Source organism: Dermochelys coriacea, chromosome 7, assembly GCF_009764565.3.
Source record: "Dermochelys coriacea isolate rDerCor1 chromosome 7, rDerCor1.pri.v4, whole genome shotgun sequence".
NCBI lineage: Eukaryota > Metazoa > Chordata > Testudines > Dermochelyidae > Dermochelys > Dermochelys coriacea.
In genome coordinates this window covers 100,977,459-101,121,637 of record NC_050074.1, presented here as the reverse complement: position 1 = coordinate 101,121,637, position 144,179 = coordinate 100,977,459, and the positions used below count along the sequence as shown (strand labels likewise).

The 144,179-nt window shown below is 40.4% G+C and overlaps 2 protein-coding genes and 1 long non-coding RNA gene across 4 annotated transcripts; 1 reads left to right on the top strand and 2 right to left on the bottom strand.

Annotated features, from left to right (window-relative positions):
* Positions 1-31,804: 31,804 nt before the first annotated feature.
* LOC119859291 lies at positions 31,805-94,500 on the bottom strand. The gene is made up of 8 exons (XM_043518932.1): positions 94,313-94,500; positions 86,885-86,996; positions 86,651-86,716; positions 77,855-77,924; positions 76,475-76,483; positions 40,158-40,256; positions 35,419-35,473; positions 31,805-33,949 (listed from the first exon to the last, which is right to left on the bottom strand). Exons 1-8 carry the CDS (start codon positions 94,388-94,390, stop codon positions 33,938-33,940), a joined length of 501 nt encoding a protein of 166 aa, XP_043374867.1. The 5' UTR covers positions 94,391-94,500; the 3' UTR covers positions 31,805-33,937.
* Positions 94,501-108,836: 14,336 nt separating this feature from the next.
* LOC119859090 lies at positions 108,837-110,939 on the bottom strand. The gene is made up of 3 exons (XR_005294098.2): positions 110,805-110,939; positions 110,036-110,256; positions 108,837-109,912 (listed from the first exon to the last, which is right to left on the bottom strand). It is a non-coding gene; the product is annotated as an uncharacterized LOC119859090 (long non-coding RNA).
* A 767-nt stretch (positions 110,940-111,706) lies between these two features.
* On the top strand, positions 111,707-143,871 carry GLRX3 (glutaredoxin 3). 2 transcript variants are annotated; one of them, XM_038411149.2, is made up of 11 exons: positions 111,707-111,945; positions 120,516-120,624; positions 125,375-125,449; positions 126,155-126,356; positions 133,984-134,156; positions 134,259-134,320; positions 138,127-138,184; positions 140,265-140,317; positions 142,040-142,079; positions 142,191-142,283; positions 143,601-143,871. In XM_038411149.2, exons 1-11 carry the CDS (start codon positions 111,881-111,883, stop codon positions 143,649-143,651), a joined length of 981 nt encoding a protein of 326 aa, XP_038267077.1. In that variant the 5' UTR covers positions 111,707-111,880; the 3' UTR covers positions 143,652-143,871. The 2 variants fall into 2 exon arrangements, with proteins under 2 accessions (XP_038267077.1, XP_038267076.1); XM_038411148.2 differs by having other exon boundaries at positions 111,715-111,941.
* Positions 143,872-144,179: the final 308 nt, after the last annotated feature.

Sequence of the window (144,179 nt, the reverse complement as noted above, 5' to 3'; positions counted from 1 at the left end):
TTTTTTCCTTGTAAGTGTCTAGCTCGGTATTTAAAGTATAGTTTACACCTTTCCACTGACCTACGGCTAACTTCAAAATATATAAAAAGTCATTTTATTTGGCAAATAATGTGCATAGTATGAGACTACCGTTATTTATGAGTAAACAATCTGTTAATCTAGGCAATGAGATTTTACACCAGAAAACGTTTAGAAGTGGGCTTCTGGTGCCACGATTAGATTATCTGAAACCCGAACGTTTTTAAAGTGAAAAACCCACCTCGTTTTTTTTAAACGTAAACTTTTTCTATAGCTACATCGTGCAGGTGACCCTAGCGGTTGTGTGTCAAGGAAAGAGGGCTTTCTTTAAAGATAAAACTAACCATGTGCGTGGATTGCAAATCAAAAGCAGTATGGAGGCACATTGGCACAAGAGGTCCGTAGCCTTTAAAACTGTTTGTCACAATAAAGACTGAAAAACAGAAATCAAATATAGAAACGGAGATAAGACCTGCCGAGTTAGGAGGTACCTTGCTGAGAATGGAAAGATTGTTTCACTCGTGGTTATAATAAAGTTTCGCAGCGTTTTAGGAAGTGAGAAACATTTCCTTGCTCTGACCCTGAAAGAAACTGCACAGAGGCAGTTCATCTGTATTTATTTTAATGACCATTTGTCATTCTCACCATTTGAGCATTGTACCGTTCATACCTATTTATTTGTAAACCAAAAAAAACTTTCATAAAAAAAGTTTGCAAATCGATCAGTTCTCCTTTATGCTACAATGAAAATACAAACTGACCCAAACTGAACAAACAAGGATCGATCAGATAATTTCAGATATTATAATTGGCTTTAATTAAACACACTTCGTTCTAATTAACTCTGAAATTTTAGCATGCTTTGGGACGTTGGTGTCTGATTTGATATTGTCAGTCCAGATGTCCTAATAAAATTCAATCCTCCACTCAAGACTTCAATATTCACTAAGAACAAAATGCAAATTAAATGTAAAACCTAAAGTATCGCCAAAGGTATAATCAAGAAAGGTGTCTCAAAACTTCTCACTTTTTATTATGCAGTAGTTAGATTACATCCTAATAAGACCTCTCCTGAATAATATAAACCTTAACTCTTTCATGGTCGAGGATTTTCTCTCGTTCATGCTCTGACCTAAAGGGGATTAGTAACATAATACTCCCAATATACAGTAAAATCTTCATGGCACAATGATAATGTTTAATAAAAAGTGTGTCCGTTTAATTCAGAAATGAAAGTCCTGCATCTCCTGGCAGCGTAATTTTTGGACAGTAGGTTAAGAAAAGTTTTAGCTATGAATAACTACTTTGCAGCCAAAGCCAAGTGTCCAATAGCTGTTTCAGACCATTATGGAGGATGTATATTTCCTTTTCCGTCAACATAAAGGAAGTCGTGCAGTGGGCAAACGCCCGGCCCTTTGGATAGTTCAGCCAGCTCCAGTAATGAAATAAACTGATAGGGGACCCGAAAGTGATATGACAGTAAGTCAAAGAATGAAGATAGTACTCCTGCCCTTGAAAAAGAATGCGCACAAGGGCCCCCTTCTTTTAGCCCCAGAGCTTTTCATATACTTAAGAATTTCTTTGTGAGCAATATCTGTCTTTTAAATAATTAAAGCCTTAAAAGCAAGTCCATGATCTGCAAAGTTACACGACAGTTTCTCTGAAAAGCCTATTAGAGATACAATTTAATGGCTATTGGATAGTTTACCTTGGTAAATGTCACTTACTTGTTTTACTCCGGGTTCTTCCAAGATGAATTTTTTTTTTATTCAATCAGAACCTTTGCTAAATGTACAGACCAGAATAAATACTGCTAAAAAAGAAAGCTAGTCCAACATTAAACATTTGTATGGTTTCCATACTAATGGAGTCACTTAAAGCTGTTGCTAATTTAACTTTTTTTAAAAGGCCACACTGTGGTGATTTGCATTTTCTTTAGGATATTGAAATGAAGAGATAACTGCTGGGCGGTTAGGCTGCCCAGAGCATAGCTGGGGGCCATGCAGAAATAAAAACAGATAAAGAAAAGAAGAAAGAAAGAAACTGGCTTCTCTTCTAGACTATTAATAAGCAATTTGTCCCGCTGAAATTTACATTGCAAAGAAAAACGTGTCCAAGCGTTTGTCTGCTGTTTGAGTTCTGTCAGCGCTGTCCAGCCTGTGTGGTGGATAGACACAATTTACCACAAAGCTGATTTATGAGAACGCTTGAACTTTCAGTCCTTACAACCGTTAGGCAGATCCAGCTGCACAAGGCTAGGCTGGCCATTTATTTGCGTATACATGATCACCTTGTTTCAGAGTAGCAGCCGTGTTAGTCTGTATTCGCAAAAAAGAAAAGGAGTACTTGTGGCACCTTAGAGACTAACAAATTTATTTGAGCATAAGCTTATGCTCAAATAAATTTGTTAGTCTCTAAGGTGCCACAAGTACTCCTTTTCTTTTTTATGATCACCTTGTGTTGTTCTGGTATCTTTCGTTTCAAAACGGACTTCTAATTCCACTGTAAATGTTGTCCAAAAGCACAGATCACACACTTGGTGACTAGCTGAACAGTTAGTTTTCAATTCAGCTCTGATTGCTAAACGTGTAACTTGTTTTTGAAGTTTATTTTTAAATCAATTTAGTAGTTGTTGGGAAATAAATACATTCTAGTTTAGATAAACAACAAGTGCTGAGATCGACATTTCTCTCTACCAAATTTCCCTCTTGTAGCAGAGAAAGGAGTTTGCTAAACTCTAGAGTGGGGACGGTGTGCCATCTACAGGACACTTTCATTTGCATTTACAGCAGGAATGGCAAAACCCGGGTTTTTCACATAACACTCTTCTTATATTTTGATTGCTGTTTAAGTCACTTATAAAAATAACTTGAACGTTTCTTTGTGCCATTTTGGTTATGAAACATTGATTACTTGTTATTTGAACTTTTAAACACTATATTAAAACTTTAAAAATAATAAAGGCTTTAGCACTGCCTGCAATTTTTAGACATTAGATTAAAAGATATGAAATGTAAAGATAATGCAATTTGATTTGTTAGTCTAACTCTGCGATTTGAGAGTTGATGTCCCCAAAGACCAGGCTAGCTTTTTCCCTTTATTTATTTTTATTAAAACATCAATCTACTCTGGAGCTGGGTGAACTCAGTTTCACCTAGAGAACATAAAATTCTCCATACCAAGGAAATAAGCACCTTTCATAAATCAACAGTATTCCTGACAGATCGATCAATTTTTGGTTGTTAATCCGAAAGGAGGAGTTTTAATTGCTTCTTGCCTTTTAGTTCAGGCACCTTGGCGTTTCAGCCCCTTCAGTACTTGACTCTGTGTTCTTTGCTTTTGTATTCCGGGGGGAAGGGGGGTGGTGGTGGTGAGGGGAAGCCAGATTATTCGGTTAAATAATCAACATCAATGATCAACATAGCGGCATTCCCGATTTTGTACACAGGATTCAAACCCGCTCTGACTCATTAGCTCCCACCTATCCTCTGAAATCATCTAAACAAAGTAACTCTGGGTAACATACGGTGCGCAAAGGACGAATAGCGCAAAGACATCCACATAGAAATAGATACTTAAAATTATTGGAAAGTAACTGCGAGGTAAGATATATCATATACACATGTACTTATAACGTGTTTGATGTATGTAGCAAATTGAAAGTAAGTAGCATAACTCTGCTGCCCTGTTTGATCAATCTGTCCCAGCCTAATTGTAGGCAGTGCAGCCCAAGGAATGGATCGAGAGTCACTCCTTGCAGTTCGGATTTTACTTATCCTTTTACCCATCCACACGCACAATCTTGTGCAACTTTCCCTATGATTTATGCAAAATCAGACCACCCCGCGGTCTCTCTCTCTCACACACACACACACTAATGGGACTTGGAAACCCAATCGCTTACCTTTCACGGGTAATTAGGCAATAGACAGGTTTTCCTACTGAACGCCCCAAACTCAGAAAGGAGGATAGTGTTTATTGTGGCGGAAAGCTGGGCTGAGGAGTGTGTGTGATCGGTGCTATTTAATACATTACTTACCCTACGACAATCTCGGGAAAGCTCTGTGGGGCAAAGTGATGTGCGGAGCGCAGCAGTGCGCAAGCGCCCCCCCCCCCTTAAACAGGAGGGAAGCGGGAGCAGGAGGCTAGAGGGACTGGACAGAAATGGGGGGTGGGGAGGCAGGAGGTTAGGAAAGGCAACACCCCGCCCGAGAAAAGTTTCGGGGAGCCTGCCCCCCCGCGTAAGGGGAGAGAAGTGCCTTGCGATTCCCGCCCTTGAGCTTGGGTCAGCTGGGAGAGAAATCAGCACCAGGACAGCAGATTTGAGGAATGTGACGGCAGGACTTGTGCCTCTGATTTGTGCCACTTCCCTGGGGAGACACTTTCGCCCACTCTCCCCAACTGGAGCGGGCTGCTGCGAATTAGCGAGGGGGAGCGCTGATGAGCAGCATGTAGTACAGGCAAAGCGCAGACCTGGCTCGTGGAAGATCAGCCAGGGGACATACAAGGTGCACAGCAGAGAGCCGCAAGCAGGGCGCATGGCGTGACTTGGCGGGCCGGAAAAGCCCGTTCACAAGTTTCCTAGAGAAAACATTCAGACCAAAGGGGCAAATCTGGTTGCCCGTCTGTTGGGGTAGGGCCAGCCGTGGTCGGCCGTTACCAGCTCTGTCTCAAGACGTGACCGTTTGAATGAGGAAGAGAGGGAGATTTTAAATGGCTCACTGAAACACATTGCAAAATCCTTCAGCACCAGAGGTAGAGACTTTAAAAACGGTCTAAAATGAATAGAAAGGGAGGAAGTCTGGTCTGCTTCCCCCAAGAGGAGTAAAGCTCCACACGCCTCTACATCTGGTTCTCTTTGGTAGATTTCTCTGCCGGACTTGTTTATTGCTGTGCTCGAAACTTGGTTTGAATACTAGTTATAGATTACACGTCTCGGTCACACGGCCTTGGCATGCTGCTTCCCTACCAAGTGTCTTCCGCTACCAGGAGCTGACGGATGAGCGCTTCAATTTAAGGACAACGTTTGCGGGATAATAGCCATGTATTGATGTCACACGCGTGCTAACTCATTCCCATTTTCACACTCTGCACGGATGCTTTGATTACGTTTACATAATCCCTGCAGAAAATGTATTCTCCCAGCAAGTTTGCATTGGGCACGCAGAGTTATCCCAGGTTACCGCTAGACACTTTAAATAAAAGCATTAGGAGACATTTCTAGGAACGTAAATTGGGTCGTTGCATTGCAGGATTACATCAGAAAGAGCAATTGAAGTTTTATGGGAATGCACACAGACTAAAACTGTTTTTACCAATATTGGCCTGCTTGAATAATCAACTAGTGGAATTTACCATATGTTTAATCATTAACATTTTACTAGCCCCCATATTGTTTAGCCCACAGGAGCATAATGGTGGCATACAAGGAACCTGCTTTATCACACCATTTTCAACTGCCTCTCGCTTCAAATATTCTCAATCCTCCAGTGCAACCAAACTGTTTTATTAATCAACAAGGTTAAGACAAAATACCTGAAACGATTGTAAAAAGAAAGTGGAACCTTGGCGTTATGGCAATGAATTAGTTACTGTATTATCATGTGTAACACAAATGTGACCTGAGAGTAGATATGCTAGTTATTTGTGCTTAATAACCATTATATGAAACCATGAGAAGGTTAAAAAAATCATGCTAATCATTGGTACCCAGGATTTGCGCACTCCTGCTACTTACCTTCTTTTGTTGCCCTCTACATATTTTGTCTACATTTGAACTAGTTGCATGCCAGTGAGAAGAAGGAGTCTGTGCAGAACTAGAAGCACTCATTGTTTTGACGAGAAGTTTGTGTTATATTTTCTGAATAAATGGTGATAAGACTCTAGATACAATATTACCTTTTTATGGATTAGAGTCTATTTAATCTGTCTCTGTACTTTAGAAGACCTCCAACCTAAAGAGCATTTGCTTTGCCTCTTTAGACTGTGGTTCTGTTTTGGAGCTTGTGATGAAACTCTGTAGGATACATTAAGTATGGAAAGTTTTAAAAAAATCAAAGATTTGTTCTTCATCTGCAAAGAAAACAGTAGTGTTTAGAACTAAAAGGGATCGATCCTTGAGACTTTAGCATATGATTACTGTCATGCTTTAGTCAAATTCATCTCTATGACTTGACACAATTAGAGAGACAAGTGGGTGAGGTAATATCTTTTTTTGGACCAACTTTTGTTGGTGAGAGAGACAAGCTTCCTAGATACATAGAGATCTTCTTCAGGTCTAGAAGATCTCTGTGTGGCTTGCAAGCTTGTTTCTCTCACCAACAGAAGTTGATCCAACAGAAGATATTATTACTTAAGCCATTTTCTTTCTTTTATATCCTGACACCCACATGGATACAACTACACTGCATACAACATTGAGAGATAATGCTTTTCATCTCCTTAAACCAGGAAAAAAAAAATCTATTTACCCTTGCTTCTCAAATGCTCAACAACTCATGAGTATATTTATCTTGTAATTTTAAACCGTTTAACTCCATTTTAATTATTAAGTGTTTAAGAAAAATGCATAAAGACAACTATTTTCCTTGGTTTTCCAGATGTAAATTTTCTTCCCAAAGTAAATATTAAAGGTGATGAATTCTTGTATTCAAAATATTTTAATGAACAGCAAGTTTCTTTTACAACTTTTTCTTTAATCAGTTAGTGTGTTTTCAGCTTCCAGTAATATTAAACACATGAATTTACCCATCTTAACTTTCAACAAAAAACATAGGGGAAAGCAAAACAAAACACTACCACCAACAGGTAGCTATTGGTAAAGCTCTGTTTTAACTATTCAGTTTACCTATTTCAAGTAGAGTTGAAACTGATTTTTTTTTGGTCATGAAAATCAAGAAAAGCAGTGAGGAGTTTGAAAGTTTGCCTTTTTCATCAACAAAAGTTGGTCCAATAAAAACGTATCACCTCATCCCACTTTTCCCTTTCATAAAATAGGATGATCTTCACAAGTACTGGGTTTCCCAGACTTCCTCCATAAGTTAATATTTGATACTGAAATATATGAGGGTGTATGCAGTGTATAAAGAGCATGACTAGCTAGAGCAAATTTTGACTGACGCTGTTCATTTATTTGTTTTTTCTTAGGTTGGTTGAAGATCTTTATTGATATTGGTTATTCTTTTACGATGGAATTCCTGTTGTGATCTTTTAGCAAGCTCTATGATGACAGATATCTTAAACTACTATTACATGTTTGGAAGTGATGCACAATTATTTAGTTTGAAGATATTTGGAACAAAATTATAGTTACAAAATCAGACTGATTATTTAAATAATGGAAAAGGCACAGTTTAGGATTGGATTCAGAGTAGCAGCCGTGTTAGTCTGTATTCGCAAAAAAGAAAAGGAGTACTTGTGGCACCTTAGAGACTAACAAATTTATTAGAGCATAAGCTTTCGTGAGCTACAGCTCACTTCATCGGATGCATTTGGTGGAAATGCATTTGATCTCCCCTCTGTTTTTTCCACCAAATGCATCCGATGAAGTGAGCTGTAGCTCACGAAAGCTTATGCTCTAATAAATTTGTTAGTCTCTAAGGTGCCACAAGTACTCCTTTTCTTTTTAGGATTGGAGTTAGATTTAAGAAATTAAAACTTTTAATGTTAACCCCTGTTATAAACTCAAATAACATGTCCTATGTTTTTCATTATTCTAATGCCAATATTTGTTTTGTTTTTAAATTTCAAACATTTATTTAATTTAATGATAATAGAAAGTGTCAGGTTGACAGCCTTGGAAACAGAAGATATCCGTTTGCAGCACAGAAGGTATTGCAAGGGGAGCTGCAAAACAAGATTGTTCCACTAGTGAAGCTCAAATCTGACCTGAAGGGACCATCTGTGCAGTGAAAAAGGTAATTCAGCTTAGACTGTAAATTTGTCAGGACAGGATCTTGCCCTCCTGCATGTTTGTGCAGCACCTAATACTGTAATACTGATTGTGACAGGGACCTTTATGTATAATAAAATGAGTTGTTTCTTTGCCTTTCTGCTAAGGATGCCAGTTACTTCCAGTTGGGATGTTGTTTTCTCCATTACTGACAAAACAGCCATCCGCTTATTTCAGATAGCCCACTGAACAGCCTTCAGGGGATATTGACTTTTGCATTAAGGCTGTCCTGGGTTGGCTTTGCAGCAATCCAGACTCTGCAGGAGGAAGACTACAGTCTTTTAAAACATTGCTGCATATGTCTACCACTGCATTTTGTTTGAATGAAATTTCCAGTGAATCAGATCAGTTCTTGGTACTGGGGGGCCATGGATCAGCATTCATGTTTCACTCCCCACCAGTACCTGGCCCAAACTGGGGAAGCTCATGATTCAACTAACAGACCAAATTTGGGGATGAATCCTGGTCACATGCCATCTGAAGGACTTTGCACATACACTAAGAAGGTCTTAGTACTAGTAACCTATAAGTGTCCTTGCTGTAGCATTGAAAATGGACTTGTGCAAAATGATAAAGGTAACCTTGGTAGTGCCATGATATTTACACATGAAAATAGCTTGCCAATTAGTCTTTAGTTACCTGCATTTTGGATACATACTGGTAGTTCTGAGCAGGGTGGAGGAACATAATGAATTGACTTTTAATTACCATTTCCCTAAATACGTTTTCCTTTCTCAGTATGCTGTCCAGCACATTTTCTTCTCTTAAAGACATAACCAGCAGCTAGGAACAATGGTGAGGCTTTACAAGCCTCTTTGATTAAGGGAGTACACCTACTGCGTGTAACTGAGCTTCACAGTTTGGGGAACATGTTAAATCCTCAGCTGTTGCTGGATGCTCAGCCATAGCTATAACCAATATTGCCTTTTAAATCTGTGCTCATTAAGAAGGGTGCAAAGTTTTCTTCTAATGTGTACCACACAAGTTTTGTATACCTTTGTCATGTTAGACTCTTGCAATGTTCTGTGCATGGGGCTACTTCTTGGGACCATTCAGAAACTTAAACTAACATAGAATGCATAAAAAATAGCCATTGCACCTGTGTTCAACGCTCTGGTCACATTCCAGGTGAAGTGTTGGTTTTGACCTATAAAGGTCCTACATGGGTTGGGATCTGGCTACCTGTGATAGCTCTGTAGTTTTGATCAGTAGAAGGACTTTGGCTAATAGTTCCTTGTTTTAAAAAGATGCTGGAGGCAGGGCATTTTTCATGAGAGGTTAAAGAAGCTGGAGCTCAGCGCCGCCATTTGGTAACCCTAATAGGATTATTAGGATGTTCCAGAACAGGTGGGATGAGGGATTTGGAAGGACTGATTGGGTAGGGGGAAGTTATTATTTTATGATGAATTGATTTCAAGGATAATCTATTGTTAGAAATGTGAGTGGTTTGTATAGAAAGTGGTTAAGTTTATATACTTTTATTACAGCAAACAACAATTCCAGTTTGTGAAACATTTCAAAGTTTTGACATTTTGATTTTGTTCCTAACTGGAATGAAAATGAGGCCTTTCAGAATCTTTTGTGAGATAGGGTTGGATGGAGAGAAGAGTGAATGACACACACACACTTATTTGCCTGATGTTTAGGGTCCTTGCCTGGACTCTGGGAGTCCTAGATTCAAGTCCTTGTGCTGTCTGAATTGGTGTGAAAAATTCTGCTCTGATTCTCTTATTCTGAGCAAAAATGAAAGCCTGGACTTGAGAAATCTTCTTGACAAAATGTTCAACATTATGTTTTCATAAACCATTTTGGTTTTGACAGAAAAAGTTTCCTTGGAAAACTTCAATTGGCTCTAATTCTGATATCGATTTGTAATGTTATATATTTCAATGTTTTGTACAAGAAGCTAGAGCTTGGGATAGTTATATTAAAATAAATAAATAGAAGATTTTTTTGACTGACTTACAGGAATACATCATACCCAGCATAGCAAATCATTCTCAAGAGATTGTATTCAACACCCCCGCAAACTATTCTGTATTCCTTTGCCCAGAGGTTCAATGGAGTGAGTTCTCCCTCACACTTTCACCTTTGAACTGTAACACACAATGTTTCATTTAATTACTGACCATGAAAAAGCCTTTCAACAAGTTTTAAAATTAATTGTGCAAATATTTTTATGTTGTATGTAGAATTGCAAATTCATTTTTTAAATTTTAAATGCAAACCCTTTATTTTTCACACACTCATGTTGCTCAGAAAAGAATTTCTGGTTGTATTCAAGGCTTTTAAACACACCAGAACGATAATGTACAGGCAGATGTCTAAATAGTCCTAGATGCTAAGAAAAAATATCAGTATCATAATTTCTAAATTCTTTGGGCCCAATTAATCTGTAGCATTGTTGAAGTCAGAAGAATTGCATGCAGGATAAAATTGCCTCCTTTATTTTTAAAAATCAACTGATACTGTATATGTCCTCCTGGCTTCTCCCATTCAGAAGTTAAATTATCTCGTTTTGGGACTTCTTTCTAAAGGTAGTCATTTAAGATATTAGAATGGGTCTAAAGGAACACATTGATGTTCCCCGTCCATTTATTATTTGCTCATTTTTAGTGCACCTTACCCTCTATTAGCAGTCCCCATTCTTCATTCTTAGCTCTAGCTTGCAGTGTGTCTTTCAGTGCTGAGGCAGTGAAACTCCATATTTCAGCTCTGCGGGGATTCTATAGAAGTGAGTAGGTAAGTTTCCACATGGTATAAGCATGTTACCTTTGCAGTTTCACTCTTCCATCAGCCTGGAGCATCTTGTCCACTCCAAATCAGGGTTTTCCTCATGACAGCACATATTTGCTGCTCTTTTACTAGTGGGCATGTGGCAAACATGTTTCAGCATATGTGAAATATATTGTTAATACTTTAAAATTTCAAATTCCATCTGTTATGTGGGAGTTTGAAATCTAGGATAAAGGGTCTTGCATTTTCTGTGAAAAATAAGTATTTGTAATTAAATGAACCATCCTACACTAGTCATTCTGCATATTCTATATTAACTCATATCGATTTGTGACTAGAAGTATATAGAATAAGTGTTTGTTTACAACTAATACATTATTGGGATTAATTTATAATGATAAAGGTTAAAATGATAAATAATGCCTATTTTTAAATGATTTTATTAAATGCATTTCTGATCTTATTGAACCGTCCTTTAGACAGGACTTGCAATAGATTTGTAAGGATACTTGGTTAAAAAAAACAGACTACTATTGAATCGAAATTAATGATTAAAAAAACTGCATACAATTTTTTTTTTAGTCAGTCATAAAATTATTTTCTTTATTTGTTGAAATATTTTACAGCTATTCTTTTTCTGAAGAATGGAAAGTGAGTAAAGCACCATGATAGAAAAGGTCATAATCTTAAAACAGTAAAAAAAAGTAACGTCATCTCCTCTAGTGTTGAAGGTTAAATATTTTAGTGAAAAGTGTCAGGGATGTAAGAGGACATTGACTGAAACAGTGGCCCATTTTCTTAAGTAACTGTCTTTGTGCCACAGTCTTGAATCCCCTAGTTTAAAGACCTATTGGAAATGAGGTCATGAGGTGAGAGGTCATGTACCAGGTGACCAAGAGTTCAAGTTAAAATGTGGCAGCAGCATTCATCAGGGACAGAGCAAACCAAAATCACAAAAACTTCACCAACAGTCAGAGTCCTGTCAGGCATACAGAAAATAAAATCTGTTCTCTTTGTGTATCAAAAATTAAAACAAAAATGGGAGCTATAGTAAATGTTTGCCTCTAGGCTTGTTTGCTAGGGGGAAAGTCTTATCACCAGCTGATGGAGACAGTTGGGATGATGAAGGAAAATGTGTATGGTTTTATAAAAATAACAGTGAGCTAATAGAATTTAATTACTAGTAGAGGATCCCATAATGTGAAAAAAGCATTTTTAAATAAAAACCATTATAATCAGAACATATTTACATGATTATGGACTAATAAAAGTGTTAACAGTGTATATTTTATTTCCAATACACAGAATGTATAATAGATATAAAATAGGTATTCTTTAATTCACATCTGAATTTAGTATGTAATTTTCAGCTTTTAGCCAACATTAAGAGTTAACTTTTTTGGTGCATGTAAAATATGAAGAATAAGAAATTATAAAATAAGACATTGTGAATGTTTGACTGATCAGCTACATTATATATTTTCTTGGTGTGATGAAGTATATAAACCCAGCACTGGGACTGAAGGGGTTAAAGATGACCTCGCCCAACTGCACATGAAGATCATGCTCCAAATGGAGGTGGAACTTAAAAAGAAGTCAGAAAGCTCAGAAGGGGGCTAAAAAGACAGGGAGAAGAACCTGCTCTGGGAGCTCCGGAGAAGGTACGCTGCAGCAGCTTCTCTGGGGGAAAGAGGAGCCTACCTGCTGAGCCCACACATGTTAAAGGTGCAGTTTATACCTTTTATTTACCTTTTGCTGTGGACTGCAAAGCTTGGACCAAAGAGATGGGGGTAGGAAGTGCTCCAGGGTGGGCAGCCTTACGGCGCTCTTGGGTTCCTGACCTTTGGTGTCAGGAGCATGGGCTGGAGCCCTGTGGATTGTGAGGACCCTGGCTCCTCTTCCAATCCTCCTCCACATTAAGAAGGAACTGACTTCCTAACCACTCGGCAATGCTTCCATCAAGCAGCAACTTTCACACTTGGTTACGTGGTAACCAGACATACAAAAGGACTTCTGCATATGCCTGTCCCTGTGAGATAGGTACCAGCGAAATAGGATGTGAGGAAAATGAAATACTGAAGGATCTTTTTTCACTTTAAGCAAAGCAACTGATCCCACATGTAAACAGGACATAGGCACTACCAGTGTTGGTCCATTGATTTTCAGTCCCATACTTTTCCTGTTTATCAGGCATGATCTTAACACAGTCCTTGAATTATTTCAGTAGGCCTTTTTGTTTGTACTAATTCAGTCTTCCAGCTTCTTTTGAATCTTTTCCCCATCAACATTTATTCTTAATGTTATTGTGACACTATATAAAATTTTCTCACAGTTGAGCTCACAATTAAGATAAATTTGCAGACCCACATCAAGCCCCACCTCTAATTTTATGCCTTGGTTTAGAAAAGATCTTCTTTTATAGTAATAATTTTACACTGTGAAATAAAGAACAAAATATATTTTACAAAATCATGCCCTGTGTTGTTTCTAGGATATCAAAGCAGCACCAGAGCTGGCCATCATGGAACTTAAAAAAAGAAAGTTTCAAAAATGATTACAATAATTTATTTGCAGAACATCTCTCACTGTTGCTGCTAGAGGCATTCAGTACTTTCTTCTCCCACTTTCAACAGAAACATCTGCAGGCATTAATTTTATGTGGGTTTTAATTCTATTTCTCTATACATTAAAATGGAATTGCTCTATAAATATCAAAAATGTTTTTGGAAAATGAAAATTTCCAGTTGATGAATTTCCTGATTATGCTATTGTTTCATACTCCTCTGTAGAACTCCTGGGCAATTTAGTTGTTAATTGCATCTGTAAAGTTGACCTGACATTATTCAAGAACAGAATACATTGCTATGCAATTTGTTTCAAACTCCTAATGCACAAAAAAAGAGGAAATTTGATTAGAATTTATTAATAGTTCTTTTATTCAGTCTTTATAACATAAATACAAACCTGTTACAATTTACATCCTGCCTCCATCTATGTAACTTACAAATATTATTGTGAGGGAATAATATGTAATTTTTAAAATATGGACCTTCCCTCTATTCTAAATATTCTGTTTCAGAACCCCATTTACCCTGAAATTAAATTTACAAGCGTTCTGTGGGTCTGGACTCCTAACCTCAGATTCTTCTTAAATTCCTATTTCAGTTTATTCTCTTGCCATTAATTCCAAGGAAGCAATATTATTTAGGTGTGGAAACTCTTCATGCATCCCTCATTTCTTCCATGGTTTCAGCACACCCTTCCCCTGCTGCTTTGAGATTGGAGGGGCTTTTATACATTATATGCTCTGCTTCTCCAACAAACTTTATTGACATTCACTTTCTTATAATTAAAGCACAGCAGGAGAAGCCATCCCCAGGTGCTGGTTGTGGGATGCTGGGAGGAATAATCACCCTTGAGGTTTTGTAATTGTCTCCCTATGTATATGAAAGAAACCAGGGCAGAGTTTAGAGAAGTTATATTTTATAATGATAGGAAATACCATTCTTTTACTGGTGATTAACACTTTTTTGACTAGTGTATAAATACATACATATGTAGTTTTAAAAATGCAGATACATTTTAACTTGACAGTGAGGGAGAATCTACAACAGCCTTTGGTAAGTACTTCCAATGGTTAATTAATCTCACTGTTTAAAATTTGCACCTTATTTCTAGTCTAAATTTTATAGCTTCAACTCCTGCTCATTGGGTCTTGTTATACCTTTTGTTTACTAGATTGAAGAGCCCTCTAATATCAGATTTCTGTTCCTCTTGTAGATAGTTCATTATCAAGTCATTCCTTAATTTTCTCTTTGTTAGGATAAGAGATTGCACTTCTTGAGCCTTTCCCTATAAGGCATGTTTTCCAAGCCTTTAATCAGTCTCAAGGCTCTTCTCTGAATTCTTTTCAATTTTTCAACATCTTTCTTGAAGTGTGGGCTCAGTATTCCAGTATGATCATGTGACCAGGCTGAGTGCAAAGAAAAAGGTAAAAGGCAGGTGCTTTTGCTTAATCTGTGAATGACCTGCTTGAGAGCCAGGAGGACCGCAACCATCAGGCCTTTCTAGATAAGGGCAGGCCAAAGAGCCTAAGAGGGTATGATTGGGAAACAGTGAGTGGGCCTGGGGCCATCTGAGTGAAACGGTGGAGAGCTCCCCTAGCTGGGGTGGAGCTTGAGGAACTGTTGGGTGCAGTTGGATACAGGCAAGAATATCTACTGACTTTGTGGAAAGGTTTGAGAAGCCTGAGGGGAAGGCTTGAGACTCTGGGAACTGACTGATCTGAAGGGAAGGAGCCTCAAAATGAGAACATCTCCTTTGCAAGATAAATGACACCCAGCTGTGGAGACTTTGGTTTGAAATTTAAAACGTGGGGTGTATGTGTGCATGATTGTACGGAAAGGTGCAATGCGAGGCAGCAGCCATACACTGACAATGAAGTAGTGAAGCACTCTGTGATAGTGCTAGACCCTGAAATCCCCATATGGAAAAATCTGACAGGGTATGTTTACAATTAAAAACCTGCAGCTGGCCTGTTGCCAGCTGACTTGAGCCAATTGTGGGTTTTTAATTGCAGTGTAGACATACTTTCTCTGATCTCAGACTGGACTATATATGTATATTTGTTTAGTCAGAAAATGGGCCAGACTTTCTGGTGTGGTTACTTTGCACTGCACCAACAGAAGAATCTGGCTACAGAGCTGGTGTATTTGGCTCTGGGAAGATCGCTCCAGTGCAAGGGTGATTATCTGGTAAAGAAGGAACCGCCTAGACTAGACTCTACTATTACAGCTTACATCATGCCTGATGCCAGGGAGACCAGGGGACTGGTAATCTTGGGATTGCAGGAATGCAAATGTGAGCATTATGCTACCTTTGTACACCCTCAGAATCCCACATAAATCCATAGCATGGATAATCCATAATACCAAGTGGACCGCATGCCAAAAGAAGATGACCATGTGAAACTTCCATAGAAAACAATGAAAGTTGCAGATGTTAAACACTTCTCAAGATTTGGCCCATTGTACTTATTAAAGCTGTTACTCTGCATGTGCAAAACAAGTCTTCAAAAATCACCTATAGTGCTGTATTTTTAACTGAGTTGTAAAAAGGTTTGCATGTCTCTTGAAAAACACTTTTCTTTGGATGAATGAATGAAAAATAGCATCTACAGGGAAAGCAACTCCTCACCAACTTCAAGGCTGAGACATTTTAATAAAAGTTTCAGAAAATATTTACATCAAGAATAAATATAATCTGTGAAAATCATGGTCTTCCATCTAAATACAGACTGTCTCCCAGCTACAGGACATTTTGGGTGCTAATAAATGGCATACTTGCTAGTATTTTTTTAATGCCAGATACTTCTTGGCATGAAGCAGAGAAGCACCTGTTCAAATGGCAGAAGCTGCAGAGAAGAAGGTTCTCATACGAACAGTGGTGAGACTGAATGAAGAGACTTAAAGAAGGATGCGATACACAAGAGGAGGAAAGAGGGGCATTGTCCTGGAGCTATACTGGGAGCCCTGGTTGGTTTTAAATTTAAGGACATTTTTTGACCACTAGCAGCACAGATTAACACACAAATTAGCTGCAGTCCACAGGAAGGTTTGGCATCATCTGTTGTTCTGTGTAGCTTCAAGGTTTATGTTTTGGATTAGGAAAACTTGACTGTTGTCATTGTTTACAAGCTCCATGGCCACTGGGTTAAGGAATTGGGACTTAATATCTCTATGTGATAATGCACGGAGTATTAGCAAAAAGGGAGGGAACTAGAAAACCTGGATGAAAAATCTTGGCAATATATAACCAGCATCTAAAGGGTTTTGTGTCTTAATTTCTTCAGTATGGATTAAAACAACTAATGCATAAGTTGTTTTAAAGCTGTTTTTCTGCCACATATGACTGGTTATTCATGATTGCTGAGTCATCGTGCTGACAGCTTCATATTAAAAAGTACACATGGGCAAGTCTCACCATCACTATCCATCTCCTCATGCAGAGAAAAGAAGCAGCAGGCTGTTGTTTGCAAGCTCCTGGCATCTTCTGAAGTGCTGAGCCAAACTATTTTCAGTTGGGTTAACACTGAAGTTAAGTGTGGCTTTTGGACTGTGAGCACAGGAAGGAGAGCGCTTTGCTAACTATCTCTAAGCAGATTAGGAAATGGTTTAGCAGTAATTAGCAATTGCAATAGCTGCTGTGTTAGACCAGATTTTGGAATTTGGCCTTGATTAGTAGCTAGTTTGATGTACCCTGGGGCTCAGTCTAAATGCTTATTATCAACTTTTCTTGCTTGCTGTAAGTTTTGGTTCTGATTGGTTGAGCTTTGGCAACTGACGTCCCAGACCAGGTGAGATGGTGACTTTATTTGAAAGTGTGGCTATGTGAAGTGAGTAATGTTTATCACCTGAAGGTTTTTGTGTTTTTTGCTTTGCTTTTTTTTTTTTTTTTTGGCAGTTTTAGTTTAGGCACAAATCACAGGGCAGGGAGCCAGGAAAGCTTGTCTCTGCCACTAATTAGCTCTGTGTTTTCCACCTCTGTATTTGTTCTCTACCTGAAAAAAATCCTTACCCAATTTTGTAAAACACATTGAGCCCTACAGATGATGCTAATGCTGGATGATCTGCCCTTTTAAGGGGTTCAAACACTAATTCTGACCTATACCTAGTGACAGAAATCAGGTGACTGTGAGCAGTATAAGGAGCAGCTTGCAGCCAGGAGGGTGGGGAGTAACATTTTTGGAAGGCACTGCAGCAATGGGGTACTGTCTATTGGTATCCCTCTGCTGAAAGGGAGCTGGTAAAGAAGCAGCCTAGGGAGGAAGCCTAGAAGGTGGGTTACAGAAGGACCTTAGAGAGGGGTTTTTGTACTATGGGAGCCAAAGGTGAAGGCCTCATAGGCAATGGGCTTGGGTACCACAGGAAGTGGCTCTGACAAACAACAAAGCAATTTAGGGTAGACTGCTGCTCACCATTTAGAGGCTTGTAGCAGAGGTAGGGCAGGTACCTCCGGGGCTTCCCTCTACATGGTGCCATGAGAGAACTTGCAACACCTGTGTTGAGGGGGAAAGGAATATTGAATCCAGAATAGGCTGATTAAGGGTGTCCTTGTTTAGTTTGGGATATCTTCTTTTGACAGGAAGAAGAAGCCTTTTGCTTTGCCTAGAGAGCCAAACCACCAACTCAATAGAGCACCCAACTATTTGAGAGTGAAAAGAAACTGAGGCATAGGTGACCGGATGTGGGACAAGAAAAACATGATTACAAGACCCAAGGATAAGTTGTCTAAGGATAGGTTGTAAATACTCCTTATGTGGCTCCGCAGTGGGGAGCGGGCTAGGGGGTATAAGCAACAAGCAACTTCCTCTCCAGCCCATCTGTGCCCAACTCTCTTGTTAGCCATGTAAGGGCTAGCCAGCATTGCAGTCCTTGTATATGGAGAAATGCAGGGAATGCTACTGGGATGCTTTTTCCAACTGCACCCATGCAATTCTCTTGCTAGGAGCATCATGGGGTAGGTGGAGCTATGACTCTGCCTCTTCCATGCACAGATGCGTGCATACTTGCCAAATGCTCTCCCCTAAATGTCACTGAGGTGCTCTTAGAGGCATCCTACCTCTGGGGGGGGGAGAGGAAAAAGCTTCCAGTGCAGCTCCCCAGTATTCTTTATGGGCTAGATGTCACAATTAGCTCTTATAATGCAAACTCTTTATAGGACTGTAACCTGTTGTATGGACGGGACGACTATACACTTTGGGAAATATAGATAATAAATTATTACTTCAGTGATATTACTCTGATTTGTACACATGGGGGGGGGGGAAAGAGAGATTGCAGTTTACCTTAAGGATAAATTGAGTCTCTTGGGCACATCTCAGCAATAAAGGGCAGTATGGAGCCATATATCATGCAGGGAGATTAGGGAAGTGTAATTCCTTCCTGAGCTCCCCAATGTATGGCAGATGTGCAGGCTGAACCATTCCTTAAGACTGTGCAGTCTTCCTGTCCCATAAGCTAATGGCTTTGCCTCCTTGCTGTATGATTGTGTCTGGTGGGGTGCTCATGGGTTGTTCAAGGGAAGAATCATCCCTTTTCTTCCCAGGCTAAGGATAGTGTACTTTTTAAATGGAACGTGGTGCTTTTGTGAAATAGCCTGATTTTGAAACCCTTAATCACACAAATTTCAGAGTAGCAGCCGTGTTAGTCTGTATTCGCAAAAAGAAAAGGAGTACTTGTGGCACCTTAGAGACTAACAAATTTATTAGAGCATAAGCTTTCGTGAGCTACAGCTCACTTCATCGGATGCATCCGATGAAGTGAGCTGTAGCTCACAAAAGCTTATGCTCAAATAAATTTCCTAGTTCTCTAAGGTGCCACAAGTACTCCTTTTCTTTTAATCACACAAAGTAGCACTTGTCCAGCAAGTAGTCCCATTGAAGTTAATAGGGACTACTCATGTGAGTAAGGCTGGCTACTAGGGTTGTAGAATCAGCTCTTGTGGCCTGATAACATTGTGTAATAATATAAAGATTTAGTTAATATTAAAAAAGTTATTGCCATCAAGAAAAACAAAAAATGAGGATTATCCAGAATGTGTGCTGTCAACTTTTAGGTTTTTTAAAATAATACAGTCCATGCCTATGTTTTTTGTGATTAAGTTTTCATTAATTTTCATAAAGAAACAAATCTACAAAAGGTAATGATTGATAACTTGTATAGGTTACCAAATATCGCACATTTCACAGGATTATGTAATTACATAACTTTACAACTTGTCAGAGTTGCAAGACCAGACAATACAAAATCTGACAGTATTACACAGATATAACATTTTAGAGGGGGGGAACAATAGTAATGATTGATTAAGCAATACACAAATAGTTCAAAATGCCAGACCTCCATTCCAACTGACTTCTGCTTTTTCCCTCTCTTCCACCATTCCCTCCTTTGCCTATCTCAGCATTTTTTATCCAATGCATCAAGAAATGGGAGCCAAATTTTTCTCAATTAATATTATTACTCTCTACATTGATAAGCTGTTCTTTCTTTGGCTGCTAACTCAGGCAGGTCCAAATACCACTACTCTATTCTGGGCATAAGCCTACTCCTCCATTTTTGTTGACTCATACACTTGGTGATCATTGTGGCCCTCAAGAATAAAAGTGGCAGAGTTGTGGCAAAGTAATAGGTACATAACCTAAGATATAATTTTCAGCTGAGTTTTGGTTGCTGACGCCAAGTACTTGTGTCCACCTCTTTTCTCAGCCGCTCTTGTGTCCACCTCTTTTCTCAGCCACCTGAAGGTTGGACAGTCTCACAGCATATGTATAGGGTTCCTCTTCTTTATGACAGCACCAACAAGCATCCAGGCCTCTCTTCTTGCACAGCTCTGTGGCGTCCAACAAATTCCGAATAGAATCTTTTGCAGTATCAAACATAGCCTGACACCCACAGAAGCATTTTTAATATTCCATAATATGCCCTGTCACTGGGTTCTTTTATGAGCTGTGATAACTCCCCTTCCCATGCTTTCGCAAAGAATTCCAAACCAGTGAAGTTCTTCTTTATTAGTAAAGCATGCATAATGGACATGTTTGGGGAATTTGAGTCATTTGCAAGGTTCCCAGTAGCTCTGGGACCTGACAGTCCTCGGACATCTGGACCAAATTGATACATTAGCAAATGTTTTTAGTTGTAAATACTTCCACTCTGCTGAAGGTGGCAGGTCATATAGTTAATTTACTGTTAGAAAAGAGATAAAGCCCTTTTCCTTGACTAATTGGGAAATCCGTATGATGCCCTTGCTCTTCCAAATTATAGTTTTTTTCCTCCCATTTGTAAGACTGGATTACCCCAGATAGGTGGTTTTGCCTGATGGTGAGGATGAAATTGGTACCTCTCAGCTAGGATAGCCCAGACCCTTCACGTAGCCACCACTGCAGGCACCTTATTTTTCTCCATCAGACTAAAAGAGGAACCAAGGAGACCTGCAGGGAGAATTGGATGCATTAATACCCATTTGATTGCTATCTGTGTCTGTGTGGGCAAAAAAGGTGTTAGCATGCTGTGGCTTGATAAAAGCATAATAGTAATTTTGTAAGTCTGGGAGCCCAAACTCTTCCTTGGTAATAGGGTGCTGGATAAGTGATATTTGTGGACATTGATCCATAGAAAGGCTCTAATAATGTTATTAAATTTTCAAAAAGAAGACAGAGGGTATGTTAAGTTTTAGTTTCAAGCAATCTTAAACTGTCGCAATAAATATATGGAATAGAGAGCAGAAATCTTATTGCTAGCTGGCCAAAAGTAGTATTACATAGCAATGCTTATTTATATAATCAAGAAAGTGTTCCAAATAGTTTAGAGTTTACAATCTAATGATAGTGTTTTTTATTGCATTGTTCTATTTTGTATCCACAAGCACAGACTGGAATATGGTCATTACAGTTGAAATGCCTCAAATATGTAATCATAGGGCTCTAATTTAATGGTTGTGAGGCCATAACCATGAAGTATGACCTTTATGCAGAGTAAGAAAACCCAGACCAACTATTATGGTGTCTCAACTAGTAGAATTCTGGTATGCAAATGACCTCATGTAACCACTGATGTCACAATCTATCCCAGCCTCCATCATCATAAGTCTCACAAACTACCTACAAAGCTTTTCTTTCTTTCTTTTTTAGTAAGAAAGTAAGATATTTCCATCTGGCACACTGAACGATACAGGATAAGGGACTAAAATGTGATTTTTAAAAATGAAATACTTAGCAGTGGAAGTTAACCCCCCCAACATGATTTCATATTGATATAAACATAAAAACATATTGATTTAAATATAGCTGTTATTATTCTTAGTGTCATTCCACTACCATTCAAAATGAATTATCTTACAGAGATCTCAAAATACAGCTTTACGTGTAAAATATGGAAATAAACATGGAGATGCACAGGACGCTTTATGATTAAAATGTTTCACTAAAGTCCTAAAGGAAAAGTGCTTAAAGCTTCCTTCTCATTAATACATATTAAATAGAATTTTCCCCTCATCATCATATGTTCCACTGATAAAGACAGGGATAAATTTTACTTGCCTTACTCACACAACTGTTTCATAAATCTACTCGCATAACGAAGATGAGTAGAATTTGGTCCACAAACAATATTAAGTTCTGTTTGTTCCATGTAGAAATTGATATTTCAGATCACATTATGGATTTTTACATTGGACATTTTCTTCACCATTTCCTGTATTACAAAGCACTGTGACCCAGTCATGCTACGCATAATCAATAAAATGTTACAATGGTGTATTACATTTGCATATACTGTATATAATTCTAACTTCTCGAAGAATAATCAAAGATTAGATAAAATACAGAGTTTATTTTTCTTGTGAGCCAAACTTAGATACAGTACATGGTTTTCTTGCTGGTACATTTCTTATCTTGTAAAGAATACGGTGGTAGTAATGAATGATGACATGGTGAATGTCTTAGACAAGATGAATATTGTTATAGTGTAAATTTATCTGTACTTTTTTTGTCCTGCTTTGCTCACTTTTGAAAAACAGAGGCGTTGGCTTGAATGAATCTGATCTGGGTTGTTTGAGACACTAACTGTGTTTTTTGCATCCATAACTCTTTAAATTGTCCCTAAATGTACTAACAGATCCTGCTAGGATAGTTAAAATACAAAAACAATTAGCTTTAAAATGAATGAATTTTGAAGGAAAATATTGTTCTGTGTCTCTTACTAAAATAAAATGATTCTGAATGATCTTATCAGGCTTTGCAGGCCTGCCATCTACTGGTTACTTTTAATTTTTTTTTAACCAACAGGCAGTCATGGTGACTAAAATGTAAGCCTCCATGGAAATGTCTCAAACTTTCTTTACAGAGCTACAGGAGATGAGACTAGGGAAAACGTATTCTGCTGTATTGGGCAGTATATGTACATGATAGGCATAAATTATACCTAAAACTAACAAGACCAGAATGGAAGAATCATACTTGATAAGCTTTTGGGCTTATTTCTCTTTTTAGATTGCACATCATTTTAACTGTGTAAATAGCATACATTCATCTATGGATCAAAACTTTCATAATAGCAACAGAAAAAATACTTGGTTCCAGATCTGCTTTTGATCAAGGTCAGCTTCCCTCTCCCTTTTGTGAAGCAGCATAGCACAGTGGCTGCGTTTGACTATTTTTAAATTATGCATATAGTGGTCTTAATGAATGTCACTTTAGATCTCAACAACATATTTGCTTTTCATTCACAACTGATCCATATGTTAAAATTTACTAGTGACAGATAATATCCAAACACACTCAGCTCTAGAAATAAAACAGATGAAGTGAGCTGTAGCTCACAAAAGCTTATGCTCAGATAAATTGTGTTAGTCTCTAAGGTGCCACAAGTCCTCCTTTTCTTTTTGCAGATACAGACTAACACGGCTGCTACTCTGAAACAGTAAAGGTTATATTTCTAAATTTATCGATAGTTTATTAGATAATAATTGATATTTCCCCTTCATTATCTGCTTTTCACCTAAGGATTTGGGAACTCCAATCTTCTTCCCCAGGTTCCTGTTTTATGGGCCCAGTCTGGGTTCTTAGTAAATCCTAGTGAAATTAATGGATACTTGGTCAAAATACAGATCATGTTAGGACTGCAGGATTTATATAATCGGATTATATGATAAGAAGAGAATTTCAAGGTCCAGGAAAGCCTAAAGGATCTCCTCCCTTAGTGACATTCAGCAATCTCATCTACTCAGGCTCTCTTCTTGAACAATTGTTCATTTTTAAAACTTGTTCCTGCTCAGTTTTCATTTTTGGTGAGAAAACATGGCTGTATTCAAGAAACAGGTGGCTTAATGCATGAAGCCCTTACTAATGAAGGGAGCAATACTTTTTTACTTAAAGATGCAAAAAACTACAACATTAATGGATTCCTTTATTTGAGCATATAGCTAATAGATCTGCGAGTACCTAGTGACCACTGTGAAGATTTATGCTGCACACTACACCAGTAGCAGAGCTAGAACTCCTGTCCTACTGCTGCAAAAACAAAAGCTATTATCTCTTGCACTAAATGAAAAAATCACTTTCTGGTTTCAGTACAGGGTCTATGAAATATAGTTAAGCTGTTTTGATTCTATCCAGCAGATGGCAGTACTGTACATATAAACAAGTTCATTACAACTGAAACAACATTCATGCATAAGAGGCTGAGTCAAATGCTGCCTTGAAGTCAAACATCTGTGTGTGTGTGTGTGTGGGGGGGGGGGGAATTAATGGGGAGGTGGACTTCAGCCATCATGGGAGACATACTATTGGTACAAGGATGAAAGTTTCACAGAAAGCCAGCATGATACTCTTCTAAGCAAGAACAATAGGTGTGTTCTTACTGCTGTTGGCTAGTGCTTGTGGCTGATGACAATGGGCTTAACAGCTGGACATGCTCTACTTACTAGAGATCATGCCTCCGGGGAGATGTGGTGTATGCCTCGCTGTAAAGTGTGCATACTTCCCAGAGTGCATGAGGGGGCTTTGGCAGGACCCTATCCTTACTCACAAAGGGGAGAGTAGAATAAAAGCTCCCTACATATTCTCCCATTGTACACCAGGGAAAAGCACAGGGCAGGATTTTCCTATAGGCTTGCTATATGTGGCTTTTTGAGTTATCTAATACTTCAACCTTGCTGCATCAAAACAGCTCTTACGCACAATAACTCCTGTTAGAAAGAAGTGTGAGTTTTACATGAAAAGGGCTGCAGGATAGGGGAGATCAGCCATTGAAACTGTTCATTGCTATGTGTGTTCCAGGGCTATGAATGTTCATTTATCCATTAATTATTCCTTTCTCAAATGTTATGAATACAACTTTAAAGTTTTACAATTCTCAAGCATTCTAGATCTCAGTAAAATAAAATTAGAGAGTATATTAACAATACTGCCATGTGCGCTTTTTTGTTGATGGCCTTGATTCTGCAAACACTTATCCATGTATGTGAGTACTGCCATTAACATAAATAAGCATACTCACATGTACAAATGTTTGAAAGATTAAGTCCTATTAGTGAAAACTTTTACCACTCAAAAGTGAACTCAGCTTACTGTACAAATCATTATACTTTGGGGTCACACTTTCTCCTGTCTAAATTATAAACTAAAATAATAGCTATGTTGGGAACAGCTTTGTTATCCTTTTGTTCTGTTTATTTTTTTCCCCCAAGGCTTTTGTTAATTTTAGTTAGTTGCATGGTATGTGACAGGTGTATTTTGCTGTTAAATGCTTGTTTGTGAAAAAACCTGTTCAGGAATTGGAACAAAGAATTAAAAGGCCTAAATAACAAATAATAAAATAAAGATTGTTCAAGTCCTCTCTTTTTGTCTTAAATAGGTCTCAATTTGGCTCTACAGAGGAAGGTTTAGTTTGAGAACTGTTAGAACCAACGTATTTCAAATAGCGTTATCCTTACTGAAAGAAGAGTATGAAATTCCTAAAGTGAAATTGTGGCCCCAGTGAAGTAAATGGGAGTTTTGTCACAGACTTCAAAACTTGAATTGGTGTAAGGAATCCATGATGAACACACAAAGAGCTGCTGCAACCTTAATTCCTGCCCTGGACAAATTCTTGCTATTCATACTTTGTCTGCCAAATTCTGCCTTCAGACACATATCCAAAATTCCAGCTGAAGCCCAAGTGAGTTGTGTAGATGTATGGAAAGGCAGATTCTGACCCTGTGAGAATACTGTGAAGGAAAGACAAACATTTGTTTAGTGTGAGTGATATCAGCTATTTCACCAGATTCTAAACAGTTTCCCAGATCCTAAGCTGTGAGTAAGGAGAACTCAGCATGGGCAAATGCAAAGGCAGCTCTGACCCTGGGGCCACCTGGGTGTTGGTCCGGTATTTGATGTAGATCACAGCCTGAAAACTACTCTAATTTATGCTAGTTGCCAACAACCTGAGGGACTGTTTTTTGGCATTCTGAGTGTAGGGATGCCCTGGTTGCCTCCTTTCCCTAAACCAGGCTCCCTACCACTGCTGCCAGGAGGAGTGCTATGTGGGAGTTATGATGGCTCTACACCTGAAGATCTCCTTACACTGGGAGAATCCTCTTGTGGCTCAATTAGCCAGGGCAGATCTCACCAATGAATGTAATCCTTTCCTTGATAAAGGTTTTTAAGGCTTAATGCAATATACATCTGTTCAATCTTACGTTTCCTGTAGTCTGGCAGCTTCAAGGGTGTTTTCTTTGTGAAGGGACTGGGGTGGTAGTGGTGAGGATGGGTTGTTTGTAGCCATCTCGTTGGTAACAGTTTTTTCCTTAGTCTGACTCTGTGTGAAAACATACCCAAATAATGTCCTGAAAGGTGCAAAATAAATAGGGACTCAGGTTTTCATTTAGATATTTAGTTAAATTGTAAAGAGATGCACTGTACATATTCCAAAGGGCCAGTCTGAGGCCTACTGAAATTCAGTGGGTGTTGGATCAGGCATGCATTTTTCAGGACTTTAACCATAGTATTTAAATCAGAAACTCGGTACTTTGCAATTTGTATAATCTTTTGCAGTCGATGTTACCTGAAACAAAATTTATGATGTAGCTGATTTAAAAATACTGTTTCCTCAGACATCTTTTCCTGCGTAGTCACTTCATCATTTGAAGAGGTAGATATACCAATAAGTATACAATGAGAAATGAGAACACCACATTACAAAAGTATTAGTTGTGGTACATCTCTATATTCATGTCTACTTTATGTGGTCAGTGAAGGAATTGGGAAGAGAGGAGTTGGGGATATTAGAGAGACATTTAGGGTGAAATTCTGGTCCCACTCAAGTCAATGGCAAAACTTCCATGATGTTTGGATGGACATGGAGAAGAAAAAGGTGAAAAAATGTTGAGGGAATGCATCCTGGGGAAAAGTGGTTTGTCTGTTTTAACTGATCCCACAACATACATACAATGTGTTTGGAAAACAAATTTTCTCCAATAAATTGCATTGTCCAGATGCAATATTGCATATTATGTAACATAGCCTAAGAAGACTAGACAACCTATCAACTACCAGAGTTAAAAAAGGCATGGAGTTGACACCATGTGCTTTCTGCCTGAAGAGGATGCTACGGAATCACTTTTTAATGGAAAGGCTGTAACGAAAGGGCAGTTAGTTATAAGTCTGAGTTTCCTGTCAAACTGTGAGGGAGTATCAAGTGGGATCCTGTCCAGGATCTGCTACTAATAAATATTTTCATTCATGGCTTGGATAATAGAGTGGAGAGAATGCTTATAAAATTTACAGATAACACCAAGATGAGAGGGATTGCAAGCAAGCACTTTGGAGGACAGGTTTAGAATTTAAAAATGATCTTGATAAATTGGATAATTGGTCTGAATTCAACAAAATGAAATCCAGTAAAGACAAATGCAAAGTACTACACCTTGGAAGGACAAATCAAATGTACAACTACAAAAATGGAGAATAACTGGCTAGGCAGTAGTATTACAGAACAGGATCTGTGGGTTGTTGTGGATCACAAATTGATTATGAGCCAATAATGCAATGAAGTTGGAAAAAAAAGGCTAATATCATTCTGGGGTATATTATCAGGAGTATCATATGTAAGATATGGAAAGTAATAGTCCCACTCTGCTCTGCGGAGGCCTCTTCTGGAGTACTGTGTGAAGTTAAGGGAGCCACACTGTAAGAAAGATGTGGACAAACTGGAGAGAGTCAAGAAGAGAGCAACACACAACTTAGAAAACCTGACCTATGAGGAATGGATTTTTTAAAAAAAACCTAAGCATGTTTAGTCTTGAGAAAAGAAGCCTGAGGAGGGATTTGGTAAATCTTCAAATGTTAACGACTGTTATAAAGATGAAGGTGATCAATCGTTCTCCAGGTCCACTGAAGGCAGTACAAATAAGTAATTGGCTTACTCTGTAGCAAGGGAAATTTAGATTAGATATTAGGAAATCCTTTCTAACTATAATGATGGCTAAGTACTGGAATATGTTACCAAGGGAGGCTGTGGAATCCCCATCATTGGAGGGTTTTAAGAACAGGTTAGATAAACATCTATCAGGGATGATCTATGTATATTTGGTCCTGCCTCAGCACAGTGGGATGTATGAGATGACCTCCTGAGGTCCCTTTCAGCCCTACATTTCTATGATTCTCTGAAATACAGTAGAATAATGCTGCAGTTTGTGTACATGACCTCAAAGAACTTAGCAATAATATTTGTAAACTCTTTTATCAGTATTATTCACGTATGCTGGGTTTTTAAAACTGATCTTGTTTTCTTGTTATGCAAGATGTTTTTGCAGGGATTTACCGTAATAATGTCTTCTAATAAAGCTGATTATGTATCCCATATGGGACATTAATATATGAATAAATTGGTCTTAGGGTACATCTGTTTATCAAATGAACTGTAATAAGCATAATACAGTGTTCCATAGAGCACAGTATACAGTGTAATATATATATATATATATATATATATATATATATATATGCTGCATTTCTAATATTTTCACTCTTTTTAACTTCTAGACTCATTGTCTGAACAATGAAAAACTGAAGCAATTGGTATGAGGAGGAGAAACAAGAATTGAAAGATCTGAGGATGACTGCTGGGGTCTGTGCTGAGGACATTCTTACTGATAAGGTATATCAATATGCAGCTATCACAAAATCAGTTTGCCTTTATGCTTATTATTGAATATAGTGCTTCAGAAGGAGCACTGATGTTGATTCAAAGCTGTACGGGGAAAACTGATTATAGGTGGTATTTAGAAAGCAACAGAGACATCTAATGAGGACTGTGCCACATACAGACAAGAAACAGTTATTGCTGTTTCTTTTACAGGTCAAAAGAGACATGAGCGTTCTATTCCTGTGTTTTCTCTGCCAAAGGCTTGAATAACATACTTTCCTGTTCTTAAACCACAAAAACCTCTACACAACTGCCTGTATATTATGTTTTATTTTAAATCCATAATGTCGGATTAATTTTTTCTTTTTCAATGTATTAAGTGTTAACAATGCCTTCTATCTATATAGCAATGTGAAATGCAAACTACAGCTTCTCTAGTACAGTTTGTTTAATACAAAATTAATTGAAGTGCATAACCCAACAACTCTCTACTCTCATTTGAAGCTCTATGCTATATCTGTCCATACTATAAAGCAGCTGCATGTTGGCTCTTTGATGCTGGAAATCCTATTGTCATTAGCCCCATTGTGACAATACTACTTTATAATATTCAAAATATGCCTTTCCAGCAGTGTATTTGTCTCTGTGTTACACAATATAAAAGGAAAATAAAGCAGGGAGTATGTGTAATGGCAGAAGGGGGGATTCGGATCCTTTGATTAGCATCCCTAAGAACAGTGGTGGTTCTAAGAGTAAAAACTTTTTAACCACCATTTTGTGTGTGTGTGTGTGTTGATGGTCGTGTCTGTTAGCAGATGGAAAAAATGGCTCATTGACAGAGTGTTTGCTCTTAAACTCTTTAGTTGCCTTAGTTAGCTACATACGTTACCTCAGTGTTTACATTATTCAGTAGGTATCCCTGTAATAAGTACAAGGATAAAGTAAGTACTGAGTTAACATGATCTTGTTAATTAAGAAAATTGGGAGGTTTTTCAGGATGACTTCAGTACATATTGTTTGAGTGCAATGAGTGAAATCAGCTGTTCTTTCACAGACATCTTTCAGAACACTTTAAAAAATGACAGTAAAGAGGGCATTTTAGTCAAATCAGGAAACAAAAGAAAATGGCTTTGTGATACCTGTTCTGGTAAATAGTAGGGTCACTGGAAAAACTGATGTAACTTTTGTCCTGAACTGGAAAGCTTTGGTTTTTTTTTTTCCTGCGAGGAATTGCAAACAAATTCCAAAGGGCTACACCAGTCCCCAAACTTTTAAGGGTTGCACCCCTCTGTCCCCTGCCTAATCTCCCCGGAGTTGGGACCAGGGCCGCAGCTCCCAGAGGGAGGGGTGGTGGTGGTGCAGACAGGGATAAAGGTGCCAAGGTGGGGGCCACAGCTGGGGATGGGTCTGGGATCAGGGCCAGGTGTGGAGCCACAGACTGGCTGGGGGTGGGGCCAGGTGTGGAGCTGGGGCCACAACTGGGGGCAAGGCCAGAGCAGAGCTGGGAGCGGAGCGGCAGGGCTGGGTGGTGCTCCCTCCCTGCCCCCCATAGGGACTGGCCCGGGCCCTGCTGCACCTGCAAACATTTGTCCGTGCTCCCTGGGGTAGTGTACCCCACGGTTTGGGCTAGACTGAGCAAAAGGCCTATTTGCCTGTTTTAGGGAGTAAGAACCCCTCTATACAAGCTACCTGGACAGGCAGGATCAAATGGGTCTTACTCCCTCTTCAAAGCAAGAGGGATTAGGACGAGCAGGGAATGGGCAAAGCCTTGGCTTTGTCCCTCACTCATTGACCAGCACAGTGTAGCTAGCCTGGAGGGAAGGGAGGTAGTGGCTTGCTGTTAGAGTAAGACAGAAGCAGTAAATTAATACATCCAGGTGGAAATGTATCTAAGCTACAATGCCTCCTGGAATGATACAGTTTACATGCCACCTCTTGCTCAGGGCTGTGCCTAAAAGCATAATCTAGCCCATAACAATTTTCTTGTTTGTCTGCAAAATCTGCATCAGGAAGGAGGTGGTGACTAGCAAGCTATTAATTGGTTACCTGGATTTCAAAAGCCTCCTCCAATCCTACATTTTTTGGGATCTAAAATGAGCTGGGTATAACTAAATATGAACTGAGAATGGGGCTTTGGTGAGTTCATTTTATAAATAGCTCTATCAGCCAAGGTGAAGATCTATGACTGGAAGTCTACAACAAATTTAAACTATGCCTCTAGTACCCCAAGGGTAAAAGGGTACTAACTCGTATTGTGCCATTAGTGTTATTTCTATACTTTGTTACTTCTATTTTACACTGGTGTGTTCTGTCCTCTTGCTCAGAATGTCATTCCCCATGTACTTGGATAAAATGTTAATTAACTGGTGTATGAGTTTCCCAAGGGACCAGAAAAATCTCTCATACAGATAAGCCAATTTTTATTGTAGGTAGGAGTGGGCTGGTCCATCTGTAGAGCAAAGTGTGTTTTGTGTATTAATGTGGTAGTTCTCCATTGTTTTTCAGGGGAAAGACAGGTTAGAGAAGTCTGAGCTGGAGGTCAGCAATAGGATGAATATGGGGCAGTTGGGGTAAATATCCCCCCACCCCCACAGCCCAGGGTGATTTGCAGACTTCAGAGAACTTGGATCCACATTAGCTGACATGTTTATATGTATGTGGGGACCTCCTAATAGGTGACTGAAGTAAAAGTTGCCACCATGATATCTCCCACAAGGGAGGCCATCTGCCTGGCCAATAGGTTTTGGGTAAGGGACTGGTGCACCAGATGCAGAATTTTGAACTGGATGAGGAATAGCTTAGTTTCCGTTCCTGAATCATGGAGATAATAGGCAACACACAGAACCAGCCCCTATTCTGAGGAGCATTTTCCTTTGTAAATGCCTTGTCATTACTAACTCTCTGTAGTGTAGCGGTGTCTTCTATAAACCTTTTTCCCCAGCATGTCTTTCTGGAGCTGGCCCTTTACATATGATAAAGTCAAGCAGCTGCAGTTCTATAGTGTTAATTTTGCAAGTGGCTTCTGTTTGCTACCTCTCCCTCTGTTCCAGCTGTTAAGTATTAACTCTTGTTATGTTTTCTCCTCATTCCTAGGAAGACGACATATGCAGAAGATTTGTTTCCATTGTCTCTCAGAAAATGTAGTTTTACAATCCCTTACCCAGTTCACATTTGGGGTAGTTTGGGGGCTGGGTAAATCAATTCTGGAGTAAATGTTCTGGGAGTGAGAAATAAGATGGTATGGAGGGATGTAATCAATAGGGCTTGAAGGGTGATGCTTGCTTCTGGAAGAGTAAAAATTGCTGTACAGAATGCGGCATACATCTTGTCTGCTATCTTGCCTTTAGTGATCAATATTATCAGACTAAATGTAAGGGGATATTAATGGGAGTTTTACTTCAACAAGATTACAGGAGTGGGCTTTAGTTAGGCTAACATTGGAGCATGTTCCTACAGGGAGTCTTCTACTGTGGGTTATGGGAAGGATAGCAAAACAATACAGAAATTGCCAGTGTCTATTTTAGCTTGCACGTGTCATAGGCATAGCTCTTACACTGCAACTTTTGTAATTCTCATTGTTTTGTTTATACTGCATAAGGAATTTATAATCTGCATGTCTGACTGGGAATACCATTTTTTTTTCATCTGAGTGCACTCCATTTTGACTTGCATACCTCTTGGGTGTATAATAAAGAGGATGCCAGTTGTGTGGAGAGGAAGAGGTTTGCTGAATCACAAAAGAGCACACGATCAGAAAATCTAATAATGTGCAACACTCTTTTAAACTAAACCCTGTGTGACCATCTGGAACTTTGAAAATGTTACCATAAACCACTGGGACAATTAATCATAATAGAACTTACTTTATATGCAGTTTTCTGAAATAACACGATTGCATAATTATTACAAGAGAAAATATGTTGGATGCGATTTGGGGTGGATTTTAAATAAAAAGCTGTTGTACTATTTTTCTATAGGTATAAAGACAACTATTCTTTGAGTTCTCTGGTGCTTCGTTCTGGTATGAGAAAACAAGCTGCTCAGTTGCTATAGCACCCCAATGGTATGTAAAGATGCATGGGTATAGCCTCAGTTATGGAGCTTTTTTGAAAGTGTAAGTTGTCATACAGTGAGGTAATGACATAATTTTAAAGCTGAAGATCCAGCTGTAGGAAGACAAGACCGCAGTTTATTTTATTTGTATGCGAGTATTGATTATAATGAATAATTAAGTTATTGAAATGTTTTTAAATTCAGAATATATTTCGGTGGGGGTGATGCTGACTGAATTGGATTTGTAATGGTGAAGGATGGTCTAGTGGATAGAGCGCTAGACTGGGTGTCAGGAATCCTTGGTTTAATTCCTGGCTTAGCCATAGATTTCCTGTTTGATCTTGGATATGTCTCTCAATGTACCCTGTGCCTAATACTTCCACCCCTTTTGGGGTAATTGCAGGATAAAATCCATTAAAGATTGTGAGGCACTCAAATATTATGGTGATGAGTGCTATATAAGTACTTAGATAGAGATTATGATCCAAAGTTACTGCTATTTGCTGGTTGTTCAGTGGTCTACCAATTTATAGAAGGAGTTGGGGGGGTATCAGTCTACTTCCTAGAGGGCAAGTGTCTAAATCACAAAACACCATTACATTTAGCACTGATTGGAAATCTCAGCAGAGAAACCAAGGACAAGGAGAAGGAATTCTGTGCCATTGGCCTGGATGATTCTAGAAAGGGTTGAGATACACAGACTGGGCCTTCATTGTTCTGCCCACGCTGGAACTATTCTGTAGATAAACAAAGATCATTAATCTCCTTTCATGAGCTCCAAATTCATTTTACAAAATTTTAAATTAATACTATTCAGAATAATAGATTCTCACCCATAAAACCTCCTTCTAGCCTTGTATTATAACTGGCTTTCCATGGTCAAATGCTTGACAATATTACATGCAAAATCTAGCATGAATGCAAACTTAAGGTCAAGATATCAAGCACTTTAAAATAAGGATTTTCAAAACCTACAAAATTAATTTGCCTATATTGTACCTCTTCCCTATTTTGATATAGATTTAAATAACAAATATTAAAATGTATATTTAATAAAGAAAATGGGCATAAAAAAACCCTACATTGTGCCAGAAACCTTAGCTTCTGGAATTCTGACACATGAGTAAATAATTTCTAAACCATCGTGTTGGATCATGTGTAGCTCTTAAATTTAATTTTCTTCCTTGTTTTTTTTAAGAAAAAAATCAATGGAGCCTAATCAAAAGAGTCTTAACTGAGATGCAATTAATTGAAGAGTTCTAAATTCAGTAGACCTTTACTGAGAGTGGCTGGCAGCTGGCTGTGGGTCTAACCCTGCACACACCTGCAGGCTGTAAAACCTCAGATAGCAGGGTGATACTATTGACAGAATCTATGGTCTGTAGCAGTTGCTGAGGCCTACCCACTACAGGTGCCCTTCACTCTTGCCAAAAATTGCTTGGAGTAGTTCTTTGCTTCAACTTCCACAGAGATATCCTGTGCAAAGTCTACTTACTCATGCAATGATCTGATTGAGAAGATACAATAATAATATTTATTGTATTACTTCATAAGACTCTCTGAAATAAACTTGATGTATGTGGCATCACTGTTTCTAGAATCTTATATTTAAATATATATTTTAACAATAAACCATAGTATATACATAAGCTCATTTACTGAAAGGCATCAGTCTAATAAAAGTCTGTTGTGTAAAATTCTGTTATTGTTACTGTGACAGGTTCCCCCTGGGTTGCCACCTGGAACTGGGGTACCACTGAGCCCTCTGACCCACCAGCCTGGGTTCCCTCTCACATTGTGCTGCTGTGATAAGCTGCAGACACACTCCCAGTCTTACAGTTCCACCAGCATACATACAAGTAGGGACACAACCAGCTGCAGTTACATGCAGGCTTTCTGATCAGCCACTGCATGGGGACCAACAATAGAGAGGCTACAGCCAAAATAACCCCCAGCTTTCCAGTTTAGGACCCCCTCTGGAGTATAAACTCAGAATTATACCATCTTGCGCTGCACAAGGAACTCGTAGAGTTTGCCCCACCCCCAGTGTGGAGAGGAATATGCAACAGCCTTTGCCCCTTGAGCTAAGATTTCAAGGCACTTCACTCCAAACTCGTTGGCTTAGATTAAAACAAAAACAAAGATTTTAAATGATTATAAAGCATAGCAAACAGATCAAAGCAGATTACCTAGCAAATAAACAAAACACAAACAAAGCTTAATCTACTAGATAAATTGGATATGAAATAGCAGATTCTCACCCTAACTGATGGTACAGGCAGACTTGTAGATTCTTAAGGTTCAAGCTGCATTAGCTTTACAGCTTGGGTTTCTTGGGTCTTCATACACAGGCTAGAAATCCCCTAAGTGTGTGTCTAGCACTTCCCCTAGTTCAGTCTTTGTTCATCAGGTGTTTCCAGGAGTCCTCTTGAGAAGAACAACAGATGTAACTCCCTGTCTTATATAGTTTTAGCATATGGCGGGAACCCTTTGTTTCAAAATTTGGTTCCTAGAGCAGTTTGTGGAAAAATACCGCCATCCCAAGATGGAGTACAGAATCGTATGACCTGGTCACATGTCCTTGTAGAGTCATAGCAGCCATTACCTACAGACTGTCTGGAGTGCTCTCAGGAAGGCTCACCAGGTGGGAGATTAGGCCTTAAGACAAGCTATTGTTTTCCCTAATGGTTCATTACCCTGAATAGGCCCTTCCCAACCAGCTATCTAGACTCAAAGCATCTTGTCTAGTGGCCATTACTCACGTGTAACTACATTTGAAGTACAGATAGATAGTGTTTATAACTTCAGATACAAAAATGATACATGCATACAAATAGGATAATCATATTCAGCAAATCATAACTTTTCCAATGATGAGTTACATGACTCATCTTCCCTAAAATACATCATAATTATGCTATAATCATATCATAATAAAATCACTGTGAAGAATATGGGGTGCAGTATCACACTTACTTTAAAGCAATCCAGTGTTTTTTTGTCTCCAAAACTTCTGGCTCCTGAAAATAATCTGAGAATGTTTGCCCAAAGTGAGGTTAGTAGGCCATTTGTATTCCAATCAGTAAAAGACAGAAGCCTAAGGTCATAGAAAATTTAGTTTTCATTCATATGTGAAGGTTAGAATGCAACATCTCAACTTTTTTTCTTTCATTTTTCTTTTTAACAAAAATCTGCTTAAATTTTTAAATAGATTCTCTAATAAGTCAAAAGATCTTCCCTGGTGAATTTCACCACCATTAAGGTTGCTCTTTACTGATGTTTCCCGTTCATTTCAGTGGAATGAAATAGCATCCCGTCTCTTACGTGATGGGTAAAAGCAGCAGTAAACTGAAACTGAACAGTGGTACAATCCACAAGGGAAGTTCTACTACAGGTTTATTGTATTCCCATCAGAAATCACACAAGTCTTTCAGAGTCTTACGTGTTTGTTTTTAAAGTTCCACAACATTTATATGACTAAAGGCACTTGTATATTTTACATTTTGTTGTTGCATGTAGACATTTTAAAGGTGAATGCAGAAATTTCAAGTAACTATTCTTTTTTTTTTTTTTTTTTTAATAAGGTCAGAGTAAGAAATATGAGTTAGTGGAGAGTAACTTTGGCATATTCTTAATTATGGTGACAGACTTTTGTATTGATTTGTATTGTATAGCAATTATTTTTGCTTTGAGTATATTTAAGTAATGATAAAATGCTATGTACCATAGTAGAAGGGGCAGTATGTTTTATTTCTTCACTTTCTTCTTCATTTCTTCAATGTATTTCTTCATTATACAAAACCAATTATTTATTTCAATCCTTGTATTTCTTAGAATTCTCTTTCCAATAAATAAACTTTTAACATGTTAGCTGTGTTTAAAACTCGCTCTTTTTATAGCTCTTAAGTGTATCAGCAACACATACGCACTGAAAACACTTCTCTCCTTTTCTTTGAAATGCAATTAGACATGCTTATATTTGTGATTCTATTGGGATTTTGTATTTTTCCAATTACCAAAGAGTTTTCCCATATTTGAATTTTTTTTCCTTTGACAGCCCAAGAGAATCTTTATAAAATAGCCAAGTGTTTAACTTTGAACTAGAATTCAAGGAAATAACTAATTGCGTGAAGGCAACGCATTCTTAATTTAGACACAATATTAAAAGGAGATTAAAAATTGTCAAAATAAACAAGAAAGGAAATAGCAACAGCAGTATCGGAAGCAAGTACACATTTTACTGTAGAGGTCTGCAATAGGAGTGTGGGATAGGGATAGAGAAAGGGACAACCTACTTTCATAGCTGTAAGTTATCAGAGGGTGATAGAAGGGGTGGAGAAGGGCACAGGCTTTCAAATTTACCTAAGTGATCTTTACACATTTACTATAGTTTATTTGTTGTCTAGCACTTAAAATTTGTCATTGAGTCTGCAATGGAAATACTCTTGTAATTGCCCGTATTATATGGATCATTGACCTTCAACAGCGGAACTGCTGAAGCAACTGTCCATTTATCTGGAAAATTACCACATGGCAAGTTCACATTAGACAGTTTTTTACAAGGGCCGCTCTAGCAAAGTGCCCATGTATTATTAGTTTCAGAGTAGCAGCCGTGTTAGTCTGTATTCGCAAAAAGAAAAGGAGTACTTGTGGCACCTTAGAGACTAACAAATTTATTAGAGCATAAGCTTTCGTGAGCTACAGCTCACTTCATCGGATGCATTTGGTGGAAAAAACAGAGGAGAGATTTATATACACACACACACAGAGAACATGAAACAATGGGTTTATCATACACACTGTAAGGAGAGTGATCACTTAAGATAAGCCATCACCAGCAGCAGTGGGGGGAAAGGAGGAAAACCTTTCATGGTGACAAGCAAGGTAGGCTAATTCCAGCAGTTAACAAGAATATCAGAGGAACAGTGGGGGGTGGGGTGGGAGGGAGAAATACCATGGGGAAATAGTTTTACTTTGTGTAATGACTCATCCATTCCCAGTCTCTATTCAAGCCTAAGTTAATTGTATCCAGTTTGCAAATTAATTCCAATTCAGCAGTCTCTCCTTGGAGTCTGTTTTTGAAGCTTTTTTGTTGAAGTATAGCCACTCTTAGGTCTGTGATCGAGTGACCAGAGAGATTGAAGTGTTCTCCAACTGGTTTTTGAATGTTATAATTCTTGACGTCTGATTTGTGTCCATTCATTCTTTTACGTAGAGACTGTCCAGTTTGGCCAATGTACATGGCAGAGGGGCATTGCTGGCACATGATGGCATATATCACGTTGGTAGATGCGCAGGTGAACGAGCCTCTGATAGTGTGGCTGATGTGATTAGGCCCTATGATGGAGTCCCCTGAATAGATATGTGGACAGAGTTGGCAACGGGCTTTGTTGCAAGGATAGGTTCCTGGGTTAGTGGTTCTGTTGTGTGGTGTGTGGTTGCTGGTGAGTATTTGCTTCAGATTGGGGGGCTGTCTGTAAGCAAGGACTGGTCTGTCTCCCAAGATCTGAGAGAGCGATGGCTCGTCCTTCAGGATAGGTTGTAGATCCTTGATGATGCGTTGGAGAGGTTTTAGTTGGGGGCTGAAGGTGATGGCTAGTGGCGTTCTGTTGTTTTCTTTGTTGGGCCTGTCCTGTAGTAGGTGACTTCTGGGTACTCTTCTGGCTCTGTCAATCTGTTTCTTCACTTCAGCAGGTGGGTATTGTAGTTGTAGGAATGCATGATAGAGATCTTGTAGGTGTTTGTCTCTGTCTGAGGGGTTGGAGCAAATGCGGTTATATCATAGCGCTTGGCTGTAGACAATAGATCGTGTGGTGTGATCTGGGTGAAAGCTGGAGGCATGTAGGTAGGAATAGCGGTCAGTAGGTTTCCGATACAGGGTGGTGTTTGTGACCATCGCTTATTAGCACCTTAGTGTCCAGGAAGTGGATCTCTTGTGTGGACTGGTCCAGGCTGAGGTTGATGGTGGGATGGAAATTGTTGAAATCATGGTGGAATTCCTCAAGAGCTTCTTTTCCATGGGTCCAGATGATGAAGATGTCATCAATGTAGCGCAAGTAGAGTAGGGGCATTAGGGGACGAGAGCTGAGGAAGCGTTGTTCTAAGTCAGCCATAAAAATGTTGGCATACTGTGGGGCCATGCGGGTACCCATCGCAGTGCCGCTGATTTGAAGGTATACATTGTCACCAAATGTGAAATAGTTATGGGTGAGGACAAAGTTCAGCCACCAGGTTAGCCGTGACAGTATCGGGGATACTGTTTCTGACGGCTTGTAGTCCATCTTTGTGTGGAATGTTGGTGTAGAGGGCTTCTACAACCTATCCTGAAGGACGACCCATCACTCTCACAGATCTTGGGAGACAGACCAGTCCTTGCTTACAGACAGCCCCCCGATCTGAAGCAAATACTCACCAGCAACCACACACCACACAACAGAATCACTAACCCAGGAACCTATCCTTGCAACAAAGCCCGTTGCCAACTCTGTCCACATATCTATTCAGGGGATACCATCATAGGGCCTAATCACATCAGCCACACTATCAGAGGCTCGTTCACCTGCGCATCTACCAATGTGATATATGCCATCATGTGCCAGCAATGCCCCTCTGCCATGTACATTGGCCAAACTGGACAGTCTCTACGTAAAAGAATGAATGGACACAAATCAGACGTCAAGAATTATAACATTCAAAAACCAGTTGGAGAACACTTCAATCTCTCTGGTCACTCGATCACAGACCTAAGAGTGGCTATACTTCAACAAAAAAGCTTCAAAAACAGACTCCAACGAGAGACTGCTGAATTGGAATTAATTTGCAAACTGGATACAATTAACTTAGGCTTGAATAGAGACTGGGAATGGATGAGTCATTACACAAAGTAAAACTATTTCCCCATGGTATTTCTCCCCCCCACCCCACCCCCCACTGTTCCTCTGATATTCTTGTTAACTGCTGGAATTAGCCTACCTTGCTTGTCACCATGAAAGGTTTTCCTCCTTTTCCCCCCCCTGCTGCTGGTGATGGCTTATTTTAAGTGATCACTCTCCTTTACAGTGTGTATGATAAACCCATTGTTTCATGTTCTCTGTGTGTGTGTGTGTGTGTGTGTGTGTATATAAATCTCTCCTGTTTTTTCCACCAAATGCATCCGATGAAGTGAGCTGTAGCTCACGAAAGCTTATGCTCTAATAAATTTGTTAGTCTCTAAGGTGCCACAAGTACTCCTTTTCTTCATGTATTATTAGATACAGGACCACACAAATCTCTTTGCATTTGGTTATCAGCTGTACCTGTAATTACTAAATATAAAAGAGAAAAGGCACCAGACTACCAACTTGCCTTGTCAGCAATTTTTATGTAGTTATATTTTCTGTTTCACATAATTAATTATGATAAAGAACTTGTAAAAACATAGCCCTTTTTAGCATTGAAGTAAAAAAAAATACTGAACATTATTACAAGAAAATATACACACCAAAGTTACAATTCAATAGAAAGGTTAAAAAGATGAGCTAGGGATAACTTGTTTCTGCTCTACTTTATATTGCCTGAAATATATTGGAAACAATATTTTAGACATTTAACTTCTATAAAACAGCAGAAAGTGTTTGTTGGGCTTGAAAGTAGAAATCTAGACAGCATTTTTGGGGAATAAAGCATTGAGAAAATGACAGCAAAAACAGTAATTATTGACTAAGGATTATACTTACCTGTAGTATAATCTCTCCAAAGCAGATGTGAACAATAACAATGAGACTTTTCTATATGGTATGGCTGTAACAGAAAAATGTAGGCGCTCATCTGCAGACCTGATATGACAGGAGATAAACATTGGCACTAGAGTGTGTGACATTCTTTACAGTTGTGTCAGGGTGCTATAGATAGCAATCTTCATGGGACAGTTTACTTAAAATACAGCATATGTTAGCAACAGTGATCACGTGCTGATGCGTATGTTTGCATATGTGACTTGTTTTAGCCTTATGAGCAGTCTTCATATCATAGTTACAAAAGCTATATGAATAGAAATCTACTTAAAATGTAGATGAGATTATTTATTATGGTAATCTGCATTACTATGTTATCAAGACTGGATTTCTTTCTAAATGAAATGCTCTATTTACGCAGAAATAACTGGGTAAAATCCTATGCTGTGAGTTGTGCAGGAGTTCAGACTAGATGTTCACACTAGTTCCCTTTCACAAATTTTAAGGCAAGAATCAGTTAAACATAAAAGGCTTCAGTCAATTCTTCTAATATTAACAGCCTGGTTTTTGCAACTAAAAGAGCATGAAGTGCATTCCTGGCTAGGGCCCTGATTTTGCAAATGTGGCCAACCAGTATGAAGCGAGCCTTGTGCGTAGGCAGATTCCTACTGCCGTCCGTGAGACTCTTGCTAGCACAGACCAGGTATCCATGTGACCTCACATGGAAAAACTTATTTAAATCAAAATCCTATGAGTGCACCCACTTAATTTGGAATCTGAGCTCTTGAGTGTAGATTATAGATTAGGAAGGTGCCCAGGATAAAGACCCAGACACCTAAAGATTTCCTAAGGAGCTGATGGACCTGCTCTCTGAAGTTCACCAAACTCACTGGTTTGGAAGTCTTCAATATCCACATGGGCAATGCCTTTAAGAGGACAGACCAAAACATAAAAAACTCCGTTTTATGTTTCTCACTGGCCATCTCTATCCAGCTCCACCTATGGAGCCAGCCATACCCCAGATTGAATCCGTGGACTGGATGTGGATGTAAGAAATGCAAGGGCCACTCCTTCTCCCCCCCCCCACTTGCCTGCTCAGACCAGGAAATAAAAAACAACTCCATTGCAAGGCAAGAAGAAACCACTCTGGCTGACCTCCCAGAAACTCCTGGACTTTACCACGTTCCAAAACTTAATTATAGAAAACTCCATCCAACTAAAAGACCAAGCAATAGAATGACTGACGCCTGGTCTATACTAAAAAATTAGGTCGGTTTAACTCAGGGGTATGAAAAAATCTACTCTCCTGAGTGGCGTTGTTACGACAACCTAAGCCACCATGTAGATGGCGCTAGGTCAACAGAAGAATTCTTCCATTGATCTTGTGAGGTGGATTACTTCTGGCAACTGGAGAACCCTTCCCATTGGCATAACTAGTGTCTACACTGAAGCACTGCAGCGGCACAGCTGTACCACTGTAGTATTGACATACCTGAGGCACTGCAAAGTCCCTGACTGTTGCTATATATGGTCTAGCAACAATGTAATCTGTTGTTTCAGAGTAGCAGCCGTGTTAGTCTGTATTCGCAAAAAGAAAAGGAGTACTTGTGGCACTTTAGAGACTAACAAATTTATTAGAGCATAAGCTTTTGTGCATCCGATGAAGTGAGCTGTAGCTCACGAAAGCTTATGCTCTAATAAATTTGTTAGTCTCTAAGGTGCCACAAGTACTCCTTTTCTTTTTGCGAATGTAATCTGTGACACTCCATTGCCTATGCAGACTACTGTGGTTCTCAGATTATCTCAGATGAGGGGAAAGCAGGGAAACAATCTGGAGCACTGGTAACAGAAAACATAGTCCGTTGCAGACAGAGTCAGACTCAAAGGAGAGTTGACCTGTCCTAGGCCACAAAAGTAGCAATGCCATGCCCCAAAGAACTTTTCTGAACCATAAAATGGCTTTGTAAACTCAGATCAATGGGAGGAAGTGTGTGAGCGTCAGAGACTGGGCTTTCATAAGAACTAGGCCAAGGCTATGGAACTCACTCCTGCAAAAGATCAGAATGATCTTGGAATTAATTTCAGACCAAATGCAAAAATAATTCCGTCTTAACTTTCCTCCAATTTTTTCATACGTAAAGACACAGAATAAGGACCCACACAGTGCATAAGCAAGTGGGGGAAAAAAAAACAAACACCAAACTCCCAGTAATAACACACCAAAAAACAACTTCTGAATTAAGGTATTTCTTACAGGCTGGGAAGGGACACATACACAGAAATTATTATTGTTCTATTTTTAAATTACTGAGAGGCATTCCAGATACTAGTGGGGCTATATATATATATATTTATAAGTGTGTGTGTGTGTGTGTATATATTTATAAGTGTGTGTGTGTGTGTGTGTGTGTGTATCTATATCTATCTATAAAAATTTAGATAGAAAAAAGCAAGACTATATTATTTTTCCTTTTGAAATGATTTTTAATGTAATATACATGTAATCTCTGATTTAGTACACAAATATATTATAGGTATTACATAGTGAGTGCTTCAGATATAATATATTATGTGATGGGGCAAGGCCAGATGACTATAGAAAAGTAATCTTATTGGGATCCGGGAAGTGGGCGGGTGAAGCCCATCCACCGCTAAAGGATCCCCCCCAGCCTAAAAGGGGGATCCACAGGACCTAGATGCCCAAAAAATTCCAGGGGACAACTAATAAAATAACAGGGATAGGAGTGCGGTCAAAGGGTCAAACGAAGGGAACCAGATGGGGACACTGAGCAGAGAACCCCGGACAGCGCCCACTGCTCCTCAAAGGCGTCAAGGGAGTCAAAGGACACCGCCCAGAGGAACTCTGCCAGGATACGTGAACGGACCGAGGATCGGAAATAGGCCCCACAGTCACAGGAGACTCCATCGGCCAACCTCCTCACTCTGGTTTTGTAGATGGCCATTTTAGCTAGGGCCAGGAGGAGGTTGACCAGGAGATCCCGTGACTTTGTGGGGCCACGGATAGGGAGTGCATAAATGAGAAGGTGAGGGGAGAAGTGCAATCAAAAACGTAATAAAATATTGGTGAGGAGCCGGAATAGGGGTTGCAGCCTGGCACACTCCAGATACACATGTGCCAGGGTATCCCTCACGCCGTAAAATGGGCAGGTGTCTGGGATTGAAGTGAACCGCGCCAAGTACACGCCTGTGCTCACGGCTCCGTGAAGGAGCCGCCAACTGACATCCCCGGCGGGCCTTGGGACTAAGGTGGAATATAGGCTGGCCCACCGGGGCTCCTCACCCTCCAAAGGTGGCAGGAGGTCCCGCCATTTTGTATCAGGGCGGGACACGAGGGTGTGGGCATGAAGGGTGTGGAGTACGAGTGTGTAGAGATGTTTTCTTGGCGCGGTTTGAAAGCAGACCGGCTGCATCTCGTGCAGCCGGCTTCTAGTGAAGGGGTGAAGGGGTCGGTTGGGTCCACGGGGCAGGGGTCCAATTAAAAGGTCCGGCGGGCCTGGGGTAGCGGGTGGGCGGGGTGTGCCCTCGTGCAGGACCCGGTTGAGATAAACCCGAGCAGCGGGCGGCAAAGCGGCCTTCACCTCCTGAAGTATGTGCCGGGGAGTACAAGGTCTGGAAAGCCCCATGCGCTGAGCAAAGGTTAGGGGATCCAGCCAGTCTCCCCGGTCATAGTCCAGGAGGTCTCCAACTCTTGTGACCTCTGCCAGGACCAACCTCTGGCGCACCGAGCGGGACTCTGCCACCTGCACATGGAGCTGGGGGTTGTGTAGCAGGGGCTCCGCGAGGAGATCTGCCCCCTCGGTGGCCGCCACGGACCTGGTCGTTGTAAAGAGTTTCCAGGTCCGGAGGAGGTCCTGGTAGAAGACCGGCAGCCCGGAGAGGTCTCGCGGAAGACCTCTTGGATGGAGATAAAGGAGCTGCCGGTCGTATCGGAGTCCTCGGAAGCGGCGCAGGAAGGCGTGCGCCAGTATGCTCCACGCCGGACTACCTGCACCATAAAGGAGCCTCTGCAGGGTCTGGAGGCGGAAGACATGGACCTGAGCGAGCAGACATTTTAGGCCCTGCCCTCCCTCCTCCAGAGGTAGATGGAGAACCCCTGCAGGGACCCAGTGCAGTCCTGACCAAAAGAACTCCAGAATCGATGTCTGGAGGTTGGCCAGGAAACCCGGGGCCGGGACCAGGGTGTTGAGCCGGTACCAGAGCATGGACAGGACTAGTTGATTAAGCACTAGCGCTCTCCCTCGAAGGGAGAGGCACCGGAGTAGTCCTGTCCATTTCCAGAGCCGCTTTATCACCCCGCCCTCTAAATTCTGCCAGTTCTCCGGCGGAGAGGGATGCGTGGCAGAAATGTAAACGCCCAGATAGAGCAGCGGACCCATGCTCCACCGGATGGCCTGAAGCGTGGGTGGGAGGGAGCTCGCCTGCAGCCAGTCCCCTACCACCAAGCCAGAGCTCTTGACCCAGTTGACCCGCACAGAGGAGGCGGCTGAATAGATGGCCTGGCAAGCCTCCACCCGCACCAAATCGCCCGGGTCCTGGACCACGAGGAGCACGTCATCAGCGTATGCCGACAGGACCAGCCGCAGCTCTGGCTACCGCAGCTCCAACCCTGTCAACATCCTTCAGAGGAGACAGAGGAAGGGCTCGATCGCCAGAGCATACAGCTGGCCTGAGAGGGGGCACCCCTGCCATACTCCTCGCCCGAAGCTGACCGGTTCGGTCAGGGTCCAGTTGAGCCTTACCAGACACTCTGCGGAAGCGTACAGCACCCGGAGAAAATTCACAAACCTGGGTCCGAATCCAAACGCCTGCAGAGTGCTCAGGAGATACCCGTGATCCACCCTGTCAAACGCCTTCTCCTGATCTAAGGACAGGAGGGCGAACGACAGACCATCCCTACACCCAAGTTCCAATAGGTCCCGGACCAGATATAGGTTGTCGAAGATGCTGCGGCCCGGGACGGTGTAGGTCTGGTCTGGGTGGACCACGTCCGCCAGCATGGACCCTAGCCGCAGGGAGATGGCTTTTGCCACGATTTTGTAGTCCGTGCTGAGGAGCGAGACGGGACGCCAATTTTGTAAATGGCGGAGGTCCCCCTTCTTCGGCAATAAGGCAAGCATGGTTCACCTGCTCGAAAGAGGGAGGACCCCGCTCTGCAAAGACTCGGCCCAGACAATGACTAGGTCTGGGCCCAGGACGTCCCAGAACACGCGGTAGAACTCCACGGTCAGCCCGTCCATGCCCGGAGATTTATTGGTGGGTATGCGATGGAGGGCTTCCGAGAACTCGGCCAGAATGAGAGGCAGCTCTAGCCGGTCTCGGTCGCCCATGCTGACCGTCGGGAGCTCTTCCCAAAGCACTCTGCAAGCGTTAGGATCGGTCGGATCCGGGGAGAAAAGGCTTGCATAGAAGGCTCTCGCACATCTCCACCGGATCCGTGAGGGGGCTGCCATCTTCTGCCAGTAGGCACATGATATGTTCTTAGCCCCCCTCTTTTTCTCCAGGGCGTAGAAGAAGCGGGAGCCACAATCCGTCTCCCGAAGGAGACGGATGCAGGATCGAACAAAGGCACCCCGGGCCCAATGGTCCTCGAGAGTCCGGAGCTCCTCTCGCTTCTCCCGGCACGCTCTGCAGAGGGGTGGATCCTCCAGGGCTGGCGGCCAGACGCCTCTCCAGCTCTAAGACCTCCCGTTCCAACTGCTCTATCGCCGCACTCCTCCGTCGGCTGGTGCCCCGGGTGTAGGCACGGCAGAAGAGCCGGGCGCGCACCTTCCCTAAGTCCCACCACCGCCGCGCCGAGGGAAAGGCACGCCGCTGCCCTCGCCAGGCCAGCCAGAACTCCCGGAAGGATGCCACGAAGCCCGCATCCTCCAGCAAGCTGTTGTTAAAATGCCAATAGGCCAGCCCCGGCCTCTCCGTGCAGAGGGAGGCTGTCACGATGGCTATGTGATGGTCAGAAAATGGGGCCAGCCGGATGCTGGAGGAGTGGGCTCGTGAAAGATGAAAGCGTGATAAATAAATGCGGTCCAACCGGGAGTGGCGCGACCGATGGGCCTCCACCCGGAAAAAGGTGAACGTGGAAGTGTCATCCGGGTGGTGGTCGCACCAGACGTCCACCAGGGAGTGGTGTTCGACTATCTCCTGGAGGACGGCGACGGCGGCCAGGCTCTGCTCGGTCCCCGAGCGGTCCCGCTCCTCAAGGGTGATGTTAAAGTCCCCTCCCAGGACCAGGCACTCCTGAGGATCCAAGGTGCCGAGGAAGGCGGATGCCTGCTGATAGAATTGCAGCCGCTCCAGGCTCGCTGCTGGGGCATAGGGAGTGGCTTGGAGTTGACAAGGTTGATTACGAGCCCCTTCATGTGGACCCGGAGGTGCAGCAGGTGACCTGGCACAGCCTCGGCGACCCCCAGCACCTCGGGCCGTAGGTCGGGGGAGAACAGGGTCACCACTCCAGCCGTACGAACTGTGAGGTGGCTAAAGTAGACCCTGTGCGCCCAATCCAGCCGCCAGCTGTCTTCGGCGGTCGGATCCGTATGGGTCTCCTGCAGGAAAACCACAGAGTACCTCCCCTCTCGAAGGAAGGAGAGCATCTGGGACCTGCGGAGACCCATCCTACAGCCACGGGTGTTCAATGTTGCGATGGTAAAGGGTGCCATGAGGAGGGCTGGGGGGGATCCTCGCTGGCAGGGATGCTCGTGGCTCCCGGCAGGCCGCGCAGCCGTCCGTGACCCACCCCGTAGGTAAGTAAGGAGTCACGGAAGTGGCGGACCCGCTGGTAGGCCGCGGCGCCCTGCTTCCCGGTCCTTTTACCCTCCCCCATGAGGGCCCTTGCGGCCCGGAGGATTTGATTAAAGTCCCCCCATCGCTGGAGGGCAAGCTGGACTTTGTTGCGGGAGCCACGGACGTCTTCTAGGAACTCCCGCAACTCCTCTCGCAGTGCATGGGGGGCTGGGGTTATGGTCTGGTTACTCCGCGACGGGGCCCTTGGTACAGCCCAGTGGCCCACCGAGACGGGCAGACAGGGTGCGGACCCCCAACAGGGCTCCTGATGGGTTGACCTGAATGCTGGGGCGATAGGGGTCGGCGGAGGGAGGATAGCAGCCCCTGGTGGGTCGGGACGGGTAAACACAAAAGCCACTCCCTGGGAATCATCTGTTGGAAAGGGGAAGGAGACAGTCCCAGGGGTGGCAATAATATCTCGGGAGGTGGCCGGGATAAGGGCAGGGACAGGGGTAGAGGTGAGAGTCTGGTTTGGGAGAGGGCTCTCACTGATGCCGGGCGCAAACTCTCTGGTGGATTTGGCAGCCACGGCATCAGGAGGTGGACTTTCTTCTGTAGGGTCCTCTCCCGGAAAGGAGGTCGAATGCTCCTCACCAGCAAGGGATGCCCCTGGTGGCTCAGGTTCCAGCCGCGTGGCACTGGCTGTCACCTCAACTGGCTCGGCGGCTCTCAGCGGGGTGCCCTCTGCAGCCGGGTTGATGGAGGAGTCCAGGGGCTCCTCGGAGGTGGGAGCAGAAGCAACGGTTAGGGGGAGGGAACATGGGGAAAGGGGGGCTGGAGTGAAGTCGCCCAGATCGAGACCCGCTGGCATAAGATCGTCCTCCCCCTGGGTGACCGGGGTCAGACCCAGGGCCTCGATCTCCTCATATATAGACGGGAAATTGTTTTCCGCTACTCCGGGATTCTCCCCGCCGGCACCTGACGCGACGGTTACTTCGGGGCACACTGGGGTTTCAGATGGTGCCTCGGGGGTCTTGGAGGGGAGGGACTCCCGTGGAGGGGAGATACTGCCTTCCAGTGCTGCCATGTCTTCCCCAGCCGGCTCTGGTTGATGGAACACACCCATGGGTAGAGCGGAAGGCTGGGCATCAGTGCCTCCCTTCCTGGTCTTCCGGGGGGCCTCCGCGTCAGATGGGAGGAGCGGAGCTCGAGCCTTTCACTTGCCCCGCTTCCCCTAGACTAGGGCCCAGCCCTCCATGGCATCATCCAGGGGCTGGCTAGCAGGGGTTGTGTCAGGGAGCAGAGGCGATGGCTCAGGGACTCGAGGGGGTAACGGTGGGGCAGCACAAGGAAGGGAAGATTCCCCTTGGGGCGGGCCCTCTCCCATGCTTGGCGGTGTCCCTGCCGCACCCTCCTCCACAGGCCCCGCCAGATTGCAAACAGCGGGGCGGGGTTCTCCCGCTCGTCTGGGCATAGTTGGGGAGGTGCCTCTTGGGCCAGAGTGGGAGTAATGGAGGACTGGGAAGGAGGAGGGGCGGTTTCGGGCGCCGGGCAGCCAGGGGTGTCGGCGATGACGGGGCCGGTGCCCTGCCAGGGCTCGGAGGTCCCGGATGCCCCTCCTTCCCGGGCCAGGGGGCAGTCCCTCTGGACGTGCCCCATCGCCTGGCAGAGGTAGCACCGGGCCTCCACTGTGGAGTAATGCACCCGGTAACGTCCCCCGGTAGGGGACTAGGAAGGACCCCTCCAGTGCCTCTCCATCACGCGCCGCCGGCGGCAGTTGAAGCTGCACTTGCCGGCGGAACGAGAGGACGTGACGGAGGGCGGGGTCTTTGCAGCCCAACGGGAGAGGGCTGATGACAGAGATGGGCTTCCCCAAGGTAGAAAGAGCGGGTAACAGAGTGGCATTAGGGAGAAAGGGAGGGACGGAGGTCAGGACCAGGCGGACGCCCAGGTCCTCTAGCGGCTCTAGGGGGACAAAAACGCCCCCTACCGCCAGGCCCTTCTCCACCGCCTCCTGGGCGGCGGCTTCCGATGTTAAGAAGAAGACGACCTTGCCATACATTTTGGAGGCTGCCACAATGGCCGTGGGCCCCACCACCCTCGCCAATGCCCGCACATAGGTCTCCACGTGGGGTGAGGCGGGCACCAGGAGGCAACAAACGCCATGCTTCCTGGTCATGGTGCGAAAGGAGCCCCGGCCGCTATAGATGGTAGCGGAGGCGGTGGGCTGGAGAAATGACGTAGTGGCAGGCACGGGGGCTGCCGCCACCTGGGCGTATGCTCTGGGGGCCGGGGGAGGGACACCTGCAGAGCTGGTGGAGGGAACAGCGGGGAGGGGCGCCCTAGCTGGAGATGGGGCCGGGGCATTGGGGGCAGCCCCTGCCATGGAGGGCCTGGTCTTCTTAGCGGGGCCCTACCCCTTCTTCTTCCCCTGGCCCTTCCCGCCGGCTGGGGGGGCTCCCCCTGAATCTGAGGGGGGGAGAGACGTGGCAGCAGTGGAGGTCACCCCGGTGCCCGTCGCTGCTGGTGCCCCAGCGGGGGCGATGGCAGATGGTTCGGCAGCGGAGGTAGAAGCTTGGGGGGGTGACGGAGGGATAGGCGGGGGAGGGGGAACTCGGGCTACTGGAGGGGTCCCACCCGTCTCATCCCCCGCCATCATGAGCAAGGAGGAAAGGGGGGACACCGAAAGGAGGAGGGGAGAGGGGAAGCAGGTCGACCACTCCTCCCCGCTAGGCTGCAGGCAGGGGAGGAGGGCGCCAAAAGGGGTGGGCTGGACGGGGGGCAATCAGGGGTTAGGGGTCAGTCACCGACACAAGGTGGAATTCCGGCTCCTCTTGGTGCACTAGGGGAGGGGGGGATACAACAACATTGAGGGTGCAGTGAAGAGGGTTGTAACTAAAATGGGGAATTGCACAAGCGCATGGGAGGGGGCATGGGCACATGGAGCGAGGGGCTAAGCGGTCTGGGGGTAGAACAGGGAAACCAAGGGGCTAGCTTCAGAGGCTGGGGTGGGGCAAACAAACAAAGGCTGCAGAAGGAAATGGGCAGGGCAGGCAACCAAACTGAAGCTAGTAAGGGGGGCTGGGGCAAAAGGGGAGGCAAAGCACACTCTTATTGTTCTACTTTGTATGGTTCCTGTAAGGAAACTGAACTTGAATAGTACAAAAGTTCCTAGATTAACAGAAGTTAAAAATGGAGAAGACTTACTGGATCAACCGGTCCAAAACCCTGCCAATACAGGATTGTTTCATCCAGAATACTTTCTAGTATTTGTCCAGTTTTAAAAGTACCAGTGATTGAGGGCTCACCACTTACCTTGAGAGACGTTTCTATAGCTGAATACATCTCCTCAACAGGAACTTCTTCCTGCTATTCAGCCAGATTTTTACTTTATTCCTTTTATCCCATTACTCTTAGTGTATCACACTGAAAAAAACAAACAAACCCATCCTCTACTTTTATGGTCTTCAGACCTTTAAATTTTTGCATACTGTAACCAAGTCATGTTGTGTTTGACAGATGTTAGTCATGTCACTTAATGTTAGTCATGTCACTGTTGTAAGGTGCTCTGATAATACAGTGATGAGACTGGTATCAATCAATAGGGGTTTTTTTTCTGCTCAGGATTTTGCTTTTTGGCAAAAAATAAAAAACAGAGATTTGGGTCAACAATTTAAAAAAAATGTTTCGTAAATGCTGCTGCAGCAGTGCCTCATAGGGGTTGCTGTTCAGGTTCCTCATACCTCCCTTCTCCTCTGTGGACCAGGCTCACTAGCTAGACTACATCTCCCATTGTGCACCAGGGCGCCTCTCTTATTGAGCAATCACCATGCATTATGGGAGTCCCAGGTTATTTTACATCCTGGGAGATGTAGTCTGAATGGGGAACCTAGCTGACTGAGAATGAGGGCATGAGGCTCCCAACCACAACTCCCATAGGAACCACAGCAGCATTTCCAAATCAAGACAGTTTTGGATTTGGATAAAATTTTTAGGTTTTTGAAGTGTTCACTTTTTCAACAATAAGTTAAATTTTCCACAGAACGCAGACATTTTTCATGAAAATCTTTAGTCCAAAACCCAATTTTCTGTCAAAAATATTTTAATCAGAAACTTTTCAACCACAACTATTCAGAATTTATATAGAATAGAATGTCCCTTTATCACTTAGCTAACTTTTCTATAATTAGCTCTTTTAATCTTTCCTGTAAGTAAATGCTTCCGGCATAATTTTTGTTACTCTTCTTTCAGTTCCCATGAACTTATCTATTATCCTGTTAATTAGAATTAGGTGTAGAGAAGTGGTGGAAATTCAGCTATTTATTGGGGGAGGCAAATTCCAGTCCTCTTGCCCTCCAGCCCCCTAGTAGGGACCTCATTCCAGTCCCTGCTTGTTCCACTCCACTCTCCCCCAAAGGGACTCTAGGTCTCTCTCACCCATGCAGTGCATGAGCTGGTGCTACCAAGAGTAGAGTTCTCAGAGGACTCCTCTGTGCTCCATCCCATAGGAACAGACTCCTCCTGCAGCAGGTTACACCAGCATTTGGTCTGGCCACCCCTCCAACTGTGCAGAGGGCCAACTGGGTAAAATTTCAGTGGTGTTGTGACCACACAGCCAGAGCTATGTTCTAGCAGCAGCAGTACTGATTTAGTATGGGACCACTGCTTAAAAGGGGTCAGATCATGGTCCCCTCAGCTCTGGATGAAATTTGAGCAAGTGCAAAAACTTGGAGGGGACAGAGGGGTGATTGCACCCCTCCCTCCCATCCCTTAATTGGTGCCACTGGTGCAGAGCTACACAGAGAGGGCCTATTATCTCCTTTCCCCACTGACCTGGCTTCTGTTTATGCAACTCATCATTGGCATTGGCTTTTTTTATGCTGCCATATCATATGGGATGCTCAAGTTTATTATACTGTCCACTATTACCCCTCGGTCTCTTTCAGCATTACCACTTCCTAAGATTTTCCTTCCCATTGTTTTAGGTGTTTTTTTCTCTGCTGTATTAGTTGCATGAAATTCAACCTGGAAAAAATTCAGCTAATCTTTCCTAGGTCCTCTGATATTATTCCTCCATGTTCCAGATATATTGCATTCAAATTTGAATGAAAAAGGAATGAGGTATTTTAAGTGTTATGAGGGAGATTTTGTCCCTAGAAAACAACTAGGTTGTATGGGAAGTCTGTAGGGTGAAATAAGATGCAGAGAATTCTGTGTAGGGCATGGAGTAACACTAGGCAAGCTCTGTTGTTGCTTTTGCAACTTTCAGGTGATTCCCCTCTATGGGACCAATTCAAAGCAAATCAAAGTGGAAAGACTTTCACTAGTTTCAATGAGATGAGGCTGATGGAGCTGAGTAGTTGCAACCTCCCTCTTTTCTTACCCCAAATCTTTCCTCCATAGTGTTATGTTGGGATCTCCTGGGGAACTAGGGGAACTATGCTGTGCAGACCTCCTGCATGGGCACTCCAAATCCTGCTTCCTATGAACAGTGAGGAAACATCAACTCCACTTCATCCAGAATCTTCTGCACTTATGGAAGTAGAGCAGGATTTGCCCTTTAGCGTGCACAGGTCAATGAAGATTTACACTCCTATTTTACACACACACACACACACACACATACACACAATAGCCAGGCTAACAGTGTTCTTTTACCTAAATAGTGTGCATCTTTCTGCATTACCCCATATCATTGTGGGGTTGATCCAGGATGAATCATAGCATGACTTAACGCTGACATTTGTATCTTCCCTATTTTGATATTACATGGCTGTGATGTCATTGTCAATGACACTGGTAGAATTATGTTGACATAATATATTTTTAAAATACAGTGCTTGTCTTTGAGATTACATGGAAAACTGCAATTTTATATATAAATGTGTAATCTCTAAATATTTGCATTTTATAAAGTGACTATATCTACAGAAAATGGAGAGAGCAGGATCAAGCTGAAGATAGGTTCTTTGTTTTGTTAGGAAGAGCAGTTTTTAACAGGCTTCATTTTCACTACATAAGCCACTCTGTGATCTTTCTTATGCATCTATTTTCCCTTAATGCTAGTGTAAAGTCAGTGTCATTCACACAGTAAGATCATCTGTCCAAATATTAACTGGAATATACTATCTAGAGCACATTTTTATTATTATTAAAAATAAAAATGCAGGGATAATTTAATCCCTTTATATTCTCTATATAATGTAAGGAGAATAAGACAGTGTGCAGACCTAAGGGGAAAACATGTGGATTTCCTCTTTGCCCTAAGATCATGTACTCTCCCTTGCACTGTAACTACTTTGATTCAGTGTACCTTAGAGGGAGATAAAATTTTCAATATGTGCATATCATCTAAGGAAACAATAGCATACATACATTTGCTATAAGACTCGCATTAAATAAGTATAAAGCAAGCTGCAATGTCACAAGAAGTAGATGTACAATTATGAGGACAAAATACCCAAAGGAAATCAACACAAGACTTATTAATATCCAGACCTGTAGAAGACAACTGTCAGACAATTGGTCAACAAGGTACATTGTATCTGTTAGATACTGACTAACCCATTATGATCTTTATGAAGTGTCCTTTTGGGGGTCTAGATCTTCAAATATGAGTTGGAAGACCCTTTTCTTTTATTAGTTGCTAAGCTCTTTATACTTTTACCATATTGCGGCAGGTTAGAAGTCTGAGCTTTATTGTCTTATGTTATTGAAAATCCAGATTCCCGCAGCCTTCTCCCTCAGGTCAAGATTTGTCTGAGAATACATTCTCATTTCTCCATGTACAAAGGCTGTCTGGAGAGAGGCAGAAAAGATTATGACTGTAATATACTTAAATCCAATTTATTTGCCTGACTAGAAACTTCCACACTTCACAATTGCTTCCTACAGAAGATTTTGTATTTAATTCTTTCATGGCAGTAAGAAGAAAGAGTGATCCTAGTCATCCAACAGGTATATATATTCAGCACACACCTGAGCCACACGAAATGCAACAGAAAAGACAGTGGTGAAAATAGCAAATTTATACATTTATTTTTCCATTTTAAGTTTATTTCCATTTAAGAATGATTCATTTGTTGTTTAGAAATAGATATTTAAATAGATAATCTCATGTGCAAAGCTGGTGTTGTACATCTGTGCACGAGGAATAGATTTTTAACTAGATAATCAGATGTCTGACATAAAAGCTATTTGATCCAAATGTGTAGTGGTTTTTACTGTAACATTATGCACACCCTTTTCATGTAGGTTATAATTCAGGAGTCTGCTATTTTATCCCAGCATGTTCACTGATGATACTATTCAAGGGTTGTGTTGTTGCTTCCATTTTAAATCCTCATTTGAGAGAAAGGATGAGAGAAATGTTCATTTGGATAGTCTTATTTTTGACATGCAGGATTCTGTGTCAGGAGATCTGGGTTATTTGCACCCCACTTTGCAAGTTGTGAGTGAAGCAAATCCTTCCTGTGTACTTTTAAGAAAGTCAATCTCTCTCTCGGTCAGTTTTCTTTTGCATACTGTGGGGCCAATAATACTTAGCTATCCTGCAGGGGTGACATAGTGCTTAAATTGTTCCTGTTTGAAAGCACTTTGAGAGCCTCAAAGGCAAGGTGCTATGGAAGGACAAAGTCTTAATTATTACTGTTACAACTTTCAGGGATGTATTAGTATGTGATTGTCTCAGTTTTCCTACTTCAGAGACCTCAATAACTTCAGGCTTTCTTGTTGCACTGCTACCAGGGATAGTTTATTATAAGAACATAGTCGATAACAAAAGTGCCAGACATATAGTCCATTTTCACACCAGTGCAAGCAATCATTAAAACTCAAGACAACTCATCATTCCATTCCCCAAATATCACGCACTGATGCCTCCAACCATGCCCGCACACTGTCAGTCATCTGTCCTTGTACCAAAGCAGACACCTTAGTCCTTCCAATTGGGGTGCACCCACCCTTTCCCCAGTGGGCACTCCCATAGCCTCTCTTCTGGGAACTTTCTTGCCATGGGAGCATTCCTCACTCTCCTGGCCCTCTCACAGTTCCTCAGGTCCAGCTCTCTGGCCCACAGATTTCAGTAGGTAAGCCCCCCAGCCTTTGGCCCTCTGGTCCTAGCTCTGGCCTGGGGACAACAGCTAGCAAATCCCTCTTGTTACTCTCTTGCTTTCTGTTTCCTTCTGGGACTCCTTCAGTCCTGTGGTCACTGGCAACTCTCACCTGCTCTTCCTGACTTGAACCAGTTGGATCTGACTCACTGGGATTCCCCCTCATTGGGTTGCTCCCTGATCCTTCTAGCCCCCGGGTGCTGCCCTGCCCTCTTTGTTGGCCAAATTGGAGCAATTGCTCTAGCACAGGGGAGCTGGACCTGCTTTGTTTACTGGGCCCAACCACCCTGTGATAGTGATTCTATTTGTTTTCAGGGTCCAGGCCATCCGGAAGTCTGCCTGGGGGGAATGGTTTGCAGTAGTGCAAAGTGTCTGTGACCTCTTATCAGATGGGGGAACAACAGGGAACCAGCACTATTCCAAATGTAGATAGTGTTTGCCAGTGAGAGGTTGGTGCCTGGTCATTCTCCTAGCACTGTGTTCTGATGAAACAGAGATTAAAACTGCATCCTACTGGCTGAAACGTAGGGAGGATCGATTGTGGAATACTCCTTTACTGTGGTGAGAAACCAGGATGGTGAAAGGAGCTACTAATGCATCTCACTGTGTTAGTAAAGATGAATTTGGCACCCAGATTTCACTTGGTCTTTGCTACACCAGTCACAAATGCAGATGTCTAGCAGCTTCTTAAACAGGTTGGTGGTGTAGTGATGATGAAGAAGATTAGCAGAGACAAGGGCATTCAGTACTCTACAGGTGAGAGCTACATGTACTGAGAAGTATGTTTGGTAAAGGAGGAGGAAAGACCAGACTAGATTAAGAAGGCTGTGTCTGTGTCTGCCACCAAGTCTTCCTCTCTCTTTGTTCTGTAAGGGCCATAGAAAGAGAGCAATGTTCCCACATTCAGGGAACCTGGAGCCCCTTCAGACTAGTAAATCTCTGTTATGGACAGGTTATAGTTGCACCAGAGATGAAGGGGTTAAATAGTTGTTATGAGCAAGACTGGCTTCACCCCTCTGGTCCTGTCAATCATGTCAAGAGTGGAACAAAGGCTAAAAACAGAAAGTTCCCAGCAGTTGCTGGACAGCTCTAGGAGAGAGCAGACAGTGGCTCTACCATTCCCAGAGGAGACTCCTGGAAACCTTTAAGGAACTGCCCCAGGAAGGCCATTTACCCGCATGCCCTTCCCTCTCCTTCCCCTCCTTACAAGGGGACAGTGACCCTGGTATACTGGCTGAGTAAGATAGCTCTGGTAAGCCCCAAGGCTAGGCAGTTGAGGCCGCTACCCTCTTCTCCTTTCTGGGTTAGAGAATCTGAGAATAGACAAAAGGGACGAGGAGAGTAGGAACCAGAGCCTCAACCCCCGTAACATAAAAAGACTAACTCAATTTGTGTCATAGAGGCTCCTACTTAGGTAGATGGAGGTGACCTAAGGACTTCCCAATGCCTGTCTAGTAGGAAGCACCCATCAGCAGCCTGAGAACTGTGACAGCTTCCCAGGCACTCAGCCTTAAATCAGTGAAAGGGTCACTAGGCCCATCCCAAACCCTTCATCCTTCAAAAGACTGAAGAACCATAGTTCTTTCCAAAGATAATTTTAAAGCTTACCAAACATCCAGAGTACAGCCTAGACCAGGGATCACCCTGAGAAAAAAGAAGGTCTGCCCACAATGGAACATCTTCCCACTCATTGCCAACATGCTTATCGGCAACATGGTGATGGGCAAATTCATAGATTCCAAGATCAGAAGGGCCCACTGTGATCATCTAGTCTGACCTCCTGTATAACACAGGCCATAGAACATCCTCAAAATAATTCCTAGAGAATATCTTTTCGAAAAACATCTAATCGTGATTTAAAAATTGTCAGTGTGCAGAATCTGCCATGACTCTTGGTAAGTTGTTCCAATGGTTCATTACTGTCACTGTTAAAAATTTACATCTTATTTCCCATCTGAATTTGCCTAGCTTCAACTTCCAGCCATTGGATCAAATTATACCTTCTCTGCTTGATTGACTGAAAAGCCCATTATTAAATATTTGTTTCACATGTAGGTATTTATAGACTGTAAACAAGTCACTCCTTAACCTTCTCTTTGTTAGACTCAAGGAGCTCAGTCTATTCATTTTATCACTATAAGGCAAGTTTTCTAATCCTTTAATCATTCTTGTGGCTCTTCTCTGAACCTTTCCAATATATTAACATCCTTCTTCAACTGTGGACATCCACAGAATTCCAGAAGTGGTCACACCAGTGCCAAGTACAGAGGTAAATTACTCTCTCTACTCCTACTTAGGATTCTCTTGTCTGTGCATCCAAAGATTGGATTAGCCCTTTTGGCCACAGTGTTGCACTGAGAACTCATGTTCAGCTGATTCTCCACGATGACCCCCAAATCTTTTTCAGAGTCACTCTAACAGGATGAGGGACTCTATCCTGGGAAGTGTGGCCTACATTTAACCATATTTAAAATGCATATTGTTTTCTTGTGTCCAGTTTATGAAGTGATTCAGATTGCTCTGTATCAGTGACCTGTCTTTTTCATTATTTACCACTTACCCAATTTTTGTGTCATCTGTAAACTTTATGAATTAGTATTGTCTTCCAGCTCATTAACAAAAATGTTAAGTAGCATAGGACCAAGAACCAATCCCTGCAGGACCCCATTAGAAACACATCGGTCTGATGATTCTGCAACTACAATTGCATTTTGCAACCTATCCATTAGCTAGCTTTTAATCCATTTAATGGCTGCCATGTTAATATTTTATCATTCTAGTTTTTTAATCAAAATGTTGTGTGGTACCAAGCCTTACAGAAGTCTAAGTATATTACATCAATATTATCTTTATCAACCAAACTTGTAGTCTCATCAAAGAAAGATATTCAGTTAGTTTGACAGGATCTATTTTTCATAAACCCACGTTGATTGGTATGAGTTATATTGCCCTCCTTTAATTCTTTATTAATTGAGTCCCATCTAAGCAGCTCCATTATCTTGCCTGGGATCGATGTCAAACTCAAAGGTCTATAGCTACCCGGGTCATCTCATTTACCCTTTTTAAATATTGGCACAACACTAGCTTTCTTCCAGTCTTCTGCAACTTCCCTAATGGTATCATGAGTACAGCCTAAACACCTAGACATTGCAGAGTGCAGATACCAGTGACATGATATTGGGGTTTCCCACTGGGCTTCAGGTGTCTCTCTCTGGAGTCCCATACTGGAGTGTGCTGGAGACCTGTTCAGGAGTTTCTCACTGGAGTGTGCTAGAGTCCTCTGCTGGGGCTTGTGGCCCTGCACTGAAATTACTGGTGTGTGCTAGGGACCAGGTCTGGAGTCCTGCACTGAGGTGTCTCACTGAGGTTTACTAGAACTCCTTGCTTGGGCACTGGGGTCCTGCATTGACTTGGGATGGGGCGGATTCCTCTTTCTGGGTAGCTGCTACTTTTCCCAGATGCAGGCAGGCAGCAGGAATATGTCAGCAACAATACCTCCTTTGAGTTGCTCCTGTTGCTACCCTTACACCTTTAGAGATGGGACTATGGTGGCATTGGTGGCTCCTGCAGCTCCCCAGCAATGGGTGGCTCCAGGCTCAGCAGTGGGGAAGTAGCTGCTGGTAGGGAAGTAGCTGCCTGAGCTGGGTCTCTTTTGTCAGTCTCAAGAGGTTGCTCCACTGGTTCTGACTGGCCTGTAGCTTCACTAGCATAGGAAGGGGCCATGACCAGATGGAGACCATTGTAGGTATTTCAAGCATAGGATGAGAGAGCTGACCTTAGAGTTTTTCAGGACCCAGGAATTTCTGTTAAGATGTAAATAAACAATTGCTTCAAAATCCAAAGTTGATTTAGTATCATTGTCAGGACTGTTTCTTTTATTCTTTTTATAGCCAGAAGGGGACTGTTTTGGGAGAGTAGAAAGGTAGGATCAGTGATACCTATTCTGTTTCTAAGGCATCTAGCACATAGGCAGGACTGCAGGGTTACTTACAAGGAAGCTGACCTAGCTGAACCCCATTCAGAGGGTTCAGGGGACACAGTGAATGGACCAGCAAGCCCTGATCATTAGGCCTGCTGATCAAACAGCCCCCTTCACAACACACCATTCTGCATGGCACTCCCTGCCTCAGTCTGTAAATGCTCCAAGCCAACTCTGTGTTGAATACTCGCTGTGCAAGTAATCCTTCTCCTTGCTGGTCTGCCAGGAGCTGGAAGGAGATCAAGGATTCCATGGGTGTCTCTACCCCTTGCTGACAACAGGTGCTCAGACTGTGCTGAACATGGTTTGTCCCTGACTGTACTTGCAGTTTAACTGTGTTCAGAACCATTCAGCTGCATCCATTGTCAGCATCTATTGACAATGTCATTTCCACAGTGCAGAGAAAGCTATAGAGGGGCTGGGAAAGAACTGGGGTTAAAATAGTAGCTGCTTGAGGAGGGTTAAAGGAGGGCCAGGGTGGCAGAGAAATAGCAGTTGGGAAATGGGAAAACAGACAAAGAGGCTGAAAAAGAGAGAACAAAACACAGGTCATACACAGCAAGTTAAATGTTTATTGTTTCAAGAAAATCTGCTTCCAAAATATTTTAATATATATTTATAAAATTATACGCTTACACACACATAGAGACACACACCACACTACAGTGTCTGAATTATCAGTCTACATTGGAGTCAGTGCCTAGATACTATGGTTGAGAAAAAGAATGACAGAAAGAATTAGGTGTTCCAATATATTGTTTCGAAAAAATCACTTCAGCCACTACTGAAATGTGTGGAACACAGCAGCTGTTTACCAGCATAAAACAGTATGTCCAAATGTAAGGAGGTAAGTGAATAATACTGTACTCAATTGAAATAGCAGTTTTAATTTGGGTAGCCTTTTAATATTGGGATCCTGGATTCTGACAATTTTTTCTACAGGTCACTTTTAAAATTGTGGACATATTTGACTTCATTAATGAGCATGTACAACTAGTAAATCTAAACATTAATTTGTTTTAAGTATGTGGATCCACTGAATATGGGCTCTGCAGAGATTTTTAGTGTGCACATTACATTTTAGTCTATGCACTAAAAATATTTTACCCATGTATACAACTGGGAACAAAAAGAGCAAAGAAGAGTCCTGGAGAAAACCCAAACTATAGGAACAGTGGAATACTTCCTTAATACTTTTTTTTTTTTAATGCAGGTGCTTCATCTGTAACTCTGTATTTTCTTCATTTTTATCACCATGATAATTCTCCATTCCAAAGTCTCTACACCATGGAGTTTTAAAATCATCACATTTAATACTGGAAAAGCCAGTGCAGGATTGTTCTGACATGTAAATAAATAAATTAATGGGGTAAAAATGAATCAGTGGCCCACTGTGGAGAAAAAATTCCTGAATTTGAAAGTATTTGAAATGAACATTTACAAGGAGGACACCGATAGTACCTATTTGCACTCAACTGTAAGTTACCCATGCAAGTTTTAATCAGTAGTCCAGTCACATTTAATTCCCCTTCCAACTTTTTGCCTTCTTTTTAGCAAAAGATTTAGCCCATGTCCTCCTCCCTCCAACAAACAGTTTAATGGATTTATGAAATGCAATAGCCAATGTTTGTGCCATGTCTAGAGAGGTTAAAAAGATTTAAATACAAACCGAACTTTAATGGGTTCTTGTCCTGTTAAAGTAATGTTCTTTCTAAGTTTCAGCTCCTTGGCAGGAAAAATAAGAGGCAGTAGCAGGAATTTGTATACCTAGTCTCTGCACAGATGCCCAGAACTGCTAGATACTGGACGGGGTTGCTGGGGGGGAAAGAAAACCCATCGAGGAAATTAGACAACTTGGGAATGGTGGCCTAAAGGAAAAGTGCTCAAAAATAGCAATCATGCTCTTTATTGACGCTTCCTCCATCTCTAATTGGAAGTGGACATTATTGCTGCAGTGTAGTGCTGCCCAATCTTTGCTCTTGAATATACAAAAAACCTAAACTTTGATTTGGTACAATCTGGAATGTCTGTCTTGCATATTTCCTAGTTAAGTTATACTCCGTTGTTATTTTTTCTACCTCTTCCTGTTTTTCAGCTACATTTTCTTCTTTCCATTTGCTCTCCCTTCAAAACAAGCTTACATATAATCTCCTTCTCCTATCTGCTGTTCAGCAGCTCTCCTGCTACTGTGCTTATATCAATGGGATGTCTGACTTATGAGGGTAAGACATATCACATGCTAATATATTATGTGAGTTAGAGACTGTTAGTAGCCTCCATGAGTAAATTCTGATCTGCTAGTATTCTATTGTCCAACAGATGTACTTGTGGCACCTTAGAGACTAACAAATTTATTTGAGCATAAGCTTTCATGGGCTACAGCCCACTTCATCAGATGCATAGAATGGAACATATAGTAAGAAGATATATATACATACATACAGAGAACATGAAAAGTGGTATGGAAGTTGCCATACCAACTCTAAGAGGCTAATTAATTAAGATGAGCTATTATCAGCAGGAGGAAAAAAAAACTTTTGTAATGATAATCAAGATGGCCCATTTCAGATAGTTGACAAGAAGGGGTGAGGATACTTAACATGGGGAAACAGATTCAATTTGTGTAATGACCCAGCCACTCCCAGTCTCTATTCAAGCCCAAGTTAATGGTATCCAGTTTGCAAATTAATTCTAGTTCATCAGTTTCTCATTGGAGTCTGTTCTTGAAGCTTTTCAGTTGCAGAATTGCCACCTTTAAGTCTGTTATTGAGTGACCAGAGAGGTTGAAGTATTCTCCTACTGGTTTTTGAAAATTATGATTCCTGATGTCTGATGTCACCTTCAACCCCCAACTAAAACCTCTCCAGCGCGTCATCAAAGATCTACTACCTATCCTGAAAGACTATCCCTCACTCTCACGGATCTTGGGAGACAGACCAGTTCCCGCTTACACACAGCCCCCCCCAACCTGAAGCAAATACCAACCAGCAACCATACACCACACAACAAAAACACTAACCCAGGAACCTATCCTTGCCAACTCTGTCCACATATCTATTCAAGTGACACCATCATAGAACCTAATTACATCAGCCATGCCATCAGGGGCTCGTTCACCTGCACATCTGACAATGTGATATATGCCATCATGTGCCAGCAATGCTCCTCTGCCATGTACATTGGCCAAACCGGACAGTCTCTATGCAAAAGAATAAATGAACACAAATCTGACATCAAGAATGATAACATTCAAAAACCAGTAGGAGAACACTTCAATCTCCCTGGTCACTCAATAAGAGACCTAAAACTGGCAATTCTTCAACAGAAAACCTTCAAAAACAGACTCCAATGTGAAACTGCAGAACTGGAATTAATTTGCAAATTGAACACCATCAAATTAGGCCTGAATAAAGACTGGGTGTGGTTGGGTCATTACAAAACCTAATTTCCCCCATAGTAATTTCCCCCTACTGTTACTCTCACCTTCTTGTCAACTGTTTGAAATGGGCCACTCTCATTACCACTTCAAAAGTAATTTTCTCCCCCTTGATATCCTACTGTTAATTGAATTGCCTCATTAGTGACCTCCTACTTGGTAAGGCAACTCCCATCTGTTCATGAGCTGTGTATTTATACCTGCTCCTGTATTTTCCACTCCATGCACCTGATAAAGTGGGTTCTAGCCCACGAAAGCTTATGCCCAAATAAATGTTTGTCTCTAAGGTGCCACAAGGACTCCTCGTGTTTGCTTCATTTCTTATGACTATCAACTTAGCATTCCATTGTCACTGTTTGCTTTAACCATGATGCTATTCTAAGAGAATGTTAAACGAAATTCTATATCTGAATTGCAACAGGAGATGAAATCCAAACAAATGATTTTACTTTGACCTGATTATTCTTAAATTCCATAAAATCCCCAATGTCTGGCTTTCCATTTTATTTTATTATTTTGGTACACAAAACACTTGGGCAGGTGGAACATGATACCATTAATGGCTCTGAATTATTAAAGAAGAGTGAATGATGACAAAAACAGACACTTACTATTTTTAATGTAAAATAATACATCAGATCATTTTACAATATTGTATTTGTAACATTATTGTCAAGGATCTGTTATCAATGTGAACTAATTGCTTTGCTTATTTTGAGAATTATCACAATTTTATTTAAAGCAAATTAGCATTTGGCCTGTGCATTAATTTTTTATTCCCATAAAATTCCGAAGATATTTTTAGCATACAAGCATCCTGCATATGTTTGGCACTCAATAGATAGTGATGGCTCAGAAGGATCTGCTGAAGTAAACCAGGGCTATAATCCACAAGTTATTTCAGAAAGAGGTAGTTGGCAGCTATGACTAAAACATTATCTAATAAAAATCTTAAATACCTAGCCATAATAGGGAAGTGTGTTTAAAGGTTAAAATCTTAACTGAATTACCTGATACTGTGTATCAACACTTGGGTTATAAAATTGTCAGAGAACAACTTTTTCCCGTTTTTCTTAAAGAAAAGTCATAGACTGGTTACAGTGAAAGATTAGTGGTTTTTTAATGTGCTCCCATGATCTTTACAAAAATTGAACTATAACTGCTAAATACAAATATATGTGATGTTTGATTAAGCAGAATTTCCCACCTATTTTTGATTAGCAATCATTGTAATATTATAGTAACAACAATTCCTGCCCATTATAACTAAGGTTATTACACTCAAGGCCTCTCTTCAGAGTCCTTATCTAAAAATAATCCAATCTTTTGTCTGAATACTTGGTTTTAGCTCAGAAGTGAATATTTTGGACAATCTCATAAAATCAGTTAAGCCTTTCTGAGTTATCCATTCATGAAATAAAAAACTTTCACCTGGTCAGACATTTTTCAGACAAATCTTTTGAGCTGATAGCTCACAGTGGCTTTATTTTCATCAGATTAAATTATGGAATCCTGAATGAGAACTAACACTTTTGACATGTCTGAAGAAATTTAATTTAGACATAAACTCATATGGGTTTTTTTCAGATGGCACAATGAATATGCACACTGCATTTATTCCCACTAATTTCACAGACTCACTAGACTATGATGCTCTGAATGCTTAGATACTTGAGTACAAAGTCATTCTCATAGCCCCAAACCCTTCTCCTAGGATGAGCAATAGCCCGATACAAGTAACCTTACAAACTTAAGATATGCAGAAAAGCTATCAACAGAGCTATGTGAATTTACACCAGATGAGCATCTGGCGCAGCAAGTTATGTATTTTTCATTACAGATTACACTGTCAACTCACAGTGAGTACTGTTCTATACTCTTCCTGCAATAACCCTTTTTAATTTTCCAAAATGCGTCTTTCCCAGTGGTGTATATAATTTTAAAACTAAAAGTACAACACAAATAACCAGAGCTGCTCACCCTTCAAAGCTCAGACTACTGTTGTGAGCATCATCCAGGTAGGAGTCACTAAAAACAGTACTTGTTAACATGGACAACTCCTGGCAGCTGTTCACCATCCAGATAGAGGAGAGATTAATAGGACGGGTCTTACTAGAGTAGAAGACTCCTCAGAGGTACTCATCTATGAGTGTGCCTGCTACTGCTGAGGATAGGTGGAAGTGAGTGAATAAAAACAACACATGCACAAACCCATAGGACATGGAGGCGGGGAGGGAAGTGGGGCTTCCTTACCCAACATTTTAGGGGGAAGCTGGCTTTGCCGTTTATAATGTCAAAAAGTGTGGCAGACTCTAATAACCAAATTCTGTTCAGTTGCACCAGTACAATTCTATAATGTCTGTGTTTAAAATGATGGTACAAAGCCAAACCAAGCCCCAAGACTCCGTCAGGCACTGTCTTGGCCCAGTGTGTATGTCACTTCGTTTCAAATTTCAGTTTGAAGGATTATATTATTATTTTAGGAGATGCTGTGGATTTTGTATTAATTGGATGTTATGGGCATGGAGATGAGTGAGACTGAGGGAAAGTGTGATATTGTGGGGGGATATTCAGCTGGGAAAGAGGAACTTGATTTTGTGAATTAAAACAACATAATGGGATGTTGGCTGTAGGTGGGTCTTCTAGATAGTGGCATTTTATAATGTGCAGATGACTTTCTGTGTGCAGTGAGATGCATGCATATGTGTCTATATTTCACTAGTGCTTTTTCTTCATTTTCCCCTTGGTCTAATCGGGTTGAGGTCTTACAGAGGAAGGGACAGATTGTGAGGGTGGAAACCCTGTAACTCCCTCCTGTTTTATATGGAAACACCTTTATTTATTAAATAAGGCCCCGCTTTGGCATGGTTCTTAAGCACATACCTGACTTCAAGCACGTGAGTGTACCTTGCTGAATCAGAGCCTTAAATTTAACATTACGTTTTTTTGTTCTTCAAGATGATTTTTAGCTGGGTATGCAGTTGCGATGCTTTAGAGACTTTTTATAACCTTTAGAGTAAATATATTTACATAGGCAATTCTAGGTCTTCATCACTGTACTACCTGAGCACACAGTGGATTTGAGCAATGTCATCGTGACCTCGAAACATGGGGGACTAGATAGGAGATGGTTTCTAGAAGCTTGGATTCTCAAATGTTTTTGACATTGGACGAGGATAAGCATTGATAGTGATCTGCAGGTCCAGAAACATTAGAGACTGTCTTTTTGCTGTGTACAGCAGGAGTCCTAGACAGCATGGTACATTGTTTGGCTTCATCACTCACCTTACTCTCATTCCTGTGCTTGAGTTTAACTGAGGTCACTGAAGTGGTGTGAGGACAAAAGCATAGAGGGATGCTAGTGCTGTGCACAGAGTTAGGCTATGCCATTTGTGGGTACTATTCCCTTGCAGGTGAATGGCCAATCAGGATGTTGTGGCCTGAGGAACTGACTCCCAAATGATTGAGTGCATGGTGTTGTTTCATTACATATGGGCTTGATAGACCATGATTTGAACAGTAAGAGGCCTTGTTGGTTGTGCGATACCATTCTAAGATTTTTGACAGATACTTTGAGTGCTTCCTAAGAGTTGCCCCTAATGCTTAACCATCACACCTATTTGCAGCCTTTATTTGCAATCACTTGTGGCAACACCAATGCTGTATGGCATATTATGAACATATGCACCAGAAAATCTCAGGTTGGCTTTTCATTGGTAGTTCTAATGATTCAGAAAACCCCATTGCTTCTGCAGGTCAATATTCCATCTGCAGTCTTGGCTGTAACTTCACAGATATATTATAAATTAAAAATAACCCTTGCTAGAAAGAAACATTCCCATACTCAAAGATCAGACATTTTCTTTTTACTTTTTATTACACTGTTTCCTACTGCTTATTACAAAGATTTTAGAAAATGTTTTACATGATATAGAATTTTTATTAAATTTACATGATATATATTTGTATTAAACAAAGAATTTAGCTATGTTTATTCAAATTAGGCCTTTTTCTTGAAGCTCACATTTTTGGAAATATGTCAAGACTTAAAGTAAAATGGAATGCATAGTCACAAATCAGTGTTATGGTCAGTGTTGATGTGACTAAGAATCAAAACCAAATATAAAATGACATTTTGTCCTTCAGATATGTGAAAATATGAATGCAAATTCTGTAGTCTTATTTTCTGATCCCCGCTACTCTCAAATCTTATCAAATATACATTCACATATTCTGAGACAGTCTTAAAGTAGCTGATACAAACAAGTTGTATTTTACAAAATCTAATGCATTTTCCTAGTAAATCCGATTCCACAATTTTTTTTCTGGTTACATATTACCCTTTTTATATACTAAGAAATGGCTATTAGAATATTTTAACTATAAAAGACAGAACGGTGCTCTACAGCAAAATGTAGTATAATGTAACCACTCTGAATATTATCTGTCTCCAGAAAACATTTCTTTAATGTTTTACAGTTTGTACCTGGTCTACTCTCTCAGGGCCCAGGTAACTAGTATTCATCAACAAACATCTTACTTACCACTTCCTGTCCTCATGCTGCTTATCTGCTCACACTTTCTGATATCATTGTTTTGTATCTGAATGGAAGAGCTTCAAGATTCATAAATCTGTATGCAGTTGTATGGTTCTCAAACAGCAATTCATTTTAATTATATGTGACATAAAAAGACCACCTACAGATGAGAATACAGTATAAGATTCTCAAGGTTACTATAGGGAATACTTCATAACTGAAGTATGTTTTCCCAAAGGAGTTATACTACCATTTGATTTAATTTTTACATTTTAATCAAAATAGATCAAATGGTGGCGGTATCTCCTGGGAAACATACTTCAGATATGAAGCAGTCCATGTTCCCTTTAAATATGTAAAGCTGCCATTTATGTATAACTCATGAATGACACCCTGTGTTGCAAGCAAATATCACGCGGTGATTCCTACATTCTTTTAGTAACACCACCATAATCACACATACATATCAAGACTAGGCTTTAAATAGTATCAACACCTAACTGATTCAATATATGGTTGGTCCAAAAAAGAGCCAGTTCTTTATATTGACAGGCCCATCCTCCACATTGTCCCCAAACATCGAACAAGCCTTTACCTGGGGTTTCCAGAAGGCCACTACTATAACTTGAAATTAATTAGACTTCTAATTCAGAATTAGAAACACTGCTTAGTTAAGAATAGGAAAGAACAAAGCAAAAGTTTCAAACTTGGGTGTCTAAATTTAGGCTTCCTAATCGGTAAGTAGGCACTGAATGATGATCTACCAATTTTAAGTCCAGCTGCCACAGGCTCGCTCTCTCCCTTTGTTCTGTCCTACTCAGGTTCTTATACTGTTCATCTCTTCTGTATCTGAGCACCTTCTCCAGTAATGCATGAAACAACATGATTAACATCTGCCATGCATTTGTTCTCATATCCTCTCCTGAAGGGAGAGAAGTGTGCACAGAGGAGTATTTTTTTAAAATAAATAAATGACAATAATACACATACTCTTATGTTAGAGAAGGTAAGGTCAAACGCTTCTTGCATTTCGAGCAGAAGGTAGTGGAGGTCTTCCCAGCTGCCTGCTCCAGCTCTGCCAAAGAGATTTGAACTCGGGCAAATGCTTATGTAGCCCCACTTGAAAATAAGCTAACAAATTCAATGCCATTTATCTGTTACACTCGGGGTGAACAGTGTATGTGAAATACATTAATTATTCCTGGATGATCTTCTTAACAGGAGAAAAAGTCAAGTCTAGGAGAAAGTCTGAGTTAAGAAAAATAAGCACCTCAGAGAGCAAACCTTTTCTTGAAAATTTCTTCATGGGCTTTAATTAATCCCTTGATAGATTCACGATCTTGATGATTTTTCTATTTATTTTTAAAGAGATGTTGCTCATCAAATGATCTTCAAATATTCTGAACTTCAGTTTAGTGGGCAAAAATAACCTCTGATGATTTGCTAGTGTCAATTGTGTTGGCCTGATGTATAAGGCCAATTTTTATCACTCTTCTTAACAATTTGTCATCTGAAGATAACCATGGGAGCTAAGATTTTCAAAGCAGTGCAGTGGATTTAGCCACACATTTCCCTTAAAGATGATACACTGCTTTGAAAATCTCAACAAGGAATCATAGAATCATAGAATATCAGGGTTGGAAGGGACCCCAGAAGGTCATCTAGTCCAACCCCCTGCTCAAAGCAGGACCAAGTCCCAGTTAAATCATCCTAGCCAGGGCTTTGTCAAGCCTGACCTTAAAAACCTCTAAGGAAGGAGATTCTACCACCTCCCTAGGTAACGCATTCCAGTGTTTCACCACCCTCTTAGTGAAAAAGTTTTTCCTAATATCCAATCTAAACCTCCCCCATTGCAACTTGAGACCATTACTCCTCGTTCTGTCATCTGCTACCATTGAGAACAGTCTAGAGCCATCCTCTTTGAAACCCCCTTTCAGGTAGTTGAAAGCAGCTATCAAATCCCCCCTCATTCTTCTCTTCTGCAGACTAAACAATCCCAGCTCCCTCAGCCTCTCCTCATAAGTCATGTGCTCTAGACCCCTAATCATTTTTGTTGCCCTTCGCTGTACTCTTTCCAATTTATCCACATCCTTCTTGTAGTGTGGGGCCCAAAACTGGACACAGTACTCCAGATGAGGCCTCACCAGTGTCGAATAGAGGGGAACGATCACGTCCCTCGATCTGCTCTCTTAAGTTAAGTTAACTTAAGTTAAGAAGTTCTCTTAAACACAAGTCAGACACTGGATCTTTTCCTATCCACCTTTTGAATATTATTTTCCAATACTAGATTCTGAAACAGCACATCTATGAAGTCTGCAACTTCTAACAATAAACAAAAGTCAGAGGAGATCTAAGGTTGACTAGAAAAACCAACACAGGCTTTGATACTAGGTTAGGCTCAAACATCGGTAGTGTTTCAGTAACAACTAATTTGACCTTAACAGGCAGGATGGAAGGAACTTTAACACTTGCTTTTAAAAAACAAAAACAAAAAAACCCAACAACTTCATCTGGCTTTTTATGTGTTACTTTCCATTTGGATTGTTTCTGTCCTGAAGGCTATTACAAAAAGAACTAGGGAAGCTAGACCCGTAGAATTATCTTGGCATACCTACTCCCTTGACCTGTAGAAACTGGCCTCAGAGACCATAGTAGGCACTCGAGGCTCATATGTTAGGTAAGGAGATGTGGAGAACCCTGGATGGCAGAACCTCATCACAAGATTTTTGGGTTTTGTTCTTTTCCTTCTCTGATTTTTAGCTGTATGTGTCTGACAGAGATGTGTCCTTTTTATGGTGGCCTTAGTAGCTGGGAAAGTTCACTCAGTGTGTGAAAGAGCAAGATTGGGACTTGGAAAATACTTGAGGTGCCTCAAAACTCTTGATTTCATTGGCCACTTACGCTTTTGTTCAAGTGTGATATAAACAAAAAAATTAATTCATGGGCTGAGCATGTTCACTCGGTCTCTGATTCAGCAAAGTACTGAAGCATATGAATAGCACATATAATCAACTGGTACAAATTTTTAGAGTTTTCTTTTCAGAAATAAACTGGTAAAGTATCTGCTGCATCAGTCAAACTTCTGGATATTGTACTCAGTAGGACTATATCCTGCCAATAGTTTGTATACAAAATTCCCATTAACTTCAGCGGGCGTTCCACATGGACTAATGGTAAGATACGAGTCCTAATGTTAGATTTGCTATTAGTGCACTTTACATTTAAAGCTGAAATTAATATAAACAAAATTATTGAAATGTGACTTAATATAGGTCAAATACTTCAATTACTTTGTTTTCTTACAGTATTGCCAAATGGTGATAGGATTATCAGCATTAGATTTGCTTTGGTTTTGCACGTAAAAGGTCAGCCTGATAATTTCAGCAAGACTCTTGTCCAAGTTTCAAATATACTATAACTTTTTGTATTCATTTCTTAGTTTCACCTGCTGGCATTGACAAGCCCATGAAAATGCCTCTAAGTTTTGATGACTCAGTTTCATAAATGGCCAGCACCATCCAGCCAAGTAAAATATGAGTATCAACAAACTGTATTGGCAATCATCCCGTCCCAAGAAACAAAAGAAACCTTTTGAGTAAACTCTATTTTAACATAAAAATATATTATTCTTATCCTGGCCATTTCATGTTCACTCTCACATTGGATCAGCCCTCTTACTTGCTCAAATCAGACATCAAACTGGTAGTAGAGGCCCGATTCTCTTATCTTGAATGGTGTGTAGTCAATTTTCATCCATGCAGAGTGGATGTAAAACACAACCAAATCAGGTTTCAGAGTAGCAGCCGTGTTAGTCTGTATTCGCAAAAAGAAAAGGAGTACTTGTGGCACCTTAGAGACTAACAAATTTATTAGAGCATAAGCTTTCGTGAGCTACAGCTTATGCTCTAATAAATTTGTTAGTCTCTAAGGTGCCACAAGTACTCCTTTTCTTTTTACAACCAAATCAGAATCCTTCATCCAATCCTCAAAACCACCCCCAAAACCAAACTGTCAGGGATGGTCTATATAATACTTACTCCCCTGCATTGAGTCAGGACTGGACTAGATGATCTATCAAGGTCTCTTCCAGTCCTACATTTCTATGATTAACTTGCACTGATGTCAGTATTTTACACCCACTGTACACAGGTGTAAATGGCTACACAAGATGAAAATCAGGCCTTGTATCACCCATCTTGGCTTCAAATATTAACTTCATAAGAAAGATTATTCCTTTTTCAGGAATGTGAGTTTTCAGGACTTTGTTCTGCATTTGTACAGCAGTGTGGGATTCTGGTCCATGATTAGGGCTCCTAGTTGCTACAGTAATACAAATAAATACTCCTCTGATATAACTTTAAAATAGTAAAAATCAGACAAGTGTAATTCCTTTAATGTTCCCTTTCTTAGGGCTCCTTTTAAAAAGAAATCTGCACCAGAACTGGAATGAATGCAAGCCGATACATCAGTTTTAAAAAAAATATTTTCTCATTTATAAGATATGATTTACAGTTTAATTTATTACTCTATAGAGCTGGCATCCTAAAGAGGGGTTCAAAGACAGCTGCTACTTTGCTTTGGATGGAAACAAGGCACATGGCATTCTGGAACTGGTAATTTCCCAAGGTCTTTAGGACTTGCAGCAATGTATGATGGGGAAAGAGGCAGATATAAAGCCCTTTCATTCTGTAATGAGAGACCTGGAGCGAACAGATTTGTGGCCTCGCTTCTGAGGAGACCTGAAGAAAATGGCAGTTGGTGACTGAGAAGACCTGTTGTAGGCCTCTCTAGGCACTACAGAACATTTAGAGCAATTAAGCTTGAGGTGAAGACTAAACAACTGGCGTCAGTCTAGAAAGAGTCCTGAAAGAAGCCAAGAGTAAGGGGAAAGTTAGGATGGAAGGCTTCATGTATATTTACTGGAGACGTTTTCTTTTGCCATTGACACAGAGTGTAGGCAGGGTGATGCCGTTCGGGACTTTACTAAAACAGAGCTTGAGGGAACTGAGTTTGCTTTGAAATGTTAGTAGTTTCATATGTGATTACATTAGACCAGGGACTGAACTGTCTGGTATGGGATGTGGAAACGGCACTTGACTCTACAGTAGTGTACAAAATAAAAATGGTGTACATTTATCTACATACTTCAACCATCTGAAGAGTGTAACTTGATTATGAATGGGAATGTGAAGGAAAAACAGTCACTTTCACACTTTTAAGCCAAGATGGTGTTTAATGTTACTGCTTTTGTGAACAGCAATTTACAAAATACAAAGTTAAAAAAGATCAGATAAAAATATTAGATTGTATCAGTTATATCTGGATTAAAACCAGGAAACAAGTCTGTGTATTGCTATACACATTCAAATGTACCTCACTCAGGTTATTTTGTGTACAAAAGCATAAACATTAGGAAATAAAGTGTATATAACATTACCAATAAAATCAAAATACCACACTACTACATTATATGGTAAGGAAAACTCTCAAAACAATAATTTTGTGGTTTTAGTGAAGATTTAACACAAGTCTTCGCTGAAGAATGCTTACCTTGCCAAATCTGTATTGTATTTGTCTGTACCAATTACAACAGCTTTACCATTCTGACTGATGGCAAGCCTGGAACTGGATGACAAATACAATACATTAAAAAAAATTACTATTATGTCTTTTAATATATTAAAGATCTCACTTTCAAAAGGTTTTCATACTGGCCTGTTTAGACACACATTCCATATTCCATTAGGGGAAAAAAAATTTCAAAACCATTTTAGCACGTAAACATACTACAAAGCAGCCCAGAGTTGCCCTAAAGCTTCAGATATGGAAATGAAAAGTCACCCACTCAATTTCTGCAATGGAATTTTACATATTTTCTAGTTCATGAAAATCAAAGAGAAATTACATTGTTTCCAGTGAGAACCAGCCTAAGTTGGTATCTGATACTGAACAACAGTGAAAGGCCTGTGTAAAGGCCAAGGGAAGAATATCAGGGACACCTAGAGGCCCATGTCTGACTCCCAATGAAACAATTGGGAGTTTGCTGTTGAATTTATTGGGAATATGATAGGGTCCCAGAAAGTGATGCTTAACTATACTAGGTGTTTCACAAATGGTTATGGACACTATACATAAAGTTGGATTTGAATCTACACAGAAGTATTTTATTAAACAGCATCCCCAGAAACACAAGTAGGCTGGCTAAATTAATTTTAGGGCTTCTGGCTATGTGCAATACACTACAAGTTAAAAACAATGGGTGGTAAGATGGTACTCCTAGACTGTTGTGATTTTAAAAAATATGCTGCATACCTTCCTCTTATAATTTTACATCCCAGAAGTTTTTCAATATTTTACTGTAAACTACAGTAAGAGGGAAAAAAAGGGGATTTTGTATATGCCATTACAAAATTAGGATGAATATACTTTCACAATGTGAATTAAACTGAAGTAATTTTGATAAGACTTTGATTAGTGAAGGACCTACTTCATGTAGAGTAAAGCCACCAATGCTAATCAAAAGTAGCAAGACTGTAGATTAGCATCAAAGGAATGGCTGATCAATTTTTTGTTTGTTTTGCAGACTATGAAAAAAGGTGGAAGCATCACAATTACAAGATGACTAAAAATGCAGATCTGAAATAACCTATAATTTCAGTGCAAATTGTAATCTCAGGTCTTAAGGTTTACTTAAGCAGCTAGAGAATTAGGTGATATCCAGAACTAAAGCACAGTAATAACATATGGTGATTAAAAGGACTAGAGAAAATTGGCTTGGTAAGTAAGAATGTGGGGATGCGAAAGTCAAAATGACATTCCTCATTCACGGAGAAGTGTGGCAAGGTCTAAGCAGAAATTCTCTTAATGGGTCTTTCTCTGAGGAACAGAAGAGAACACTATGTTCTGCTTTATACAACTATTTCGTATTTTACAACAACCATATGTGTTATGTGAACTGGTAGAGACAACTGGTTTACCTAATACTATTTGCAAACTCACAGTGACAGGTGAGGGTTGAAATAGGCTGGAAGGACTTCATTCTCTAATTTAAATTGTTAAAGCACAGTAGATTAGATCAGTTCATAATAGTCATCACTTAGCTAAATGAGCTTTTTCTTCCAACAGTTTTATAGTATTGTATAGGGCTGTCAAGTAACTAAAAAAAATAATCGCGATTAATTGCAGTTAAACAATAGTAGAATACCATTTATTTAAATATTTTTGGATGTTTTCTATATTTTAAAATGATTTCAATTACAACACAGAACACAGTGTACAATGCTCACTATTTTTATTACAAATATTTGGGCTGTAAAAAACAAGAAATAGTATTTTTCAATTCACTTCATTATAAGTACTGTAATGCAATCTCTATCATGAAAGCTGAACTTACAAATGTATAATTATGTACAAAAAATAACTGCATTCAAAAATAAAACAATGTAAAACTTTTAAAGCCTTTAAGTCCATTCAGTCCTACTTCTTATTCAGCCAGTCACTCAGACAAACAAGTTTGTTTACATTTGCAGGAGATAATGCTGCCCGCTTCTTGTTTACGTCACCTGAAAGTGAGAACAGCCATTCGCATGGCATTGTTGTAACCAGCGTCACAAGATATTTACATGACAGATGCGTTAAAGATTCATATGTTCCCTTCATGCTTCAACCACCATCTCAGAGGATGTGTGTCCAAGCTGATGACAGGTTCTGCTCGATAATGATCCAAAGCAGTGCAGACTGAAACATGTTCACTTTCATCATCTGAATCAGATGTCACCAGCAGAAGACTGATTTTCTTTTTTGGTGGTTTGGATTCTGTAGTTTCTATGTTGGAGTGTTGCTCTTTTAAAAATTCTGAAAGCATGATCCACACCTCATCCCTCTCAGATTTTGGAGCTATCTTTAGAAATCTCACATTGGTACTTTTTTTTGTTTTTTTCAAATCTGCAGTGAAAGTTCTTAAAATGAACAACGTGTGCTGGGTCATCATCCGAGACTGCTATAATATGAAATGCATGGCAGAATGCAGGTAAAACAGAGGAGACATACTATTCTCCCCCAAGTCAAAATTTAATTAACACATTTATTTTTTTAACGAGCGGCATCAGCATGGAAGCATGTCCTCTGGAATGGTGGCCGAAGCATGAAGGGGCATACGAATGTTTAGCATATCTGGCATGTAAATACCTTGCAATGCTAGCTACAAAAGTGCTAGGTGAATGCCTGTTCTCACTTTCAGGTGACACTGTAAATAAGAAATGGGCAGCATTATCTCCCGTAAAAGTAAACAAACTTGTTTGTATTAGCAATAGGTTGAATAAGTAGGACTGAGTGGACATCGAGGCTCAAGTTTTACATTGTTTTGTTTTTGAGTGCAGTTACGTAACAAAAAATCTGCAAGACATTTGTAATTTTCACTTTCACAATAAAGAGATCACATTACAGTACTTGTATGAGGTGAACTGAAAAATACTATTTCTTTTGTTATTTTACAGTGCACATATTTGTAATAAAATATAAAGTGAGCACTGTATACTTTGTATTCTGTGTTGTAATTTAAATCAATATATTTGAAAATGTAAAAAACATCCAAAAATATTTAATAAATGTCAATTGGTATTCTATTGTTTAACAATGCAATTAAAACTGATTAGTCACAATTAAAAAATTAATTTGATTTAATCGCATGATTTAACTGCGTTTGACAGCCCAAGTATTTTTCCTAAATAAAGAAGTCTCATACTGTTGCTATACAGTGCAAAAGATAACTGTAAATTAACTATAAATTAACTTTTTGTGACAACCTATTCTGAAATTGGTGTACAGTTTTTATGATTTTATCCAATTTACTTTCTGAACTGTGGATGTCTATTCAAATGAATAACACTATCGCTGAAACACTAAAGGATGAGACAGTGCAAAGAGATGTAAAATGCTACCAGTCTGATTTGCTAGCACATTATTCTTCTTCTCTGGGGTAAGTGACCACACAAGATTCAGGGCAATGGTGAAACAGGCCCATGCTCATGTTACAAGCAAAAGTGGTGAGAACTAAAAAACTGTTGTTGGACTCAACAGGTACAGTATAGTCCAAGGATGAAGTCTTGGGAGTCACTGTGGATAACAATGAAATACCTTCCACTGTGCAGCAGCAGTGATAAAGAAAACCCATTATAATCAAACACTAGTATAACTTATTCAACCCTCTGTAATACCGCCAAGGACTGGGACCAATCCTTGTGATTTCTGTAAGGTGAGATATTACAAAATCCAAGTATTGTATAGCCTGAAGGGAGAAGAGTTAGTGGGAACATGATATAAAAATTATGAAGGGCACAATGAATAATACTTGGACCCTCATTTTTTGCCACATCTCATAATAGAATTAATTAAAGCTCAGCAATTTAGACCAATCAGAAGAAATATGCATGGACATCAATAATTCACTGAAAGAATTCATATCTTTAACAAATAAGCAGCTCTCCAAACTGATAATACATAAAGACATATCTTCCAACGTTTTAAAACTGGTGACACATTATTGCTATAATATATACTGGCACAAAGTCATTCCGGAGCAGAGTCAAGTCTGCTTTTGCCCCATCTTTTCTTTGGTTACATGTTGTTTTAGCCCTATCTTTTCTTTAGCTATATATTGTTATACCCATTTAGGGCTCATCTACACTATAGGTGCTGTAGTGGCACAGCTATCGTGCTGCAGCTGTGCTGCCGTAGCACAAAAGTGTAGACACTTGTTACAGTGAGGTAATAGGTTTCTCAACAGTTGTACAGAGGTGACCCCTTAAGAGGCGGCAGCCAGGTTGATGGAAGAATTCTTTCATTGACCTAGTGGTTTCTACACAGGGGCATAAGCAGGCTTAACTACATCTCTAAGGGGTGAGAATTTTTCACACCCCTGGAGTGATATAGCTAGATTGACATAAATTTTAGATGTGGACCAGACCTTATTTAATAAAACAAAAGAGCGTTTGAGTCATTGTGCAATAACTGAACTTTCAGATGCCTTTGTACCTTTGACCATCTACTTGTACTATTATTGCAGAGAAACTCATACCTAGTCATGCTTATTGCCTACTAAAATTAAGCAGTGGCAAACTGGTTGTGTCCTTGGCAGCTTTGAGCAGGGAACTGCATAGCACAGGTGCTACCATTCAATTTCACATGCTGGAATGTTGCAAAAAATAGTATTTCTTTTTCGGAGATGGGTGTGTGTGTGTGTGTGTGTGTGTGTGTGTGTGTGTGTATAAAACTGTGTTCATTTATAAACAAGTAGAAAGTTCTTAAAATGGATGGGGGAATATGTTTTTGGTGAGTAACAAACAAGGGAAAGCTTAGGACCAGATTGTTTTCGGCCTCTGTGCAAGTGTACAGAGGCTGTGGGTGTGTAAAGAGAACCTCTGCTTTGTCAATCTGTATGGACTTCTAGAAAAAGCTGGGCCACAAATGCAGTCCCTGTTCTCATCTGAGCACAGGGATGGTCACTACCAGTGTCCCAACAGGTGCCCAAAAGGAACAGAGTGGAGCAAGAGGACTAAGGGTTTGCAGGACTGGACTCTGGGCTGACTAAACTCTTATAACAAAGCAAAATCAGACCTACTTTCATGACTTTCTTTACCCATTACTAAAAACACCTATGTCGGAATGAAACACTAGCCTATGTGAAGGGCCTCAGGGAGGGAGTAGGAAGGAAGGATCAAGATGCAAGTTATTTGCACTAAACTTCTTAAACTATAAAAACAAAGGAATATGGATTTTTGTATTGAAGATACAACATAACGCACAATCTTATATAATGTATAAGAAATCTAGATCCACATTAATTGAATGGGTGTGTACAGAAATCCAGCTGTATGATGTTTACACATGCACGTTCTTACATTTTAGAAACCGAACATTGCCGCTTTGCAGGCTCTCCTTCTAGAAGCCCATAATATGGTTGAAGTGTCCCTGAAATGACAAAGTTTCACACGTCACAAAACAAAACCTAATTTAAAACTGATGCAGCATTTTTGTCGTGCAGTGAAACTCTTGGTCAAAGAGAAATATACACTATACAACTAAAAGCATCAGACCTTGAGCAGCTGAATGACAGACAATGAATCATTCTGGATAATCAAGGAAGTTTTTCAATGTCATTTTTATTGGGAATATGGTTCTCTTTTGGATAAGACTTTTATATGTTGGGTTAAAATGTTATGCATGCAAAAAAGTATACCACAGAATTGCATACAATATATTGACAATTTTAACATCTCATTGATGTTAACTGTTACCATGTTAGAAATCATACTCTCTTGATTAAATATAAAAGATATTAGCACAGTCCCAAATGGGATAAGTTTTTATTTTCTGGCTGGGGACTTATTTTAAAATTATCTTGTGCATTTTTATGTATACATTTTTACATGATTAAATAAACTATTTGTGGGTATATATTTTACACACAGCTCAAACAAAAATGACCCTCTCACACTGTGTAGCCTAATATAAAAAGGATTTTTTTTTTAAGTAATTCAAACAAGATTTGTTTTGGGACACATTTCCAAACTTCACCTGTGCATTTCTTCCCTACCCCACCCTTTACTTCTCTTACATTCAAGCTCTAATCCAGTGAATGCTTAAAAGTAGAAACTGTTGAAATAAAAACTTCCTCACCCCACCCCTAGTACTAGTTTAATTCAGTTGCATTTTTCACAGCACAGTATTTAAATGTAATGTTTACCTTGCCCCTTCCTATATTAGCTAACCAGTTTAAGCTTGAATCCTGTCCTCTCTATACTTTTAAGTGCAGACCTAAAAGTGGAAGCATTCAGGAATTGCTGATGTTAGTCAAGTTCTTTACATTCCCCATAAACTGCATAAAATCAGGATTTCCCAGTGCAAAACACAATGCTTATAAAAGGCCCACCAATAACCACAAAAAGGTTGTCTCAGCCCATTAGGCTTTGTGTCTGATTTACCTCAATCTAGCTGCCATATTTTACTTTAATTCATTTGTACTCCACTATAAACTGTAGAATGTACAGCTTCTTATGTGACTTTAACATATATTATGTTGTTCCTTGTAAAATCAATAGAGGCATGCTTTATCTTTTCCCACATCTCGGTTCCTCCTCCTTGTTATAGCCATATTGGAGTATTATTTCCAGGGTAATTATTTTGAAAGGTATCAAAATTGGATCTCTGTGAATGACAAGCCTTTAAATATTTTAAGGTGAAATTTGATGTCTGCAGAAAGTTACTAGTTAGCTGAGCTAATAACACCTTTGCTAGGCTTTATACTGTAGTCTGATACACTGCAATTTAAAATTGTTTTGTGAATGAAAATAATGTACCAGTTTTGGTTCCTGATCAATTGATCAAAATATGTATCAGAGTAGCAGCTGTGTTAGTCTGTATTCGCAAAAAGAAAAGGAGTACTTGTGGCACCTTAGAGACTAACAAATTTATTAGAGCATAAGCTTTTGTGAGCTACAGCTCACTTCATAGGATGCATTCAGTGGAAAATACAGTGGGGAGATGATTTTTATACACAGAGAACATGAAACAATGGGTGTTATCATACACACTGTAAGGAGAGCGATCACTTAAGATGAGCTATTACCAGCAGGTGGGGGGGGGGGAGAAGGAAGAAAACCTTTTGTACTGATAATCAAGGTGGGCCATTTCCAGCAGTTGACAAGAACCTCTGAGGAACAGTGGAGGGTGGGGGCAATAGTTTTACTTTGTGTAATGACCCATCCACAGTCTCTATTCAAGCCTAAGTTAATTGTATCCAGTTTGCAAATTAATTCCAATTCAGCAGTCTCTCGTTGGAGTCTGTTTTTGTAGTTTTTTTTTGTTGAAGAATAGCCACTCTTAGGTCAGTAAATCTAGTGACCAGAGAGATTGAAGTGTTCTCCGACTGGTTTTTGAATGTTATAATTCTTGATGTCTGATTTGTGTCCATTTATTCTTTTACGTAGAGACTGTCCGGTTTGACTAGCGTACGTGGCAGAGGGGCATTGCTGGCACATGATGGCATATATCACATTGGTAGATGCGCAGGTGAATGAGCCTCTGATAGTGTGGCTGATGTGATTAGGCCCTATGATGGTGTCCCCTGAATAGATATGTGGACACTGTTGGCAACGGGCTTTGTTGCAAGGATAGGTTCCTGGGTTAGTGGTTTTGTTGTGTGGTGTGTGACTGCTGGTGAGTATTTGCTTCAGGTTGGGGGGCTGTCTATAAGCAAGGACTGACCTGTCTCCCAAGATCTGTGAGAGTGATGGGTCGTCCTTCAGGATAGGTTGTAGATCCTTGATGATGCGTTGGAGAGGTTTTAGTTGGGGGCTGAAGGTGATGGCTAGTGGCGTTCTGTTGTTTTCTTTCTTGGGCCTGTCCTGTAGTAGGTGACTTCTGGGTACTCTTCTGGCTCTGTCAATCTGTTTCTTCACTTCAGCAGGTGGGTATTGTAGTTGTAAGAATGCTTGATAGAGATCTTGTAGGTGTTTGTCTCTGTCTGAGGGGTTGGAGCAAATGCGGTTGTATCTTAGAGCTTGGCTGTAAACAATGGTGTGTAAACATGTGGTGTGGTCTGGGTGAAAGCTGGAGGCATGTAGGTAGGAATAGCGGTCAGTAGGTTTCCAGTATAGAGTGGTGTTTATGTGAGCATTGCTTATTAGCACCGTAGTGTCCAGGTTGACATCTCTTGGGATCTCGTGTGGACTGGTCCAGGCTGAGGTTGATAGTGGGATGGAAATTGTTGAAATCATGGTGGAATTCCTCAAGCGCTTCTTTTCCATGGGTCCAGATGTTGAAGATGTCATTAATGTAGCACAAGTAGAGTAGGGGCATTAGGGGACGAGAGCTGAGGAAGCGTTGTTCTAAGTCAGCCATGAAAATGTTGGCATACTGTGGGGCCATGCGGGTACCCATCGCAGTGCCGCTGATTTGAAGGCATACATTGTCCCCAAATGTGAAATAGCTATGGGTGAGGACAAAGTCACAAAGTTCAGCCACCAGGCTAGCTGTGACATTATCGGGGATACTATTCCTGATGGCTTGTAGTCAGTCTTTGTGTGGAATGTTGGTGTAGAGGGCTTCTACATCCATGGTGGCCAGGATGGCGTTTTCAGGAAGATCACCGATGGATTGTAGTTTCCTCAGGAAGTCAGTGGTGTCTCGAAAATAGCTGGGAGTACTGGTAGAGTAGGGCCTGAGGAGAGAGTCTACATAGCCAGACAATCCTGCTATCAGGGTGCCCATGCCTGAGATGATGAGGCGTCCAGGATTTCCAGGTTTATGGATCTTGGGTAGCAGATAGCATACCCCAGGTCGGGGTTCCAGGGGTGTGTCTGTGTGGATTTGTTCTTGTGTTTTTTCAGGGAGTTTCTTGAGCAGATGCTGTAGTTTCTTTTGGTAATCCTCAGTGGGCTCAGAGGGTAATGGCTTGTAGAAAGTGGTGTGGGAGAGCTGCCTAGTAGCCTCTTGTTCATATTCCAACCTATTCATGATGATGACAGCACCTCCTTTGTCAGCCTTTTTGATTATGATGTCAGAGTTGTTTCTGAGGCTGTGGATGGCATAGTGTTCTTCACGGCTGAGGTTATGGGGCAAGTGATGCTGCTTTTCCACAATTTCAGCCCGTACACGTTGGCAGAAGCCCTCTATGTAGAAGTCCAGTCTGTTTCGACCTTCAGGAGGAGTCCACTCAGAATCCTTTTTGTAGTGTTGGTAGGAAAGTCTCTGTGGGTTAGTATGTTGTTCAGAGGCGTGTTGGAAATATTCCTTGAGTCAGAGACGTCGAAAATAGGATTCTAGGTCACCACAGAACTGTATCATGTTCGTGGGGGTAGAGGGGCAGAAGGAGAGGCCCCGAGATAGCCCAGCAGAAGAATCTGTCCTAAGATTAATTTAGGCTTGAATAGAGACTGGGAGTGGATGGGTCATTACACAAAGTAAAACTATTTCCCCATGTTATTCCACCCCCCCCCCTTTTGATCAAAATGTGTATTTTCTTCTCTTATGATATTGGCCAGAAGTAGCTGATTAGTCAAACAGAACGTAATGAGTGAGTCTATATATGCTGATCTTTAAGTAATCCGTGTCAACCCCATTACATTTTAATTCTTGACCTCTGCCTCCACTGACAATATGATCTCCTGTATCAAGCATGGACAAATGCTTTTGTTCCTAATTGCCACATGGCAAACCTACCTAGAAGGGTAAAAGAGAAGCCCCGTAAAGTTATAACTTGAAATTCTTATGTTTTGCGAGCTGAAATATACGGTGGGAAATAAATCTTTAGTAACACCACAATTCCAAAACTATCTAGGAAAACTAGAGCTATAAGAGGAGACTGGGATAAAGAAAACTCTCTTTTCCACCATCAGATATGTCTACTGAATGCACAAAATTTAAGGACAATATGAACAGATCATCCATGGTATTAGCCTTTCATAGATGCAACCACTTACCCAAGGGCTGAATTTTACCTGGCAAGGATTTTTCTTTTTCTTTGGGCTCATAAATTTGTTCTTACATTTACTGATGTAAAATTTAATGGAGAGGCACAAGGACTATTGCATTTCTAATACTACTGCCAAAATAGATATGTTATTTGAAATTATGAGGTATACACAAATATTACCTTAAGCTGGGTACAATGTATTCCAGGACTAATTTGCAACTGTGTAATTCATCAAAAATTAGTTTCACATTAAAACTGAAGAATCTTATTAACACTAATGCTGGCACTTGTAATTCTGAAAACCATTTTAAAAAGTTAGAGGTCAAAGAGTGACTTCTCTAAAATGGAAGTAACATTCTAAAACAATTTGGGTTTTGATCCAAAGATGCATTTTACAGTTTGCATGTGGAGAAAGAATAGGCAATGTGTTCACAAGCTTACAAAACTTGATAATTCAAGTTGATGAATAGAACAGATTCTTCAATTTTCAGTGACTTCAGTGGGAGGAAAGATAGTCAAGGGCAGATTTTTAAATATATTTAGGTGTCTACAGATTGCAGAGGTGCCTATTAGGATTTTTAAAGGTGCCTACTTGCCTAACTCACATAGGTATCTAACTTCTGTTGATTTCAATGTGCTTTTGAAAATCCCAGTAGGAATTTGATGCACCTTTAGGTGCCTACATACCTTTAAAAATCTGGCCCTCAATGCCTTACAAGAGATGCTTGTTTCTCATTGGACTGAGATCTATAACTGGCTTCTTTTAATTATTTTAAAAAGGTGATTAAAACTTAATCCAATGTTTACAACTAATGTTGCAACATTTGACTCTAGGCATGGAATCCTAGCCCTCTTGAAGTCAATGGCAGTTTTCCCATTGATTTAGCTGGGTCCAGGATTTCACCCTAAATCAGTGATACTCAGACCTCAGTGGTTCAAGCGCCAAGTTAGCGATCAACATTACCCAAAATAGCCACAGCAGTGTGAATTAATTGTTTGTTTCATTTACTATAGTATGGTCTATTCTTATTTAAACAAACAGTATGATGGGAAATATTTTATATGTGTGTGTGTATGTATATATATATATATATATATATATATATATATATACACACACACACATACATACATACATACATACACACACACATAAAATATTTCCCATCATACTGTTTGTTTAAATATGAATAGACCATACTATAGTAAATTTTATATAATTATATATATATATTATATAAAATTCTCACAGCAAAATGAATGATCAAGTATAATTTTTTTTTCCAACTACAATTGGTTAATAACAGTAAAAACATCCTGATTGGTTAATAACTTAGACTGGTTAAATCAGTGTTTTAATATCATGTGCTGCAAAGAGCTGCAGGAGACACATTAAAGAACCATTTGCGAGCCTCAGTCTGAGTATCACTGCCCTGGAGTTCAACCTTCTCCTCAAGATTGATTGCGATTCCATTCACATATCCCTCCCATTCTCCTACTGACTGCTCTTGCAGAACTCTGCTTGGATGGATTCAACAGTGGAGGGTGCAAACAAAATTTAATAGTAACTCTCAGAGTAATACATTTTTAGGGGCTTCCCTGTAAGCTTGGTGTGTGGATGTCCAATGCATGGTAAATCTTCTGTGGGATCTGGTAGGAAATGACACTGTAGAGAAAGCACTTCCTCTTTTGCCCATCTGAGACCCTAAGAGAACCCCAATACTAGATGGCTAGGGCTTCCCTCGTATGTAACAGTAAATTTCTCACACTGTTGTCAGAATACAGTAGAACCTCAGAGTTACAAACACCTTGGGAATGGAGGTTGTTTGTAACTCTGAAATATTCATGAGTCTGAACAAAACATGGCTGATCTTTCAAAAGTTTACAACTGAATACTGACTTGAAACTTTACTATGCCAAGAAAAATGCTTTTAGCCATCTTAATTTAAATGAAACAAGCACAGAAACAGTTTCTTTACCTTGTCAAATATTTTTTTAAACTTTGCCTTTATTTATTTATTTTTTAGTAGTTTATGTTTAATATAGTACTGTATGTATTTGCCTTTTTTGTTTCTCTTTGTCGCTGCCCGACTGTATACTTCTGGTTGAAATGAGGTGTGTGGCTGACCGGTCAGTTTGTAACTCTGGTGTTCGTAACTCTGAGGTTCTACTATATTTATTTAAAAGGTGTCTTGTAATATCATTTGAAAACTAATAAACTGGACATTAATATCACTGTGAAATGCATGTTACAATGCTGTTTTTAAAATTAAAATCTTATATTTTTCATAGTGAACAGACAAAGGAGGCAAAACAATTTCCCCCAGGCAAAGAAGAAATGCAAACACCTCTTCCGCTCAACTGCAAATCAAGCCAGGTGTGACCAGAGACAAGGACAACTGGGCTATTCATTTGTAATGCAGATTCCAGGAAAATCATTTGCATTGTAAATCAGAGGGGACTGCAAAATTAAGATGGCACAGGCTCCCTGGTGGACACAAAGCTGAAACAACAAGGAGTCCTTGTGGCACCTTAGAGACCCTTAGAGGGCTTCCTGACCTCCAAGACAAAGATAAACTTTGGTGACATAAGGAACTGCTGAAAAACTTTGGGGTGTCCATCAGCTGAGAGAACAAAGAAGCCAGCGCTTTGTATTTATGAAAGATGGGTCCTGCTAAACAGGCTGGAGAATGCTGACAACTTGGTGTGAGTTAAAAAAACTGTTAGACAAATAAAGGGACACAAATCAGACGTCAAGATTTATAACATTAAAAAATCAGTTGGAGAACACTTCAACCTCACTGGTCACTCAATTACAGACCTAAAAGTCTGAATCCTTCAACAAAAAAAAACTTCAAAAACAGACTCCAATGAGCAACTGCAGAACTGGAATTAATTTGCAAACTGGATACCATTAAATTAGGCTTGAATAAAGACTCGGAGTGGATGGGTCATTACACAAAGTAAAAACTATTTCCCCATTCTAATTTTTTCCCCTACTGTTACTCACACCTTCTTGTTAACCGTTTGACATAGGCCATCCTGATTATCACTACAAATTTTTTTTTCCTCCTGCTGATAATAGCCCACCTTAATTGATTAGTCTCGTTAAAATTGGTATGGCAACACTCATTTTTTCACGTTCTCTGTGTATATATATCTTCCGACTGTATTTTCCACTGCATGCATCCGATGAAGTGGGTTTTAACCCACGAAAGCGTATGCCCAAATAAATTTGTTAGTCTCTAAAGTGCCACACGTACTCCTCGGTTTTTTTTGCCGATACAGACTAACATGGCTACCACTCTGAAACTTGTTAGACAAAGCTATATTTTGCTAGAATTAAGTTTTATACACTAGAAAGCATGATGTTTTTGTTAGCCCTTTCATATCTCTTTCACTCTTACTTGAAATCACTTAAACCTATGTTCTTTTTACTACACACCATCTATGTTTGGGTAATAAGATGGTTTTGGGTATAACTCCAGCTGACCTAACAAGCTGTTGTGTGTACTGGTTCTTTGGAGGCAGCCAACTCAGTGTTACCTCTGCGAATATCCAGTAAGAGGGACCGGATACTGCATGGGAAATGGTTTTGGGGAGACGTGAACTGCAAGGGTTTTTGGGGTCATCCTGCAAGGAGTAACTGGGCTGGCCAGGGGAGATCATGGTGCTGTGAGCATGTTGCAGATATCAGGGCTCTGAGCCAAAGCTGCATAGCACAGAGGCACCCAAGGTTACAGGGGAGGAGGTGATAAAATGCCTTATTGGCCTGTATGAACCCCCAAAGCATCACACCATCGCTGGAACACTCAGCACAATATCTAAAAAAAAAAGCAAGCAGGTACCTACTAAAAATCTGAATAAAATGTTCAGGGACTCTACTCTTCTTTTCTTAACTATCTTAATGAGAAATACTAGTGGAAAAGAAGAGATGAGGTATTATTTTTTACTTAAAAATGCATTGTTACTTCAGCAAACTGCTTTTTAGAGCAAATTTGAAAAATGTTTGCAATCTCTATTTTCAACTTGATGCTGAAAACATATTAGTTTGTACTCTGCTAGCATACCTCGGAAAAGCTAAATCAATCTGCCTTTTTTATTTACATGCTTTATTCCTGAGAAATGTAACTGCGATTTTTATTAACTTTATGTTTTATGGATCTAATATTTAAGAACAAGTCTATCTTTTATGTCACAGTAAGAAGGTTAATATACTTACAGATTCTCCTGCAATACATCTTGGGCAAGGCTGGGCAGTACCTTTGCTTCCATGATTTTGAAAAATCTAACAAAAACATACACAAAACTCTCAAAAAAAGCAATTATTTGCAATTTTATTATAAAATGTATTTTTAACATGTTCTACTAATAAATAGTTATTTGTGGGGATGTAAACATACCGTTGAATTTGGCTTTTCCTTAAGGGTCTGAGAAATAAATTGTTCTGTGGTACCTTTCTGTTTAGAATCCAGCTCCATAGTCCAGTAATCCATAGCACATTCATTTAATTGGTGGCAAAAATCACTCTCATTTGGAATGGGCTCTAAACTCTTGCATACTCGTTTCTAAAAGAATAAAAAGCAATATTTACCTATCGTCATAAAGCACAGTCCACTGCAATTAAAAAAAGAAAATCCTGAAAACCCGTAATAGATGAGAATTGAACTCAAGATTTCTAAGTGTGCGAAATTTCCATAGCCTCATTATATTGAGGGGCTTTACAGAATAAGATGAGGATGGGTAAAAATTTCAAAATCATCTAAGTCCCATTTTCAAAAATGACTTAGACATTCCAGATCCAAAGTCCCATTGACTTTCAATGAGACTTAGGCTCCAGAATCTCTAAGTCACCTTTGAAAATAGGACTTAGGCTTCTAAATAACTTAGCTTTGAAAATTTTCCCCAATATCTTTTTGAACCAACTTTGTTTTTAGGAATAGCAACATTTTAATATGTGGTATCATGGTACAATAATCTACATTTTCCTCTCCGTACCCCAGTGTTGATCAGTGTTACATATTGGCCCATTAGCATAGATTGCTTTGCAGATCCCAATACTGTCTATTGACAGAGTCAATCTTCACAATGAATACCGAGTGAAATATTCTCTCTCTCCCAGTAGCATAAGAACTTCTTGGCAGGAGATGACTTGCCAGCAAACTAACCAGGCTCCTGAAGCATGGAAACTAAATTTAAAATTTGAATATATATATAAAAAAAATCCTGTTATGTAAAAATAAAATGGATCAATACGCTAGGAACCTCAGTGGAGAACAGTTGAAACAAGAACACTACTGAGGAATAAAGCATATTTGTAAAGGAGGTAAATCAAAAAGTAAAATATGTATTGTACTAAGAAAGTGAATAATATAATAACATAGCCTGAGAAGGTCCTCTAAAGACAGGCTTCTCTCCACTGGGAAAACATCCTTTTACCTTTGTTGTTGTAGAATTTGTCCTTTATTAAAGGCTATGGTATATCAGTACAGCAACGTAACTAACAAGATGTATGAAATGAAGGATAAAAGGAAAAAGTGATTTACTGCTATGCATCGTAAGAAATCAGGCTTATCAAAAATAAATTCAAGATATTGTTTTTTGGGTTTAAGATACTTAATATCAGTGAGAGAAATTTAGCATACAGAGTCATTGTCTGACAAAATCTTATCATACTGATGCCAAGAGAACTTGAAGTTTCTAGAGAGGTTGGCTGCACAGAAGGCTAAACTAAACTGGAATTCTATGAAAGCAAAGCATCATCTCAGGGAAGAAGAACAATAAACCAATAAATCAATTCTGACTGTGGATAGAATCCAAATAATGCAAGATCTATTAAGTTTACAATTAATAAGGCCCAACAGGTCAGCTGTTCAGAAAGCTTAGTTTCCACTACGCAAGATTACATCAGAATGACCCTTTATTTACCAGGAACAGTAAACTCAATCTAACGATCGTTTTATGCACTATATCCAATGTGGGTCCAGGGCTCAAGACAAGAAACACAAGGTCACATTCTATCCTAGGAAAGACAGAAAAGGACAGATCCCTCTACAGAGAAGATACACACCAACCTATCCTTTTAGGAGCAAAGTATGTGTGAGTGTTTGGAGGAGAAAGGGGAAGGTTTCCAGATAAATCTCTCTTCCCCTTGAGTACTGGTGAAGTTGCCACAAGTTTATTTCCTAGCTTTCCAGAATACACTGATTATGCAAGGGTGATACAGGTGGAGCAAGAACTAATATGAAAAATTAACTGAGCTAAATGCAATTGCAGATGGTTTTGAGAGACTGTCAACTGCTTTCTTGTAATTTTAAAAATACACACACACACACACACACACACACACAGAGAAAGATTTATAACATCTTAGAAGCTTCAATGTCAAAATGCCTATTCCTATTTTCTTTTGTTCTCTCCTTGCCAAACATTTTTTTCCTGTATTTACTAATAACCACACTGGCAGTTGTTTTGTTTTATCTTTTGTTTATAGTATATCTCAGCCTGTGTTCCAGCTGGATGACAGCATGTATGTACAAAACAGGCTCCTAACGTGCAGTCTTAGAGAATGCTGAGCCCTTTGCTAACCTTCAAGTCAAAGTACCTGGAAATTAATACAAAGTTAATAAGGAACTTCTCAAAAATTAGAGGTCTATCTTAAGTCAAGCCCCTATACAGGAAGAATTACCCAAATATGGAAAAGGGAACCATATAGATGAATAATGTGCAAAGCAGTGTGAGGGAGGCTAAGAAGAGATAAGAGGGAGAGAAGAGAGGACACAAGGAATCTTCCCCCTGCACAGGAACATAACAACTAGCTTTTTGCAGTTAAAGTACAAAGAATGATGAAGCCTAGTATCCAAAGTGGTGGTAGCCTTTCCAGAGAGGACAGCATTATGGCACCTTTACTCCTATGCAGCAGAATGCCCACCATGCCCTTTGAAAAGATGTCAGTGTCTGAGTTTCCTCTGGGCTTCCTGGGTACTGACTGCCACAAAAATGATGCCTCCAGAAGATCCTGCTCGAACCATAGAGATGCACACTACACCCTTTGTTGGCAGCAATTTAATAGCCACAGCCAGGTCCAAAGATTCCATGTTAGAGGGAAGCTAAAAGTGAAGAGTTTTGCTGTTTAAAAACAAAGTGTAGAGCTATGTACAGTGCTCTGTAAATTATAAATCAAGACCAGTTTCCCAGCATTAATATTAGGGGTAATCTTAAGGCTTCTACTATTAGTTTAAGTCTAAAACAGAAACCAATTTCCACTTCCTTGGCTCACAGAACACCTGTGCTGCAGTCATGAGCAGCTACTAATTTACTCCTTCAGAGGAAAATTCTCCTTTCGGATTGTGTCCAGTAATTTGCTTTCTAGATGCAGGGATCTCTCACAGGAAAGAGAGCAGAATATGCAAGTTGGGATCTGACATGTGGATCTGAGAGGATAATTTTATCTCGTCTCTGAAAAATGGTCTCTCTAACTTATTTATTACCACACATGGACAAACTACAATGACTGAGCCAGGACAAATCATTATCTGGCTGTGTAACCTCAAAAAGGAACAAAGAGAAGTTCTTTTTCTCTTATGCATTCTACTCAGTTATAGTCAGACAGGGCTTGAAAGCAAAAGTTCACTAACAGATTTTTTTTTCTTTCTTACCTGTAAATGGTATTTCTCTGATTGACAAGGTTAGCCTCTAACTAGATGGGTTTTTGCTCATGTCACACTCTAACAGGTATCATCAACCAATGGAGTAAGAGCATATGAGCACCAACACAAGTTGTCTTGAGGCTCCTGTTAATTTCCCCGAAGTGAATGCCCTGGCACTCACTATAAAGAAAAATGCTTACAAGCTAGGAGGTGAGAGACACCTTCTTGGAATGAATTTGGTTAGAGAAATGAACTCATTCAAGCTTAAAACTTTTATCCTGAGAATGCAACAATAAACTCCTAACAGACTCTCCTCATGAGACATTTCAGAAGTAGGACAGTAGCAAATGAATACTGTTAGTATTGCCAACTGGTAATAAGGCAGAATACCAACTAAAGTGCGTCTATTTGAGTAACAAAGTTTTAGTGCTGAAAAGCACTAGTATAGACTGCGCTGTGTCACCTGGATAAAACTACAATCCCTCATTCGGGGTGGTCTATTTTTTTTTTTAAATCACAAGTTGCAAAGCCAGAACAAATACTGAGGAAAGCTTTGTGAGTAGAAGCATGTGTGTCTGCCATGTAAGGGCTAATAATAGTATATATATGTAGAAACACTTAATAGCACTCCATATCAGTTCTGTGCTGACCATGGGCAACATGGCTGCAAAAATATATCATCCTATGGACATTTTCAGAGAGTACGTATCTAAATGATCTGTGTGCCTGTTCAGTGTATGCTTTAATGACTGGGAGGTTTCACACATCCAAATATTTTAGCACTGTGGAAGCAGCTGTGTTAATGTACATCATAGTCATGTGTAGGTTAATACACTACGACTCTTGGCTTATGACAGATGTTAACCTGGGATTGGGGGATGTGTAGCCAGACCACATCTTGTCATTAGTTCCTATCCTGTGGATTTAACAACTGCTTCTGTAACACATACGGGATAGTTCATGTTTGTGGGTGCAGCTGTGAATGATGGTTGAGTGGGGAATACAAGTCTGGCCAATACTTGTATCAATTGTTCTTCCCAGGGTCTTGATTCATAAAGAAGGAAAGCCTCAAAATGGTATGAGCACTTATGTGGGGACATGTGCTAGTGAGGTAGCAGCTGGTAATTAGGAAGATGACTTTTGTTTTACAGCAGTGATACTCAGACTGAGGCTTGTGAGCTGCAAGTGGCTCTTTAATGTATCTCCTGTGGCTCTATGCAGCACATGATATTAAAACACTGTGTGAGTTAATTATTAACCAATTGGGATGCTTTTACTATGTTATTAACCAATTGTAGCTGATAAAATGCTTGGTCAGTCATTTTGCTGTGAGAATATATATATATAAAAAATAACGAATTCACACTACTGTGGTCCTTTGGGTAACGCTGATTGCTAATTTGGCTCCGGAATTACTGAGGTCTGAGTGTTACTGTTCTACAGTATGCCCTGTTGCATTCCTCTGACTGCAAGATGCTATGTATCTGCATCAACATGCTTTCGCTGCATGTCAAACTATGTCCTTTTTCTTAACTGCTAAAGATTATTCTCTCATGTTTAGGCGGATGAGCAGTCATGGATCCTGACATTCATTTGCAATATAAATTAACCTAGCTAACTACTCCTAACTTTCACAACCAAAAGAAAGAGGAAAAGAACCATAGCATGTTCCTCCCACCATGAGAAGCGTTGTGGAAAGCAATATTGCATGCTGGCTGCTTGGTAGGAACGCACTACAGGTCTGCACAATTGCGTGTACTGCTCTAATACTAGTAGCATGCCTTCCCAGTGATACATGGTGCTTGACATAACACATGGATTTCTAGTATAAGAGGCAATAATTGGTTATGATGTAACATTTCCATTATGCAGTTGACTAGCACACTGTGAGAACTATGGTACCTAATTGCCCACACAGCCGGGGGAGTCACACATACCCAAGCCCAGTTGTCTTCATGGCTGACCCGTGTGCTGCCCTCCCATTCTACAGGGCTCAGATGGTTTATTTGCTGGATATTTATGAGCTAGTGTTATGGGCAACGTATGGGCTCTAGGCAGGTGCTATGGGCCACTATTCTGATTCAACTGGTACAGTTTTCCCCCGCCCATGTCTTGGGTGAATTACAATGAGTGTTAAGTGGTGCAATGTCTGCTTGGCTCAGTCAGTATTGCAGAGGGAGGGATGACCAGTTCTTAATCAACATCTAGATATGGTGATTTATTGATAGCTTTTTACTTTTTTGGCTTCACCACAGAATGGTTATCAATGTTCATATATATCCCTTAGCAGAGTTGTGCAATACTGACTGCTGCCTGTGACTGTACACTTTGGGACATGAGCAGAGGTTCAGAACACCTCCAATCAGCAATTATCAGTTTGTTAGTCCTGTTTCTTTACTTAATGATGATATTCTCAGTGAGCCTATTAAGTTGCTGTTGGGCTTTGGGTCATAATGCCTTATATAATTTTTGCCTCTAGCTTAATTTTATGTTTGCTTCTGCATTGAATAGGTTCCACTAACCTGAAGTGGTGGATGGGTAGCCTGTATGTAATGGGAAAGGAGGAGGACAGAGGTCATGACAGATCTTACCAGTTTTCTTATTGAAAAGGTCAGCAAGATCTTGCATATACAGAGGAAAATGTACTTTCTAACTATTAAAATAGTTAAGCACTGGAACAGGCCTCCCAGGGAGGTTGTGAAATCCTCATCACTAGGTGTTTCTCTGACCAAACCATCAGTGTACATGCAGTTCTCTTTCAATTTTAACTTTAATTTTGCTAACAATAAACAAATAAATACTTCAATACTTCAGCTAGGGCTAAATTCTGCAAACACTTTCACATGTGCATGAAAGCATTGGTATGGAAGGTTATGCAGGGTTTTGGCCTCTAGAGAGTTCAGTAATATTTCAGTACTAACACTATGGGGCTAACGGCCAAAACTCCAGCCAAATAAACTCAAATTCCAAGAGTTAGTGGCATATAGCTCAGAAAGTCCACAACTCATTATCCTTTTAACCTAAGACACTACATTTTTAATTGTTAGAAACTTCTTAGTTTACATGAAAAGTATCTAAAGCCTATTACATTTGGAGGAAAGCCTCAAATTAACTTTAATGGATCACTCAAACCATATAGTACTTTTACTTAAACAATGAAAAACTTCATTTGCAACAAAACGAATGAGACTTTTCCATTGTTCCTCCTGCAAATGTCTTGAGAGCAAAATGCCCACAATCCTTTAATCTCTCTCTCATATCAGTATCTACTCAAGGTTAAGCAACAACTAACAATTAGAACATGACTGTATTATAAACACAAATACTCGTTTAATTTCTAGAGGATACACCATTACTGTACACGTAATGATCACAAAAACTTTCTTTGTAGGGTTTTTCTTGAGGCAAAGACTCAATCCTGCAGTTTTTACACAAACAAACTGCTTCTTGTAGATTTGGGCTCCAATCCTGCAAATATGCAGATGTGGAACTTCAGTCACATGAAGCTATGCGAGTAAAGTTACAAGCACAAGTGCCTGTGGGACCAGAGCTGTAGCTATGAAATTTGCTTCAGCAAAGATTGCAAGAATGGGCACAACGTACAGTTAATATTGGATATGGCAACTTATGCTACATGCAGCGTCTTCAGTAGGGCCATACCTCAGCGGCTCTCCAGGGCTAAATGTATGCAAAGGCCCAACACAAGGGATCAAAACTTGCAGGAAACTTAAAAGTCCACGGTGGACTAATCCCTTTAGTGTAAGTAACCAGATTCCACAACAAAAAGAGGTCAATATCATTATCCACATTTTACAGCCCGGGAAACTGAGTCAGGGTACGGGGGGAGGAGGGGGAGTGATTTGCCCAAGGCGAAGCAGAAGGCTTATACAGCTGACATCACTACCTTTCATCAATAAAAGCGACGGGGGCTCCAAACCTGCGTGGACGCCGAGCGAGCTCCCTGGAAAGGACAAGGAGGGCTGGCTCGCACAGCACAACTCGGAGGGGTGTAAACGGAAGGGGGAAGCGCGGGGTTCGCAGTTGCTTTGGGAACTCCCGGGGCCCTCGCGAGGAGCTAGCGGCGGCGAGCGCCGCTCGGGAAGCTGCCGGGTGGCAGCAGAGCGCTCCCGGGCCTGCCAATGCGCCCGGGGAGCCAGGAGTCTTCCGCAGTCGCGCCGCAGCACGGACCACCCGAAACCGCGGAGCCCCTTCCTCCCTCCGCGGGCGGAACTTACGCGCTCCGGTTCGGCCGGCGGCTGGTGTGGGAGCAGCGCCGCTCGCCGCCGTCGCGTGTGCAGCGCCAGCAGCTCCATGCCAGCCGCTGCTCTGCCTAGCTCGGCGCTCGGTCCGCAGCCAGTGCGCAGAATCCCGCTCGTAGCGCGCGGCCTAGGCCAGGGCGGGTCGGTCCTGGTGCAGATTGAGCCCGGGCACAGGCTGCGCGCGTACCCGGATGGACAAACACCACCCTGCAAGCCACACAGCAGCTGCCCCTCTGGGCAGTATAGTCCCTGGTTTCCGGGGCAGGCTGTGCAGGCAAAACCATCATAATTGTTTCACTCAACCCCTCTCCAAAACAGTTTCTTCTCACCGTGCATTGCCACTGAACGAGTGTGTGTGTGTGTGTGTGTGCCTGTGATCCACCGGCATCAGCTACATAAAAGTTACTTTTAAAGTAACCTGAGAAATACTTTCTTGCTTTGGCAAATTACCCAAGAGTTGTCCAAGGCTGGATTTCTGTACACGTGTAGCAACAGGCTGTTGAAGTATCTCTAGCTACCAGCATTTTAACCACGATGTTGCTTGGACAGGCTCTCTGCAGAGGGGTGGTCACTACTGTCCCTGCTGCTGCGGTGTCTGGTGGAACATGATTTGGGACTCACATTATTGTAATGCTTTTTCCAGATATTGCCCTCTTTCCCTCCTCCAGTGTTAACCCACAACAGGGAACCTCCTGTTCCCTTCTAGCCTGCCATGTGTATCCGATTGTCCCCTCTGCACAGGAGGGATCCAATCCACACCTGAGAGGCGGTCCTTCCGCACTCTGATTGGGAGGTATGATGTAGTCTATGAACATTAATTCCCTCCTTACTGAGATTTCTTTAAAAAAAGGAATATTTAGAAATTTGCATTATGTAGTTAAAGCACAGCAAAAAAACTGGTGAATTACAAAAATAAAAAATGATGAACCTTGGAGCTTGAAGAAAATGAGTACTTGTGGCACCTTAGAGACTAACAAATGTATTTGAGCATATGAAGTTGATAGATTTCCACTCCATACAGCTAAATTCAGTGCCTTGCATAATGACAGGTTTCAGAGTAGCAGCCGTGTTAATCTGTATTCGCAAAAAGAAAAGGAGTACTTGTGGCACCTTAGAGAGACTAAGATGCCACAAGTACTCCTTTTCTTTTTTGCGAATACAGACTAACACAGCTGCTACTCTGAAACCTTGGAGCTTGAGACAGAGAACAAAAGACTTTCTAGTCAAAAATCACTGAAAGCAGCCTATCCTCTCTCCTAGGACTTTAACCTTCAGCCTATGCCTTTTATTTTATAACACACAAGGTTGTTACGGCAGGTTGTAACCTCTAAGCTTATGTGAATGCAGCTTCTTATTTTATTCTAAATGGATTGAGATCTGTAGTTTTACTTTGCCAGGAGTTCAACTGCATGCATGTTTTACCAAGAATCATAGTTCTGATCTCATGACATTTTGTCTCCTACTGTATGTTTGTTTGTTTTTTCTTCCTGAAAGGAGTTGATATAGTGTTGTTTTGAATTGAAGCACTTCAGACTGATCTGCTGAACCCTGAAACTAAAGTCTAATGGGAGTCTTACCATTGACTTAAATGGAAGCAGCAGCAGGCCCATTGTTCTTTTATTTTCAAAATCATTGGTGTTCCTACAACTCAAAATGCTTTTGTTTCAGTGAGCCTTTTCACAGTTGGCTTATAATGTAGGCCTAGCCTTTTAGGCATTATTAAAATATAGAACAAGTAGAGGGATTTCATTTTTAAAAGTATATTTTAATGCACATATCAATATTAATACACATCTGCATTATGGCCTATATAATACAAAACAAGTTAAAGTGGCAAAAATCCCTGGCAACAACTCAATGTTCTTACATGTTATTTGTCTTTGTTCTTAAAAAAATTATGTGTTTGCTTATAGTAATGAATTACAATGGACAGGAAATCAGGAAAAATGATCTACATGAAATCCAATTTGCTCCCATTGAAGTCAAAAGGAGTTTTGACATTGTCTTCAAAAATAGGAGGATTGGGCACTGAAGTAGCCTATTGTACCCTAACAGGTATTCCCAGTTAGGCCAATTAAGGAGCAGGACTGCATCTGAGGCTATAAAGGGTCAGAGAGAGACACAATGAGAGGGGACTGGCTGAGAGAGAAAACTGCAGGCAGTAGCACAGGGGTAGGCAAAGTACGGCCTGCTGACCGCATCTGGCCCGTCAGACTTTTTTTACACAGCCCTCAAGCTCCCACCGTGCTGCATGGCTCCCAGAAGCACCAGCATGTCTCCTCTCCCGCTCCTACACGCAGTGATAGCCAGGGGGCTCAACACGCTGCCCCTGCCCCAAGCGTAGGCTCTGCAGCTCCCACTGGCCAGGAACCACAGCCAATGGGAGCTGCGGGAGCCACGCCTGCTGACAGGGCAGAGTGCAGAGCCGCCTGGAGCCTGTACCCCAGACCTCCTTCTGCACCCCAACCCCTCAGTCCCAGCCCTGATCCCCCTCCTGCCCCCCAAACCCCTCATTCCCAGCTACATCCCAGAGCCTGAACTCCCAGGGAGAGCCCTCACCACCCCACACACAACTCAACCCCCTGCCCCAGCCCAGAGCCCCCTCCTGTCTGAAGCCTGCTCGAACCCCTCAGCCCTAGCCCAGAGCCTGCTCCCCTGTACCCCAACCTTGTGTCCCAGGCCGGAGGCCCCTCCCGCACCCTGAACCTCTCATTTTTGGCCCCACCCTGGAATCCACACCTCCAGCCCAGAGCCCGAACCCCCCCATCCCAACCCCCTGCCTCAGCCCAGAGCCCCCTCCTATACTCCGAGCCCCTCTGCTCCACCTCCAGCCCACTCCTTCACCCCAAGCCCCTCATCCCTAGCACCACGCCATATCCTACACCCCAGCCCCCAATTTTGTGAGAATTCATGGCCCGCCATACAATTTCCATACCCAGATGTGGCCCTTAGGCCAAAAAGTTTGCCCACCCCTACAGCAGTAGATCTGCCAAAGTCCCATGACAGAGGAGGCAGTGAGAGCCCAAAACATAGAGGGTGAGCTGAGGAACTGGTTTGTTTAAGTTTGGACAATAAGACTGCCTAAAAGAGACCATGGGTATGGCAGCAAGTCCTTAGCAAGCTTGAGAGAAACCCTGTCTTGTAGCACACTTCCCCTCCCAGGGCAGTCTTGCACTTCTGCTTTCAGCAATTTACTAGCTTGCTCCCTCTTTCAGCCAATTCACCCTCACTGGTGCTATGTCTCTACTAGAAATGCTACAGTGGTGTTGTTCTGGGCCAAGTGCTCGAAGCACCACTGGCCTGGCAGGAGTACTCTGAGAAAAATGAAGCTTACACACAGCTGTGAGTTATTGGCTTTATTGAAGGTTAGTGACCCACCCGCAATGGGGACTCCAAGCGTTGCAGTCATGGAGGCGGAGAACCCAGCACACCGGAGCTTTGCCTGGGACGGAGTCCGACGGAGGGGCAGACAGTCAACATTAATAAGCATTACACAAAAACAGCTCATGAATATAAAGTTAGGTGCTTCTTAAAGGGGGGCTTTCTACTACCTGGCGAAGGGCCATGCAAAGCAGCTGTGTCCTTCAAGAACTATCTCTATCCCACAATAACGAAGCAGCTATCTATGTCCCACAGTAACCTCTCAGCTCGAGAAAGCGGAAGTTCCCTGGCTAGGCCATAACAAAGTCTTCCACAGTCCCTTACAGGCATACACTTATAGTGATGGAAGGGAGTCTTCTGTTGCTGTAATAAATCCATCTCTCCAGATGCTGGCAGCTAGAATTCTTCTGTCAACCTAGTGCTGTCTACACTGTGGCTTAGCTCAGCTTAACTCTGTCTTCAAGAGTGACATAGCTAAGTTTCAGGTGTAGACCAGCTCTCTCTCTCTCTCTGACCTTTTATAGCCCCAGGTACAGCTTCTCCCTTAACTGGCCCAACTGGGAGCACTTGTTTTGACACAGGTTGCTGGATCTACAGTTTCAGGAGCCAGCCACCCTGTGACAGGCCTAGTGTGATCATTTTTTATTTGTAACAAAAAGAACTACAGGTACATATGTGCTTTAATTTAGCCTAACATTAAGAGCCTTCCTTAACCCAGTACAAGTAAGGGAATTAAAGGCTGAATCTGAAATTTCATTGCATGGTCTTCAAATACTGTGTGGTCTTATATACTATGCCATAAATTCTGCAGTAGCTTGGAAGAATACATTGAATTAAGGATGGAGTTTCAGGCTTCACATTGAATTTTCTTGCTTTTGAAGGTGTTAAGTCAAACTGGAAATGTTATTTGAAAAGGTTTTGTGTGTGTGTGGCTTAATGTAAACGATAGTCTAATTTCTGTGCCTTCAAGCTCTGGTAATGCTATAACATAAAAAAACAAAATCCATATGGAAGTATGACTGATGCTGCATTAGTCTGTGGGTTGAAAATAAAAAGGATTATAAATGATTCACTAGGTGTAGAAAATAAGGTAAGAAGACTTATTGGGGGGAAAAAGTAAAAAGGTTTGTTTTGTTTATGCACAGCCTAAAGAAGGCACCATAAAAGATATATGACCATCCACCTTGTTTTTATTTGTAAGGTGTATTTTATTAGCTTATTTTTATCACTAGCAGTAAATGTTTAGTTATCTAATTACGAGACCAAGGTTGTTTCAATCATTAAACAAAACTAAGTCTATAATTACCTATTTTCCAAAGCTAGGAGTAAACTCCAACTTCCACATAACGTTAATGGAAAGATTATTGTAAAATTATACATGTTAATGGTGAGATAAAACAGCAAAGCAAGGGAGTAAAGTCCAGCTTTCTATTGTGCTTCTGTGTAATTACAGAACACATTACTGAATAGGAAGGAAAATGTTTAGTCTGCTTCCTATTTTTTGAGAACAATTTTGCCCATCTCCAGTAGGGACATATTTAAATAGGATGTGTACCCCAGGTGGTACAAAACTGAGCACTAAGGGAAATGACCGCAATTTTCAAACCTGGGGGCCTCAAGCCAGGCGTCCAAACTCATATTTAGGCATACAAATAAACCATTTGGCATTTAGAGGTTTTAAACACCCACAGTTCCCAGCAAATTCACTTCCCTTTTTTTGTTGCATGTTAAGTATGTGCTGTCACCCGTCATCTTGATATGAGGTGCTATGTAGCTGCCTGACTCTGATCAATAGTATTATGTGGCTAGAGTCCTCGTGTGTTTTTCAACACAAGGGTTTCACTGACAATCTGAAGGCATGCTGCAGTAATTATTCCTATAACTGGTTTTTGAGTACTTTTGTGCATTTCAGCCTTTTCCATGCTTTTTGACGCACAAGAAGCACTTATGACCCACAGGCAGCTATATAATTTTTATTAAAAAATAGTCATCCAGCTGTACAACCAGTTTTTTGTTTGTTTGTTTTTTAAATGCACTGGTGTGTGGGAGTACCCAAGAACCCTCCACAAAAGCCCTTGAATTGTGGTAACCTTCTTCCTACTCTGAAGTGTTATGGTTGTGACCACTTTCAAAGTATGTCATAAAATCATAGAATATCAGGGTTGGAAGGGACCGCAGGAGGTCATCTAGTCGAACTCCCTGCTCAAAGCAGGACCAATCCCCAACTAAATCATTCCAGCCAGGGCTTTGTCAAGCTGACCTTAAAAACCTCTAAGGAAGGTTTACCTCCCTAGGTAACTTCACCACCTCCTAGTGAAAAAGTTTTTCCTAATATCCAACCTAAACCTCCCCCACTGCAACTTGAGGCCATTACTCCTTGTTCTGTCATCTGGTACCACTGAGAACATTGTCAATGTTGAAAATGGCCAAAGGAAATTGCTCAAAAATAGTGTGAGACATCAGTTTTTCCAGTGACTGAGTGTTATTCCTCAACAATTCTCCAAGATCCTGGCAGCCTTGAGAATAATGGACCTAATAACAAATTTTAACTCATATAACCCTTATATGGCAGCACTATAGACTGCCAGGGCAGCTTATCTATAATAAGATTAATAAATATATGGTACTTTACAAACTTCCAGTTAATTATCACAACAGCCTTATGAGGAAAGTAAGTGACAATTATTATTCCCCTTTAAAGATGGAGAAAATGGGAAAAAGAAGTTAAGTCCAAGTCCCTACAAGAAGCCATTATCTCAGCCAGGACTTTCTGACTCCTGGTCCTGTGCCTAAACTCCCAGGTCATATGTATCTAATCTTGATAGAAAGAAGTGATGGTTTTGTGATTAAGGCACTGGACTGGGAATTAGTCTCTGTCTCTGAATCAGTTTCCTCATCTGTAAAATGGGGATAATATTACTCATCTGTAAAATGGGGATAATAGATTTGTGAGATTAAGTGCATACATTCTCATATTATGGTACAGAAAAATCTTTAAATTAAATCTGAGGTGAACAATTTCAAAGTTGGGTGCTTAAAATAGGCTCCTAAGTAAGTGTCCTGATGTTCAAAGGTGCTGAGCATTCAAACTCTAATGAAGGCTATGAGAACTCACCACCTATGAAAACAATCAGCCCAGTTATTTAGGTATCTATTTTTAGGCATCCATTTAAGAAAATGTTGGTCTAATTTCCCATTATTGAGAGCTCACAGGACGAAATACTGACCTTACTAAGACAAAACTGGTATTGAAGTCAGTGGGAGTTTTGACTGTGTAAAAGATTGTGAAAAGTTCAAAATGTGGTTCCTGTTGCAGTAAGGTCAACAGCTATTAAATAATGACAATTAAAATTTCATTGCTGAAAGTTTAAATTTTAAAAATAATATTGTCTCCTTCAAGTATTGACGGCATAGATCCCTACTCTGAGCTACGCCAAAGGTCTTAGTACCTAGATTAGAAGTTCTGAAAATCATGGAGTGACCATTTGGTGTGAAATTATATAAGAAGACATGCCTGCCCCCCAGTTCTTCTCAGACCCCAGGCTCCTTCTTCCTTTTTTTTTCTTGCAGCCACTTTTGTTGTTATTCAGTGGGGCAGCCACCTCATCCCTTTGGGTGTTGTGCTTCATGGGCAGATTGGCTCATGTGGGCTCCACCCTCAGCATTAAGTCATGTAAGGTTAGCTTTTCTGTGAAAGCCACAAAGAGAATGTTTTCATTCTTCTGAGAATCTACTGACACCATCTGCGGCCTTAGTGTGGATATCAGCACCTGAGGTTCAATTATACACAACAGAATTGTCTGCTGGGATGCAGATCATTTGGTGGATGGAGAACAAGAACAGGTAGAATGTCCTCCTTCTTCTTCTACTCACGCTAATATGAGATCTTCTTTGATCTCACCACTCTGTGACTTCGGAAGCTTTCAAGACCTTCCAAGAAGGGTGGTGGAAAATCTGGATATCCAATTTTTGGTAGTTCAGAAAAAGACCCATCAGTTGATAGCCTATTGATAATTAATCATTGCAACAATTTACCCAGGGTCGTGGTGAATTCTCCACCACTGAGAAGTTTTAAATCAAGACTGGATGTCCCTTCTGGCTTTAGAATCTATGAATCTATATCCTAGAGTTACATAAGAAAGAGAGCAAGTGAATGTCTCCTGCAGCTGGCCAGGGATATTGGCTCACTCTTGCATCCATACTAGTCTGATAAAATAGATCAGGTTCTTCAATATGGGTTAAAGCATTTTTATTAGCACTCCTCCAAAATCACTCATTGTGTTACTTTTTAGCAAGAGGATCAGAAGCTGGGAGAGCTTCAACATCTATGCCACAAGAAAAGGAAGCAAAGAGTATGGATGCTTTAAGAAGCATATATTCACAAACAACTATACAACTGTATTGCAAATTTTCAGGTGTTGTTGGTGAAATATTACTTCTGTTTGTAGACAAGCTTCTCCTATCATTGTAGCACCTTCTAGAGATGGAGAGAGAGAATATCAAAGTCTTAGTTTCTGAATGGGAAAAAATACTTCGTAGTGGTGTATTTCACTCATGACACTGTGGTCAACTCAGTTGTAATAGTTACAATGCACTCTTAATTTTGACTGAAGAACTCCACCCTGTCTTTTGAGGTCAAGGCTAAAACAGAGGACATGCTATTTGAACACACAAACCTGTTCATTGTAAAAATAGAAGACACTCTTGAGATAACGGACATGTGCTCTTTCTTTCAGTCCTTGAGCCTTTTGCATACCATCTTGAAGAGGAAATCCACTCCATTCGGGTGTAACAGAGGTAGTCCTTTTCTCAGCAATGCAGAGGTCTGGATCAACAGCTTCTTAAGAAACAGCCTTTCTCCAAACAGAAGGGCAATCATGGAAAAGTCAAAGCCCTCATCTTTTGCTTTATCCAGAGCCTCTTCTGATGAGTAGTAAATTTGATGCAATAACAGTGAGCCTACCTGTAAATCTAGAGGATGTCCACTCCTCCATATTGTCATATGGAAATAGTCTCTCCTTCATTATGGCATGGAGTAGAGTTGCTTTTTGACAAATAAGACCTACAAAATATTCACAAAGAATATGTTCTTTAATTCCATTCCTTGATGCCATTTCCCCTCTTTTTCAGAGATTCTTCTCATGAGGAATTGCTAATGGATGAAGTAGTTTCTTTCTTCCAATTACACACGCCATAAGTAGTCCCTCAGAAACACAGAGGCTTTATTTTCTTATTTATCATTCCAAAGAAATGAGCCAGACATCATTCCACAATGGAATTAAGAAAACAGAAGAAGGTACATGAAAAGCTTCAAGTTCTATATGGCAACTTGAGTTTGTTTTATTCCTTCCCTAAGTCCACAAGATTGGTTTGTGGGTCTTGTTTAAAGGTGCTTATTTCCACATTTCTTTCAGACCAAGCCATTGAAAAATACTTGGCTTACAAATTGTAGAGAGTGGCTTAAACAATAACTATTTGAAAATATTCAATCAATAGTAATTTCTTGTCATGCATGGATATTCTACTAGACAAAAAGAAGTTTATTTTGCAAAGGGGTTGTGATAAGAATTGAATCTTTTTGTAGTACAGTAGAAAGTTTCAGAAACTACCTGTAGTTTTTATGCATCAACCACAGAGGATGTTAGTGCTGTAAAATGAATAACGCATCATTAATTGCCTACTACTGAGAGGCTTGTTTGCCTCAAATATAAATGGAAACTCTGCAGTTGTAAGATTTAAAGTGTTAGGTAGCAAATGTAGAGGATATATAACTTATAAACAATTTAAATATTGATAGATGTGAACATGGTACAGTACATCATAGGAACAAAGAAGTTAGAAATGGAAGAGATCCATTAAATCATTAAGTCCATACCCCTGCAAGTATAGTATGTAGTCCTTTCAACAGAGGACATGTTGCATATTTAACCAAAACAAGTACTCTTCCCCCCTCAATCAGTAGTTAAAGCTTATGCTGCATAATGACAGAAATAACAAGGACATGTGATAATGGTACTAGCCAGCCGCTCAGGTGCCATTAGGGAATAATGCACCAGTAAAGCTCAGCTACAATATCCCATGTATAACAAAAAAATTCTATATTTTTATATCCGTGCCCTTACTAGCATGGATAGCTGTTTCATATCTGTGTATAGACTTTTCTTTTTTATTCCATTAAACAGATGTTAATTTCCTTTGATAGAAAAAGAACAAGGCAGATATTTTGGTCAGAGTCTCAGGCAGGCACTAATTATAAATAATGCTTCTAATAAAGTAAAACTCCAGCAAAGGGATATAGATTTACATCAGTCTTCAGAGGTTGCTGATGCCACCTACAGACTATAAGCTATTTCTACAGCTTCTAAACTCCTTTAGAGACCTTTGTCTCTGAGGCCTATTCTGACACTGACTCAGAGGACTGTGCTCTTTTTGCCTTTAAAAAAAATACGCTGTATTCCAAAAGCATTTGCTTTCTCACATTTGGATGTTTTGTGCACTTCTGAGGAACTGAAGGATTTACAACAGTGTTTTGGATTTAAAGAAATGGCCTGATGAATTTGTCACATGAGGTATGTTTTAATGTAAGTTTAACCTCTGTCTTCATTAAGCACTACTCTGTCTCTGATCTTTGTATCACCATGTTTCCGATCTCTGGCAACCCACATCATTTTCTTCATCATTGCACACTAGTTTCCTGGTCCACATCCCTCCACCTAACATTTCCATGGCCTCCAATCCATCGATGTTGATGACTTCTCTGCCTCCTCTTCCCAAAAGTATTCTCCCTCTCCTTCATTGGTTCAGTCAATGAATTCCTGTTCTTTAATCGCTCCACTACCCTTAACTCTTTCCACCACAAAATCTGTTGCAATAACCCACAACATCCGTTTCCTCGACTGCATTGCTGAGTGCTTGTGGCGATACTCTCATGATCACGTGGACTTCCTCGATTTACAAATTTACAAATTTGTTCTCTCTTCATTTAGAGCTTGAAACCATTGACAAGAGTGGGCTTTGGATCAGGACCTTAGTTTTGCCATTTTCTTGGTCAAGTAGCACTACTTTTGAAAACCTCATGAATACTATACCTACAATCTCAGGACCTGTTTGTCACCTTCGACTTCCTCCTATAACTTTTCCCTCCTGTGTTTCACAGAACCATAAAGATGTAGGCCTGGACAGGACTTTGAGAGGTCATCTAGTCCATCCCACTGTGCTGAGGAAGGATCCAATACACCTAGACCATCCCTGACAGTTGTTTGTCTCACCCGTTAAAAAAACCCTCCACAACCCACTTTGGAAGACTATTCCAGTGCTTAGCTATCCTTATAGTTAGAAAGTATATTTTCCACTGCATGTGCAAGATCTTGCTGACCTTTTCAGTATGATTAACAAGATCTGTCCTGGCCTCTATCCTCCTCTCCCATTATACTTTGTTATATAATGCCTTTCTTATTAAGAATCATTGAGGTAGCCACTCAAGGAGAAACTATAGAAATAGTAAAAAGAAAAGGAGTACTTGTGGCACCTTAGAGACTAACAAATTTATTTGAGCATAAGCTTTCGTGAACTACAGCTCACTTCATCGGATGCATAGAAATAGTGGATGCAATGCAGGTAACCACCCAGAGTGTTGTTAGGAGGTAGTGTGAGGTTTATGACCCAGTCTCACTTTTGGAGGCAGAGGGCCCCAATGGAAGAGCCTAGAGCTAATGGGATATTCTAGGTTCCAAACACAGCGGCCAGAGACTGGAAGAATGCAGTTGGAGTGAACAAACAGAAGGAGTCTCTGTGGGTCTCTGGAGAGAAAAGGCAAAAAGGTAGATGTTTCTTAGGAGAAGGGCTGGAGTGCCTTATCTTGGATTTCTGCAGAAGAGGACTGTGTGCAGTTTGTTCCTGATGCTATTCAAGGAAACAGGACTGGTGTACATTTTTGTAAAAAATAAATAAATTGCACTAAGCAAATATCTTGAGTACATCTCACTGATATCCCATACAAATGGAAACCATCCTGCAAAGCTCTGAATTTTAGTTACCACGCAGCCAAAGGGGCAACAACTGTTTCCTTCTCTTCACTTACTAATTTTGAAGTAATTTTGCTCTCTTCTGATCTATCAACCTGTCTCAGTTACCCTATTTCCTGTTGTCTCATGATCTCCCTTGCACTTACTCTCACTCCCTCCTTCAACTTTTCCTTAACCTCTCTCTTCTGGCTCTTTGCCCTCACAATATAAGCACGATCTGTTCTCTCCCAACCTCAAAAAACCACCTATGATCCCTCTTACCTTTTCAGCCACTTCAGTTCTTTGCTTTCCTCATCTCTAAACTTGTCAAATATTCCACCTACAACTATTTCGTTGAGTTCTTCTTTTCTATTCACATCTCTGATCCCCTCCTGTGTGGCTTCTACCGTCTCCACTCCATTAAAACTGCTGTCATCAAGACAGCTAACAACTGCAGCATGGCTAAACCTCAGAACCTCTATCTCATCCTTTTTGATTTCGCCACTGCTTTTGACATTGTCAGTCATATCTTCCTCCTTTGTGTATTGACCTCCCTTTCTCGTTCTTGGCGTTGATGACTTTGTCCTCTCCTATTTTTCTTACACTTCTCTGATCATTCCTTCAGCACCTTCTTCTTTGGTGGGTTCTCCTACTCAGCTGTCCCACTTTCCAGGGTGGTCTAATAGGGATCCATCCTTGGTCCACTCCACTTATCTCTTTCCACATCCTTTCCCACTTATCTGCTCATCTACCCAATCCACCCATGACTTCAGTTGCCAATTTTATGCCATTGACTTACAAAACTACTTCTCTGCTTCTGGTTTGTCTCCTTCCACCCAAGCCTACCTCTTCAGTTGTCTCTCTGACATCTCATCCTGTATGCTTTGTCAGGAACTTCAACTTAATGGGTGAAATCCTGACCTCAGTGAAGTCAGTGGGAATTGACTCCCCATTCCTATGACATTAACGGGGTCAGGATTTCATCTGATATGTCTAAAGCTGAAATCCTGCCTTCTCTTCCAGAATCTTCCCACTCTTCTCTTTTTCTGTCAATGTGCACTGCAAGACCATTTCCCAAGTCATTGAAGCCCATGCTTCTACCCACAACCAAATATTCTCTTTGATACTTCCCTTTCTCTCACCTTGAACATCCAGGCTGTGTCAAAATATGGCCTTCCTCCGTAGCATCTGTCAACAAAGATTTCTTCACTCTGCTGTCATTTCCGTTTTGACTATTGCCACTGTCTTCTCCCTGGCACACTCTGACATCCACGTGGACTCAGCCCCCAGTCCATTTATAGTGTGCCTTCTATGATTACCCTCTTTGCCCATCATCCCCATCATGTCACGAACCTCTCCCATCAGCACCATCTCTCCTTTTCCTCCTCCTCAAGTTCATTCCCCAGCACACTGGGGGAGTGCCCCCTGCTATCAACCTCTGTGTACCATTCTGTGTACTGTGTCGCTGTGGAGAGGGGGCTGGACCATGGTCTCACCCTTTTCCTACCCATCTCTGCCCCTTTTGGGGTATCAAGTTTATTTGGGAAGTAATGAGAGAGCAGCCCATGGACTCCCCTAACTGCAGTTCTACCTTGAGGATCTTGCAAGAGGGGAAGGCTCCTTACATGCTCATCACCCCCCCTCCCACTGTGTATCATATAAGGTCAAGACCCTAAGTCAAGGAAATAAAGTAGCCAATAAAAGTCAGCATTTTTTATAAAGAAGTACTTGTTTGTCTTTGAATGTGTGTACTCTTTCACCCTGTGGAAGGTGATTATTATTTTATAATAAGCACGATCAAGGTTTGTACAGTTAGGTGGTCTCACTAGTTCAGAAAATCAAGATGTCTTTTTGTGTGTGTTTGAAAACGTTAACAAAATACTGTTTTTAATAGGTTTGTATAAATGAGTTCCCAGATTAATGCTTAATAAACAGTGTTTTGGAGTAAGACAGTGAATATGTTCCTATTAGTGCTTCATATAATTTACCAGAATTGGAAAAGGAAGTAACAGGATAGAATTAAAAAATAGTGGAGTTACGTAGGAGACCTTACATCTATATAGTTTAATTTTACATATTTTATCATACAAGTACTGAGAAATAGTATTTCTGTGCACAATATAATGTATCTGCCTTGAGCTATTGTTAACCATAACATTATGAATTTCTCCCCGGATTTTTATTTCTTCTCCTCTGTGAACTGGAATTACATGTACCTTTGTTTATTATGATGTCTTTGTCTAGGGTTGTGTCAGGGAAGTGGTTTCAAGACCTAACAGCCAAAAGAAATACATCGTATTTACCTGCTCCACATAAAAATGATGATTCCTTGCTGTGTATAAAACTAGGATTCTGTCTAATTGTGTTCGTTTTTAATGGGGAATTCCTAGCCTGAATATAATAAAATAAAACCTGTGTCTGTCAGGAATATGTTTCAGTGCTTCAAAGGGCACTATAATATTATTAATAGTAAATGTCTGCAATTACAATTCTTTATAGACTGAGTTATTCATGCTCAGAGAAAAAATAGTAATACAGTCCAGAGTAACTACCCATTTTAAGATATTTTGCATCTTTAATTTTTTTATCTCTGAGTTTGATACTGACTGTAATTGGGTTGTGTGTGACTTGAGGGGAGTAGTAGATCAGCTGGGAATGATGGGAGGTTTGCCAGATTAATTTGGCCTGCTGCCTGTTGTTCAATCTGGAGCCATTGAAGTCCTGGGTTTCCCTGGGATCATGCTGCCAAAGACTCCATATGGGATGCCCAGAAATATAGCCTAAGTTAGGGAGATTTAGTTCTCCGATGTCTCAATGGGCCTATACATTTTTAACAGCAATTCTTGTTTTTTGCCTACCAAATGAACCTTGAAAAGGTCTTGTGAAGCTTATTAAAGAATGAGGTTTTAAATTCTCTGAAACAGTTGTGGTAGACATAGGAAATTAGGGAGGATATTTATTCTGAGAAGCAACAGCCTTTCTATAACTGTTATGGGGAGAGTCATTCCTAAAATTTAATAGCATGGGATTAATTTTCAGTTTTGAATTAGGTTTAAGATCACTTTAGCCCTCAAATATTTATTCCATCTTGGGGGGATTTAAATTGGGCCACTATTTCAGGTTGAAATCTTTTACAGATTTGTTTAAATTCAGTATGTAAACTGAACACTAGCCAAATGATAGTTGTAGTTGGGAATGAGGGACTTGATTGTATACTAAACATCAAGAGTTCATTGGACTACAATGCCATTTTATAATCTCACTGCTAACTCATATTCATTTCCAGTAATTTGAAACATGTCATAGTTTCCACAAATGGCCCAGTTACTAGATAAAATAGTTGTGCGGACAGAGACTATCTTTGTCAGATTCCATTTGATTAAAAGGGAGAGACATATATTACCATTAATAAACAGATTTATTTGTTTGGTCTTATAAAGGCCTTAATTGTGTCCCAGGCCACTCTACACAGTCAAATACCTTTTTTCCCCTTTAAAAAAATCCATAAAAGAGCTGAAGTTCTGACAGGTGAGTGCTGATGAGCCCTCTGATGTAGGGGGAAAGATGCTTGAGTAAGTGTGTACATCAATATTCCTTATAAAGTTTTTTTTCCCCCCATGAAACCTCATGTCCCTCCCACCATATTTTCTCCCCATTTAAAAATAGCACACACCCCACCTGTAATTTTAGAAAACAAACATATTGAGTTTTCGTTGCTTTACAGATCTAAAGCTACAAAATAAAATATTAGGGAATACATTAAAAAGAGTGGTATGGAGGTCTGATTACACAATCCATATCAGACTAGTGTCCTGTGCTTGGGCAGAGGTAGAACAAACAGCAGTAGACTCAGCATCTGTTATTTACTTACTCAGCTTGCTGCGCTTGGCAAGGGCATGTGGACTACTTTGTTTATCTGAACAGAAATGTCCATTTTATCCTGTTGACAGATCTCAATGAAACTTTCATAGAGATACTCTGCAGTCCTCTACTGAAGATTTCTACTGAAGCCTTGTTTCTTTTACTGCAATTGGAGATTTCCCAGACCACTCTACGATGAGTTTGCCTGGCACCATGTCAGTAAACAAGTTAGCAGTATATGGCCACAGTTGGCTTTGGGACACCAGTAGCAGCTGGATCCTCTGTGACTTTGTCACCCCCAGGAGTGAGATATCATCAAAATCACCATTGCCTGTGAAAACAATGCCAGTATTCATTACACTTTCTTTATGCCCATACCCAGGGAGAGGCATTCAATGTTTATAGTTTTCATGGAACAGAACACTCCCATTCTTCCCCACTAGACTATACTCACCATAGTTTGAGCTGCAGAGTGGTGCTGTAGTGAGGTGCTCAAAAGCTAAAGTGTCAATAAGCATTTCCTATTTATGGGAATAATGTTTAGGGGTTTTGAGACCTAACTTTCCTTGATTGTTGTGACTGTAAATCTCTTGGTGCATCTGTATATTTTAATCAGCAGCCTCTGGCACAGTGGTCTTGTCGGGTGCCCTCTCCATGCCTGCTCAACATCTGACCCTGATCAGGAGGAGAAATAAGAGGTTTAGGGAGGATATGTTCTGGAAGATCCTCCAATTCTTTACAGCTTCAGCCTATAAGTGCAGGGTTTGGAGAGCCCATCTGAACATGACCATGGAAAGGACCAAGAATGGAGAGAATGGTTGCTGCAGGAGAGACAAAAGGACTGAGATGTATTGGGAAATAAATCAGAACATAATGGCTTTGCTCAGGGAATAAACGCAAATATTGCAGAGTATCATTGACCTAAATGCCCAAAGACTCCCATGGTTGCACTCCCTACATTCCCCAACATTCCTCATGGCACCATGATGTACCTCCTTATCCCTACCTCTCCATGCTGACAACAAAGAGAAAAATACCTACACATGTACTGATCTGAAAAAAACACAGGTTGGTGTATATGTAATGCACACAGGTCCAGAAATGTGGCTATGAAAACAGAGGCATTAAAATAATATCATTATTGGAAATATCCTACACAACTTTATGTAGACCGGTGGATCAATGTTCTTGAGTCTTAACATATATTTGAGAGATCTCATTACCGTAAGCAGGACAAGCGGGAAACATTCCCCACATCTGGAATCTGAGAGGTGAATATTTCACTGTATAGAAGGATCTGGTATGTACTGTACATAACAGTGTCTTCTGTGAATGGTGCATTGAGATGATGTATGTTTTGGAGAGAGCTGGACAGGAGATGACAATGAGGGGACGGAGAAAGTGCTGGATCATAGAAGCGTAGGACTGGAAGGGACGGCCATAGGTAATTTAGTCCAGTCCCCTGCAATCAAGGCAGAACTACGTAATAACTAGACCATCCCTGACTGGTGTTTATCTATCCTGTTCTTAAAGAAAACCTCCAGTGATGGAGATTCCACAACCTTCCTCAGCAATTTGTTCCAGTGCTTCACCGCCCTGACAGTTAAGAAGTTTTTTCTAATGTCCAACCTTGTTGAAATTTAAGCCCATTGCTTCTTGTTCTATCCTCTGGTGTTAAGCACAATCATTTTTCATCCTCCTCTTTATAAGAACCTTTTATGTATTTGAAAACTGGTATCGTGTCCCCTCTGCCTTCTCCAAATTAAAGAAACCCTATTTTTAAATCTTCCCTCAACAGATCTCGTTTTCTAGTCCTTCAATCAGTTGAGTTGCTCTCCTCCAGACGTCCCCCAATTTGTCCTCATCCTTCCTGAAATGCGGCGCCCAGAACCAGACACACTACTCCAGCTCCCCGGGCCGCTCTGACGCGGGCTGGGGGAAGGCGCTGGGCAAACCCTCGGCACCCTCCGCTTTCGTTTTGCAAAATTCAACAGCCGCTGACCTTCCCCTCCCCCCCACAGCCCGCACCCGGGCCGCCCTCTCCCCGGCTGCTTCCCCTTGCCCCGCCCCGGCCCTTTCCCGGGACAGCCGGGCTCCACGCCTTCCTCCCCACGGGAACGGGCGGACCTTCCGCGCATGCGCACAGGAAGTGTGCGTGCGTGCGTGCGTGGGGGGGGCCTCCTCGTCGAGCATGCGCGGAGGCAGAGAGGGTTCGCTGTGAGGGAGGGCGGAGCGCTCCGCCGACCGGGTTGCACGTGCCCCTCCTGGCCGCGGCGCCGGCGACAGACTAGCTCTAGCCATGGCTGCGCTGGCCGAGGTGGGCTCTGCCGGGCACTTCCGGGAGCTGCTGCAGCAGAAGGGCAAGTACGTGCGGCTGGCGCCGGCTCCGGCGTGCGGTAGCGTCAGGCCCCAGGGGCCCGGCCCGTGTTGGGGAGGCAGCGGCTTTGTCAGCGGGGAGTTGGAGCCAGGCTGTGGGGAAGGAGGGGGCGGGTGTTGTTCCCTGGGGGAGGCGCGTTCGTTCTGCGCCTGCCCAGTCCCACGCGGTCACTAACCCCCCCACCCCACCCGGGGGGTCCACTAACCGCCGGCTCCTGCCGCCTTCTCCCCTGGGGGTGTCGTTAATTCCTTGCCCCTTCTGCCCTACCTCCTTTGTTACTAACCTCCTCTCCCCCTGACCCCCATTTCCTTGCCCTGCCCCGTGGGACATTCACCCTGGCCTAATGCATTGGCCTGGGTATTGGGATACTTGGTTTGCCCTTCCTGGCTCTGCTTGTGAATTAGGGCAAAACACTTAATCCCACTCTGCTTTTTAGGCCTGGTCTACACTAGTAATTTACATTGGTATAGCTACATCTCTCAGGGTTTGAAAAAAATCAGCATCCCTGAAGATTTCAGAGTAGCAGCCGTGTTAGTCTGTATCCGCAAAAGAAAAGCAGTACTTGTGGCACCTTAGAGACTAACACATTTATTTGGGCATCAGCTTTCGTGGGCTACAGCCCACTTCATCGGATACATTCAGTGGAAAGTACAATAGGATGATTTTATATACACGTTTCAGAGTAGCAGCCGTGTTAGTCTGTATTCGCAAAAAGAAAAGGAGTACCCGTGGCACCTTAGAGACTCACAAATTTATTAGAGCATAAGCTTTCGTGAGCTACAGCTCATGAGCTGTAGCTCACGAAAGCTTATGCTCTAATAAATTTGTGAGTCTCTAAGGTGCCACGGGTACTCCTTTTCTTTTTATATACACGGGGAACATGAAACAATGGGTTTTACCATACACACTATAACAAGAGTGATCAGTCAAGGTGAGCTATTACCAGCAGGAGAGGAAAAAAAAACCCTGAAGATGTAGCTATACTGTCCTAATCCCTGGTGTAGACAGCACTAGATGGACAGAAAAATTCTTCTGTTGATCTAGGCCATGTCTACATTAGACCTTGCAGCGGCACAGCTGTACGGATGCAGCTGTGCTGTTGTAAGATCTCCTGTGTAGCGGCTCTGTACTGACAGGAAAGCATCTCCCACTGTCATAGTGCTGTGCAAAGCGGTGCTTCTTCTCTATGTAATTTATGTTACTCATAGGGGTGACTTTTTCACACTCCTGAGTGACAGAAATTATATTGACAAAAGTGCTAGTGTAGACATAGCCTTAGCTACTGCCTATCAGAGAAGTGGATTATCTATGCTGATGTGAGAACCTCTCTTGTTGGCGTAGGTAGTATCTACACTGAAGCGCTACAGTGTTGCAGCTGCACTAAGTGTAGACATATCCTAAGGCTTGGCCTACTCTAGGAAATTAGGTTGGTATAAATGTGTTGCTCAGGGATATGAAAAATCCACACCCCTGAGCGACGCAGATAAATTTACCTAACCCTCTGTGAAGACAACTCTCAGAGAACTAGATTGTCTATGCCACCAGGAGAATCCCTCCCATCAGCATAGGTAGCATCTTCACTGAAGTACTGCAGTGGTGTAGTTGTGCTGCTTCAGCGTTTTAAGTGTAGACAAGCCCTTAGTTTGCACATCTGTAAAAGGGTCATAATGCTTGCGTTCTATTTAAAGGACAGTGTCAACTCAGTCATATTTCAACCTTATTTCCTTACATTAATAATACCTTTTGGTTACTAAATTGAAATAATTTAGAAATCCAGTTTACACTTTTATTTTTTAAGGGGTTTTTTTTGTAACTTTCTTAGATTGGACAAGGAAAATCAGTGAAGTTATTTTCACTTCGCTGCAATGTTCATAGAGCTCTGCAAATGGGCAGATATCCGCAGACATCCACATCTGCGGATCATTTTTGCTGATCGCGGATTGGATGTTGATACAGTTTTTGTATCCGTGCAGGGCTCTAAATGTTTGGACTGCTGACATTGCAAGGGGATGTTCTTGTGTTTAAAAACAACTGATTTCAAGTTTGCTTTTGTTTTGTTTTGTTTCTGTAAAAGTTTTTTTTTAAAGAATCTAAACTTTGGGGCAAATTTGATCTTTCTAGTGCTGTTCTAATTTTTGTACAGTTGTATGAGATTTTTAGATTGAAGACATGAGAAATGTTGTTCTATGTTACGTTAATGGATCTTTAAAATTAATCTTAAAATGGGGATGTATACATTCACACAGTGAACAGGAATGGTAACTGTGTTGGTGTCTCACAGCCCCAAATAGGTTTTTTTTCTCTATTTACATGCTATGTGAAAACTTGAGTTTTAAATGAACAATTTCAACTCAATTCTGGCAGCATATTTATTATATTAACAGACTTTTTTCGAGAACACAAACCTGGAAGATGATTTCTATGAGCAAATCTCTTTCTCTTTGTGGAGAAAAAGTCAGCCCATGTGAATAGGCTTGCAGGATTGATGCCTAGCAGTGTGTCTGAAACTGTACAAAATAGAAGAAAACATGGGATTAGATCCACAAAAGGATTTACATGCCAAACTACCATGTTAGGCACCAGAGTCCATAATTTAGATCCTTAGACCCCTGCTCAGCTGTTGCCTAGCCCTGTAGATGCCTAAATTCCCTAGGCATCTAAATTTTTGCTAGTGAAAATATGAAAAGCTGTCTAAATCTTGATGCCATCTAGCTTTCACCAAAGCCTTGGTATGATTCAAAACTGGGTGTTCCCCCACCTGTGGAGCCTAATCTGGGAGGCATGCTCAGAGCATGCTTGATTTTCATACAAGACAGCCAGGGAGGAAGCAGTGTCCATCTTCTATCCAATAGCTCAGTAGTTAGTGCCCTCACAGGGGAAACCCAACTTCAAATCCTTGCTCCAAATCAGGCGGTGTGGGAAATTAAACTTGTTTCCTACATTTTGGTCTGTGCTCTAGGCAGTGGGATACTGGATGTAATGGGGGTATCATCACCACTCCCTCCCTTTCTCCCCATTAGGCATTAAGTGTAGCAGCACTGAGCATACATCTCCTTTGTGTTTAGCCAATCATCCCCTCTCTGTGGAGCTTATAGCCTAAACGAACAGACAATTTGCTAGAGAAATTTACAGCAAAATTCTGAGAAAATTTAAGGATTAATAGAAATGATTCCCTAACCTAAAAAAAAAAATTTTTTTTGATAGAACAAATACCTGTACAATTCTTATAGAGCAGGGGTTCTCAAACTGGGCGTCATGATCCCTCAGGGGGTTGCAAGGTGTAAACCTCCACTCCAAACCCCACTTCACCTCCAGCATTTATAAGAGTGTTAAATTAAAAACACTTTTTTTATATTTGTAAGGGGGGGGATCGCACTCAGGCTTGCTGTATGAAAGGGGTCACCAGTTCAAAAGTTTGAGAACCACTGTAATAGAGTGACTACACAGGAGATCTTATAGTTGGGTAGTTGCATCAGTACACCTGTGCCACTGTAAGGTCTCTAGTGTAGACATAGCCTTGTACTACTAATTCAGTTGCTTTTTGAACCGTTACTGGTTGAACAAAACAACACATTTTGGAAAATGTTGATTTCACAAAAGGTTCAAAAGATAAACATTCTAATGAAACAGATTAAATGGTTATTAGATTATGCATATTTATATTTACTGGCCAGTTATATTATGGAATAACCACATAACTTCATAATATGTTTTTGGAAAAGTTTTAATTAAATCTTTGTTTTTGGAGTGGTAAAAATGGTTGTTGGTTAGTATGATGATATAACAGGAATTAAGAAGTCATATAAATCTCCATCTTAATTCTAGTTTTGACTAAATGATATTTTAAAATGGTGACACCGTGTGCTGGAAAAAAAATTGTGCTATGTTAGAAAGTGACTTTGAATATTTATACTTTAAAGATTGTTTATTGTAGCACAGTACAATGGTAAACACAAATGTAAATAGCATTATAATGGAAGATGGAACCATCACCTTTAGAACTGCCTATTTGGAGAATGTTGTGTCATCACTTTCTGTACTAGTTCTGGAATATAGGGAACAAAATACATATATTTTATGTTCTGCAGTTCTTTCTCAAGCATAACGCCCTCCCATCCCCTCCTTTACTTAAGAGGAAGCTGTAGCTGCAGTATTCGGCCTTAAGTGAATGCCCGAAAAGTTTTGTAGACAATACATGGTGTATATATCTATATTTTTATCTGGAATCAATTAAACTAACAGATGTGATATAAAATAGACTAAATAACAAAACCAAAACCAATATTAAAACAATATTATAGGTCATCCCCATAAAGCATACTTTTTTTTTTTGTAGCAAGGCAAAGGAAGTTATGAAGGACACGCATGTTATTTAAAAAAAAAAAAAAAGTTTCCTGGTTATCTCTGGATGACAGTAGAGTCAAAATATGTACTGCCTTGAGTCCAGTGTGCACTTTGTATCTGGAGTCACTGGTGCACTTTCAGGAAGTTGACCCACTTGATTTCCCCAATGTTTTGAGTTACTCTATCTTGCCATTGTCTCATGCTTTTCTAAAAAGTTTAGTAACTGAAAGGCAGATTAATTGCAACTTTGTTTAAAACAAAAATAATTCACAGAAAAATAAAATATAAGGAGAGTAAGCATTTTGTTTTCACAATATTTTCATTAAGTTCACATTTAATTAAAACAATATTAATAATATGGTTGAGGATAATCTTGTCAAATAATTACTGTTCCATTCAAAGGGGCTAGAATTACTCAGCCATGTGGTTCTTACTCCTGTACTGCTCACAAAAGTGACACTCATCTGATAAGATGTACCCCTACCATACTGAGTAATTTAAATTGGACATGTGGGAAATTCTGCTTGGCAGCTCAGGAAAGAATGAATTCTCTGCTGTGCTTCAGTAGTGGGAAAGAAAGTATATCAAATTATTAAATAGTATTTTGGGCTTAATACATTGTTTAGTATCTAGCTATATTGCTCTATACATCTTTTATTCTTTGATTTATTTATTTTTTTTACACACTAAATTGAAGAACTTCATTTTTCCCTTACAATTTAGCAGATCAAGATCCACCACGTGTTTCAGAGATTTCTTATGGTGTCCAAACAAGCATAGGATTGTTGTTGCAAATACAGACTGGAACAACTGCATTGTAAATTGAATTTCTAGAAAACAAATTCTAATAATTTAATGGATCAGAACACTTTGTGCTGTATGCTGCTCCAAAACTAATATGGTGGTAGCACAGAAACTTGAAGTCAAGTTACTCCTATTTTTAATCTTTTTTTGGTAATGCTTCTGCTTTTGCTGTAAAGTCATGGAAGTAGTGATTATGGTTTTCTCCTCTTCTTAGTGTTTGTATACACCTGCGAGTAGCAGATGTTGGAAAGGAAAACTACCTTTCCTTGGCTTTAAGCATTAGTACTTATACTCGCTATTTGGGCCCTGATCTTGTGCTGAAATTGCATGAGCTGCATTGACTCCAGTCGGGTCCTGTGTGAGCTCATGGGTCATTCCACAACATTGTGTCTTTTTTTTTCTAGCTCATTGAGGTTCTGGTCTATGACTAGAGCTCATAGGCGCTATGGTAATATAAATAATAACTGTCAGTTTAGGGTTGGAGTATTGAACAGTTTTGAACATACTGTATAGATTTGCACATATGATGTTTTATATTGGGTATTAATATAAATGTCAAACAATAAGATGTATTCTGCCGACACAGTAATCATTAAAATTCCTTAACGAGTTAGTATTTTGTCTATTACAAAATAAAATTATAAATTGTTGTATAGCTTTCAGTGGCATAATGCTTGGCATGTCTTGTGGTTTTTATACATTCAGAGTATTATTAAGAACTCATTGGCATTTCGGATATATCACAGACATCTTAATGTTTTTCAGCTTTGATATCAATAGTATTTCTCAGAAATCCATATTAAGGGAGAAGTCCTTTATCTGGGGTAGTAATTCTTCACTAGAGAATTTGGAACTAATATTCCTGATTAATTATCCTGTCCAGCTATATTAATCCTCCTTAACTATTCACTTATTCTGCTGAAAATAGTTTAAGAAAGCTAATAGTAAAGCATAGAATAACCATACTGGAGCAGATCTCTGACTGTGATCTGTAGTGGATGTTTTTGGGAAAGGTGTAAGAAACCTTAATGAATAACCGGCCCACAGAGAAAGTTTCTTCCTAGTTCTCATTAGTTAGAAGTTAGTTTATGCCCTGAAATATGAGGGTTTATATGCCTTTTTGTTAAACTTACTGGCTGACATAACTCTGAATGTTCTCTTTATCCATGTACATGCCCACTTTTTTAAAACCTACAAGTTCTTGGGCCCGATGTCTGGTGGCTTTGAGTCCAAAGGGTAGTTGTGTGTGTGTGGGGCGGGAGGGAATTTCATTTTTGTATCATTCATTATTTTGTATACTCCTCATCTTCCTTCTTATTTGTTGTCCTCTCTAAATTTAATTCTTGTACCTTGGGTTATTTCACCCTGGGGAGAATTGAAGGGTGACAGGAATAATCTATACTGGGAAAAGCACAGCGTAGCCAATAAAAGATGCATTTGCGCTAGGAATTCGTTGTTGAAATGTTATACCTATACTGATAAAGGGCTCCTAGAGTAGACCTGGCCTCTCAGGCAGAAAGAAGAGAAATATTAATGAGGGAAGTGAGGTCACGTAGAGCCCTTGGCATATGTGGGTGGAGAACTGGGGACCCTGGCATGGGGAAGGGAGTACATAGAGCCCCTTGTATGGGCGGATTCAGAATCCCTATAATGGGTGAAATGGAGAATGGGGGACTGGTATGGGAGCACACAGAATTTCTGGTGAGGAAGGCCAATTGGGGGCCCCTTCTGAGGGAGGAATAGTGTTACACCCCAATGGTCCGCCCTCCCTTAGGGAGTTTTTAGGGAAGGCAGATTAGCATTGTATATGGCTAACACTGTTGCAAACATTGTAAAGCATTTTGGGGAGGGTTAAAAATGTGTGAGTGGAGAGTGGAGGTTTTCTTTGCAGAATACGAGAGGCTCGGGGGGAGAAAGAAGAACAGAGAACTGGGAGAAGGGGTCATTGGGGTGTAACAATAGGTGTGCACACAGAGCCTTTGGCATGGGGGGGAGAATGGAGCCCTGATATGGGGGAGGGGGAAATGGGAGCCACAGAGATTCCTTGGCAGGGTGGAATGGGGATACACGCAAAGCCCCTGGCATGTGCATGTGGAAGCCTGCTATGGTGAGAGGAGGGCCTAGAGAGCACACAGGACCCTTTGCATGGGGAAAATGTAGGGGACTTTATTGGGGAAGGAAGGGCTTTCACATAGAGCCCCTGGAATGAAGGGATGTGTGGGGGCATTGCAGGGAGTCTCTGAAATTGAGGTGAGTGGGAAGGTGGCGCACAGGGAGTTTGTGGAGGAGAATGGGAGGGATGAAATGAAGTTGGTTTATAGAAGCAATGAAGTGTGTTGTGTGTTTTCCAGATTATTTGTTAAACCCAAATGTTTTGTCAGTGTAATCGTTAGTGCCTTCAGTGCCTTTTTGGCGGAGCTTGCGAGGCTTGACAATCCACTTCATGGTATTTTCTCTTTTTGGATGTAACATGATAAATTTAAAGTCTATGTATAGACATGCTTGTTCTGGAATAAGAGTCCTTCTGTAGACAAGCCCTTAGCTCTGCTTATCCTTGTAATACAGTTTTAGATTGTTGACATCCTAAAAGAGAGAGCAAAGGAGAATAAGAGTGGTGGGGAGGAATGCTGAGATATGGGCGAATGCAAGGGCAGAGAGCCCCTGGCATGGGAAGAGCTGGGGAAGGGGGTTTGCAACAAGTCCCTGAAATAGAGGGGGATCGGCGGGTGGCACACAGAGCTTGTAGGGGGTAATGAAGAGATGGAAGGAGCCCCTGGTGTGTGCAATAAGCTCAGCCAACAGAGGCAACAAAGTGTGTGACCCCCCCCCCCCAGTGAGTAATTGAGGTCTTTCTGCCTGCTTCAGTTGTTGCTCATTCTTTGTGTGTGATGCAGCATTCTGCTAGAATTGGGTAGCAAAATGTCAAGCTCCTTGTAACTCTGTTGTGATTTTATTCTTTCTTCTTTTTATATTGCAAATCTTACCAGTGATGTTTGTTTTTCAGCAAACATCTCTAACCACCATTCTTCTAAAAACATTAAAAATTGGGCAAGGCTTTGTAACTTTTTCCTTTTTAATGCAATTTTTTTCATCCCTATGTTTTCTGTGCTCTTAGTATGTTTGTTTGTTTTTTTCTTGTGAGTTGTGATAACCTTAGAGTGGATAACTTAGTTATTTACTGTAAGAGTTAATTTTATATCCGTTATTTTCTTTTTTTCTGTATCCAAAGTAGTACTACTCTTTCTATCTTCTTTACATTCTTCAATGTATATTAATTCATATAATATTTCATTGTTCTGTTATAACTAATCATGCTTTTTGTAGTCAGTTATTCTTCATCAAAATTCCATTATTCAAAAAAATGGTCTTATTTCTATTAAAATATATCTGTATTTTTGTTTTGTCATAGGTCTCTTGTAGTTGTCCATTTTTGGGCACCATGGGCTCCTCAGTGCATTCAAATGAACGATGTCATGGCTGAGTTAGCTAAGGAACACTCACAAGTTACGTTTGTGAAGGTAAGTCTTCATGTCCAGATAGTAAAGGCCATTTTAAAGATAGTAATGCAAACTAAAGTCAAACACTAAGGGACCATTTCTACATAAAATGAACTTCAGAAACGGATTTTTTTCTCCGATGACTTCTGTGGGGTGGAAACCAAAGCTTTCATGCTGATTTGAATCCTAATGAGTTCAACTTCAGCATGAGTCAGTGTCAGAAATTGCATAAATTGAACTGTGGTGAAGTTCATGGTGTATTGCTGATTTAAATAACAAGTTAGTTGCATCTTCTTGCATTTAAAAATGCAGTATTAATGCACTTTAATAGAATATGTTACTTCACCTAGTAAATAGGTTTTTAAGTTTGTCTGCGTACTTGATGTGACTTGGAATGACTCACCACGCAAGTTCTGTAATTAGTTATGTAATAGCCTGATCTCTTTAATCCCAGGGATCTGAGATTAAGGTAGCAATACTGCTCTTTTAAGATTTGCTAGAGCTTTGATTTGTTTCAATGATGCTGCTGGTTAGGCAAGTAGATTTTCCTCTGGATTCGTTTAGATACTCTAGTTGCTTTTCCAACCATTACTAAGGGTGAACGATAATCTTCATAGGCTTTGCAGAAAGATAAATTTAAGTCTGTGTGATGTTGTCATTCTAAGTATGGCATATTGAACAGTAAGTAAATGAGACGCAATGTTTTTGTGAGTTCATCTGCATATCCCAGGAATAGAATCACTGTGGAAAAAAAAATTTAATGCACTAGATCTGCATGTCATTCATTTTAAAACAACTTTCTCTTGTTAATGAGACATTTTTGTGATTATGAGGGCAGGGAGTAATGGAACAACCAGCTGCGCGTGTGTGTTTTAATTTGATTTCTTACAGCCTTTTTGTTTTGTGTGTTTTTAATGACTCATCTCACAGTTTGGCATTTCCTTTTGTAAAGCAGAAAGATAGATCTGTTTTTAATCGTATTAATTTACACAGCTATTTTAATTAGAGTATTCTAAAACATCAATTTTCAAAATATTATACATTGTTTCTGTTGCTCTTCTAGTGCTGCTGTAGTTTATGGTAGGCCAAATTTTTTTGAAATCTCAGCTGTCACTTGACTGTGCACCTTTAATGAATATTTATTTTAATGGCATGGTTCATTGGGCAATATCTTGCAAAATAAAATTACAACTGTCTTGTAAATACACACCGACTACAATACGCAAGATGTTAAAGAAAATAAGCTATGAACAGATTTGAATAAGTCTATTGACTCAGTAGTTTGAATTCTGACTGGTACTAATTTAATATTTTGGGTTCATAATTAAAAACATAGAACTTTGTCACATGTTCTGGGATAGCCAAGCTATCTAACTTCAGATCATTCAGTAACAATTTAGCTAACCTACCAAGTTAATTTTAAGTACCTAATCAGGGATGTGGGTTTCTAATTGTGACTTGTAAGTCACATCATCAGTTTTAAAATCCATTGTTTATAACAATCAAAACTTGATTAACATCTTGAGCAACCTTTTAAAATGTGATTTTAAAATTATGGCTGCAGTATTTAAACACAAGTTTATATTAATTTTTTAAAGATAACATAAGAATGGCCATATGGTCAGACCAAAAGTTCATCCAGCCCAGTATCCTGTCTGCCGACAGTGGCCAATACCAGGTGCCCCAGACCTTTTAAGATGACCACAGAATAAATCTTAATTTTAACAAAGCCAAGAGGTTTAAAATATGACTGGTGTTCTCTGTATCTTAAAATAATCTGAAATTTGGTGGATGGACCAATAACAAATTCAATTTTATAAAAGAAGTTGTGTGTGAATGAACTTCATTAAAGTGCAACAAAAGCATCAAGATGGCTAGAAATGAGCCACAAAAAGAAAAAGGAATACAAGTTCAGTACCATGTAACAATAATTGATCCATTTGCAGGAGATCAGAAAATAGAAATATATTGACAGATTTTGTTTCTCAGTTAATTCTTGTAGAGATTTGACTGTGGTTTGAGTAGGGAAAGAAGACTCAAAATTAAAGGTCATAGTCTGGTGCTGCTTGGCCAAATACAGGATAAATAAGCTGAGGGAGATACTGTAAAGATCTGTTGTGTGCATCAAACAATCTTATGATTCAATCAAAAGCTGCAGGTAGAACCTAAAGGAGCTTATTTAAAAACCATTTTCAAAAATCTCTGTGTGATAGCCTGGCAGAATGCCAGTCATGGCTTATTCTTTAGGCTGTGGTTCATAAAGTTAAGATGTAGTTCCATTCCCTTCACATATTTTCCCGAAATCTTTAGAAGTATGTTTGAGAGAAGCAAATTTTGAATGTCTACTTGATGACGATGCTCACATCACTGAGTGCATAATGACTGCTTGTCAGGTTTGATCCTTCACCAAAACAAGAATTAACTTGAGAGCAAGAGAAATTTATGGGGCCTGATCCAAAGTCCACTGAAGACTTCCATTGATTTCAAAGGGCTTTGGATCAGGCCCATGTTTAGAGAGAGAAGATCGTTGATCCTTCTCTGGAACCTTCATTTTTTTGATTGCCTACAGTGGGGTGGGGAACCTTTTTTTCTATTAGGGGCCATGGACCCACAAAAAAAATCAGTCATGGGCCACACACAGTCCTGTGGTGGTGGGGGAGGCTTGGGGCTTCCCCCTGCAGCGGGGCGAGCCAGTGCTTGCAGCTCCAGCCCTGTGGAGGGGTGCTGAGGCTTGGGGCTTCCCCTAGCTCTGGATTGGGGCCAGAAACGAGGGGATCAGGTTGTGGGAGGGGGCTCTGAGCTGGGGCAAGAGGATGAGGTGTGGGAGGGGGTGAGGGCTCCAGCCGGGGGTGTGGACTCTGGGGTGGGGCTGAGGATGAGGAGTTTGGGGTGCAGGAGGGGGCTTCTGGCTGGAACCAGTGGGTTTAGAGTGCAGGAATGGGTTCAGGACTGGGGTTGGGGTGCAGGGTCTGGGGGGGAGTTAGGGTGTGGGAGAGGGCTCAGGGCTGGGGTAAGGGATTGGGGTATGGGCTCTGGGAGGGAGTTTGGGTGTGGGTGGGGGTTGGGGTCTGGATGGGGGTGCAGGGTCTGGGAGGGAGTTAGGGTGCGGGAGGGAGTTCCGACCTGGGGCAGGGGATTCAGGTTGCAGGCTCTGACCAGGCAGCGCTTACCTCGGGTGGATCCGAGTCGGAGGTGCACTGGGGCTAAAGCAGTCTCCCGCCTGCCCTGGCTCCACGCTGTTCCTGGAAGCATTCAGCAACTCCGACCCCTAGGCGGAGGCGCAGCCAGAAGGCTCTGCATGGTTGTGGATTGCCCGCACCTGCAGCTCCCACTGGCCGCTGTTCCTAGTCAGTGGGAGCTGCGGAGGCAGTGCACGGAGCTTCTCTGATCACACGGGACATGCCGGCTGCTTCCGGGAGCTGTGCAGAGCCAACCAGACTTTTAACAGCTTGGCAAACCTAGCTTCCCCCACAGCAGGGCAATCCAGTTCTTGTGGCACCAGCCCCATGCGGGGAGGGGGGCAGCTTGAGGCTCGGGGCTTCCAGCCCGCGGCACAGAGACTTGCCATGAGCTGAATGAAATTAGGCAGCGGGCTGGAGGTTCCCTAGCCCTGGCCTACAGGATGTTGAGCAAGTGTAAAATTATTTCCCTTGCATGCAAAGTTTTAACAAGATTAAAAGCCTTATGGGTGTAACAAACCAAAACCTACTTTTACAAATAACACTAAAATGTTCAAAACACTATATGGAGAGAGCAAGAAACTGAATAGCCAATTATTGCATTTTCTAGAAATGTTAATTTTCTGAACAAGAAATCAGCAACCCTGAATGGTTTTCCAGTTGCTGCTGATAAAGTTTCAGTGTACAGTTTGCAGAAAGAGTAGTTGGCAAGGCTTTGTGCATCTGTAAGTGGGATCACAGGGTTTCCGTTTACTAGTCCTTGAAATGTATTTATATTCACTATTTTACCACGTTATTTATACCTTTATTTTTCCACTTAATGTCTTCAGAGCTAACAGGAAATCAACATTTATTACAATAAACAAACAAAAAACAACCCCAAAAATAACTTTGTCACTGAAGTCAGCATCTGAGACAGAATGCATGCAGCAGATATGGTTAATAAAAAGATTTATATTTGTCTGGTAAAAAATTATCTTCTGGAATTTCAAATGTGCATTTTAATGATAACCAAGCTTCTGGACCAATAATCTAACAAGCTTTTTACTTAGAATCCAGCAGCTTTGCAAGAGTTAAAAGGTAAAATTTAGCAGACATCAATAGTTTATTGAAGAAATACTCCTTTTTGCTTCATAATTTGCAGAAGGCTGCAAATGTCAGTCATGATGTACTGCCTCTTGAAATTAGTCAATAGAGCAAACAGCAAGAATTGCTGTGGGCAGAAAATAAGCACTGTAATCATGACATAACTGGGGTCAATGATTTATGGATTTCAATATAGTAGTAGCTGCATATCATTGAAAATTTACTAGGTCACTAGTGCACCAAAAATTTTATTCACAGCCTCTAGGCATCTTTCGAAATGTGCAACAAAATAAAACCCCTGAACCTGTTTTGACACTGTGCAGGCTCACTGGATGACATGCCAGCCCACTGAGTCTCATTTAAATGCAAATGTCGTACAAACTTTTGCGTCAAACTCCTTTTTAAACATAAAATGCTGAGAAGAACAGTAAAAAAGGATTGACATGCACAATCAAAACTTTAAAGGAAATTATGAAAATAAAACCATGTTTTCTCTGACTTTTAAGCTGGAAGCTGAAGCTGTGCCTGAAGTATCTGAAAAATATGAAATTAGTTCTGTTCCAACATTCTTGTTTTTTAAGGTAAGAGAAAATGGATTACATATCACTCACATGAATGTCTGTCGAGTTCAGCAGTTCAGTACTAGTAAACGTTCATTCTACTCTTTTTTTTCAGTGCTAAAAAAAGAACAGAACTCCCTTTTCTTAATGTTGACTTAATGTAGAAGCTGTTAACAGTCTGTGTGTCTCGTGTGTGTGTGTGTTTACTGGGCACAAGAATGGCCAGTTTACAGAAATGATTATGGAACCCAGTTTTAATATTTCAGAACCTCCTTGAAATGCCTTGGAATTCATAGATGGCTTTACAATACCTGAGATACATAAGACTCTTCTCTTGTATTGTGTTAGGCTTGGTCTAGTGAGGTTCACGATTCATTCACTTTTCTGTTTGAATTATTCAGTGTAATGCTTCTGAACAATTAAAAGGTGATTATCCAGTAGAAATAGCACGTTTGGTTGTGTTTGTTAATAATTTTTTTTGTTTATAACAAGTTTTAAGAAGTCTAGACTTCTAGGTACAGACAATGCTATGGCCAACAGAGTAGTTTCAGTTTTAGAATTTTGCTGGGATTAAAGAGGTAAAGGGATGCTAACCCATTCTGCCTGCTTATCTGAAAACCTATAATATGTAGTGTTGGAATACATTAAAACTTCCAATTTTTAGTAGTTTAAAAGACCGCTTTTAGTTAATGCTTCTTAACTGAACTACTCTCTTGGTTTATTTAGAATTCTCAGAAAATTGACAGATTAGATGGTGCCCATGCCCCAGAGCTTACCAAAAAAGTCCAGCGCCATGCATCTAGCAGTACTATTTCAGCTGGCCCTAATGATAATGCAAAAGAGGACCTCAACTTACGTCTAAAGAAATTGACCAATGCTGCACCCTGCATGGTGTTTATAAAAGGATCTCCCCAGGAGCCTCGTTGTGGTAAGGACTTCCTGAAATTTTATTTAATGTAACAGGGCTTGTTTATGTAGGGATTGGTGGCAGGATTTATTTATAGGTTTGTTTGTGGCATGTATCATTAAAGCAGAGGTCCCCAGACTTTTCTGGGTCATGGCTCCCTTACCCCTGTCCATGACACCCTCCCCCAACCCAGGACCGCAGCTCTGGGAGGGGAGGTCAGAGGGGAGATGTGGAAGGGAGTAAGAGGGCCAAGGCTGGGGCTGCAGTTGGGGGCGGGGCTGGGAGGAGGAGCTGGAGCAGAGCTGTGGGTGGAGCAGGGCTGGGTGGCACTCCCTCACCATCCCCCACGGGAACTGACTTGGGCCCCACTGTGCCTCCCCTAACGTTCCTCTGCACCCTGGGGGGGCACACCTCCACAGTTTGTGGACCATTGCATTAAAGTATCTGAGCACCTCAAAACACTAATTTATTTTCACAGTCCCCCCATGAAGTTAGGCAGTATTATTATTCCATTGCTCCAGATAGGGAACAGAGGGATAGAAAGACTAAGCAACTTGCCCAAAGTCGCATGCATCTGTAGCAGAGCTTGGAAGAAGACCCAGATTTCCTGAGACAGTCCAGTGTGTTAACCACAAGACCATCTCCTGTATCCAAACTCTGCATCTCAAATTGTAAGGAGGGGAAAATTAGAACATAAAACTAAAAAAAAGCAAGTGCTGATAACATGATTTCTGGAGTATCAAAAGTGTTGGGTAACAACCTTATTGGGCTACTGACATTTATAGCTGACAAATTGTGGTCAGCTAGGGGAGGTAACAGACTCAAGTAAAAACAACATGGTACCAGTTTTCAACAAGAGGTGAGCCAGTAAATCTGTGGTCTCCAGCCTTTTTATGCAAAAGATCACTTTCTGAATTTATGTGCAACCCAAGATCTACTCTGCCCCTTCCCCAAAGTCCCACCCTGCTCACTCCACCCTCCCGTCACTCGCTCCCCCCCACCATCACTTACTTTCACTGGGCTGGGGCAGGGGGTTGGGATTTGGGAGGGGGCGAGGCCTTTGGGCTAGGGCTGAGGGGTTTGAAGTATGGGAGGGGGCTCCGGGCTGAGCCTGGGGCAGGGGATTGGTGTGCAGGAAGGGGTGAGGGGTGCAAGTTCTGGGACAGAGTTTGGGTGCAGAAGGTGGTTCCGGGCTGGGGCAGAGTGTTGGCTCTGGGAGGGGGCTCAGGGCTAGGGCAGGGGCTTGGAGTGCAGGAGGGGATATGGGGTGCTGGCTCCAGGAGGAGGCTCAAGGCTGTGGGTTGGGGTGTGGACTCCTGTCAGGTGGCACTTAACGCAGGCGGCTCCCGGTTGGTGGTGCAGTGGGGCTAAGGCAGGCTTCCTGGCTGCCCTGGCCCCATGCCGCTCCTGGAAGGGGCGAAGCAACGTGCCCCTGTGTGCTGCCCCTCTCTCTAGGTACCGCCTCCACAGCTCCCATTGGCCACAGTTCCCCATTCCTGGCTAATAGGAGCTGCAGGGGCGGTGCTTGCAGGCTGGAGCATCGTGCGGAGACCCCTGTCCCCCCTCCCCTGGGGCCACTGGAGCGTGCTGACTGCTTCCGGGAGTGCATAGGACCAGGGCAGCCAGGGAGCATGCCTAAGTGGCAGCCCCGCTGCACTGCCAGACTTTCAGCGGCCAGAGATCGCGATCAACTTGTTGGTGACCACTGCTGTAAATTAATATTCCGTATGCCTGTCTTCTATTTATAATAAAATAATAGAATAAATATTAAGAATAAGACATCAGTAAACATCTAGGAGGTAACTTTGAGCAATAGCCTGTATTTATAAGGAATTAATCTTGCGAGACAAATACTGTTGCTCTTTTTTGGTAGAATTACAAAATTAATGAGGGAATACAGAGGTTGGAAGCGATGAGTTTCAGTGGGAGATGGGCACCTATGCCTTGTATACTCCTTAGTAAATCCCAGCCATAATATCTGGATATTAGTAAAACACATGAGCAGCAGGTATAATAGGCGCCGGACCCCCACTTGTGGGGTTTGGCGGCAAAGGTTTTGCTTTTATTATGCCCCATACAGGTTCTGGTGTGGCTGAGGCAGCACATAACTGCCTCCTCAGCTGCCATGGAACCTGCATGGGATGTATCAAAAGTGTCTTCTACGACGCTTTTCCCCGGGGTGGGTGAGAGGCTTGCGGCTTCGGCCAGCCTGAGGCTCCTCCAGGCGGGGAGGAGGGCTTGTGGTTCTGACTTCGGGGGGAAGAGGGGGAGTCTCAGGGCTCCGACCGGCTGTGGGGACGGCATGGGGGGAAGGGATAGAGGTGGGGGCTAGCCTCCCCGGGGGGGAGCTCCACCTGCTGCCTATGGCAAAACACTTTGTTTGGAGGGGATTTCTTTGAATCAAAATGATTTAAGTAATTGATTTGAATTAGGATTTAAATCAGCCAGCAGGAAACTGTGATTGAAATAATTGATTTTAATTTTGATTTGCATTTGTATTTTTTAGTTATTTTCCTAAAGCAAGTTTGAGTCTCATTGGTTGGTAACCATTTAAAACATGTTGATTTACAGCTAAATATATCCTTTATGCTAAATATGATGCTTCTTTTTGCTGATAGGAGGATACACTAATTTATACATATTTATTTAAACTGTTATATAGCCTTGTATAGCTTAACTTGAAAGGAAAGTAATGGTGGAAAGTACCATTGTTTGGGATTTTAAAAAGACCAGACAAAACACTACATAATGTGTACTATAAGGAACAATTCTGCATTGGCGGGGAGAGATTTAATAAAGCTGTTTTCAGATTCTGTCTATGGATCACTTGGTTGTATGTGGAGAGCTGGTTGGTCACATGGTATTGGCTCCACCTCCAACTTCTAATTGTATTAAAAGAAAATAATTAAAAAGTCACTTTTACATATGAACAACTGTTGAGTGCTGTGGGAATGTTACAGGATTATGAATGGTTGATTAAATGGTCTGCAGGATCCTGTAAATGGGCGGAGAGATGGTTCATGCAATATGAACATCTGATCTGATGTCTTTTTCCTTATTAACTCCTATAATGCTGCTACATTTTAATTAGATTAATAAGTCTCACAAGATCGTAATGGCAGGATGCTAGAACAATTTTTATAGTGAGGGTGCTGAGCCATTGAATAAAACTGTAAACCCAGTATATAATGGAAACCACTTCAAGCCAGCACCCCTAGTTCCAGCACCTATGGGTTAAGGTAGAAATGGTTTAACAAGTAACAAACTAAACATTCAACACCCCCCACTCCACCCCACATATGTTAACTGTACAACTATGTGTGCACCTTAAAATCCTACTATGAACAAAACAAGCCCATACATAAGTATTTGCACACACATCATACATATTTCATATGCAATAAAGAATTGAGATAGTTTAAGCACCTGTGTCTTTATTCCAAATAGCATATTATTTCCCAATCTTATTTCTGTCACTCATAAATTTCTTACCTTGGCTATAATATGTGGTTTTTGCTTTGCAAAACATTTGTAATACAGTTTGGTTTTCCCCAGTATGTTACAGTGAATGGGAGACAGGGAATTGATTTAAATCAGTGATTTATATCACAGATTTTAATCGTGATTTAAATCAGCAAGAAGGAAAACTTGATTTAAATAAATGATGTTAATTTTGTTTTGAATTTGTACTTTTTATTTTCGAAAAGAAAAGTTTATTCTCGTTGGTTAGTAACCATTAAAATGTTGATCTGGAACCAACTGTAGCCTTTACACTAAATTTGGTACTTTTTTGCTAACCAGAGCATCTACTGTATCTGTAGACATTTATTTAAGCAACTATATAGCTTAACATACTTATTCAGATGTTTAGTTTTTACATTTTTTATTGTGTTAGAAAATGGCAAATGATATTTCTTTATTATATGTCATTTGTGTAGAACACAATTTGGATGGAATTTGGAATGCAATTAAATATACAAACAGCACTTTTAAGTTTATTAGTTAAATAAAACTACTTTAAATGTGCTGGATACAGAAGAACAAAAAAGTTTATCCATACATTTCTTAATTAAAGAAGCTATTATCTGTAGTTAGTGTATTGAACCTAATTGTTTCTGATCAGCATGTTGTTCGAAATTTTGGACTAGAAATTGTAATCTTCTCTCACCTCCTTTTTTATTCATAGCTTGAAAGAGGAAGCCAAGCTTTCCTGCTTTCTCAGCTCCCAATCAGTTTCCCAATTTCAAATGAATTAGTCATTGGACTGAACTAGTTGAATAAATTGAAATGAAGAAAATATTCTCTCTACCTGCAGAGGAAGCTATTGCAATCAGAAGCTTGAACGAACTCTGGTTCCAGGTGCTTAGGCGGTGACCTCCACCAATTCCATGGTTTGACTTCCTTTAAAACATTATTTTAAACTTTCTTTAAAACACTTGGACACAGATGCCAAAAACTGGATTGCCCTAGAAAAACTTGGATGGGTGACAACTCTAGTTTAGGTCTTACCTTAGGTTGTCCTAATTTCAAATGTAACTTTAAATAGGCTTTTTTGCAGAGAAAAAATTATTTAATTTAAAGTAAATACATTTTTTTTAATTCACTCCGATGGGAGAATATAGATTCGGACTTTTTTTTTTTTTTTTTTTTTTTAAAAAAAAATCTCAATTTTTTAGTGTTTTTGTATTTAAATTGTATATACTCAATATGACGGTGAAATGTCTTAGTTTTCATAATAATAGTGTCGGAGACGGTTACTATTATAGTGTAGGTTAAGTAAAAGTTTTCACTTTGACCCTTCTTCTTTGAGAACTTTCTGAAACTTTGAAATTTTTATAACACCCCTTGTATCAAAACAGGAAGCTAGGCATGAGCTTTTGCAAATTGCGTGCTGAGCTTGTAAAGGCTATATCTGTACATGCATGTGAGGCTAATTTTAACAACATAATGAAGTGTACTGAATGTGTATGTGGGCAAAGGCAGAGGTTCATTATTTGACAGAGGAGACTGAACCAAGTTTAAAAATAAGAGATTAAGTGATCATTGAGATTGCATAGTTAAGTGCTCAAAAAAACAGGAAAAGCTTAAATCAAAATTACACACACAGTTTGACTCCTGGGTGCTTTTGCATAAAATCTCTAATTATACAACCATGCACTGTAATATCATACAATATTTTTCAAACTTGCACAGATTTTGTGCTGTCACACATTCTATGAAAAATACACAGTGAGCTCTGTTTACTTACATAGTACAGATTTATGTATTAAAACCTAGATTATCAGTGAAAATTTGCAGTTGTATATAGGATTGCCTGAGTTTGTAACTTAGATTGAAGAGAGGTTAATTTAGTAGTTAGTCCAATTCTGCAGATAAGATACTTAAGATAGAATGTGGTGTTGGTTGGATAGAAAAATCTATAGTATGCTGGTGCTGGCAGAGTTATTAAAATATGCATACCTTTTAATGAGAAGAGAGCTTACCATATTAAAAAGGCTAAATTGTCAAAGATAAATCTGGTCTGTTATGACAATGGCATTAGATAAGTAAAAAGAATGTAAAATAATTACAAGATGCTCCATGTGGTTATCTAAGGATGAATATAGTTGTGAACAAACTCTGTTTTGATAGACACAACAGATTTGAACTGGTAGATAAGTGCACTTCGCTACTGGTGTGGAACCCTCTCCTGTGGTGGGATATGGAATCTTGTAATTAATCATTACTTCATTGAGAGAGACAACTCCAGTATAGTGTTGAGTGAAGTCTGTTCCCTTGGCCATGTGTTCATTGGCTGTTGTATCTTGTTGCTACACATGTAATCTTGTTTCAGGAGATTTTTGGGCTGCGACTGCATTGGTTTGCTTGTATCCTGGGTATTACAATTTTATTTATTCACATTAACAGTATAAAGTATATAGTGGCATTTATGGTTGTCTGGATATACACTTACATTTTGTTCACACTTTAACTCTTTGTATTATATGTATGGCGTCTTTTTCAGAAATTCAACCTAAATCTTTTGTTATGAAAGTAAATCTGTATTGGTACTTTATCCCTAAGCATAACTTTTCTATTCTTCTACTTAATCCTTAAAAATGAAACACAACCAATCAATCTTTCTAGTCTGCATGTAATTGCCTATAGCTAAAATGAAGCTTTTTGTCAGCCTTGTTCAATAGAAATGAGTTAATGTATTGGCAACAGAATAACCATCAGCAATCACCCTTTAGCTGTTTACTAATGAACTCCCAGATGAATGAGAAATTTCAGAATCCATGTTTTTACTTCAGGCTGTACATGAACTTAACACTTAGATGTCATACATATACATATCAGTACCTCATCTCAACAAATTGCAGATCATGCAAACTGCAGAAAACTGTAATGCAAATCCATATTTAAAAAATTAATAGGTGATTTTGCAAGTTAAAATCAAATAGTTATATTTATGTGGCAGTCTGGTTATTTTTATTTAAGAATTTCTTTTCCATTTATTATAGAAATGTAAAAAAAATGTCTAAATAGTGAAAATGTTTAAAATTTACTTTTCAGTTTTAATAATCTAGAATGATGGTTATGACAGAAGATTTTAAAAAAATGATCTTTAGCTTGTGTCCTTTTTTTAGTGTAAAGAATGGTTTATTATGCATAAAGAATGTTAAATTTTGTGAACAGTTTTGTAAAAAGTTAATGTGTGTGTGAAGACTGGGATACATTCATTATTGTATATTTTCTTAGAACACAATTAAATTATGAAAAGAAACATTTTTTGTAAAACAGACTACATAATAGGGTGTAAAAACCCATATTTTATACATTTAATGTCCAGTACTCAATGTGCTGATGAGAGAGTATCAGAAGAAAAGTGCATGACTTCATAGTATCTAATAAAAAGTGTGACAAGTACAATAAAATATGTACGCTTGTGAATGTAAATACTTAAAAAAACCTCAAGTTGTTGTGATGTGAGAGGGAAAACAGTGTCAATGCTGTGGCAGCTGAAATGGAGCCAGAAAAAAGCCATTTTAAAACTCAAACTACTGCCACCCAATAGGCTTGGATAGCAGTTTTCATGCTCTTTAGTCAGTCAGTTTCAACTATTTTATTTTGGTGTTGGGGGAGACTGGCAGTAGCTGGAGGGAGAAAACAAGAAGAGCTGCAGGAATGCAAGGTGAGGGGGGGAAAAAAGAGAAGGGGGAGCAGAAGATGTGGAGAAGGGCAAAGAGTATTCCTTTTGGATGCAGAAGGAAGGAGGAGGACTAGACAAATCACAGACTAGGGAAATAGATTTCTTTGAAGTTTAATCATAAGACGTTCTACCAAAATGTAGTACACTAAAGTTACTGAATGCAATTGTTTATGCAGGCAGACTTCAGACATACGTGCTATCTAGATACTTAATAAGTATTTAATAATTGCAGTAATAAAACCATTTTTATTCATTGCCTTTTTTATTTTATCATTTAATACTCTTAAATAAGATGAAGAAACACCATAGAACATTGTAGGGAGTGGTTATTGTCTGGAAGATCTGTAGTACATTTTTTAACCAAATACATTTTCATAAAGCCACGAGAACATTTTATTTAAAAATAGATATAATTTAAAGTAATCACCTCCTAATTGATATCCTCTTTATATCCAGGTTTCAGCAGACAAATGGTGGAGATTCTTAACAAACATAACATTCTGTTTAGCAGTTTCGATATATTTTCTGATGAAGAAGTACGTCAAGGGCTGAAAACATACTCTAATTGGCCTACTTATCCACAGTTATATGTAGCTGGAGAGCTTATAGGTGGACTGGATATTGTTAAGGTTAGAAATTGAGAAATCTGCATTTTTTAAGAATATTTTGCATATTTTTAAAAGTGTGTGTATATAACCATCTCTTTCTAAATCTGAACACCTGTTTTTCAGGAACTGGAGGCTTCTGGAGAACTGGACACAATTTGTCCCAAGACACACAAATTGGAAGACAAGTATGATGCATTATATCTTTATTTTAGCAGTGTGTTATAGTTTAGAGGCAACATCCATATTCTGACTCTCAGAAATACATCAGCACTTAAAAAGTAAATTACTGTAATGCTGCAGTCTTTCATATGAAGTAATTGAATCTTTTAGTTACATCTTCAATTGTAGATAACATGGGTGCTTATACATAGAAGTAAACATTTGGGTATGCTGTTTTGATAGGATTTACTTAGACTACAAGTTTTATTACATTTAAAATAGGGCACATAGATTTCTCCAGACTCCTTTCTTGAATAACAACTAGTTTTTTAAGAAAGGAAACACAGGTAAATCCTTTTATAGAAAATGTTGTAATTCTACAAGTAACTTTTTAAAGTTTTTGAGTCTGATTGGGTATAGATTTGATTACTATGGTGTCAATACAATATAATTATGTAGCCTCGCTCCCCACTTTTCAGTTCCAACTGTTGTCTCCTTTGTTGACATTATGTGCTTTTTAGTGATGCATTGTGGGTTTTTAATCTCCCAAGGCAGACCTAATATCTAGAAGCTAGTCTGGCCTCTTGAGTCTTCCCATTAGAGCATATGCTCTGTTTAAATTTGGCTGCTCAGCTAAGCCAAGCCTGGTAACCAAACAAATCATAAGCTCTAAATATGTGAAGCATCTTCCTATTTTATAGCAATAGCTAGCAAATAGTGGGAATTTGTTTCTCATTTTATATGTATCACACCATTAAGACACTAAAGAGGAAGCTGAATTATCAAGTTACACCTATTCTCTGAAGGCAAATATTGACACACAAATACCTACTCATAGTCTGAGGCTGGTGACACTGGATATCTATAAAGCTCTGGAAGTGTCTGATCCCTACTCCCACCGAAGCATTGGTAAACCACACTTGGGAAATAACATATAATGCAAACTACAATAGAATCTCAGAGTTATGAACATCTCAGGAAAGGAGGTTGTTCATAACTCTGAAATGTTTGTAATGCTGAACAAAACGTTATGGTTCTTTCAAAAGTTTACAACTGAACATTGACTTAATACAGCTCTGAAACTTTATTATGCAGAAGAAAATGCTACTTTTAAGATCTTAATTGAAATGAACAAGCATAGAAGCAGTTTCCTTATCTTGTCAAATCTTTTTTAAATTTTCCCTTTATTTTTTTTTAGTAGTTTATGTTTAACACAGTATTGTACTGTATTTGCTTTTTTTGTCCCTGCTGTTGCCTGATTGCATACTTCTGGTTCCAAATGAGATGTGTGCTTGACTGGTCAGTTCATAACTTTGGTTTTCATAACTCTGAAGTTCTACTGTATTACAATAAAGCTCTTTAAGACTACACAGTTAAATATTTACAAGTCAGAAAATGCAAAAGTTAGATGAGAGCATACCCTTTAATTTACTCTTTGTGCTTAATATTCATACTATTCAAATAATATGATAATGCAATAGGTTTTTTCAAGTTTTAGTTACTCATTTTGGCCTTGATTCTGCAGTCGAATATATTCAGGCTTAGTCTTATGCTGTATTATAGTGTCTGACCCCTCTAGATCTGATTACAGAATAAGGGCTATATTTTGTACTACTGTGTGTGTATGTAACAAGTAGAAGTACTTGAAAATATTGGTCGGAAAATACACAGTAACATAAACTTCAGTACACTACAGAAACTATAATAAAATAATGTGATAACGAACAGCACTATGTTTTGTCATGGATAAGAGTACTAAGCACTGAAATATTTCATTAATACCAGCACAAACAGTTGCTTATGGGTGCTTAAATATCCGCACTGTGCGAACAGACCTTTTATTTTTAATCTTTAAAAAACAAACAAACAAACCCGCCAAATCCCAAACACCTCTTTACAGCAAACTACATAGAACTCAAACTATCTTGAGTATAAAGAGCTTAACCTGCATTGTTAAGATTTAAACCACAAGCTCCAAGGTAACTCAATATTTGAAACCTAATGTTTAGACTACTGAGCCATCCCCTCTAGCAAAATTGACTGGTTCTACTGGGTGATGAGTTATACCTTCTGAGTCACTTTCTTTTTCAAATTGAATTTTTTCTGCAAGAGGTGCTTTTGCTGGTCTTTTCCTTCCCCCGTGCCAACCTGCAAGCTCAGAAATTAATTCTGAATTTGTACCATCCAATTCATGCTTTGTTTTCTGCTTTGCTTAGTCTTTGAAGCAAAAACAATTCGTTTCTTTTCTCCATTGCTCATAATATGAGATGTCACTTCTTCCATCCTTGAAAAGGATGCATATAAAGGATCTAAATATGTTTTAATTAAGTCACTTAAGATTGGTTCAGGTGGATACCTCATTAAAGAAGCAATGAGAGCTGTAAGACAAGGATTTAAAATCTTTACTCATTCTGATACTTTAACACTGGCAAAATGGCAATTGTCCATTCACTGCAGGACAATCATAGAACTCCTATTCATAGAGCTAGGCTAGAAGTTTTAGGTCCACTTCAATCTGTGTATAATGATATTATTGTACTCATCTTGAAACAGTTGGGCTTGTTGCCCAGCTTAATTTTCAGCTTTCCATAGCTGTCTTCCAGCTTCCCAGTTTTGCCTTGAAAACCAAAGCGTATTTTTACAGCCCTGTAATTAAACTTTTTACATTTTTTCACTTGTGAATCTCTGGCTAATTGACTTCTGTGATCAACGCAGAAGGGAAGTCACTCAACAGAACAATGGCAACCTAGGTGTTTGACCATGCTACTTTCTCTTTGCTAAATGTGTCTGTAATGAAATTCTACCCCTTTAGAGGATTAGAGAGCTGCAGCTGGCTCCCTACGGCCGCTACTCTCTACTCATTCAAGCAAAGAATTAAGCCTAATGGGAAATTTAAAAAAAAAATAAAATGGAGCATATTTTTTACAACCTAAATATTTGATGCCCTATTTTATCAGATGTTGTGGGACTTTAATGTTCTGTATATGACCCCTCAAGACTCCTGATGGAGAATTTGGGGAAAGGTTGTTATGAACCTGTAAAAATGTTATGGAACAGTAAGTTCTTGGCAAGCAAGCAACCAAAAATATTAAAATACCATCTCAACTGAAATGGGTTTGACTATTGGATGTCTGTCATAACTTTTCATAGAATACTAGCAAAGACTTTATCTAATGTATGAGAAGAGGTTGAACCACTAATAGCTAGGTTCTGAATTTGAAATATTGTGTATAGATTACATATCTGTAACTGGGCAGTGTTGTTCTATCCTGGGACCAACACTGCTACTAGAGAGACAAGCTGGGTGCAGTAATATCTTTTATTGGGCCAACTTCAGTTGGTGAGAGACACAAGCTTTCGAGTTTACACAAAGCTCTTCTTCAGGTCTTTCAGAGAGACAGAATTATTGTGTAAATTTGAAAGCTTGTCTCTCTCACCAACAGAAGTTGGCCCAATAAAAGAGATTACCTCACCCACCTTGTCTGTCTTATATCTGTGATTAGATACCCACAGCTCTGGATATTGTATTAAAAGTATCACCAATTCAATTTGGAATTTGCCCCTTAAGTTTGATGCATCTAGATATTTGCAATTTAATCCTGAAAAATAAATTATTGCTTTAAAAGTAATATCATGGTTTACAGTGGCTTAGGGAGAGAATGAAATAGAATGGAATATAAATAAATTCAGTTGTTTATAATACAGCTTTAAATATATCTACTAAACCTATGAATTATCTTCCTATCTTTATGTATGTTACTGAAGAAGTAGATCAAAAGTATAGGTTAATAATTGAACTGAGATATTTTGTATAATTTTTTTCCTATTTTAGACTTAAAGTTCTGACAAACAAAGCTTCTGTGATGCTGTTTATGAAAGGAAACAAGCAGGTAAAGATCTCCAAAATGGTTTAATAGTAATTTCTTTTGATGCTCACATCTGCGGGGAAGGGACTGTTAAACCTCTTTTCTTTTTGGCTACTGAAATTGGAATGATATCAGGAAGTTATCTGTCTGACTTGCTTCTACAGACCGTACAAAGCAATCTATAATTTATCTGACAGGTATCAGGACTTCAGCTGAGCACATTGCTGTGGTGACGCAATCATCTCACTAAAACTTTAGTTACATTTATTAGCTTCATCTACATCATTTATACTGTTTGTTTTTGAATTGTCTCCTCCTTTTGGTTTTAGTCCAAAAGTCCCTGTGCTGATAGTTTTGGGTTTGGCAGATAATAGATCTCTCTTAGTTCTCTCTTGCTGCTTATGTATCCAGACTCTCACAGTTGAGGCCTACCCTTCGATTGTTACATGCCATGTTAATCCTAGACATGTCTTTAGGTATTCCCCTTCGTGGCCTAGCTGAGTTGTTGTCCTATCCAATTTAGTTTCTCTGCTTTGGTTATGTAAATTTTCCGCATAGCTTAAAAAAGATGCTGGATGATTTTATGGCACCACATACCATAAATGATCTACTGTTTTCCTTTACATGTATGAGATGGTGTCTTTCTGAACTGCCATTTTTTATCCACCCAGACTAAAATAAATGTGATGACCGAAGACAGATAAGTTTTAATAATTAGGATTGAAATGGTAATAAATGACTAACTCAAAAGGTTAGCTTGTTTCTCAGTGTGTCACATACATAAACTGGCCTTTCTGTAACAACGAGGCAGGTACAGTGGTATGGGTGAAAATAAATGTAAACTGTCGATTGGAATGATGGATGCTAGGAGATGACTCCCCCCGCTTAATCTGACCTCATGAAATGTTTATGCAGTAGTTCTGAGGTGATATATGTACAGAGGGAGCTCTGCTTCAGGTGGGGAACTAGGCTCTTCCATGTATGATTCCCTCTTTTTCATTTAATAATTTCTTTTTTCCCTGAGCTCAATTTCCATATTACTTATAACTAAGGCTAAGGGGTCCTGCCGCCCATGGCAGCAGGGAGCTGGGGGGGGGGGAGGGTTCCCACACTGCTTGTGGGGGCTGGGATCTGTGGAGGGTGGGCAGAGGGGTGTCTGGGAGCTCCACCCTAGGGCAGAAAATGGCACAGAGGTCAATGAAAATCATGGATTCTGTGACCTCTGTGTCATAATTGTGGCACTTCTGCTGACTCACCATATTAGGAAGTGAAGGGAGATGCTAACTCATTAGCCTTAAAACAGCCAGGTGTAGAGAGGCTCGGTAGCCAAAAGTTCAATTTTTTTGATTTTTGTATCTGAGCTGCCAAAAAAGTCAATCTTCAAGGAGGGGCAGGTAGTCTGGACTAAATAATGTATGTAGATTCTGTTTAGAGCAGGGTCCCATCTGGGAATAAGCTAAAATAGATAATTCCCTTTCAAAATGAGAATGAGTCTTTGTACAGATGCAGAATTTACCAACTCAGTCCAGAAAACTGCTGCCTGTCTTACAAAATGGACGGTGATGGGTAAAGGGGAACAATTATGGGGAATAATAAGCTTCTCTTTTTTACATGTTTATTAAATTTGTGGATCTAAAAGTAGTACTTCTTGGGCAACTTCTTAGCTTTGACTCTCTTTGAATACTCTTAAGAAATAACCTGCATCCTAGCTGTAACCAGTTTTCAAGACCAAAATGGATGAATGTGGAAAATGGCTTCACTAGGGAAAACTGTCAAAACAGTAGCTCTCAGAACAGAAGAAATGAGGGAGATGATTCTCTGTGTTTTCATTCACTTTACAAGTTTGCAAGTGAGAGAGAGACAAATTGCTCTGCAAAGTTAAACTTGGCAGAGCAAATGTAATGTAGCTGTTAAAAGGTGAATGTGGAAGGAGGACAGCAGAGAGTGTGAACATCAAGAGGGGTTATTTATTAGAAATAAAATAGATTAATTGGGTTGTGATATGAGAATCTGGAAGTTGGAATTTTCTTGGCTTAAGAACTTTAAAACTTCACAAAACTAGAAAAATAGTGTTGTAGTCTAATAAGTCTTTCTCTCATTTTAGATGGCAAAATGTGGATTCAGCAAGCAAATTATAGAAATCCTAAACAGCACTGGGTATGTAGGTATTATTTAAAACATAACAGCTTTGTAATGAATAAAAGTTCAGTGTTTATAAGTAAACTTACAAGGTGGAAAAATGCCAGATAGCAATAGTAAATTGAATCATTCTAATGGGCAAATGGCTTTTTTCCTCACCTAAAAATGTATTTATAAACATTTAAAGGAGGCATCTTATTAATGCCCTAAAAACAGAAGGTTTTAGTGGAAAATGAAATGGAAAGAGGGAGAGATGCCTGGTGTGGTGACTGAGTTCACAGTAAATTTAGTATAAGATTAACATCTGCCAGGGTGATTGCTGGAATGTGGGAGGCAGTTTAAGCACACTTAAAGATCTGTTGAACAAGTTAACTGTTTAATCATATTAGTGAATTACTCCTCCTGATTATTGGTGGACATGTAATTCTCTTGTTCTGCGTGAGACGTTGCATAGTGCAAATAGTTGCTAGTTAATTCAGATCCATAATTGTTGCTGGCTATTTAGCTCAATAATCACTGGTGAGAGAGATGGAAAAGCAGCTGGCATTTGATAATTGTAATAAAAATGGAACTTGTATCCCTACTTAAATTTATTTGGCTGCTAAATGCAGTGAGTGCACGATGTGTTACATTACTTTCAAATTAATTAATTAATTTGATGATAATGAAATAATAATGAAAAGTAACTACTTAGCTTGGTGGTAGCTAGGCTAACTAACAGCAAGCACTGTGAATGCCCTTCTCATCCTCTCCTCTTTGCAATCTGATTGTTGACTACAAAAATCCTTGCACTCTGATTAGCAATTTGTTCTAGAATTCCCTTTTGCCCACAATAAACATGGCTGCTTCAGGTTCTGAGTGTTTTGCCATGCCTAATGACTGATTTCCCATCTTCCCCTACAGCTCCTTCTTGTCCCTTGAGAATTGCGTAACAGCTTCCCCCCCCTTGAATAATTCCATTTTAAAAAAATTCGATTGTATTATTTTTCTGGTTAGATGTGTGACTAGCAAAGGTAATCAACTATAATTATGGCCCTCTGAATCAACTGTGAGAGCAGTAGCCAATCAGAGAATGGAGGTTTGTAGAGTTCAGAAACACCTCGTACAAATGAGTGTCAATGCCCCTCAGCCAATCAGAGCATAAGAATTTGCCTACTGTCTGGTGAGTATGAACTAACTCTAGTCAGAGTGCAAGGAATTATTAACAAAATAAGTGTACCATTATGGATCAGTAACTTTGCCTGAGACCGTTTCATGTCTGTATAATACAGTTTATTTTGGTGTCTAAAACTTTTTCGATTCTTAAGCACTGTACTGGCGAACTGAAAGATCTTGAATATCACATTTATTTTGCACACTTAAAGCAAATACTAAGTTTTTCTTGTATAACATGTCACTCTGTCTAGTCAGCGAAAGTAGTCTTTCAGTGAAAATGGATATTATTTGGACTATACTAACTTTTGATTTTGATGTAGATGCTAAAAAAGATGTCGTAGCTGTAAAATAAGTAGTCTGTCACTTGGAGTATTTAATGGTTAATTTCCAGGTGTCATTTCTCTCCTGTTTTAAGTAGCTGACTTTCTGCAGTCTCTTGCTTACAGATTATAAATAAAGATCTTGTGTGAGTCTCCTATATTTTGGATGGTGGCTATCTGATAGAATGAAAACAAATAAATCGGTTATGTTTTTGTGGGTATTATGTTGCAAAAATGCATAATTCATTTTCATCTTTCTTTATAGTGTTGATTTTGAGACATTTGACATATTAGAGGACGAAGAGGTAAGTCTGAGTCTTTATCTCATCCCCTCTGTGCCACAGATGTCACTGTTATGTCTACTACACTACTAAAGCTGCTGTGAAGAGCCTTAAAGTTAAGATTATTTTCCTTAGGTGCGGCAAGGATTAAAAACATATTCAAACTGGCCAACATACCCTCAGTTGTACGTGAAAGGTGAACTTGTTGGAGGGCTGGATATTGTTAAGGTAAGGCGGGGGAGGGAGGACGATAACTCCTGTTTAAAATGTAAATTGACTCTTCTAGTGTGAACTTCTAAAAAATATTTTTTAGAACTGCCATATACATAAGCTCCTATATAATGGCCTTAGATTTTGAAATGGAATGACTTGGTTGGTTTTACTGTGACTATCATTTCAACATATGTTTGAAAGGAGCTTTTAAATCTCCAGCATGCTCACATACTCTGATATAGCAATGAAATGTATTTTCTTGACAGCAGTCAGCTACCTTTACTGTAAAGACCATTTTTACCCCGTGGGTGCATTGTTACAGGTTTCATTTTCTTTTTAGTTTTACTTTTGACATTGCTTTTCTCAAATAGGGTGGTGAGACATATTTTCTAGCAAACTTTCATTCCTGAATAAAATGTAAGGTTATTGTAGTATTTTGAGCAGACCCTGAAGCAACAAAAATAGATCTGCCTTTGTTACTGTGGTTTTTGATTTTTGTAACAGAGCAGGCAGAATCTTCTAAGCCTCTAATACTCCTGAGTTTATTCTTGTCTGAATATTTTATCGCTAGTACACATTGTAACTCCTGGGAAGATGTAATCGATACATCTCATTTAGCTCTGAAAATAAGCTGATGTTACTTATAGGTGATTTTTTAAAATTTTATTTACTTACCACAATTTTGGGTTAACTCGTACATTGATCAATAAGTATAATTTTGAGCATCAGAGAAGTTGGAATGTGTTCTACTCACCAGTAGTTTGTGAAAAATAAACATCTGAATTGGATTGTCTGTTATTGAGAGCTCGCTTTAGTGATACATTCTACAGACATATGCATGTTACAGTAATTTGAAGATATGTTATAAAATGACTGTGAATATGCACGAATATTCTGCTTGTAGATATTTTCCTGTATACATCTAAGAAAAACAGAACATTTCATACTAACTGAACCAGACTAACTGAATGATTTATAATTTGAACTGAAGTTAACTAATCAGACTCGGGCATATGTGTACTTCTAAATTATAATTTACACCAATTCACAGTTTTACACTTTAACAAATTCTGTTGATGTATCATGATTTTTTTTACTTTCCTTTATGTAGCATGTTGGGTGTCTTATGTTCTGTAAAACTTTGTTTAAATACAGAATTACAAAAATTAATTACTTGTGGTTGAGAGGGACCTCTAGTGGGTTATTTAGTCTGTCTTCTCCTGAATAGTGGACAGTTTCATTTTCTTGTCTAAAAATTATTCCTGTTGAATTTGTCAGAGGTTATTGCAAAATATACATGCCCCAAGTTACTATTCTATAATTTCTTTACAGGAACTGAAGGAAAATGGTGAATTGTTATCTATTCTGAAGGGAGACAATTAATGCCAATGGACACGAATGCTAATGATGGGAACTGAAATACTGCAAGAAATGATTCATTTATTGATTACATTGGAGCAATCAGCAATGGAGGGGGAGTAATTAAAAGCTTCTGACTTTTTCTTTATACTTAACAAAGTCATGCTAGATCTATGTTAAAGTAATTTTTCACCAGAAATACAAAGCTGTATCAACATCTTCAATTAAAATGGAATGTTAAACATTTTTGTTTTCATTGCTCTCTTTGTAAATATAAGTATATTCATTTTACGTAGACAGTTTAGTGTAAACTGACCCCACAATTCACCTATCTGATACATTTTAGTCCTTTACAGTACATAGTTTGTGGGCATACAAGTCTCATTAGAAGAACATATATTGTGACAGGCAGCATACCTATTGTCAGTGTCTCTAATTGTTTTTTTAATGTCCGGTGAGCAAGAAAAATGGTACCGAAACCTTTATCTATTGTACGACTATTAAGAAGTCATTATTAATCAGCTTCAGTTGTACGTTATCTCCATTGTCTTA

Excerpts from the sequence above, each read along its gene's own strand:
- GLRX3 (XM_038411148.2), top strand. The coding sequence starts at position 111,718 with ATGCGCACAGGAAGTGTGCGTGCGTGCGTGCGTGGGGGGGGCCTCCTC. Across the intron at positions 125,450-126,154 it reads CAACATTCTTGTTTTTTAAG|AATTCTCAGAAAATTGACAG; the intron begins GTAAGAGAAAAT and ends TGGTTTATTTAG. Across the intron at positions 142,080-142,190 it reads ACATATTAGAGGACGAAGAG|GTGCGGCAAGGATTAAAAAC; the intron begins GTAAGTCTGAGT and ends TATTTTCCTTAG.
- LOC119859291 (XM_043518932.1), bottom strand. The coding sequence starts at position 94,390 with ATGGAGCTGCTGGCGCTGCACACGCGACGGCGGCGAGCGGCGCTGCTC. Across the intron at positions 86,997-94,312 it reads CGCCGGCCGAACCGGAGCGC|AAACGAGTATGCAAGAGTTT; the intron begins GTAAGTTCCGCC and ends TTATTCTTTTAG. Across the intron at positions 86,717-86,884 it reads GCTGGATTCTAAACAGAAAG|ATTTTTCAAAATCATGGAAG; the intron begins GTACCACAGAAC and ends TGTTTTTGTTAG.